Here is a 134004-nt window from a genome sequence, read left to right as displayed (position 1 = left end):
TTGCTGTTAAAAAAAAAAAAAGGAATGACAAAAATACTTGCTTTTGCTTTTCTGTAGAACAGGAAAAAATTTCAAGAGCCAGGCAGAGTAGGGATATAGAAGTCTTTTTCCATCCATATAAAAATATTCCCACTTGAATAGTACATAAATACAATTTTTCATCAATATTATGTAACATAACCAACTGAAATATGAGAAGTGGTTTAGTACAAAACTTCATTCAATAAAATGTTAGCTTTTAAACAGCTTTTCTCATATAACAGGAAATCCTATATACATCAAAGTCATGTCATTTGTTTTACAAGCATTAATGTATCAGTTTGAAAGAAATGGAATGAGCTTTGTTGTAAGGAAATTCAAGGACGTTTTTCTTATGTTAAACGTGTTTTGTTTTTTGTAACTGTACTCTAAAGAAACCATCAGACTGTTCTACTCTATTAGCAGAAAACTTCATCAGGCAGCTGAATTAACCTGCTAAGGCAGATTTCATGCTACTGTATGCTGATCATTGCTGATCATTGGGTTTGCTTTCACCACATTGAATATTTAAGATTATTTATCCTTGTGCGAAGTTGTTGCTCAGCGATATCTGTATTCAGATTAGGAGATGCTTAAATCCATTCTATGCTAGCCTTCTGTTTCAAGCTTGCCTGGAAATGGATTTGCCCACGTGCTCAGGCCTCCTCGCAGGTGTGCGGTCGGAGCTGGCACCCTCCTGGCAGTGCCGTGCCGTGTGTGCCCAGTCCTGCTGCTGCTGGGGAGGGCTGCCTGGACACACCAGTCCAGAGGGGGCTGCTTGCCCTCTCTCCACTAAGAGTAATTAGTTGTATTTCATTAACTGGGTCAAGTTTCAGGGCCACTCAGCCGTGTCAGTGGCAGGATGATTCTGACTACTGCGGCATCTCAGAGCATAGTTAGGTATATTTGCAGAGCTTATCCAGGAGCTTGTGACTGGAAAATAATTGTGCTTTTCCTTGTGTCAACCTATATTAGGCAGTGAGAATAAGAAGCTGAGTGGGAGTACAAGCGAGAGGTAGAAGTGCAATTCTGAGTAGCCCTATGCTGTGGCTGACCCATCAGGTTTAGTTCTGCACAAAAAAGTCTGTCTTCAGTTCTCACCACCTCTATAATAAACAGCATATTCATATCTTTCAAATGTCATTAAAATACAGTGCACTTTGAGTGACCTATTGTCTTCCGTTGGGGCAGTGCAAATATGTAAGGAAGGAAGGATTTTGTGTTTGGTTTTGATGTTGCTAATGCTGACTTCGCAACTTTTCCTGGGATGTTAGGGGGTTTTTAATTTACATCTATATATTGGTTCTGAAAGTCTGATCAATGTGAAGTTTTACTTTATTAAAAATATTAAATTGCAGGGGCTGTTGCCAACTTAACTAGAAAGCATTTTGGATCACCATCAGGTATTCTTTTTAGCCAAGGGGCTTTCTGCTCTTCCAAAGACTACCATAGCTTGTGTGATGTTAAATGGTGTGTAGGTAGGGCAGTAGTTCTGTCAGAGGGTACAAATTCTCCAGTGATTGAATGGTTTCTCTTGCCAGTTAGATCTGAGAAACTGTTTAATATTCAACAGCCAAATAGTTTGCCATGAAGACTCATTGAGTTTTTTTAAATTTAGTTGTGGTGTTTTGTTTCTTGCATCGTTCATAATTCTTGGTATAATAATTGTGTAGGTCCAAGTTGTGGATAAGAACCATGGATTACTGTTACTTTTATAATCTATATTAGATCTCTGATTTTGCTGATGGAAAGAATCCTACCTGAGGAAACTATTAGAGAGAGAATTTCTTAGGTTTTTTTAATTTTGCAGCCTTATTAGTTGCAGTGGGTCAGCTCCATTCCTGACATCAGTCATAGCCCCATTAAACCAGAGAAGTCGTACCCATTTTTATGCCAGTATGGAATTTGATCACAAATACTTCAATAAAAATATCTGGAAGTGTGTTGATAGCCATTGTGCAGCAACTTGAAAATCTGGTTTGTTTCTGAAGAAGTGCAAACTACTATGGAGCCAGTCCTCTCACTTGCAGAGTGATACTAGTGCTGTTTAATAAGTGCAGGAGAGGGCAGGGAGTAGGGAAGACTTTCCAAACAATATTCTTACTAAAGCAAATTGTCAAGGGAAGGAATACTAGCTTTTAATATAATAGAGACCTTCTTAATGCTTTGAGTCACTAATAAAGTTAGAAACAACATCCATAGAGACAGTGTTAAATGACATATCTTAAAATTCTGCTTTCTTCAGTGTAACAGATATTAGCACAGTGTAAGAATTGGAATTACAGCTGTTAAATATTTTTTCGATCTTAACACATAAACTTGAAAAAGAGGGCACACAACATTTAAAAAGTTATGTTGCTGATATATTTGGTGGCTTGTCTTGCTACTGTTATATGAAAAACCAGCTGAGCCTTGATTCAGCTGCAAGACTAGCAGTGTTTTCACTTAAGTACTCCTCAAGCTATAACACAGTGCCCCCAAACTTTTTTCTTAATAAAACTAACAAATGCAGCTTGTTGCAGTTACACAGGGCTGTAGGTTCCTGGCTGATTCTTCCTTATCTTTCTGTGCATAAGGGCTCAGGATCTATGTTCTCTCTCCAGTAAGGAATGGAGTCCTCCTATTAGGCGATTAATCACTGATGCTCCTCTTAGCCTGACAGTGAAATACCATAAGGTAGGGAAATGAAAACTGATCCTAGAGTGCGTGCTCTGATTTCAAAGGTAAAAATGTGTAATAAGCTTTAATTACTTACTCCCTAGTAAAAAATAAATACATAAATTTCTAAGCATAATTCCAGCTGTTTATTTCTAAATATATGTTAAAAAAATAGTTATAATAGCAATTAGTTTATTAAAAAATGCATATTGTGCAAAAGACAACCTTTTTGGAGCTTACTTGGCTTATCAAAACTTGAAAAATTAATCTGAAGTGTTTTGGATGGATCAGAGTCAGAAGAGGAGAAATTTATTGTGTAAAAATATTTGGTATTTTTAGCATAAACGTGGATTTTGCACATACCTGCTTAAACACAGTTGCATGCTAACCCCATTCAGTGTTCATCTTGTTGAAAACTTGTCAGACTGAAAACAGTATTGTTGACATTTTAACCTACTGTCACTGAGCATGATGTTACTAACACGATGCCACATTTACCTCATTTTTAGAAGGAAAATATACTTACAGAATCCAAACAAGCTGTTCAGATATTTTAAACCTGTCCTGTAAAAGTGCTGATGCAGTCAAGAAACATTTTCATGCCTTATGCAAGCTCTGGGTAAGCAGATGGATTCGGTCTTTAGTCATGGACTATCTTTTTGCATAAAAAATGCGCTCTTAAGAGTTCTTCATATTAATTTACATTCTGCTGCTTCATGTCCAGAAATGGCAAAGACAGGAGTAGATTTGCATTTCACTGTTTACTATCTCATAATAAAATGTTTACCACGTTCCCATTTGTTATACACTTTATTTCTAATGCTCTCCTTTTCCTTCCAAATTTCATAATTTGAAACTGACTTGTGAAAATGGCTGAAGATGAAATTGGACCTGGAAAATGTGATCTCATAAGAAGTCATTTCAGTAATGCCTTGCTGAGCTATACTAGTGAAAGATTAGTTCTGTTGTATTTAAATTACTTAAATGCAAAATGCTGAAATCTGTTTTTCTTCAGGGCTTTTAATTTTGCATTTTTTTAAATGTAATTAAACAGCACAGTCTTTGTTATGTAACTAACCATCAGAGTCCAAATAACTTTTTAAGGTATTTGTTAATTCTTGTGACTATGGTAGAGATGAGAATAATAGGTGCTGAGAAAAAGAAAACATGATCTCTGAGGAGGTTGTTCGAGCTGAACTTTATCTTAATTCCGTGACAATTCAATGAGACATCTTCCCCTGCCCCCACCTCTTTTCTCTTATACACTTTAAGGTGAAGAATTCCTTTTAAAATAGGGTTATACTTGAATGGCAGGAGGTGAGGGTAATGAGATGATAGATCATATCCTTTTTAGTGTACAGGCTTCTGGCATAACTAGAGTGCTGGCCAAAATACTGCGAATTCATTAAGAAAGCAATTTCTCACTCCACGTTTGGGCTATATACAAACTAGATGCACCAGTGATTAGAATTTTCTGTAGTGTATTTATTTGATGACTAAGAAGTTATAAAAACTGGAGGTAGGCAATACCCATGTAATCAACGCTTACATTCCAGTATTCAGTGTGTTTTGTATAATGAGGAATTTTAAATGTGTAAGTGCCTTATTGTTTGAAACAAATGAAAGGTGTTTGTTCCCCTCCATAGAGCAATATGGGAATTTCTGTTCTGTGGACTCCACAGACAGACATGTTAAGCCAAAGTAACCAATACAGGTTTGTTCAGAAAGTTGAAAAATGTTACATTAGTGAAGAAGTTATCTTTCTATGAATTATAAAAGTAATCTGGCATGCCTATTTTAATTCTGATGATCTCATTTCTGAGTTTTTAACTTGCTGTTCACCCCCCTCCCATCTCCCTTCAGACTTCTGCAGAAATGCATCTTATATAGTTGTCAGAATGCGTTTGGTCTTCCAGCATAACCAGCTAGGAGTTTTCAACCACTTAAAGAAATGCAACTTTTTGGAGAAGAGAATTCAGCTGAAGTTAGGCTGGACCACAACCTGTGGTACATGTACCTTCAAACTCCAGGGCTCAAACGGGCCCTGTTCCACAGTAATTCGTGAAGATGGAAGCACTGAGGAGCGTGGCGCATGGAGGTGCACTGTGGCTAGTGGGACTTAGAGCAGTTTCACAGCATTTCAGTGGTATCCAACTTGAACTAACACCCTGCTAATACAAGTTGGTAGTTCCTCTGGGGTGGATATCTTGATGGACTAAACCATCAAACAAGCTTGGTGGAGCAGCTCTGGGATCTCTGCCCAGCCCTTAATTGCACGGTGGGAGGTATGAGCTGAAAAAGTAGTATTCGTTTTACCATCTTTAGATAGCTTCAAAATGGATACTGTAGGGTTTATTTCTTCTTCTGGGATTACTTCCTTTCCCAGAAGACAGTGGAATTTTACCTTCTATGATCTAGATTTTTCTAAAGGACCTGTTTTTTCTTCCTAACATCGCTCCCACTTTTGTCCATCTATTGGAAGTCAGGTGCCAAGGATAAGCTACTTTTCTAAAATTATCTTGAATTATATGAACTTCTGGTAGAAATTATCTTAAATATTGCAGTTATAAAAAAGTAATTATCAGAAGGAAATTGAGTTAATAATGAGGGGGCAAGAAGAAAAATGAAGCTTAAAAGGTCTATTTATTGTAGATTCATGATCATAAGATGATTTTACTATGTTCAGTTTCCTCCACTAAGAATTTGTGAAGGAAGGAAGGAAAAGAGGGAAGAATGAAGATGAGAAGAGTATCTCTTGGAACCTTTTCTTCTCCTGAAATTCCTGAGTTTTTCAGAACTGTAGGAGAGGCTTTTTTTTTTTTCTTCCCTGGTGTTCTTAATTGGTAATATAGCTGTCACTTGCAGTGTTATTCCTTCATGAAGCATCACACACAAGTGTTTAATCAAGATTCAGCTTGCATATCTGAAGGTTTTGGTGATAGGGAATTTGATTTAGAGCCATACTGCAGTAAAATTATAAGTGAATTATCACTCTTGCAGATATCTTAACTGCTGTTTCAGTATTATCTCCAATTTTTAGGCATTAACTAAGTCGTTCTATAACCCATTGAATAGGAGGCACCATGTATCAAAATACTTCTTCAATCTTATGAGTTACTGTTTATTTTAAAAAGTTTTTTCCGTAAATGAAATTCTTCTCTCTTACAACCAGCAGGCATGACCAAAATGCTGATAAGGTTTTTCCATTATCTTTCTCTTGCATTTAGCTGATAACTATATTTTTGTTGCATAGTATTGCAACAATGGTCTTCATGTTGTAATAACTTGACCAAAATATTCAGTAGTCTTGGGCAATATTTTACAAATAATCCATTTTCAAGTTGGTAATTTAAATGTATACCAATAGTCACTGTTGAGTGTGCTGCCTTTGTGGCTGCTTTAGTTCGTGTCAATGTTTTGCAAGGATTATTTCTTGCTACCCTCTTCAGAGTGCCTTTTAATTTAGGAGGTCCAGAGATGGTTCACTGAAGTCTTCTGTTGAATCTACCATAGTAATGTCTGATTTTTAAACTTGTCCTGATGAATGTATAACTAAAATCCTGTTCTTTAAAAAGCTATAGTAGACACAGGTTGTATATGCACATGTACATGCATGGATACAAGGGAAGGTGTTCTGCCAATGTTTGTCCTGCTGGACAGGACCTTTTGAAAGTAAGTGAATTTTTTAACAGTTTTATTTTCAAAATGTTACCTCACTAGTATTCAGTAGTAGGTATGTCTCTGTACTGCTTCACTTTGCTAAATACAATCACGATCATGGTAGGCAGTTTAATTTAAAAGACTCTGCGATGAATCTGGTGTCTGTATTGAGTGTGAAGTTTGTAAGTCAAAACTTAAAGTACTTTGTTTCCTTTAAAGGCATTCCTTTCACACTGATATCCCAAGCCCCTGTTACCAACAAACTGAAAAAGTGCTTCCCCATGATGAAATGGAGGAATGTAAAGTAGCATCTGAATGCACTCCACCTGTCTTAGAATCAATGTTCACAAATGGGGGAGGGGGGTGGATTTAATGAATTGTGGGAAGACATATTGTAGAGTTCGTTCACTTGCACACAAGGGGTTTTACGATGTCATCTAGTAATGTCTACCTAATAAAGTTTTGAAACAGAAAAATAAAACTTGTCTGACTGTTTAACTCTCTTTCTTTAAACAATTGTATGCATGAATGGTAGTTGACCAGCTCCAAGGAGTTTGCTGAAATCTATAATATTTTTTATGATTCTTCTGTAATCCTAAAAGAATCCCACCAAATGATTTAAACTTCAGAATCTTTGTGTTCACAAACACTGTATTACAGTCACTTCAGTCTTTAACTGCTTTAACACTGAAAATGAAAACAGAGGTAAAAAGCCAGTTCACTGTGATGAATATTATTATGTAAAATACTCCCTGCCGTGTGGTGTCATCTCTGGGCTACTGCTTTTATTTTTAAAAGCATCTTAATACGCAACACAAAATTTCACCTTCTCATGAAATGTTAAAATGTTAGCTTAAAATAACCCAGCACAAAATGAGAAAATATGCTGGAATCCAATTTTCCCGTTCCCTTGTAGGACTACTTGCTAAAGCTCCATCTCTTTCAAAGACAGTTTTTAGAGAAAGCAGTCTGTAGCTGTGAACTTGAAATATGTAATCCATTAATTGAACCAAGTGCCTGTTTCTCTGGAAAGGAACTGTTTTCAGTTTCCACACTGACAATATTGATGGAATGTTTTGTCTCATCTGTTGGGGATTTTTTTAAATGCTGTGCCTAATTATGAAATTGCATTTGCATGTTCATGCACAGGCAGACAAGGTGGCAGACAAGGTAACATGCTCACCTACCATTTGTTTCTGTAGGAGTTAAAGCTCAAAAACAATTCATTGCAGTGACACACACAGAGCAAAAATCTTGAGGCCTGTGCTAGGTGCCTCTGGCCAAGGACAAGCCTTTCAGCCCTCTCCCCTGCCCCCTCCAAAACAGTCAAGATTTGCAATCAAATGTTAAGGGTGTCGTACCAGAGGTTCGTTACCTGCAGGAATTCTAGCATGCAGTCTGCAGCAATGGAAGGATGGTCAGGAGACCGAAGAAATCAATATCCCTAGAGCTGAAACTGAAGTTAAAGGCTAACTTCTCACTTGCAATCTCAAACTGTTTGAGAAAAGCAGACTTTGATTATAAACATGGTGTTCTCTAAGTAAGTAGGACTAATGTAGTCCACAGAGATTACAGATATGCAACCGTAATTTTTAGATGCTTCCCTTTAGATGATTGATGTGCTTTTGTGGGTATTTGAAATAGTGACTATAGGAAATAAAGACAGGTGTTTTCCCTAAATCATTAATGCATTTGTGCCTGCTTATAAGAAATTACATTTAACCATTAATAATTAAAACAACGTTCCAAAATTTTGAATTAATATTTGAATTTCTCATGCATTTGCATAGTAGTTTGGCTTCAGCAGCAAAATGAGGCACTGGTGTGTTGGAATGTGGCATATGTGAAATACCGGCTAATGAGAACAGAATTAGAATTAGCAGCCACATGGGTAAAGCTGTCATGCTTTGGAAAAGTCAGTATGGCTTTTATGAAGGAGTCTTGCCTTACCAACCACAAAGTTCATTTGGCAGGTCAGCACGTCATCTTGTTTATATAGTCTCTTTGAATTTCTAGAAATCTTTGTTGGAATTCCTTGCAATAGCCTCAAATGAAACTAAGTAGACATGGGCTAAGAAAGAGGATCTCACGTGGACAATGTGGACATCATACGGTCAGAAGATACAAAACAGTTGGAGTAAATAGCTTTTGCCGTGAAGGGAGGATGCCAGTTGAACTCTGCAGAGATCTGTGCTTGGACTTCGCTCTTGAACGTATTCACAAATGATGCTAAGAAAAAGGTAAGCGATGGGATAACAAATGATGCTGATGATGGAGAGTTACTGTCCTGGTTTCGGCTGGGACAGAGTTAACTTTCTTTTTAGTAGCTGGTACAGTGCTGTGTTTTGGATTTAGTGTGAGACTGATGTTGATAACACTCTGATGTTTTAGTTGTTGCTAAGTAGCGCTTATCTTAAGCCAAGGACTTTTCAGTTTCCCATGCTCTGCCAGCAAGCAGGTGTGCAAGAAGCTGGGAGGGAGCACAGCCGGGGCAGCTGACCTGAACTAGCCAAAGGGGTATTCCATACCATGGAACGTCATGCCCAGTATATAAACAGGGGGGAGCTGGCCGGGAGGCGCGGATCGCGGTTCGGGAACTAACTGAGCATCGGTCAGCGGGTGGTGAGCAATTGCATTGTGCATCACTGGTTTTTTTCCTTCCCCCCCCCCCCCCCCTTTTTGTTGCATTCCTTTTCATTACTATTATATCTCATTATTACTGTTGTTAGTATTATATTTTACTTTAGTTATTAAACTGTTCTTATCTCAACCCACGAGTTCTACTTTTTTTTTCCTTTGCTTTCCTCCTCCTCACCCCACTGGGAGGGGGAGGGGGAAACGGCTGCGTGGTGCTGAGTTGCTGACTGGGGTTAAACCACGACAGTTACCCACGACAGTAAAGCTGAGAGCTAGTAACAAGGATCAAATGAATGGTTTTTGGACAACAAACAACAAAATAGAGGAAGACTCTTCAGTATGGGAGTGATACAACTGATACATAATGGTTATCATGTTTGTAACAAAGGTAAAGACAAAGTAGTGACTGAGTGGGAGCTATAACAAAAAAAAGGGGAATCTTGATGCAAACAGTCAAAGACGTGGAATCTCCTGCTGAAGGACATTGTAGATGCTGAGGGCTGAAGTGGAAACTGGAGCAGTTTACAGGAGAGAAATTTGTGGCAAGTCGCCAAATGTATATGCTGTTTGGCTCAGAAGTCCTCAAGTCAAAAATGTTTGGAGGCCTGGACAGTAGTAGATGGTAGTATTTGTTTGCTGTATCTTGCATCCTTTCCCAGACATCTGGTTTTGCTTACTGTCAGAGAGAGGATATTGGGCTCCCTGAAGCATTGTTCTGTCCCAGTATGTCTAGGTCATTTTCTTTTTATTCTTGCATCGAAGGTCGCTAGGTAGGGAGAATGTGATAGTAGATCCCAGCAGTGATCCATTGGGGATGGTGGGGAGATGGCCTCTCCCATCCTACTTGGCCATGGAAAACACTTCTCTTCAGGTGGAGATGCTGATAGGTAAGATACGGATTTGCAAAGTTGAGAAGTGGTACAAGCCTGTCCACTTTGCAGTGCGCTATTCTCACCGTCACCTAATTTTGTTCCACCTGATCTGAGCAATGTTCTTGCCTCAACCTAATTTCCACCTTAACTTGTCCGCTTGCCCTCTTTTGGGTGCACTCACGGTCACCTCAGCCTTTCCCACGCTGTTTTTCCTCTTCCTTAGCACTTCCCCTGCTGGAATACTGAAATGATCTGAAGCTAAGCTTTGTTTTCACGACCCTGTAGGAGTGATGGACGCATCCAAGTCCATGTTCTGTGCTGGCCCAGACCTCACCTGCTTGACCAACTTGGACATAAATAATATTGCTTCTCTAGAAACATTTCTTTCTAAAAGAGACAGCTGCATTTTTAGGTGCCCATTGCCCACTTTTGTCTGCCCTCTATCTCATCAATCCCATTTTATTTTGTAAATGGTGGTTTCTGGTTTGTTCTCTTTCATGCTAAAAAATGCTGGACAGTCTCCCAAATCTCCTAGCAGGAGGAAAAGTGCAGTAAATCAAAATAAAATTGTAAAGCCAGTTAAGCCTGAAAAGCAGCATTGTGTGATTAAATAGGACTCTGCTAGAGATTTACCTGCTGATAATTGTACACTTGTACACTCCTCATTTTGTGATTTTTATTTGTACTTTTTTTAGGACATGTATGATGCATCTAAAGAGTTACCTCCGTGCTTGTTTTGGGTGGGGTTTTTTGCTTTCAGTTTGTGTGTGTGGGGGGGAGGAGGGGTGTTTTGGTTGGTTGTTTTTTTTTTTTTTTAAGGAATCCATATGAACCTCTCGGTTAGTGAGGGGTGGCATCGAGTCTGAAGCCTCGCTGAGGGGGGGTTTGAGCGACGACACCCGTGATGCGCTGCTTCCCGAGTCACGGTCCCAACAGCACCGCACGGTCTAATGAATAAAGAATCATTCCAGTGTCCACGCCTGGCATCCAAGGCACCGCGGCCTTCACCCGCAGAGGCGGGAACGCGGCCGGTTCCAGCGGCGGCTGTAGAGGACAGGATAGATCCGGGGCCTGCCAGCGGAGACCGCGGCTGGGGCCGGCGGGTCGCACACCATGGCTCCGTAATTCCCGGCCCGCCTGGCTCCCAGCGAGGGGGGAAGCCCCGCTTCTTCCCGGGGCAGGGGCGGGCCGGGCCGGGCCCCCATGGGGAGGCGCTGCCGCCTCGGCCCCCCGCCGTGGGACGAGAGACCCCGCCGGGGGGCCCGCCGCCGCCTGGCTGCCCGCGAGTGCCCCAGGCCGCCTGCCGCGGCAACCACCGCCGCTGTGGGGAGCGAGGGTGAGGCGGCCGGGCGCGGCGTTAAACGGTCCCCTCAGCGCGGTGGGGCCGGGCGGCCGCCTCAGGTGTTCCCGCTCCTGAGCGGAGCTTGGTCCGTCGTGGAGCTGAGCAACAACAGCGCGTCTCCCTGGCGCGGCGAATACAGCGCGGTCCCGGCGGTCGAGGCGCACCCTCACCGGCGGCCCGCGTTGCACAGCGGCCTTGGCACGCAGAGGAGCCGACTGGGCTAGTGGCTTCTCTCCTGGGGTCCGCACATGATCGAGGCGATTGTCCCCAGCCATCCTGTGCCTGCCCCTTCCAGCTTAAAAACTGCACGCAGATTCTCTTCTTTTAACTCGTATCTTGTCAAATAAAAGTAATGGCAGGCTCAGGTCTTGGGTGCCTCACACCAAATCACTTTGCGGAGCAGAAAATGTTTGGCCAGGCAAGGGAACTGTGGGGAGGACGGCACGTCTCTGTGAGCAGTGCGTGGCAGCACCCTACCTCTGTCCCGGCCTCTGGGCCAGCAGGCTCCTGGCTTCTCACAGCAGCTCTCCCCAAGCCTTCTTGATTTTAACTTCTTTATTTTCAAACAATGTCTATTTTAACCTTTTGTTTGACCATGTGTTTATTATTTATTAAAAATACTTTCAAAGACATGGCTTCATCTTAATTTCATCTGACTTTTATGAGGTGATAGACAAGTCAAAGCTAATAATACCCGACTAGTGGCAAACCTTTGCCAAATCAAACACGCATTAATTCAGCAGAGCTTTCCAATAACGCCTTCAATGTTTCGGACCTTCAGTGTCTGCTGTTGCCTTTTTCTCAAATTCCTTTACAACGAGCACTCTATGTCACCACTCCCCTTATGTTATTTTTAAAAAACAGATTACTTAGATTACAGGCAACATATAGCCTCCATTTAACTATCATTTATTTATTCATTGTAATCTTGAATTAGCTATTTTGCGGCTTTGGACCTGAGAAACAAGCGTAGTGATGTTATCTTTCCTGTAGCAGAAAAAGGAGGCAAGCTAGAGAAAGGCTGACTTTTCCTCTCCCACAAATGAGCATTCAAGGACTAAACATGATTGTCAGAATTGTACTTCATAAAAACCAACCTTCGTGGGGACCCCTTGTCAGCCTGATCGGGGATAAATGGAGCAGCTGTCTCTGCCAAAGCCATTCATTCAGCTGAGAGCCTGGCAGATGAGGAGTGCTCCGAAAAAGGCGGCTGAACATGAGCTGCAGTAATTGCTTTGGTTGTGGCAACCTGTCCTGAGCTGCCATTTTCCCCAGCTGCTTGAGAGGTAAGTGTGGGGTACATGCACGGGAACTCAGCAGGTCCCAGCACCCTGGACTCGGCGTGTGCAGAGTGCCTGCTCCCCCTGAGCGGTAGGTCCAGTCAAGTCATGGCAGAGCTCTGCACATCCCGGTCTTGCTATTGGAAGAATGTATGGGTCCCACTCCCATCAATATGCATAAAGGTAATGTATTACCGAGTATTGTATTTTGGACTGCCATGTTTTCAGGGCACTATGTAGATATGAAAAAAAGTGCATCTTTCAGCATACGGTTTCTCTGTCTACTGTAAAGCTAACTAACGAGTATTTCCTAAGCTACAACACATGGATTTTCGAAGAACACATTTACATGATGCAGTTTATGGTGCATATGCATGATCATATTACTATGGTGTGAAAGCTTTTGCTCTCTTACATTTTTTAAATATATATATGTAATATGTAAGAATAATTTTCTGTATAATAATGTAATAATATATATAATTATGTCATATATAGTCATAGATAGATAACAACAGCAAACCAATAGCATTAGTCATTCCTTGCTGGTTTGTCATGTTACAGAACAAAAGAATTGCAGTGAAATAATTTTAACTGCTGCCTGTTTTCTTGTCCATGTACAGTATTTTTTACTATTGTTATTTTGCTAATTCGCTTATCTCAATGGCATTCTTTGGCACTGAATTATCTACATTCCAGTGTGGAAATGTATTTCTTTGCTTCAGTAATTGCCTTTTTATATAATTATTATCCACTGCCCTCAAGATAAGAACAAGGAACTGGGAGATTGTTGTGGATGTGAATGTGTATATATTGAAAAGTGAAATGAGAACCAAGAAAAGGCTTTGAAGTTGTAAAGTTGACAGCAACACAGGATTACCAAGAAAGGAAAATGACTGTTGTGAAGGCACATCTGATGAGAATTGTACATTGTTTAGATTAGAGACTGACCACACTAGACTGATGTACCTGAAAACTTTAACACAACTCACCAATGAAAAGCATAGTCCAGTCATTGTTTCTGCTGGTTCCTGTGCTTGTTAGGCATACAATATTTAAAAATAGTTATTCCATGAACAGAAAAATTAACAAAGTCTGGTTTCTCGTGGATTCATTTTCTGTGCCCCTCCACCATAACCTGTCTTCATGTCCTGGTTTTGGCTGGGATAGAGTTAATTTTCTTCTTAGTAGCTGGTACAGTGCTGTGTTTTGGATTTAGTGTGAGAACAATGTTGATAACATGCTGATGTTTTAGTTGTTGCTAAGTAGCGCTTATCTTAAGCCAAGGACTTTTCAGTTTCCCATGCTCTGCCAGCAAGCAGGTGTGCAAGAAGCTGGGAGGGAGCATAGCCGGGGCAGCTGACCTGAACTAGCCAAAGGGATATTCCATACCATAGAATGTCATGCCCAGTATATAAACAGGGGGGAGTTGGCCAGGAGGGGCAAATTGCTGCTCAGGCATCGGTCAGCGGGTGGTGAGCAACTGCATTGTGCATCACTTGTCTTTTCTTGGGTTTTATTTATCTTTTTTTGTTGTTATATTCCTTTTCATTACAATTATTATTATATTATTATTCTTAGTTAGTAGTATACTTTATTTTGCTTTAGTTATTAAACTGTTCTTATCTCAACCCATAAGGGGTCTTCCTTCACCATTTTTTCCCCCGGAGTATTTGTGTTGTCATAAACTGAAATGCTACAAATAATCTTATCAATATGTATTTTTCAACTTTCTTAAAATTATTTTTCTACCATCATAACAGTTTCCCCTCTGAGATTTTCCTGCATTGGGGAAAGAGACAGTTTTCGGGTATCTCACCTGATCACGTTCAGTTAAGGCATTGCTCTAATTAAAAGAACCGGCCAGAGATAGTAACTAGGGACTTAAGATACTCAGGACAAAGCAATAGACCAGCATAGCTAAAACAGCAGTTACGCTATGAGAGCTATGCCAGTGTAAGTGCTTCTTAGAACCATTCTGTTCTGGAGTAAAGTTACTTTATCTTGGAAAAATCCCTGTATTTGCTTTTCTGGAATACCAGTCCAGAAGCAGGTGCTCACCCATGTGTTCCTTTCCCATCTGGCCGTAGTGGAATTACTAGTTGACTATAACCTCGCCTGTCATTTTGGCCTAGTAGACAAGTATCCACAAAATTTGGTTCAGCAGGAGCCATGCAGTCCACCAAAGTCTGTCTCCTTACCTAGATGGAGGCTAAAACCAGTAAGGTAAAGAGTTCACTTTCAAAAGCTCCAATATAGTTCAATATAACTATATATGGAAAAAGCTTTCTTATTCAGTCTGGTTATGTTGGCAAGGATATGAATCCTTAGGAGACAAAGCACTTCATTTTGCTAAATCTCTTATGTTCATGCCCGCTTATTTTATTGACAGCCCACCGTGCCAGAAAAAGGAAATGATCAAGTGGGTTAAGAGACGTGACATTAGATTTATTGTGTGTTAGTGGTTTACATCATGTTTAAGTAATATTGTATGACATGCTCTTCTGTAACCAGGCACTTAATGAATTTGTGCAGGAGTTAACGAAAGTTAAAAAAGACCCAGTAGAAGAACAGCACATCAAGCATATTCGTTATCATAAATCAAATTAAGGCATTTTTATGAGACATTTTGCATGTAATGAAAAGGAAAAAATGCAGCCATTTCACTGAATAAGAATATTGTGCTTTTTGCTCATGAACAGAAAACTAAATTGGAGTAGACATAATCACTGGAGTACTGTTCAGAAATGCATTGAAAAGGGATAGGGTCACTATATGACCGACTTCGGTGGATTTGATGGATGCGAGGTATTTTTGAAAAGGTGCCATGTACTTGGGAGCCTAGCGTCAGCCTTATCTGTTTGAAGAATGCTGCCCAAACTCATATTTTAAAGGGGAAGGGACTGCTTGAAAAATGGGTGGTAAAAGCATACATCTTTGAAAGATTTTTGCAAAATAATGGACTATAGTTATGTTTTCAAAATAGATTTTAGCCTGATGCATACTCTGCATTTTATTATGCATGAGTTCAAAGGTAGTTGAAGTTAGAAGTACCTCCCTTTTTTGTGTATAACTGCACAAGAAAGATGTATTCACCCACCACATGATCCTGCTGACCCTGCAGAGACTTTTATCAGAGGCAACATACCATGTCTCGCACGGTCCTCAATATGTCACTGCCTCAGCACAGAGGCTCTGGTTCTCTGCAGACTTGACCTAGTCCATCACAAACAGAAATTTTTGCCTGCTTCAGTTCTGGCCTCTGATCATGTTTCAAAGCCAGAGAGCCACAGCATAAATACTGCATCTTGAGAAGCCTCAGATATCCATTGACATAGTTTGATATGGTGTGTACAAACAAAAGCTGCTCCATGTGTAAGTCATGATGAGCCACAACCAGATGTGTTTGAGTGGTTTGAAATCTAAACAAGTCCCATTCCAACTCGCCCTGAAGAATCAGGATCTTTCTAGAGCAACTCGTAGGAGCCAGGAGGGTCTCTTAGCTGGGAGCTGGGTAGCATCAGCTGGGAATAAACAAGCAAAAGAGTTGAGGCCAGCTGAAAATGGCCCAGCATTCTTAAAACGTGAGGAAGAAAATTACATATCACTCCCTTATTTATTCTAAAAATTGCCTTGGTAGCCAGTATTTTTTAGACTGATGTGTTCAGATGTTATGTCTAAAATTATATTTTTAGATAACTGATACAACTTACAAATAGCAATCTTTGTGTGTCACGTATTATCAATCTAACTACTTAAAACTATTTTAGTTGAAACATTACTGCAGGTAGTACAGAGGCTGAGACCAATGTTATATACTCATAATTCAAAGTTTTAGCATGTCTGAACATACCGCTTTCAGCAAGAAGGTGACAGCAGTTTGATGTTGACTCTGTGGAATGCTATCAGGCACTAAGCATGCAAATTTCTATCTGAATGCATTTTTTAAATATTTTTTTTATTTTATTTTTTAACATTTATTAGTTTCACCTGAGAGACAAGAAGGCAGATGACTGACTGCTTGCATGGAAACATTCAGTTAAAGAGATGAATGAAACTTTCACCATAAAACACCCCAAATATTTTCTTCTGGGCATTACGATCTCAAGTTGGTGGCTTCCATTTGGCACTAAAGCAAAAGGAAAGTGGTTTAAATATTCTGCAGAAATAAAGAGGATGTGTTAATAACCAGATTGAGATTGTAGATGATGATTATTTTTTTCAATCTCAACAAACGCATTTTTTCATGACCTCTCCCACCGCCCCGCAATTTGACAGACCACTTAAATTTTTGTAAACTGATCTCTCCACTGATCATAAATATCCTCCTCTTTGCTGCCAGAGGGCAACATATTTGCTTCCAATCCTTGGTCACTCATAGGTCATTTTTCTGATAGTTTTTCCGTCCCTTTCTGCCTCTCAATAGGAAGTGACCAATATTTCACACCAGACTGTGGACATTGGGACAGCACAGGCAGAACAGAGTGGGAACGGCCACTCCGAGGCAGATTTCTGATCCTCCAGAGGCTGTAGTGTTCAACCAAGGAATGGCTTACCAACTCACTCACAACAATCTTCCTGAATCAATAACTTCTTTACTTGAGAGCTTGTATGAACAGTTGTGCTGGATCAGACAGAGTCTGATAACATATGACTTGAGTAGTATAAGAACTTGTTAAGCGCTCTTGGAGACTTTGCAGGGTCTTCTGGAAGAGAAGTGGTATTTTCTTATTTTGTTGGCCTTATGGGTATTTTTAAATGAAATTTCCCAATCATTTTTGAACAAATGCAAATTTTCATTAATCACAATATCCCACAGCAGGGAGGTGCACAGCTTAGCACACATTACTTGAATCAGTATGTCCTCATGATTGTTTGGAATTTGGAATTAATACTAGATACCAATATGTGTTTTATGGGAACAGACAGTGAGCTATCAGTCCCTGCTCACTGCCTGCATGTCACTCATGAGACTTGTGTGTCCCTGCTGTATATATCGTTATGTAAAATTCTCCCCATTCTCCCTCGCCCAACATGTCTTTTCCAAGCTGAGGAGCCCTAGCCTGCGAGGCGCTCACACAGCAGAAATTCTTCCAAAACTTTGACTGTCCTTGTTGCTGTTCTCTGTTCCTTTTCCAGTTGTCAGGTCTTTTTTGAGATGGGTGGTATAGTACAGAAGGTAGATGAGATGTGCACGTGGTCCTGAGTATCTGCGAAAATATGGAATTGTATAATGGCTTAATCATTTTCATGTATAATTGGCTTTTTTTGACTGCTAATGAGTAAGGAAGTGAAAGTTCTGTGAAAATATCTGCTGTAACCCCAAGATCTCCTTTCTCAATCCTAGTCAGTCTGTACTAGATTGAGATCTGGGCAGGTTGCTTAACACAGTGAAGAGACACTACAGGTAGGAGGTTATTTCAATTTCCTTCTTGATTAGCTTTTTTTCTTCCTTGTGGAAAAACAAAATTAGTTCTGACACCATTTTTTTTAGATGAAGTTATTTGTTACTCCGTGTTTCCTCAAATGTAGATCTTTTTCACTTTATAAGCCTATATAAATGTCCTGTCTCCTCAATATTATGATCTGAAGAATAGCTCTAGTAGATTATAGCAGTTATTCTTTCTATTTCAAAATACCACCTCCAGCAGTGAAGAGCCCTCTCAATTACTGCTTCCAAAAGAGCTGCAAGAAACTGTGCACTGGGCAGATGCTAAATAATCTGGCAAGAGAAAAAATCTTCCTTCTAAATACCAATAAGTAAAATACTGATATATGCCTAGATGGCAAAGGGCTTGGGTCCTTCCCAGTCCTTTTTCACAGTTCTGGTATTCTTGTATATCCAACCAGTTTTCAAACCCCACTTGTCTCCTACCTACAGGGATAACTAATGTTTTGTTAAATGATTCAAAAGTTTCCCCTTTCACCTATCCACCGGCTTCTTATGCAGCCCGAGAACTAAAGGGCAGATTTTTTTCCAGAAGGAAAATTCCCTGCTTGTCATTTTCTCCACCCACATAAGGAAGTTAACTCATCGGAAAAACTTCCAGCCTGCTTATTGACATTGTGGACATATATGTATAGCCAAACTCTTACACTAAGCAATTTGTTTTGCTTTGATGGTTATTTAAAATAGTAAAATAATGAAATAGTGTATTTCTTATATGCAGATTATTTTTCCCTCTAGCTTATATATATATGCATTATTACATGTTGCAGTATTCATTATTATATTATATTAAAGTATATGTTACTATGTAGATATGATATATAAGTATATAATTTGAATCCTGTTAATCATTGAACTTTTTTTTAGTCCTCTTCTTCTGATTGCACTAGGTTCATACATAGTTACGTTAATTCTCACACACGTTTAAGCAGCAGCAGTGGCAACAATGCTGTATTGAACTGTATGTGCAATTATGATGACCAAGGATCCCATCCCAGCTAAGCAGGTGGGTGCTAAAAGGGAGAATTGGGTAGGAAAGCAGTAATGGCTGAGATCTCCCACAGAACAGACAGCAACGTTCTTTCAAACAAAAGGCAGAGTAGCAAAGCCTCAGAAATTGAGCTTTTCATTACTACGTGCTGTTTTCAGCACAGCAGATGAAAAACTGGAGCTAACTGAGCAGTTGGAAGCAAGAACTGTTTTCCAGGAAAAACCTGCCTTGAAAAGTGCTTTGTGTGCATGTTGGAGTTGTGGAGGCAGCCGTGTGATTTTGCAGTTTGATTCTAATTGTGCTCTGACACGCTTGTATCTTCAGTCTCTTGGGCTGGGGCAGTGGCTGAGAACAGGCGTTGTTTAATATGATTCGATTAGACTTTTGTGAAGCAGTTTAGACATACAAATGTAGCAAATAGGCACAGTGTGCAAAATAGCAGTGAGATTATTGTGCCAATGTATGTTTTGGAAATACTCCAAAAGTTGTCTAAGTTGTTGTCATTCCTGATACCAACATCCCACCTTCATCACAAGTTAATCAGGAGTAAAAATGACTGCAGACGCATGGCCTGAGACACTTCTATCTTAGCACAGATGTCATAAAGTGTAGTTAAATCCCTTCCCCAAATTGCAATAAGTCACAAGGCATCTTTCAAAGGACTGGTAGATAATTTCACCATGTGCACAGAATGGTGCACGCTCAACATCTAGGCCTCCACCTCAATGTAACTCTCTTGCAGCTAGACAGCTTCCTAACATTTTCAAGGTGTCCTCAAGACAGGCGTCTTGTGCACCTTCCCACCTTACGTTTCCTTGTTTTCTCCCTTCTGCACTCACACTTAGCATAACTTTCACAGTTTCCCTTTACAAATCTACCTTGGTGCACATTTTTCTCCCTGCCTCTGAAGACAAAGTACAGCCAACAAGGGCACATGTGCTGGTGTGCAAAGGGAGGAGATGGTTCTCCAGTGGGTTCTTCCCTTGGTGCTGTGGCAGAAAGGTGACGATGTGGCCTGATCAGAGAAGACGTCAGGCTGCAATCTCTTCTGCTTCTCCAGCGCTGGAGTTCCCGTGCATCCAATATGTCATCCTACCGGACTCCGTATTGAAGGCTGACAAAATGCTCATTCTGTGCATGTGGTTGCTCAACATCTTTTGTGAGAATCAGGAGTGTGTAGGTCTCCTCCCTTGGCTAGAAACACCAAGCACCGGTGATGCCTCGGGAGCTCAATGGAGGCCGGACATACATTCCAGGGAGCAGGAATGGATTCCACTGGCAGGGTAGGGACCCAGTGGTGTTTCTAAGGCACAAGAGCCCCATGCGTGCTGGGACAAACAGATGAATGATAAAAGTTGATGCAGTTACATTCACCAGGTCTGTGGGGAATTATTCCATGCTCTCAGAAGGTATCTACAGACTTTTTTAAGCATATAGCCTACAAATTCTCAGTGGGCTGAAAAGAAGACCTGCGCAGGATGCTTACTGTAACTCTCATATCAGCCCTTAGGGAGATCGTGATGAGTATTCCAGTGAGTTTGTAAAGGCACAGCATGTTGTTCATGTCCATCCTGAAGCAGAGCAAGCCAGGGGCGACCTTTTCTCTGAGGCCTAAAAAGCACTATGTGCAAAAGGTTAGGAGTAGCAGCACCTGGGCCGTCTCCTTCCTGTAACTTCTCCAAAGACCAACCACACTACAGCAAAATGTCCGCTTGCCTGTAGATTCTGCTTCCAGCCTCCTTAACACAAGTACATACAAGCTCCTTCTCTCACCCCATCCTTGCTGTCTTTCACCACACCCAAGTCCTAAGGACCAAGCATGGATCCCCACCCACATCCTTTCTAATTACCGAGACTGTTCCTCTTCTAATACTGAATTGCCACTAAGCCCTAGCATTGCTCACTGTCCCATATCAAATCAATCCTACCGATTGCACTGTGCTAACCTAAGCTAAGAGCCCCATGAAAAATCTTGCGCTTGCTCTCGCCTAACTCTGCTCATGGTGCTGCTAAGCCAAGGGCTAAGAGTCAGCCTCATTCCACTGCTGAGTCAACCCGCTCAGATCAGCTAATTTTATCCTGGACTCAAATATAAATGAGAGTCTTTCAAATGGTGAGGACATGATGCTCATTTTCGAAAGGAGATGACTGTGGGGTAGACACTCACACTGACAGGGATGTGTACGGGCAAAAGGAGCACGCTGGAGACCTGTACGTGCCTAGTTGTCCTTACCTGCAGGGTGGGCATCTGAGAGGGGGAGGCCAGATGAATCACTGGCAGATATACACATTTAAAAAAGTTTTCAGTGCTGGAGTTACAGCAAGGGAATGGTAATGCCTAATCTTCAGATATCCATATCAAATGATAAATGTATGTTTCCTATGAAAATGAAATACGAGTCAAGCTTCAACTTAAACCGTACTTCAAAAGGTGACCTGGTTTTAAAGTGTTTTAGCTTTGGTTAAGTGTGTAAAACATTTGGCACCATCAAGTGGTAAAACGGTGTACTGCTTATTCATAGCAGTCTCGATAATAGAAAAGGGGACAATTACATAGTTCTATATTAGAAAGGAGCCTAAAGAAATCTTTGAATACATTTTACTGAGGTTATTTGAAAAAGTTCCTGAGGTTTTCTCAGGAAAAGTACTGGATTTAAATGTTTGTGTTTCCAGCAAATCTAACTTGGATCAATCATTGTTTCAGCTTGAATATATCATAGTAATCAATGTTGGTATTTTTCAATCTAAAGTACTGAGGTTGAGTTTATTTACAGGTGATCAACATGAAAGTAATGTTCATTTTAAGATAAAAGTTGGTATAGACTTTTCTGTTATTCTCCTTTCTTTGTGATGCCTTAAAAATGTTAGTTCTATAAAATGGGAGCAGAACTAGTAACCTGCATTGTTAGTAGGCCTGCTTAACTTTTCCTTGCTGGCCATTGAATGGGCTTGAATGAGGACAGCCGCTGGTAAAGGCAGTCTGCAAAAGAGACGACTGTAGGCAGACGAAATGAGTAGAAATGAAATACAGAATTTAAAGCAGCACAATTAATTTGGCTCTAAAAGAATAACAACAACAAAGTTCTTTGCTAGGCCAAACCCAATTGTGCAATCTGAAGAGATTTTAAATTATGCAGTAATCATGCATCATTTCAATTAGTACCAGCCTTGGTACAGATAACACTTAATGTATGCATAACTTGATTAAAGAAATAATTGACCTACCTGTGGGGTAAAATGATCTATAATTATCCTGGTTGATTGTTACATAAATGTTTGTAATTTTGTCAGTGTGTGCTTATCAAATAGAGATAAAAAAAGACCTTTTTGTTCTACGGAAAAAAAAAGAAAAAAACTTGCTCCCATTAAAATAACCTTTTTCGTTACTTAAAAATTTATTTTAATGAGAAGCAGACTCTAGTGGATGAGATCACACAACTGAAGAGAAAGAAGAGACAGGCAGACGAGCTGATCTCTGAGAAGGAAATGGAGATAATTTGTGCCAGGCAAGAATTAAAAGAGCAGCAAACCAACCTGAATAACAGTGAACAGAAAATCCTTATGTTACAGTCAAAGGTATTTTTCCTGATATCACTGAATAACTCAAAGCATTTATTTGGATTGACTCCTCATGTTTATCTGAGGAGAAATATCTGACGCAGAAAATATTTCTCCATTTTGCTGTGGATACAGAAGATGGAATTCAGCTTATCAGAAAAGGAAATTATTACTGTTACAGTTTAAATTCCTTTCTTTAAATCTACTCTTCAGTCACATAAGCACAATATTTTAGTAATTGATAAAGACTTAATTCTCTACTGTTTGTTTGAAATCAGTGTTAACTGAGTCTAGGATTCTGATAATGGGAAGTGGAGAGCATTTGCAGACTCCAGTAGGCTCCTTGAAAGTCAGGATGCTCAGCATCTTCCTGCATCCATAGCTTGTAACGTTACGCTTTTTGTGTATCTCTTGGACTTCCAAAAAGGGGCAGGGAAATTTGAAGGGCCTTTTGTGACATCTTCACCAAATTTTAGGAAGTTACGTGCAGAAAAAATCCTCCGAATTATCTCTTTAAGTACTGGATACACTTCACTGCAGTAGCTTGTCCAGCGTCAGGAAAGGAGAACGTGCTCAGAGAGAAAAGGGACAGTGATTCCAGCAGTAGGCAGAAGCACACAAAACCCCTCTCTCAGTTTGTCCTGGGGTTAGATGCTAGAATCCCAAATACAAATGCAGAGAAATATGTGGTACTTACTTAATAAAATGGCACTCCTTAATGATTAATCAAGACCAAAATATGTAAGGGTGCCTCTGTTAAAGTATCATAGAAGAAAGAAAAAAAGACAGACACGTTTCAAAGAACACTGGGGACAGAGACAAGGGAGATATGCTGAGTTTTATAAAGCCTGCAACAATTCTTTTGTGTAATTCCCTTATAGACCTCAGCCACTCATCGTAAGAGGGTGATTGATAGCAGCAGTCTGCTGTCATCCTCCAGAACGCAGCACTTAGCAGGGAAGAGGAGGGGTTGCTGCAGGCTTTGTTGTCAGCAGGGAAGATGATCTGGGGAAAGGCAGCAGAGTGCTCTGCAGGCAGAGGTGTCTCAGCTCCACCCAAACACGGAGCCAGCTCTGAAAGGGGAGCCAGGTATCCCCAAGTTAACACAGCACTGAATCCAAGCCAACGTACTTCGCCTTCAGCTCAGCTTTCCGGCTGGGGCTCTGTGTAGAGCTGGCTTGTGTCCCTCTGAGCTGGAGCACAGGTGGACTGCACTGAAAGGCAAACTGCTTTTCATGTCTGCCTCGGAAAGCTTTTGTAGGCATACTCTGAGTAATGGAGTGTTTCATTTCAGGCCTTTGAGAGGAGTCTGCTCTATAGATCACACATCCTTCAGCTTGACCCTCGTGTCATCTTGACTCTCCCTGAATTTAGAATTTGCGACACCAAAGGAGCATGCAGGGATGTCACTTTATCACATGGATAAAACCATGGCTTAACAAGTAGAACTTGCTTTTAGAAAAACACAAAAGTACACAGACATGTCAAAAAGGAATATGTAGTCTGTGATTTAATTGTATTTATAAATTAGGTGAAAAATGAGGAATCATTAGAGACTTGTTCTGTTTCTAACCACTCATTATTAAGCAAAAGATGAAATCAGAATGTGCAGCAGATTTTCAATAAGCAAGCTACCTCTTATCCCAGAGTACTGGCATCCCAAATTAGTGGTATGTTTTACAGGTAAGCTGTCAGTTAACCAAAATTTGAATCCTCATGTTGATGTTATTTTCCCTCCCTGTATGTGTACCATTACCAAGCTAAAGCAACATGCAGAACAGCAAAGAGCTGTAGAGCAGCCACTTTCTAAAAAGAGAAGAGAGGTTCTGAAATTGCAAATGGAAGAGGAAATATTTTTAAAAACAGTGATGGTGCAAGAGCTGATAACATGCGGTATCAGGTGATTTGGTTTATGGTAGTTGGCATTTTGAGGGCACGGGACTCAATTCTAGACCCATTCTATTTTCAGTCATCGCTTGTGTTCTTAGGGAGGTTGAAGTCACTCTAACTGGGCACCCAGTTTTCTGAATGCACTCTGCTCATCATCACGGATCGCTGTCAGTTCTTCCTTATTCACTGAAAATTACTGCGCTCTGTAGGCTTTTCAGCAGAAAGGCACGGATGAAAAAATACTTTTTTTCTCCTTCAGTGGTTAGTTCTTTCAGGTCAGGCTTGACAACATCAAACAGGGAGAGGCCTTCCAATCTGCTTTTTTTATTTAGTAAATCAATATACAGGCAAACTTGATTAACAAGTGGTAGATTTGCTTTGATAACTTAATTTTTAAAATAACTTTGGGGTTTTGGGGGGGGTGGTAAAGAGGAAAAAAATAATGAAACTTTATTCTGATGTTTGCTGATTCTATAATTGATTCTGCAGAGGCACCCTTTCTACTGTGAACCTCTTTTAAAGAAATCTTAAATTTTTCCATTTTTTAGAAGAATCAATCATCTCAAGCATTTTGCATAAGTTGGAAAAATCTTAGAAAATCTAATCTTTCAGTGAAGTGTGATTAATATCTTTGCATCATAAAGCTAAATGAATGCAGAGGTAAGGACATAAAACAGACTTTATATATAATCATTTTCTTCCTGTGGGTTAAAGTTATTTGTTAAAGAATTACATTTTTGTTTTGGTGATCCAGATAATAAATAGGCAGGAATGTTTTCAGGTTGGTTCAGACACTCTCAGTCATGTGGCAGGATGCACTTCCACTTCAGCCTGGAGATGTAGGATTTAAGCCCCAGAAATGGGCACTACATCCAGCAACACAGCAATAATTAAATGTGCTAGGCTTTCCGTCAGTATCAAGAGCACTTCAAAGAAAGAACTCCTTCAAGAGGTTGAATGAAACGCTTCACAGCAATAGCTTGTGTACCAGCTTCCCAGTGCATACACACGTAGATGAATGCTTTCTAATTCAATAAAGAGTCTAAACAGTTCCAGTCAAGAATTCCACTTCTGAGCTACATGTGAAAAATAAATTGTATCCTTGCTTTTAAGATAGCGTCTTACTTTTTGGATATAAAGAAAACATTCTAAGAAGACACAAGTAACTGCATCAGTTCTACTGAGTTAAAATTAAACCGCATTGGATCTGTCGTGATTATTGTACCTGTATCAGAGATTGTTTTTGACCCATTAAAATTTTAATTGTCAAAATATAGATTCACCAAGTTGACTTTCTTAATAAAGCATCATTTTGCAGTATTTGTCAAAACTGAAAGTTTATCGTACAGCAGGATTGGCACATAACTAGATCAATGGACAGAGAGGTGGACTGAAAACTGGCTGAACTACCAGGCTCAGACAGCTGTGATCAGCAGCATGAAGCCCAGCTGGAGGCCAGTTACTAGTGGTGTACTGGGCTGCATGAGGCAGAGTGGTGCCAGCAGGTTGAGGGGGGTGATCCTTCCCCTCTCCTTAGCACTGCTGAGGCCACACCTGGAGTGCTGGGTCCAGTTCTGGGCAAACATGGACATAGTGGAGCAAGTCCAGCAATGGGCCATGAAGATGACTGAGGGATTGTTATTTGAGGAAAGGCTGAGAAGGCTGGGAGTGTTCAGCCTGGAGGCTCACGAGGGATCTTATCACTGGGTATAAATACCTGATGCTTGCAGTATTACTGGGGCAGCCCCTGGGCTTTGCGTGGTGCTGTGGGACACAGGCAATGCTATCTGTAAAAATGGAAAAGCCAAACAACATGTCAACGAAGATCATGTGCATAGGGACAACACAGAGGAGCTCCAAAGGGATTCTAAAAACAGACCACGTGAACTAGAAGAACCAGCTGATGGGCCTGTGAATCAGAAATTACACTTTTAAGTTTCACAGAGGGTGGCTGGTGGGGGGACCTCCCTGTGCCCACAGCTGTGGGGGAACTTGCAGCTACCTGTGAGTATTACAGGGTGCAGGCTGGGGCGCTGTGTGTTTCCTTATGCTCGGGTCAATGTCCTTGTACAAAGTTTTTGTCTGCATGAGTTAAATCGATTGTCCAGTGTTTCATTTCTGATGTGTGCAGTAGCAATGTGTCAGTAGACATGTCTATGCCACTACTTCTGAGGAAAGCTATTTATTATGCTCTTGGGGAGGTGGAAAGCTTTGGGGGTATAAAGCCACTTTTTGAAACTGCTAAAAGGTTAATTCCTAGTCTGAACAAAAGCCCAGTGGCAACCTGACTTACAAACTAGGACACTTACAGCTTACACAAGGTGGCAAGAATGCCCTTTAAAAGAAACGAGGTGATGGTAGCAGGGGTGGATGCACAATGGCAGGCAGACTTGGTGAATATGCAACAGTTCTCCAAACACAACATGGCATTAAGTACATCTTAACAGTGACTTGATCTACAGATGTTTAGCTCACATGTAGCTGCACAGAGCAGGACTGAGATGTCTGAAGCTTCAGGTACTGGAAGGAGTCTCACCTGGCCTGGAGTTGCTGCTCCAGGGCAGCACAGGCTTGACATCAGGGCTGTGCTGCACCTCTCTGCTCTATCGAGGCATCTCAGGCTCCCAGGACCTCCCAGGTGATGCTGGATGTTTGTCTGTACGTAACTGAATGCTCTCCATACAGAATAATTCAAGTGCTTAAAGTTAAATATCTAGTAGTATTTTACATATCCTAGGGTATCCTGCCTGTCCCAAGACACCACTTCACAGATCTCCCACAGATCCTGTGTCATACATGCCAGCTCATGTGGGTATCTTGGGTCTTCCAGGACACCTAAAATGGTTCTACGTATGTATGTTTAGGCATTTTAATTGCCTTCCTACATTTAGACATCTAAGTTTAGTTGTATGCCATCTGGTGGAGAAAGATACCATGAGGGATTCAGCTCAGTTCCTGTGGTTGTAGTTCATCTGAACCTCTCTAGAGCTCTGTCAGGATGGCATGAACCCATGCCTAGAAATGCTGGGTTTCTTTTGTACTTTAAAACGAGAGCTGATCCTTTATTTTGACAAAGAGAGTATTTTATTACACAAGTTACAATTATATGAATGAATGTTGAATTGCTTATTGCGGTATACGTATCTTTTAGAAAGTCCTAAAAGCATAATGACAAGAGAATTGCCCTATAGGAAATAAAGTCTCAACGCTGTAGCAACAACATAACAACACCTCATAGGAAGGAAAGATTAATTGCTTTTAAAATAGACTGATTTCAGTCCGTCACACTCACACTGTGATATCCACAAACACCAGGATGTGTGTAAGCAGTTTGCCAAGCATTCAGGCACTAAGGCACTATGTCCAGGCAGCCTGTCCAGGATTGCTGTCCTGGTTTCGGCTGGGATAGAGTTAATCCGCTTCTTAGTAGCTGGTATAGTGCTGTGTTCTGGATTTAGTGTGAGAATACTATTGACAACACGCTGATGTTTTAGTTGTTGCTAAGTAGCACTTATCCTAAGTTAAGGACTTTTCAGTTTCCCATGCTCTGCCAGCAAGCAGGTGTGCAAGAAGCTGGGAGGGAGCACAGCCAGGACAGCTGACCTGAACTAGCCAAAGGGGTATTCCATACCATAGAACGTCATGCCCAGTACATAAACTGGGAGGTGTTGGCCAGGAGGGGCGGATCGCTGCTGGGGCATCAGTCAGCGGGTGGAGAGCAATTGCATTGTGCATCACTTGTATTTTCTTGCGTTGTATTTCTTTCTTTTTTTTGTTATATTCCTTTTCATTACAATTATTATTATTAAATTATTATTATTGTTAGTATTATATTTTATTTTACTTTAGTTATTAAACTGCTCTTATCTCAACCCATAAGTTTTACTTTTTTTTCCCGATCCTCCTCCTTATCCCACTGGGAGCAGGGAGGGGTAAGCGGCTGCATGGTGCCTAGTTGCTGGCTGGGGTTAAACCATGACAATTGCTTGCAATGACATGGGGGACGAGGGGCAGCAGGTTTGGAGCCCCTCCCACACTTCCTGGGTTCTTCTTAGGAGCATGTTGATTTGGGATGTGTCTTATCACACCCTTCAGGAAATGACTGTGATTCATCTCTCTGTCTTGTCCAACCAGGATTTAGTCATTGTCTCCATTTCAGATCTGACACCCATAGGTGTCAGCAACACATTCCATTTTAATAGCCCTTCTCCTGCTGGTATTTTGCTCTCATGCATTCACATTCGCTCTCCATTCATATCAGTATAAACATTTTTAATACAATTTTCCACAGCCCTGGAAGATTCCTGAGTTTCTATTTTCTAACGAATTGTAGGCACTTTAGTACCTGCTGGCAAAAATGACAGTTAGCTTTTGTGAGTCCTAGGTTTTCTTCCTGAAAGTCTTCCAAGGTTCTGGTGTTGCCCCTCAGTATTTCAGCAACATATTATGATAAACTTCCCAGTTTCCTGGCCCAAAATTACAAATGAAGATTACAATTCACTTACTTCTATGCAATCACTTCATCTATAAATTCTAGTCTGATCCAACCTTCATATTCTCTCTCTCTATTTTATTGGATTCTGGTGAACTGCCTGATGTGCCTTCTCACTTGCTCAGCCTCCATTGTTCACCTTACATTATCCCTTTTTATCCCAGACAAACTGGGAAAATGTTTGCGAGGGAGGGGAAGAGACACTTTCCATTAATAGGTTGGTCAGAAATCTGTTGAGTAATGGAAAAAAGTATTTATTTCACTTCTCAATAATATTCTAAATCCTCTCTGTGCGTTGTCGTAATACAGTGTCGTAATACTGTCACTGACTGTCATGTTACATATTTATCAAAGACTACCACAGTGGCTAATCAGAACTTTATTGTTTATAATAGAGATGTCAGTTGGCATCAGATAAAGATCTTGATCCAGACTCTCTATGCAGCATTTACAGTTGGGAGCAGCTGCTAAATTTCTTCTGAGATTAGGAGCATAGTGATCAATGCCAGATAGCCGATATGAAGTTCAGTTCCACAGATCCCTGTTATGAGAATGTCACGATGTTTGAAGGAAAACTGAGCTGTGGAAGAATCAGGCAGACATTTTTAATTCATATTAATAATAAGAAAATAATTTTCTGCACAGGATTCCATCACAGAGCATGTTTCATACAATGCTAAGCATTGAAACATAACTTCAAAAACCACACAAGGTTTGTATCTTCATTCTTATGTTCTGTTAGTTACAGCTGGAGAAAAAACATTTCATGGTAGGAAAAAAAAGAAGCTATTTGAATACTTTATCATCAGACCATTAAGATAATTTGGAAAGTAGTTTCAGAACCATTAGAACAATCATGAAAATCTGCTGATAAAAACATAAATGTAAGATTTCAAAGTCAGATTAAATCACTAAAGAGCAACCTCTTCAGGCCTTTTTATTGGTTAGAATTGTTGTCTTCTGCTGCAGGCCTGGCATCACATCCAGTTGCAGGTACTATGGCTCACATGAAGGTAAAATAAATACATACTTAGAATGCATTCCATGTGATTTTGCATGTTCCTAGTACACCTCATGCATCCTCGCAGCCTGTAAGAAACCCTAAGAACGTCTGCTAGACCAATAAGAAAATTCTGTTTTGCTGAATTGTGATCTCTTAATAGAATCTTATGAATCAGATACACGTGTAAAGGAAAATATTGTCCCAAGGTAGACACACCAATGTGAGAAAATTAATGTAATGCTTCTTATTTCCACTATGTCTTCAGCCCCAGGCCTGTCTTCTGCTACACATGATTTCCTTGTTTACCGAGGAAGGAAAAGGAGAGAGGTTTAGGAAGAGGTTTCGGGAGAGGTTTCATCTTGATATAGGAAATAAATTTTTTACAATGAGAACAATTAATCACTGGAACAACCTCTCCCAGGAACATGGTAGAGTCCCCATCACTGAAGGTTTTCAAGATGCAATTGGACAGGATGCTAGATAATCTCATCTAGGCTCCCTTTCCCACGAAAGGTTGGACGAGATGATCTTTTGAGGTCACTTCCAACCTGGGCTGTCCTATGGTTCTATGATTCTATGAATTAGCACTTAGTTACTGTGGTGGGTTGGCACTGACGTAAACACCCTCACCACATGCCAGAATATCAAACAGTCAGAGGAGCACATGGTGACTCTGCTCAATGGCATGTAAAAAAGGGTGGTAGTCATTAGGGGCAGGAGGCACAGGAGGGGAGTTGTGGAAGGGAACATTGTTGGAGCCACCACTGGAGATGCACTCCTGGGAGGAGACACTCCATGCTGGAGGAGATACAGCTCTAAGGGACTGCAACCATGGGTGACCCATGCTGGGGCAGGGACACCCCTGAGAGACTGCAGCTGTGGGTGACTCATGCCAGAGTGGACACACTTCCAAGGGACTGTGGCCCCTGGAGGAACCCACAGTGGAGCGGAGGAAACAAGTAAGAAGCAAGAAGCAGTGAAGGAAAAGACCAAGAAGCAAGGAGTCGCAGAAAGAAAACATTATGCATTGACCCCAGCCTCCTGCACCACTCGTTGCTTCACCAAGGAGACTGAGTGTAATGTGTGGTGTTGGACTGAAGTTGAGTCTGGGGAAAGGGGAGGAAATGTGTTTCCCTAAGTGTTTGTCTAGTTATCTTCATAGGAATTTTCTCCTCAATACCCAAATCAGTAATGAAAAGTTTATGTTAATTGGCAATACATTAAATTAACTGAAATTCCCTGAGTCGAGACTGTTTTGCCCATGACACCGACCCATCCCTGAAAATAACAGGAAGGTTTGACCAGTGATTAATGTTACGAGCTGGCTTTGCGCAGCCTTTCACTTTGGCCTTGATGACGTTACTCGATCTCCCTGAGCTGCATTTTCCCATTTCTAAAATGAACACATCTTTCAAAAGAGGCATTTTAAATATATTTCATTTTGAGATGCTGAGGTGGGATGGGAAATCACCTGACAATAGAGTGGGGGAAGACCCCAAGTTTGGGGAAGTTATTTATTTTTTTGTTAGGCAGATCAGAATATTTGCAGAGCCACGATGGCTGGGCTGTGCATGCACTCTGAGGGTCATTTGGCCACCCTGTACCACAATTCTGTCAAATGGTGGATTTTAACTCTCTACATTTCCGGCCTCATCTATTTTGTCTTGGACTCATTCTCTTCACAGTGAGCCAGTATGCCTTGGTGGTAAGCAGCAACTAAGCCTTCACAGTCCTGTGCTCCGTATGAAAAAGCCCTGTTGGTCTGTCATCTAAAGCAGGCTGAAGTGAAATGTTACTTACTGTGCCTGTAGTTCCAATAGCTCCGTGTTTTGGAAGAAGGAAATATTTCTTGATATATAGTTAAACAATTGAATTGAAGGACTGGCTAGACAAATATAAACTGAAGAAAGACTTTAAGTGTGTAGAGATCCTGCAATTCATTTTCCAGCAAGTCTCTTTCAAAGTCATCCTTAATTTGAGACCACAAGCTAGCAAAGAAATGGAAGGATGATGTTATTCCCCTCACCGGTGTTGCACATGAATTTACCCTGTGTGTGTATGGCCCCAAAAGTCCGGCTCTTTCAAAGTTTTCAGGCTTCTCTGACAAAAGCATGTGTCTCTTCAGCATATGACATCCAGACACAGTATCTCAAAGAACCACAGTTACGGTTTCCTCTTCTCTGTTTTTTGCCCCCAAAATGGAAAATGTTTTTGTTTTATATTTGGTACCTGCCATTGTTAAACATATAGAAAAGACCTGTACTCAGCTATTCAAGATTTCAGTAATACCTCATGAATATCTCATCTTTTGAAGATTTACCAGTTATATAGAAAACTAGAACTCTGTTGGAAAGAGAAATGTATAACCAAAGGCACAGTCTAAGAATATTGCAAGAGTAAAGTTTCATTACAAACAGAATTTTAAGATAACTGAGCAGGTAGCAGCTGCAGAACCAAATATTTCTAGGTACTGGATTAAAAAAAATGCTATTTTTCTTTTAATTTGCCATGTGGTTTTAGAGGCAGGTTATTTTAGTGCCTTTGGACATTTGCAACAAGCAAATTATAAGAATTTAAAAGTATGGGACAAAAGATAACTGACTGACTTTCATTGGCTAAGTTCCTTACTCTTTTTTTCTGGCTCTGAGTTTTAGCTTCATTTTTTTAGTGATAGAGTAACTAAAGTGTGTTTAAGGCAGCTAGTTGTTCATCTATACTTACCAATTTAAAATGACATTCATAAATGAAGCACATTCTGATCAGCTATATCTCTTCTGGTATTTTTCTGTAAGAAGGTTCACACCAAACAGATATTTACAGAAACTCAGTCCCATTGCCGCTTTGAACAGCCTGTGAGACTGTGAAATATGTTTTCTTTCAGCTGTAAGTGGAAGATGCTGACCCTCTCTAATTGTGTTTTCATTTCTTTTAAAGTAGTTGTGCTTTATAACATATTTCAGGAAAGGGCACTCAAGGAAGGCAATTACTCATCTCACTCTTCCAGCATTAGTCAGCTCCTCCCAGTGAAGGGTCATGAAGATTATGTTCAGCATGAGATCAAGAGATACCAAGAGGTTTTGCAGCAGAACTTCCAAGAAATCATGGAAAAGGTTATTTGAGACTAAGTTGGCTTTCCAAAACCACTGTCACTGTTTTCCCAAAGATGAGAAGTCTGATTCTTTTCTAACAGGAGTGGTTTTAGGGGGCGGTTAAGTCCAATTAGATCCCTATCAAGGTCTTTCAACACCAAACTCTTCAATGAAATCAGGTTCATAGTGGTCTTCTACTCCTATGTATTGAAGAATATCAGATAGAGTATTTCTTTTCCATGGTCAGTAAAAATATATTGGACTTTTCAGTTCAAGTGAAGGTAGTGGGAACCAGCTTCAAAAGAAATTAGAACCTCAAGTACGAGGTTATTAATCTGTGGAGCTCCCTGCCAAAGGATGTCCCTTAGAGGGCTCTAAAATTTGTAGGTCCGTGGAGGCCAAATATATTCATGGAAGAGAAATCCATGGAGATTCATGTCCCTGAATTAGAAGTGGTTGGAGGCTGGGAAGTGTAAGGGAAAAAGCACAGGTTTAAATAAATATTGTGCTAAGTGGATCTTCCATCTGACCCAGTACAACTGTCTTGGGTTCACATATCTTCAGAACATATGAGAGAAAAAAATCTTTTACAACCTTCAGGCTACATCTGAGACCCCTGTGGAGGAGGAAGACAGAAACACCTAGGAACATTCTGTGCTTCCAAGCATTTCTGATATTGGATATCCTAGTGACGGTATAGACATCACCAATGGTAACATCCCGGTGTTCCCAAAGCTCACTTGGCAGGTAATATGCCTTCCCTCATAGCAACATTTATCAATTCCAATATAGAATTGTGTCGTGGTTTAACCCCAGCCAGCAACTAAGCACCACGCAGCCGCTTCCCCCTCGCCCCTCCCAGTGGGGTGAGGAGGAGGAAAGGGAAAAAAAAAGTAAAACTCGTGGGTTGAGATAAGAACAGTTTAATAACTAAAGTAAAATATAATACTAGCAATAATAATAATGAAATATAATAATAATAATAGTAATGAAAAGGAATATAACAAAAAAGGAAGGTGGGGGGAAGGAAAAAAAACCCAGTGATGCACAATGCAATTGCTCACCACCCGCTGACCGATGCCCAGTTAGTTCCCGAGCCGTGATCCGCACCGCCTGGCCAACTCCCCCCTGTTTATATACTGGGCATGACGTTCTATGGTATGGAATACCCCTTTGGCTAGTTCGGGTCAGCTGCCCCGGCTCTGCTCCCTCCCAGCTTCTTGCACACCTGCTTGCTGGCAGAGCATGGGAAACTGAAAAGTCCTTGGCTTAGGATAAGCGCTACTTAGCAACAACTAAAACATCAGAGTGTTATCAACATCATTCTCACACTAAATCCAAAACACAGCACTGTACCAGCTACTAAGAAGAGAGTTAACTCTGTCCCAGCCAAAGCCAGGACAAATTGGAAAGTATTAAAGGAGCTTGTATGGAGATATGTGTGTATGTAGTAGATGGCAAATGATGGAGGTAAATCTGTTACTTTATCTCTTGTACAATAACAGGTTGATATTTTGGAGAAAGGAAGCAAACGTCTTGACTTAAACATTGCAACGAAGTGCAGTTGAACAGATGAACTGAAAGCTATGTTGGACAATGCGGACATGGATAATACGGAACTGCAGAGAGCGTTAAAACTTTGTTGATGGATCTTATATCTAATTTACAAAACAAGGTAACATCTTTTCCTTTATCTAACCTATGTGATAAGAGTAGGGACCCTTAGAAGAAAATACATGCAACTTTCAATAAAAGCAATAAATTCAACTTTCTTTGAAGTGGGTGAAATTCTCGCACTTTTACTCAATATATTCCCTCTACAGACTTCCTTCATGAGTTTTTGGGATGCTTTAGGCAGAGAGTCACACATTTCCTCTTACTCAAGTGCCGGTGGAAAATGGAGTTAAAAGTATTGCTTACTGTTAAAAGGTAAGGTCGAGTGAGTGCAATATTGTTCTCTAATAATATAATTGTATAATTTAGCTTAGTGGTATTTTTTATATTGTTTTTTATTGTTCTAGTACCTTTTGACCCATAGAGCCAGAACCCCACTGTATGAAACTGCAGACTAAACTGAAGTCTCTATCTATAAAACTTAAAATGCAACTAACATCTTCTCACTGATGTATGCTATAGTAACACTGACGTTTCACACTTTGTAGTTTTAAATTGCAAGATTGCCCTAAATATTAAGTATACATGGAATAAGAGATGAAAATCAAAAGAATTTACTAAAGGCTAAGGGAAAAACTCTGAAATAATATTGAGCGTATTCTATTTTAATTTTCAATATTTCATTCAAAAATTGGAACCCACAATATGCCAAGAATTGAACATTTAGCATAGAGCATTTAGCAAAGAACTCAAGGACTTCTGAATGGAAGGAAATAAATTGTAATGTCTGGTATGAACACATGACAGTGTGGTTTTCCAACCTTTTAATGAAACAAAAGAAACACAGCATATCCTTGGCCTTTCCATCCATGGCGTATTACTAGAAAGTTTTAACCTGCCCATTGCTGGGGGATCTAACTTTTTATCACAACTAGAACGTTGTGCTTACTGAGGCCTGCCATTTTTCTTACGAAATGCATGTATGCATATGGTGCAGTTTATCCTACTAAACAATCATTCAGCCTGAAGGACCAACAATTTCCGTTGGTATTTCACAGTTCTTAGACTGTTTGCGCTTATGTGAATTATTCAGCACAGTTTTTCCTCATTATTTTCCATGGAAATTTAGTAAGAGGTTAGGATACTCAGCATCATGCAGAATCCTGCCTTAATCTCAGTCTGCAAAATGCATGCAGTTACTCCCTACAAGCACAGAGAGATCCACCGAAGTCGGACACTAGATTGAATGGTGTTGCTTTTGTGTTGGAGGACAAAAAACAGTCAGTGTAATGCCATAAACATAATAAATTTATTTGATGCCTTTTACTGTTGTATTGTGAAAATGGTGTAATCTGAAGTGTACAGTAACACATAAGTATTTCAAAAATTGAATAATTTGGCTTTTGTTTTATTCTGTCTGACCTCTTAAAAAACCAAACAAAAAACAACTGTCTTTTTAATTTCAGCATGATGGGAGAGACAATGACCTTTCTCAGGCAACAACTAAGCTGCTACAACTTGATCGAGACCTTCCAAGACAGAAAACAAAGTCTGAATTATGTCAATCTCTTCAGACAGAAAAGTGGAACAAAATCTCTCACAAGGCAAATTTGATGAGGAATCTCACCAAATCAGTGATATATGTGGAACAATATGAAAATGGGTCCTGCTGTACTGTAGGTAGAAAATGAATCAGCTACTTTACAATTAAATGACATCATTTCAATGGGATATTAATTTTCTAATCAGATTTACCTTTAAAATGCTGGTTTTCTAACTGTATGTTACAGGAGAATATTAACTTGTAAATGACTGATTTCTTTTCCTGCGTAACATGCCATGAGATGAACATGTTACTATGGATCTCATAAAGATTATAGGTTTGTTCCCCTGAAGATATTTATGGATCTCTTAAACGTAGAACTAGTTTTGTTGCTTGCCAATACTTGTTAAGTAAAACACTGCTTGGATATTCTTTACAGAAGAGTGCATTTCTGGTGTGGAAAAATAAGTAATATATATGAATGTAAAGAATAAATCAAATACAGCATCTAAAAATTTGGCCAAATTTTCTGTTGTTTGAACAGCATATGCCTCTGTAAGATTTTTAATTATGCTTTACATAAACAGTGTTGTTAATATTGTTATAGCCGTGTAAGTAAATTGGGTGCTCAGTTTTCATTATGCTTCATAGAAACTAGTTAGGCTGCTTTAAAAACCTCTGCCTGTATTTGCAGAAAAGTATATGTTCTAATTGTACTGCTATTTTCACATGCTGAGATAAATTTCTCAGCTGTTTCATGCATTTGTGGCTGGACTTGGGTTTGGGTTTTTTCGTGCAGAAGTTGATAGCATTTCTGAGCTCAAATCTTGTCATGGTAGGATGTCTCTTTATTTGAAATGATATGAGTACAGGTATTCATTCTTCTGACAACCTCTGTTCTGCTTTTGTAAGTGGTAAATTCCAGCCCAAGGAGATGTCAAATCACAATGAAGACAGGCTTGGCTAGAAAAAATAATAATTCATGTTTTACAGTAATTCAAATTCAAAACCACCAGCGTGTGCATATTAAAGCAAAACATCACTAGATGTACACAAATTAAAGCTGCCTTGGTGTTAAATTTCTGATTTGTTAGAAAAGCAAAGTTGAGAAATAAGTAGATTTGACACTTTGCTATGTTCTACAATATTTTAAGAACTTATTTTCTACCTATAAATGTTCTTTTTTCTTTCACCTCACTGCATAATCATTTTCTTTTGGATTTGTTTTTCTTCAACTAAAGAATTACCTGTTTGTATAACTTCACAAACAAATGTCCAATACTTCCTTCATCTGCCTTTACTCTCTTGCTTTGTTATTTTTAATATTACAGGCCTTGAGAAGCTATGCGTCCTCAGTGTGTCCTGGAAGGCATTCAGTAGTATCATATACACAAATTAGATACGGTGTCTGACTGACAAATACATGGATAATTAGCCATGGTGAATGCAGCGTTGCTAAGACAAGTATTCTGGACCCTTCCAGAAGTGAAGTTAACATGGACTGGTAACGAAGTGTGGAAGTTATGTTGGCATGAGCAAAATCTAGATTAAATCCACACTGCACTGTGAACTATGTATCGTCACCCCAGCTTCCAGTGAATAGTAGGATACAGACCTATGTAATGGAAAAAAATTCATTTTTACCCAAACTGCTAAATACACGTCAGCATAGGCACTGTCAGTATTGCTTTGAATGTATTCCCATGCTTCTACCACAGGAGGTACTACTTGAAGCCCACAGGTGCTCAAGTAAGCCAAATACTCGTTCACTTCAGGCACCCGGCTACTTCACCGTGCTGCTGTTACACGAGGTACGCCTGTTGTTTGCTTGCTGCCGCCGGCGCCCTGGGGCTCCCTGCTTCCCCTGGGGAGGAGGCCCAGGTGCCTTCCCTCTGCGGGGGACAGCCGTGGCCTGAGGCGCGGCGCCGGGGAGATGGCGAAGAACAACCGTGCAGCCGAGGAAACCGGGTCCTGGCCAGGGCCAGCTTCAGAGCCGAGGGGTCGGCCCAGGCCGGGGGCCGAGGCACCACCGGGCTGCGGGAGAGGGTCGCCGCCGCGAGGGTGGTCCTCGGGACACTGCGGTCTTCTGTGGGGAGGGAACATGTCCTACCTTTGCGACTTTCGACCCTTAAGCTGGAAGCTTTGCTTGTACTCTTGCCTCCGAGTCCAATATTTTAGATTTTCATACTAAAAGAAGCAGCAGACCGTACCGTCAGCCAGCGGGCAGGGGAAGGGCACTAAGAGGAGCTCCCCTTTCTAACACCTCCCTGGCAGCCATGGTGCTCTTACGTGCAACTACAGCAGATGCGGCCTTACCCAACGGGGCTTGTGGGCACTACAAGGCTCTGCCGCCGGGAGAGGCCCGTCTCCCCGGGGGCGAAAGCGCAACAGGTCGGGCGGCTCTCTGCCCCGCGAAGGGCTCTTCGTCGCGGGCATCCCCCCCACGCAGGGGTGATTACCGCGGGGCTCCCACCGCCCGCCCCCCCCGACCTGGCCCTCACCAGGGCTGGCCCCGCCGCTGAGGCGAGGGGGGCCGGGGTCGGGGCGGCCCCAGGTGAGCGGCGCCGGCGCTGCCCGCGCCTGGCCGGCAGGTGGCGCCGCCCGCCCGCCCGGCTCCCGCGGCGCGGGGGAGGGGAGCGGCAGCGGCAGCCTGGCGCCGGCTGTCAGCGCCGCAAGAGCCGTGGCTCCGCGCGGGGCGGCGGCCGGCAGAGCCCCCCGCGCCATGGAGCCGCAGGCACAGGGTGAGTCTCATCGGGACAGAGCTCTCCGGGGTGGCGCGGGGGTTCCCGTCCCGTCCGCCGCCGGGGGCTGCGGCTCCCGGCTCGGGAAGGGCCGGGCCCCCCGCGGGGACGGCGGGAGGAGGTGCCCCGCGGCGGGGAGAGCGTGAGGGCGAGCCGCGGCCCGGGGCGCCGCCCGCCCCTCCGGCGAGGGGGCCGGTGAGAGGAGCGCGGTTTGAGGTACCCGTGAGAGGCTCCCCGGCACCCCGCTGGCGGTCGCGGTCCCGGGCGCCGCCGGGGAGCGCGGCGTGGCCCGGCCCGGCCCGCGGGAGCGTCCTCGCCGTGCGCCCTGTCCTCCCTCCCGACCCGGGCTGCCTTTGGCTTTCCGTATTGTACTGCATGGTTGGGATGGTGACGTCCGTTTTGTCCTTTTGCTGGCTTTACACGTTTCACGGTCAAGTAGCCGGATGACAACTTTGCGTTAAGTTAATCTCGGTAAGGGCCTGGGGGTCTTGTAGGTTGTTTGAAGCAGTTTTGTGTGCGGTGTCCTGCCCGGCAGAGGCGTGGCTGACCGCCTCGGGCAATCCTCCGGTGAAACGGCAGCCTCTGCCTCTCGGAGGGAAGGCAGAGGACGGTGCCGGTCCGTGCCGAAATCCCAGCCCTCGGCTTGGGAGGCTGCCGGCGTGCGAGGGGGGCGCCTCCAGCAGCGGGGACCCTACGGGTGGACTTCCAGCAGAGCTCTCCGCTGAGATCAGCTTAAAATTGGATGTGCTAAAGCTTTTCTGCAGTTTTGCAAGCACGGCTTTCGTTAATTTAAAGTGAATATTTTCTTTGTCTATTGCAACAGTTATGATTAAGTTAGCTATTCGTATCTCTCTCTGGGTAAAGTTAATTGGCCTCCAAAGAACAGAAAAAACTTTTCATGCAAGGTTTAAATGATGTTTGGGTCAGCCTAAGGTATTTAGCATGCACAGATCTTGCTCACCTTTATGGTCTTGCTTCTATTTTCTGAAGAACCTTATGACTTCGCCACACATGTTCGTAAGTCAACAGTACTAAGCAGATGGAACAAATATTTCTGCGAAAGCAGAATGTTTAGAAACCATTTTACATCCTCTATAAAATAGGGAGATGAAGTAAGGGGGAGACGTGCTCATTGAAATTAACTGACAGAGTAGCCTTCCAGAATAGTTAAAAACTGTCTTAAACAAATACACTTAAAAGAGGCAAACGTTGATTGCAAACGCAGTTGTACATAAAGGAATAGTGGGAAATTTGAGTTCATGATGCTTGTGAAGGAGAAAGCCTTTCCAGCAAAAGTGTAGCGTATGTGCTGTCCTAATGGATACATGGCTGAAGCTGATTGGCAAAATAAATAGATCTGTGGCTCCGTTCCTGGGGTTTTTAAAAGTCAGTATTAAGATTATAGCATGAGACTGTTATTTAAACTAATTTTCCGAATACATCTGTACAGATACTATGGTGGGAGCTCCTGCTCTTTAAACAGTAACTTCATATGCTAAAGGATTTGATCATTTATTGTTTTGTAGAACTGATGGAAAACAGTATCTGATTCTAATTAGCCAGATAGCGGTATATGTGCATGTAACCTTTTACCTTCTCTAACTAGTAAGATGAGTAAATATGTTCTTAGTACGTGTTAAAAATTCAAGCCAATAAATGTGTTTTGCTAATGTATGTTTTGGTCAGCAACTCTGTTACTGCCACAGGTCTTTAATAAATTCTTCTTCTGGATGAATATCTATTGGCTAGTGAGTGAATATAAATGCATTTTGTATTGCTTAATTTTATCTAATTAGGGATTCTTAGCCCTTCATTTTTCTGCATGCAATGCAGGAGCTCAGGAGCTTTTTTTTTTTTTTTTTTGGTAATCTTAAACTTAGTTGACAGAAAGACAAACATGGGACTTTTCAAGGCTATACTCAATTCTTAAGTTACTTTTTTCTTCTATTTCTCACTTGTGTGTTTTATTTCTACAGTTTCTCAGAACAGTCTCCCATTACTTTAAAAAAATCTTTCTTTGATACACTAGCAGTACAAGCTAAGATTTTTGTGGTAGGTGTTTGCATGCCAGTACACCTTTGTTCCAAAACGTCCCTCTTTCCTTCTAGATTTAATTCAGTGCATGCTACTGCAGTTATGGAGCCTTGCTGGCAAAAAGAATTTAACCTGTATGTGTCTAATGCAGTTGAATTCAATTAAGTACATCTAAGCACTGGCCAGAAATCTGAATTTTTCAATCCCACTATGCAATTTGCAGAGCATAGTTGTAGGAGGTTACTAACAAAACAGTAGCAATTTGCTTGGAAAAAAACCCACTTCAAGTATCTGCTTAAGCAGCAGGAGAAATGTGTGTACATTTTAATAAGTTTATGAATTGCCTCTAAGGAACCTTTAGATGCCCACAGAGAAATGAATCCTGAATGGTTTATTGCAGTGTGCTCTGCTGGGGGGGTTGCATTCCAATTGAAAAGACAAAGTAAAAGCTGTAAATTTGAAAGCACTGTCGAATTTCTCATATTTAACACTTTAAAGATTTTCTTCAAAAGGACTTTTCTACATCATAGTGTTGTTTGTGCCATTTTATATTGTCCTGAAGGGAGGCTTTGCCTGAGTAGATCAATTTCATGTTCAAGAAGTACACACATGCAAATATAAAATGTAGATTTCTTCAGAGCAGAAAAATAATTTTTGTCAGCATTTTTACATAGCAGCATGAATCGACCTTACAAATCTTAATGCAACTGTGGACAAAAAAAAGTATTATTACATGTAACTGTATCAAGGTACTGCATAGAGGTCACAGGTAACATCAGGAGTTTCTGTGTTGTTCAAGGCACAACATAACACCTGTCCATGCCCCAAAGACTGTGAAAGTTAAATGCTCTGATATTTATCTTAAAGCAGTAAAGAGAATTCATGGACTGAAACAGAATTGCTATTATACTTAAGTATATTGAACATGTCTTGCAGCATTCGTGCTAACTAGATGAGACAGTCTACCAGAGAGTAATAGTAATTAATGTTAAAATTATTTTCTAAAGAAATAACCATATGTTCCATGTAAACAAATTCATATGTGTAATAAAAATCATAAATTGTACTTTACAGAAATTGTATCTTTAAGCCTCTGGGTGCTTTTATCTTTGGTCACTTTTTCCTCTTAATGGTCCCAGAGCTAGCTGATCCCAGGAACACACCAGCTATACTTATGCTAGATACTAAAAATTCTGTAAGAGCATATTTGTTTTCCTTCCTCTGGCTGTCAGTCATTTTTAAAGTGAAAAGTTTGGAAGTCTGAAGAACAATGTTTCTCTCTGAAAGACAGGAAAATCAGAACTGTGTATTTGCCTCTAATCATACTCATTCTACTCCAGGTCCGGATTAACTGACTATCCTGCGTAGTCCTGCTTTCTAGTTTAAAACTGTGACAGTCCTCTAATAATGACAGTACCATGGATGTCTTCATCTGTCTCTCACCTGAGAATCCCATGTGACTTTTAACACTGGAGCTTTGCTCTTAATACATCCCTCTCCTTTTGCAGTAATTCTCCCTTTTTCTTCTATCCAGCTATAATCGTACCTCCTCCTTTCTCTGTCGTATCCTTGTCTTGATTCTTACCCTGATAAAGCTTTGGTGTGCTCTTTGGTTCTGCTCTTTGCCATTTTACCTATGCAGGTAGCTCAGCCAGCTTCTTGCACTTCTAGCCTCTGAAAGGGTTTTTGAGGCATCTCCCTGTCCTAGCAATTCTTCTTACAGCTGTTCCTGACAGATCTTCTGCATCCTCTGGTAGTTGTGCACTGTAGCCATAATAGCTTGCTGTGGCTGTGCATACGCCTGTAAAGTATTGTGGTGAGAGCTGTAGTTAGTTCAGATGTTAGACGACGACTCCTTGAGGCCTGTGTCTCGTAGGCCTGCAGCACTGCACTGCTTTCCTCTGCTGTGTGCAGCTGACATGCTCCATCTGTGATCCGCAGGCCAGTTGCATTTGACATGTGAGGTTACAGAGCAGAGAGGCAGCACCTGGGCACGTGCCGTTTGGCTGGAACTTCTGATCAGAAGAAAATCATTAGAAGTCACAGCATTAGCCCAGCGGCCCTCTCCCTGCCACAGTGGCACCTGTCATCTCACAGTCGGATGGTCTGAGGTCTCCCATGGTGGGAGGCAGTGGTGAGGAGGTCTTGTGTTACTTGTGATATGGTGTACAAGACTTGCCAAAACAGGGCATTAGCAGCTTGGTCAGCATTCTCTCTCCCTCTTTCTCCTCACTAGCTACTCATGTGGTTACTAATACAGATGAATCTGGATAGAGAGTCAGTCTCACAGTGGGAAGGTGGGGATAAGGAACACACGGAGATGTTACTTCATTGCAGCAGCAGTGCTGTGGCCGTCGCACCAAAGCACAGTCTTGCTGGAGAGGGCAGCATCTTCCCTAGCCTCATGTTTGAGGTGGTGGCTTTACCAGGAGCACTGACTGTTTTGTTCTGTGTTCTCCTTTCCCCTAAGGGCAGAGTAAAACTAGTGGCTTGGGGCTGATTTAGTGTAATTGTTCTATGAGAAGAAAATCCCTCTAGTTGGGTAAATCCATCAGCACACAGGTTGGTCAGTGTTGATACATGTGAGAAAATGGGAAGGATGAGGCAAGGGGAACCTCAGTTTTCTGGCCCAGCAGCAGATGCTAGTTCCTTCCATTGTGAGAAGTGCATTTACATTCCCCACCTATCTTTGCAAGGAAAGTGCTTGGCCATACATGCTTCTGAGGCTTCAAGATTCACTCGAGTTAACCAGGGGTTTGTGCTGTCTCTTTACTGCCCTCTGGAGCTCACCATTGCCCCGCTATGGAAAGCAGGAGAGAGGAGTTTGCAGAGGGTCAGGAGGATATTGGGGTAGTTGAACCAGCCAGTGATAACCTGCATATTTGACTGCACGATGGAAGTCTTAGCTGCCGTGTCAATAAGATCACATGAAGATGAGGTCAAGTGAAAATGGTAGGGTTGTAATTTATAATAGGATTCTTAAATATTTAACAAGAGTGCACAGAGCTCGAGATAATTGCTCTTTCATCCTTTTTATACTAAAAGGAGGGAAAATATATGCATGAAATGAGTTATTTGGTATATCAGATTTTAAGCAAATAAATGTCTGAAATCAAATGCAGTGCTTCTGTTTTACCCTTTTGAACCTGTACTGCTTTCAGCTTTATGACACTTGTCACAGGATGAAATTCAGTTTGCTGAGGCTGAGAAGATTTGAGTAGTTTCATGCTACACATGAGAACTGAGAATAGAATATGGTGGGATTTGGAAAAGAGATATAAAAGAGATACCTCCTTTAAAATCTAGGGCCTGTCTTATGAAGCATTGTAACTTTGCCAGTTTTACAACCATGAAGATATAAAATGCAGAACATGCAAAAACAAACACATCAAACCCTAAAACATGTTTTTAAATTCTTGCTCTATTTTTTCTCCTGTATCTTCTTATTTTCACAAGACTGCTAGTGTGAGTCCTACTGTGAGGCAGCACAAGTATAGTTTGAGTGTGCTCTGTCGGTGTTCTCCAGTGCACTAGTGGAATGATGAGTCTGCTGATGCTGTTCTGATGTGCCTCGCTGACTTATGCAGTACAGTACAGAAATGTGTGGAACCTTTGAGGTGCTTTGCTTAGGCCATGTGCTGCTTGAAGGTCAAGGATGTGGCACAAGCTTGGCAGAAGATTGCAGAGGGGTTGAAGTATGTTCTATGTGGCCGTATTTAGAAATTTAGATATTGTTTACTAGCTTGTTTTAGCATAATCCTAGAATTTGGTTTAGAAAGGCTGTAGTCAGCCTTTGTTTCAGAAAGTCTTTAAGGGTAAAATTAGATCTGTCTTACTAATCAGAAAATACCTCTTGGGGTCTGGGCAGGCTAGTTTTATCTGCTTTTATTTGTACGTCATAGAAATGCACAGTTGCAATGCCAAATTTTAGAAATGTAGTCTGCTGTAGTCTTATCGCTGCTCTCTAAACTGGGCATTTTGGCTGCTGCATTCTCTAAACCTGTCCTGTACGAGAAATGGTGAAAGGAGACTGACAAATCTGGATTCTAATATCAGATGTCACACTGACCTTCTCCAAAACCTTGGGCGTTAGTTGATTTGTTTGTTTCTCTAGGACAGAGGTAATGCTGCTTAGCCATCTCTGAGATCCCTGGATCAAAATCATATTATAATAGCTAACTAGGCTATCATCATTACACTTCTGCATCCGTGGCATGGTTAAGTGTTGCAGGTGGATAACTGTAAAAGACACAGTCATTTAGCAAGTGTTTGTATTGCACTTTAGCACTAAATCTCCTTTTCTTTCTCTTGTGCTGTCTCTCATTCCCTCTCTCTTTCACTTTGTAAAAAGAAGTAGAATGTCAGCAGTGAGGATCTTTCTGCAAATGTTCTTATCTGAACAAATGCAAGCATGCGACATGCATGAAGTGATACTGCCTGAAGTACCATCTTACCGTGATGAAAAAGGTCTTACACCGAGTCTTCCATTTTCCTTCTCGTGCTTGGCACATTTTACCTTTTCTGTGCTTGTTGGACTTAAACTCTCTGGATAATAAAAAGGGCTCTTAAAGGCTGTTCTTGTTAATTACTTCTGTGCAAGATTTCTTGAACTTTTTGATTCTTTTTCACTTATTCCAGTAAAAAGGTATTGTGTTTATATTAATGGCATGGGGTTAATGGCATGGTAAAGTGAAGGATCCACTGTTGGATCCCCAAGCAGACAAGAAAGTTCCCACTGCAAATAGTCACATAAAATACTAGGAGTTTCGGTATTCTCTCCAGACTATCTGTCATGAACTTTTCTTATGTAAGGCTGGTTGCTGAAAGACATCTCATTTTCATAGCTGAAAGCCAGGGCTTTTACAACAACCAAATAAGAATAACATAGCAGTAAAATTTATAAAGACAGGTTTACAGAAATAAGGAAAAGTCATGGTTACGTGTGTGTATCCTGTGGCCAGATACAATAGCTTCTCTCATTTAGTCTGTTGTTCAACTAACGGGCTTTCAGATGCTTGGGACCTATGTAGTCAGGGGTCCAGTTCTTGGGCAATTTTTACATCTTTGTGTTTCTAGTCACTGGAGGAGACTCTCCAGACTGGAGAAGCAGGTAGTGGGTATAAAGATCAGAAGGAGGTTTAATGCCTTGTGTCACTTCCAGAAAAGGGAAGGTAACACTATGCCTTGAGCAGTCAGTTCCTTCTAAAGCAAGGAGGGCTGTCAGGAAAAATGCTTGCTTCTGGGTTTTTTCGTTGGTCTTCTGGGGTTTGTTTCTTGTAAAGTTGTCCTGCTATCACCACTAATTTACCATGCAGTTATCCTTGCTGTCCACCAAGAACCTAGTCAGTAAAGTGTTTTAAAGTAGTGAAAAGTAGTACTTAAACTGTATAATGGAAAGCAGTCACTTTTCAGCTTTGCTGTTCTAAAGGCAAAATTAGACTTTTAACATTTTTGTAAGATAATAGAATTTAAAGTACTTTTAACAACAACAGATTCCTCAAAATGCAAACTCAAGATTAGCGTTTAGTATAACACAGGAACTAGGACACTAGTGGTGCTTTTGGTAAAAAGAGATACAAAATTACACTCTGAAAACATTTTTGGTATTCATGCAAGCATAAAGTGCCTATAGATACGGTGTTGGTTTTCCCAGTAAAAAGTGTTTGCACAAAATGTTTTTGTAGTAGGCAGTGCAGTTTATTTTCATGTGCTTTCTTGCTGAAAGGGCTACTTTTGTGTGCTGGTCAGTGAAGTTGTTATTTGCTTTGCCAGGCCCCAAGGCACCAGATCCTGCCCAAAATATTTCTTCCTCTTTTGAGAACCATTCTTTCTGTTTTTTCTTTCCATTTGTACCATCTGATTTCTGTCTGGGTTTTGCTTTAACTTGTGAAACACCCTTCCTCTTTAGCCATTCAAATACATAAGCTGTTTGTCTTTAGTACCTCTGCCACACTTTAAAGTTGTATTTAATAATTGCCTAATAATTAATGTTACTAATTTATAAATTGTAAGTAAAGTATGGAAAGTGTGATTAAAAACTATGTATGGTATAGATTTAGAAGGCTGTATGATTTATATTCTGTAAATATTTATAAATGGTGGCTGAAGGGAGCTGATGCTTTCCATGTTTGCTTCTTCAGTAAAGAGTTAGGTTTTTCTGTGTTCACCTGTTTGTTCAGGTGTTCTCTTTTCACCAGTTTCCTCACCAGGAAATTGCCTTGCCACCTGGGTGGAACTAAGGTGGTGCAGGTTTGTGGTTACAAAAGGTTGCTCATAATAATCTTAAAGTTTTAAAATACTTTTGCATAGTTTCCTTGGAATAATTGTTTTCATTGTGCTTTAGGTGGATTTAGTAATAACTTGTCATGCTGATGTTGGCTTAGGCATTTTAGGTGCTTATCTAATTCCTCTTTCTATGTTTCACACTTTAATTAAAATGTTCTTAACTCCACTGAGTAGATCACAGATAGGTCACTCTAGGAAATGTTGACAGATTTTTAGAGAATGAGGCAGAGTGAATGTGTTTAGTTAGAATATCTTCTGAAGGCCTCAAATGCTTTATGTTCTTTCTCTGCTGGGTTGGTGCATGCTAAATTTTCATTAAAAAGTGATCAGAGATAGCTGTATTTAAACACAACCAGATTTTCCTTAGAGACAAGTAAAATGTATGTACATTACAGAGTTAGAAGGGCAATTACGCCAGGAACAGAAGATTATCTTCTCCTCAAAGTATTTTAATAGGCAGATGGCAGCTATTAACTTATTATTGTGGGAGGAAGAAATCAAAGTCATAATCAGGGAGAATGATGTTTGCCATGTAATTAAACTATCTAACCAGTGCTGTACACTGTTATGTGCATATGAGAATACTGAAGGACCAATGAAGCCATGTGGTCTTGCAAGAGTAAATCTTTCAGTCCTGTTGTGGGTCAGATGGTGCAGAAGCTTTTGATAGCAAAGAAGAGGTGATGGTGAAGAAGGAACAATTACTCGAACAGCCTGACTGATTAAAAAAAAAAAAGGCTGCTGAATAATGTCATTCATATAAACTGAATCACAATGTGGTTTTGAAGGTTAAATAAGGACTTTGCAGAGTTAAATAACAGATATAGCCAGGAAACTGGAAGTCAAATACTACAGGTAGAGGAAAAAATATGTCTCCCCTTGTGGCTTTAAATTGCTTCAAAAAATGGAGAAGCATACGTAGTGAGCAATATAGGTGAAGTCTGCGTTAAGCACAAGGAGTAAAGAAGAGTATGTAATGATAATAGTTTGTACCCATTGGAGAGAGGTTCGAAGATAGGACCTAGATTAGACCTAGATCCAGAATTAGAAGGCTGCTCAATTGTGTCCAGGTCTGCACAGAAATATGGAGCATGAACACATCCTGAAAGAGGAGCAGCAGTATCCTGGTCAGTTACGTGCTGCACATGGGAATCAAAGACAGGGGAAGGGTAAGAGAGAATAAGATTTTAACAGTTAAGTTGAATAGGGATGAAGACATGAATGGAAGCATTGGAATACTGGTTTATTTCAGAAAAGTACATTGTGTTATGTACATCCTGCAACAACATCCTCAGAAAAATGTTCTTACATAAGGTAGTAGAAGAGCAAAGAGAAGACAAGGACTGTCTTGTGCTCTCTTTCTAGGCCTTCTTAAAGCACTGAAGTTACAATAGGCATGTGTCCTGGTTTCAGCTGGGATAGAGTTAATTTTCTTCTTAGTAGCTGGTACAGTGCTGTGTTTTGGATTTAGTGTGAGAATAATGTTGATAACACTCTGATGTTTTAGTTGTTGCTAAGTAGCGCTTATCCCAAGTTAAGGATTTTTCAGTTTCCCATGCTCTGCCAGCAAGGAGGTGTTACAAGAAGCTGGGAGGGAGCATAGCCGGGGCAGCTGACCCAAACTAGCCAAAGGGGTATTCCATACCATAGAATGTCATGCCCAGTATATAAACTGAGGGGAATTGGCCAGGAGGGGCAAATTGCTGCTCTGGCATCAGCAGCGGGTGGAGAGCAATTGCATTGTCCATCACTTGTCTTTTCTTGGGTTTTATTTCTTTCTCTTTTTTGTTATATTCCCTTTCATTACAACTATTATTATTATATTTTATTATTATTACTGTTAGTATTATATTTTATTTTACTTTAGTTATTAAACTGTTCTTATCTCAACCCAGGAGTTTTACTTTTGTTTTTGATTCTCCTCCCCACCCCACTTGGAGGAGGGAGGAGTGAGCGAGCAGCTGCGTGGTGCTTAGCTGCTGGCTGGGATTAAACCACGACAGCATGGTCACAGACTGGGTGATCTGTATGGAGTAGGGTAGAGGTTTGAGTGATGTTCTTGCCACTGAGTGTGATCTAATGCAGCCTCGAGGGTGTAGCAACTTGTGCCACGTGCCTAAACCCCTTCCTTCTCTTACCAATTGGCCTGCCGTTACCTGTATCCAGAGTAGCTGTCAGAGAAGCTGACCCTCTGTGGTTCAGGGCTTATCTTCAAGGAGGAAAAAACACACTCTGTCTGTGACGGCTGCCATTTTGGCTGGTATTTGAGGGTAAATCAGGGACCTCAAAGACTGAGACAGTACAGTGTGGCTGGAAGTGCCAGCCTCTGTCTCCTGGTCTGATAAATAGCTTCCCTTCCTGCAATATGGTCATTTTTGTAACTTGGGCTGACCACAGAGGCATGCCTCCTGTCTTCAAACCCAAACAACAGAAGCAAAGGCCAAGAAACCTGTTTCTATGGGAACTTCACAGATATCCAGGGCCCTAAACCCCAGATGTCTCCACCCACAGCCTCACTAAGCAAATGCATTTGTTTGTAATGGCATGCTACAGAACACTGAGTGGGCAAAGCCACAAAATTAATAATGCCAAAAACTCTGAAGGCCTTAACATGGAGCTTAACATTAAGAGCAGAATACCTCTCATCATAAATACCTCATTTCACAGTTCAGAGTGCTGGCAAAAAAGCCTGGAGGAAAAACAAATGAAACTTTTGAGTTGAACGGGCCCGGCTAGATGTTGCTATTCTGATTGAGAAGTATTTTGTGTGGCCTGTGTCCAGAGAATTAGTGTCACAGTAACTCCAAATTCCAGGTTTATCAGAGCAACCCATCGCAGTAATGACTGCCTAGCTGCAAGGCAGTGCATTTGCAAGAAATGAGGTGGCACAAATTAGAGCTGCTTTTCAATATATTTGGAGTATTTGTTTTAACAAATAAAAATTTGTTTCTCTTAAACAAAGGGCCTGTGCAAGGGAATACATGGCCTTTGTTTCTGGTAAAATGGATTGTTTTCAAATAATATTAATATAAATGAGCTTTATTTTTATTGCTTTTAAATGGGAATGCAGTTGTGTTGCAGGTAGATGCATCCAAGAGTAGGTCAAGTTTGTTTAGGGAAGCCTGGAGGAAGTCTATGCTGTCAGATGACCCCCCTTAGGAAGGCAAAAATGCACTGGTGCAAAGTAGCTGGTCTTAATTACGAAGGGGTTAAGGGGTATTGCAAACTGAAGCAGGTGGTGCTTAAAAAATGGGGGGGAAGGATACAAGACATGCCTGCTCTGAGGAGCGTGTTGATTCACTGCCTCTTCTTCGTGGCCGTAAGCTTTTACATAGTCTAACATAAACACTTAAGAAAAACTCTAGAGACAGGAACTGTGCCTTTATCCCAACTTAGTGAGTGATTTATTGTTGTTAATTTATAATTATGATGCTGCCTACAAAGCTTAGTCACAGATCATGGACATTTTGTGCCAAGCAGCATGCAAAAAGACAGTCCGGGTCCTTAAAAACTGTAGTCTTTACTCTCCCAATGTGAGAGATTGAGCAGATATAGGGGAGGATAATTTGTCCCTTCTCTCTCAGCATTCCTAAATGTGTATTTTAGTATATGTAACAATGCTGAGACATTTAATCTGTATTAAAGCAATGGGAATAATGAATTTGAGCCTGAAGAGAATAAAGAATCTGTCGTGTACCCAGTTATAATTGTTTCCTGTGTATTTTCCCTAGTAAGTTTACAGGATCAAAAGTGACACATCTGCCTTACACGTTGAGATAGCTGGATGGGCGTGTGGGGAAAGCAAGCAACCTGCTGGCTGCAGCAAGATTTTGCTCATTTTTAAATTAGACTTATAAAGATCTTGTTAGTTATGTGCTTTGTGATCTAAAGGATACAAATTATAGCTACTTGAAGAATTTTTTTTTTAATTAAAAAATATAATTTTATCACTTCTTGCAGCACAGATACTTTGTTGGAAGTTAATTGAGGAGGCTTGTGAGTTTAATTATACTGCAGTTAGATTGCTATCTAGTGATATTCTTTTGCACCTGGCTTTAGAAAAGTACAATAAACTGATCCTTTCTTAGGAGAGAAAGGTTATTAAATCCTGCCATTAAGTTTCTGTGATTTTGATTCAGTGAAGCAGACGTGTGAGCTTAATTATACAATTGATGGGATCGCAGTCACTTCTACCAGCTGAGGATGGGACCCAAGGTGCCTGTCTATTCTGAGATTAGAAAAATGTACCTTCGTGTATTTTTAGTATGAAAGGGTGAGTTTAAGAAATGTGACTGACAACTTCCACCTCTGACTGCCATCATTCCCATGTCATAGCTCTTATCTTCCCCTACATTGCTTTTTCTCTAGTCTGATTATATATGCTTTATTCCTTCATTTGTTTTATGCAGTCTGTTACAGTTTCTAGAGTACCTTATTTGTAGAGAACAAGTCTCTTTTGTGACTCAGTGTCATCCACTTTCTCATTCCCTATTATTCCATCGTGACTTCATCTTTTTTTTTTTTCCCTGTTCTGCCTAAAGAAAGAAAAAGAGATGATAACCCTTCCACTTGTGGCATCTTTTTCTTACCCTTGACTTCACGGAAAGTTGTGCAGAATGATCAATAGAATGCACAGTAAGTGGTACAATACTGTCATTACTTTCAGTATTGACATAATAGAAAGAAGCATCTGCTGTCTTTAAACTGTTACATTTCACAACAATTGCTTTGTATTTCCATGGCTACAGCTTAGAAAGCAATGTCGCCCTTGTCTTCCCCAGGCAGGCGGGATTATTATTTTATACAAAGAGAGCTAGCTATTGGATAAAATGCATAAGATCATGCCTTGCATTTCTGGACGTTTCAGATAATTATTTTGTTTGGAAGATGAGTTCTCAGGTTGAAGCTTGGTACTTTTAGTAAGTGATATATATTTTTTTACCATGATATCTATTCTCACTTTTATCCATTGCACTTCTGTCTTTGGGATGATTATCAAACTCCTTACCGATGTGTATGGCTTCTCGGTGCAGTGGTCAAGGTGTGGAGTCTGTTTTCTGCCAGTTATTTGTGTGTAGATTGTCTGTCTTCACTGGCATAGACTGGCAGCTGTGTCAATGGCTTCTGGGGGAAAAATAACATAGAGAGATCCTCGATGTATGATTAATTTCTTTTTTATTTTACTAAAACAGAGAAAAGAATTAGCACACTACGGGTGGCTGTTTATCCAGAAGCTTCAAATAGAAGTGTTCCTTTGTTTGGAAACCTGCCAATCTATCTCATAGCTATGGATAGATTTATTAATGCCTGGTTTTGCAGGGGTTAAGAGATGGAATGGAAAGCCTTAGTAAGGTCTGTAATGAGCTGCTCCAGGGCAACTGGGGACACTTATTCTGAGATGGTAGACCACATCCTAGAGCTCTTGAATACCCAAAAGCTGTATTCCTTCCCTCTCCTTGACACTACCCCTGACCCAAAGCCCAGTGGAGAGAGGAAATGAAGACACTTGCCCATCCATATCTCTTTCCAAGGAGCATACTCAGAGAAAAAGGAAGATTGAGCCCACATGGTTGCAGGAAGTAGAATCTACGGTTTTGGTTAATGTTTACACTTTTGATCTACATGACCTGTGCGTCTTGAGTTCTTCCCTCTCTGAACCAAGATGAAGCCAGCCTCTGGGTTTATTTTCCAATCATAGCTTCAAAATCAACCTTCCTTCTATTCTGAGTTCTAAGTCATCTAGGAGAAAGGCAAGCTATATGGTAATTGCTAGGCTCGAGCAGTTCAGACTTGTCCACAGTTAGAACCAAACACAGAAGGGAAGCTCTTCCTTCAAGTAGTTTGTTTTCTAGGTGGACTAAATGAAAGCATATTTTCCTGTTTAGATCCTCCCATAATAACTTCGGAGTGGAAAAAATGGTACTGGAAATCCTTGCAATTTTTCATAGTTTTTCTGATCAATTTAGTTATTTACTGTACATGCTTCTGGTCCCCTTTTTTCCCCCCTTAATCTCTATATCTGGCATTAAGACTACATTATAAAGAAGATAAAAGACTAATGCAATGTCTGGACAGTTCCTTTGTTCTACTTACCATTTCATCCCTTTGAAGATTTAATTGCAATTTAAATTTTTAAACAAGTGTTTTCCAATTTTAAATAAGAAACAGTTCTTCTACATACCTTGCTATGCTGTTAGCTACGATATAATGACATGGCAAAAGAAGCTGTAACATGTCATTTTGCTTACTAGAAGGGTTATATAATTAGAAGATGTTTTCTTACTATTTGATATGAATACTAGATAACAAGATAGGTATGCTGTTTTTAATTGGTTGGGAAACAAAAAATATAGCAGTAAAAGGACTTAAATTCTTAACTGTTTTGTTAGAATAAAGGTTCATCTATACATTTCCCTGAAATGAATGTCAGAAAACGTACACGAGCAGAAATTTAGTGTTCTTGCCTTTAATTTTGCTGTCATTATCGTTAATTCAACAGACATCACTGCCAATAGTGTGGGCTTTTTTTTGTTAATTTTTTTCATTTTGTTTTTTTTTTTTTTTTTTTTTTTAACACAGGCAACATACAAGAATTAGCCTGGTCCGTAATACTCTAGAATGTGGGCCTGAGATGAATATGGAGAAAATACATAAAAAGCACTAATTAAAACACCTTCATCCAGTTAATCTTCAGATACCTGAATGAGTCTAAAAATCTGTCTTGGATTTTATCATTGTATTGTTTGGTTAATTTAAATTTTGTGGAATAGTTACGGATCCTGTCGTCTCTAAGTGGCTTATTTAATTTGTCATACCTACAGTTCTAGCAGCAAACATATGCACAGGTACAGATCAATGCTGAAACAGTTTCTTGCATTAAATCAGATTTGACAGCAGACTGTAGAATTTGGGTTACTACTCTTAGCCACTACTACCATGAACTTTGGGAGAAAACTCAAAAATGCCCGTGAAGTGTTTCAGCATACTGTAACTCCTTATATGGTTGTTGTATTATCTTGTCATATGAATCTTTCAGAAGATCACATTAAATGTGTTCCCCCAGCTATCCACCTCCTACTTTTTCTGTATAAATCTCCTAATACAAAGGGTTGTCTACCCAACCATTTTGAGTTGGATCCTTCTGTATGACTTGCAGTTCCTAATTACTTATAATCCCATACTTTTAATGTTTCCTGCATATTTTATCTAATTATATGTGACAGTAAGTACTAAAACTTGCTTTAAAGTAAAAGCCAAACAGCTCTTTGCACTGATTTATACCTACTATATGCTTTCCCATACTTTATGGGGGCTTTTTTTTTTCTTTTGCAGTAACGTATGTCCGGACAATCACTAGTCTGCCAGTTTGTGGAGAATAAATGAGTAACACATGAGTATATTCTTAGTGTGATTTGTTGTAGGAATATAAGGTTGTATGAGACCATAGAGACTTCAGATCTTGTCCCCAGCAATCTTAGGCCACAAGAAGAGGGGCTGTCTGGAAGAAATTGTGAGGGAGCGGGGCTGGGTCTTGCATCTGTCTCTGGGCAGAGTCCTGTGATGGCATATCCCGGAGCTAAGTGTGTCTCCCAGAGCAACTACCTGTGTGTTGTCAGGTTACCTAGCTGGGCAGGAGAGGAAAATGCCTGCCCAGGATTTTGAGACTGTATGAAAGCAGTAATTACAGGTGGGCTTATATGACATCCCTTAAAGTGCACTGGAGGGTGCTAGGCTACTCCTTGGAAACCTGCCCTTAAAGGTCGGCTCCGTCATCATCAAGGACTCACAGTACTCCCTTTGGTCTGGAAACTGTAGTTGTAAGTGTGTGAGATGACAGTATCTAGAGAGAGAAAGCAGTAACTGCAAGAAATGTTCTGCTGTCTATGCAGTGTAACACAGTGCAGAGATACCCACAAGCTCTGAGCAACTGGTATACATGTGATCCAAAGTAGCGGTCCTAGCTCAAGGCTCCAGAGCATATGTTATGTTATCAGGGCGCCTGAGCTGATAAGCTGTGTAACTTGGCATGGCTAACTAGCAAAGAACAAGTTTGTTCTGATGCAACTGTAGTCAGAGTTTGAGCTGGTGGATGCTGACCTATATTGTGCTCCATTTCAAACATAATAATGTCCTAATTGTAACCCCTCTGCTTATTGTTGCTGCTTTAGCAATGCCATTGACTACGTAGAACTTGACTTTCATTTAGCAGGATTAAAGCATCATTATATATTGGTCTGGGGGGTATCAGATATCTTGCAGTTCTAGAGTTACTGTGAGTCTCAGTGCAGTGAAGTCAGTTAAATTTAATAATCAGGGGCAGGAACCCCAGCAGAGTAGGTTCTTTTAGTATCTTTACTTTTGTGAGCATGCAGGTAAAACTGCTTTAGTTCCCTGCACATAAAACCAGCTGGTAATTTGGCAGCAATGATTCTGACCAGGCATATATTTGTCACTTCATATGGAAAACTAATTTAGCCATTGGGAAATGTTTCACTTTGAAATTTTATGCTCCCTATATTTTGTCAGAAGGAGCCTTAACTGAGGGTTAGTAAGTAATAAATATTTTCCCTAATACTGTAAGTTAGGAGAAAGAATGGCTTAAATTAATTTTACAGCTTCCCCATACTTTCAGTAAGCTATTGGGAAAACAGAGCTTTGAAATGTTATCTGACCAGATTCACAACTTCCCAACAAGCTTATTTTAATAAGCAGCTAATGATCATTTGAATACTATTATTTAAGATAGCCTAAATTCAAAGGAAAAGATGGGGTTTGAGTAGAGATCTGCAAATGGAAATCAAGGTGCACTGTAAAAGTTATCATATTCCAGTGCTGCAGGAAAGATTTGTCTTGGAGATCTGATAAAAATGTCATTCTGTATTTTAGTTTCTGTGAGAAGTTACAGATTATTTATATAACTATAGATACATGATGACTATGTGTAGATATATAGTTATCTATATAGATATATACTATGTAGATATATTTAATTCCAAGTGAATTGGAAACCAGTTAAGTTCCTTCTACCCCCAAAGGAAGAAGTGTGAAACTAGCAAGAAAAGCTGTTACATACTCAGCTGCAGCAACTGTATAAACTGAATGTCTGTACATGCACGCAGATGAATGTCTGCATTACTAAAGTGCAGATTTCTTTTTTCTTGGGTGAAGTACATAATTGTTGGAATTGAATGTACATGGTGAAGTATAAAAATGCAGTGTTATCTTAAAATCCTAGTTTTTAGATGCCTAAATCTGGCACTCTTCTGTATAGTGTAGAAAAATACTTAGATTCTAGGACTCAGCTCTAACCATTTAGCTGAATGAACTCATCCTTGTCTGTGTTTTCATGAATTGTTAGATTAAGTGTGTTTAACAAAATGTGTAGCTAGATTAAACACACTAAATAGGATTCTACCTTGTTCCTTGATTCTTAAAGAATTACTCATGTGGTTAATTCAAGACATATCAGCAATCCCACTGAGCTCTTGTATTCTATTATGCTTCTGTACGTGGTGCATCTATAACCGATGTCTGAAAGGTGTATTTCCCAGGCTGCCTAGTTGAAAGGACCCTACAGGGAAGGTTGAGAGGAGGCTGTGCTTCCTGCACAGAGTAGAAGGTGGGAGAATGTTTTGGGGTCAGCAATACTAGCAATAGGAGCTGTTTTACTATCAAAATCATTACCAGTTCTTATGTATGTTGGTGTGAATTTTCGTGCAGGAGACTGCAAAACTAACAAGTTGTCTTATGAGTAGGAAAAAGTGGATAGCCTAATTTCCTATGGTTTTGTGTCTTGTGGTTGGCTGACTTCCTTGAATCAAGTTAGTACTATAGTTCCTCCTGAGGCTGTGCTGAACTCCTCCTGGGTAAGGTGCTGTAGGTGAGCACACAGAGGGTGTGCTTTGGTGGAGTGGATGCTGTAATGCTCAGAAGGACAAACTTGGACATTTTTTTCTGTTGTTATAAAACAGATTTTATGAATGACTCTTCTTCCCTATTTGGCTTCTCTGATACCTCATATAAGGATGAGCATTATCTCTGTCTGTGAAATCACTTTAAGTCTTCTCTACCAACTGACTGTTTGCATTAAATTTGTTTTAAGAGATCTCTAACTCTGTTTGAAATCTAATACAGGACTCAGTGGTTATTAGAAGGGAAATAGGGACATGCACATAGATTAAAAAAAAAAAAAAAAGACTAAGAACAACAGAGTCTTGGGAACCTTGCCTGCATACTTTGCTGTGCAATTGCTTGAAATTGTGGATGCTAAATTCTCTAGAATGTAAATCACAGGGATAGAGTTTTATATTTACATTCTCAATAGATGGAAAGAGTTGAGATCTCTTCTGCCTCAGGAAGCCTGTTTTCTTCCTAATGTGTTCAGTTTTTTATTCCTCCCTTTCCTAAGCTGAAGACTAAGACAGGCAAATTAGAGAAGTGGTCTGTGAGGGTAGCCCCAGACACTGGTGAAGAGATCTTTTCAGGTCATAGAATCATGGAGTTATTTAGGTTGGAAAAGACCTTTAAGATCATCGAGTCCAACCATAAACCTAATACTGCCAAGTCCACCATGTCAGATTCAAGACATGAGTTTCTGTTACTCAAGTGGGGAAAAGAGACTGAGAAGTTGAGGTGACCTAGCACTAGAACTGAAACATCCTACCTGTGCTGATAGACCTGGTCTGGGACTGAAGTGGTCAGTCATAAGTGGTGAGAGGATACCAGTGAAACTGTCCTCAACAGAGTAGAATGGCAGCAGAAGGTGAAGTCCAGTACTGAGAGCTACTAGGTGTGGCTGGAAAAAACAAGGATGGTGAAAGAAAGACAGAGACTCAGAACAGCAAGGGAAGAGTAAGAGAGTAGGTTGCTCGTGATAGTGCTCATGTGAGGAAGTTTCAGAACTGAGACTGGCTGAAAGAAGACTGCGACCCACAGTGTGGTAGAGAGAGATTCAGACTGGAACTGTGAGGTGACTGAAGCGAAGCCTTTGCAGAAGAACGGTGACCATTAAGGAGGACTCTGGTAGTGGCTTGAGCAAGAAGGTGGAGACTGAAGGATCAGACTAAATTTTAGAGGACCTGGACGAGAAGCAAGAGATAAGAATTGGGACTGGCATTGGATAAGGTTGCAGAGGATCATGCAGAAGATTGACATGCATGTGCTATTTTGGAATGGATTGTAATTTCAGTTCAATCTTGAAGTTTGAACTTGACCATTGGGTCTAGTTAAGTGTTACTCAGTCGTCTTTGGTGATTTTGGCCCATGTTGACTTCCATATCTAACTATTGTCCAGCAATTCTGGCCTCTTTTCCTAGCCAATCCCAAACTAATGCTGTCCCTTGAGCACAGATCTGCCTTCTTTTTAGCTCAAGTATCAGTTGCTCCAAGATCACCTCATCTCACATCTACCCCAAGACTTTCCTTAAGGGTTTTTGGCCTTAGCCCTTTTGCCCCTGAGATTCTTCCTGGCGTTTCCAAGAGCTGCCCTGTACTGCTGCTCCTCCATCCATGAAAAAAGAGACTGCTTTCAAGACTGAGGGGACTAAGTTTAGCCTGATTCCCATAGCAACACTATTAATCCTCAAACAAATACCAAACAACAATTGTGTTTAGGGATGTAGGGGTGTTAATAAAGGTGATTTGGGAGTATTCCTACTAAATAAATGTACTTTTCTTTTGTTGTGGCTTCAGCAATCTAGGTTTTCCTGGCAAGCTGCTTTTTGGGTAATAGCTAAGGTATCAACTACTTCTATATGCTTTCATGTTTTTTAAAAGGTTTTGCGCTTAAGGGTGGTGCTCTATTCTTGCGTATGGTGCCAGGCCAGGCTTCAGCACCTGTTTGCTGCTCTTTATCTTCCCACTCGGGAGGCTGTAATTAGCAAGGCTGAGTTCACCACATTGTGCTCTGCAGTGAATTTGATGGTATGAATCAAATCAGTTCTGTTCTGTTAAACAGGAGGAAATCCAGGTACACTGGGGGACTCTAGGTGGAAGAAATGACAGAAAGCTGGAGGGAGTTTTGCTTTCTGCATGAAAATATAAATTACTCAATTTCAAGTTGTTGAATAGTCCAGACTTGCTGCTTGTAACCTCTATTCCCTACTGCCAAAACTTATCAAAGTTAAATTCTAATCTCTGTGTAATAGAGTATACAGGCCTCTGTGGACCTGGGAAGCAAATTGTTCTCTTCTGTATTAAGCAGTGTACAGATGTCAGGAGTCAGCTGAGATGTCTGATTACCCCACTAGAGAACTGAAATACAGGGAAAAGTGCTGTCCCAGATGTAGCCTGGAGGAGAATTTTCTTCCACAACAGAAACAGATCGAGAACTTTAAAACAAGTTCCAAAGGAGCGAGAATGTTTTCTTATCTCATGTTTTGCGTTGTTTTCTCTGCAGACAATGAAGAATGAGAGGCCATTAATGGCTGGGACCCCAGCAATCATTCTTCTCTTTACTGAATGATTGGGAGATAGGATATATTTTGTTTCCTCTGTATATATTATACCAGGCAGGCCCAGGTCTCGCAAACGTTTATGTATGTGCTTATCTTGGTTATCATACATACTGATCTTGGTCTTGGACATGCAGAAGAAGAAAGTAACTGGAGGTCCAGTTTAATTGTTCACCCTTCGCAAGTTTAGATTGAGTGATCAAGGTATACTTCTCTCTAACACTTAGAAAATTCAAACAGTAGATATGGCGTTTGCTTCTGCAAACTGTGTACATCTGTAAGGTTCTCAAATTGCTGCAATCAGAGGTACTTTTAAAGCAAACTTCGCTCAGTAATATACTTCCTATATTGCTCAGTGTACTATTGCCACTATTTGCATCAGTGATCCACATTAACCAGCTTTCTTATTTTGAAGAAAAAGCTTTCTTTTTTTCTTTTTTTTTTTTTCCTTTTTTTCTTCTGTATTGTTAGAAGCAAGGAAATGCCTCATCAGGGATAGTGGGGTCCAAGGTGATTGCTTTCTGGGAATGAGTGGTGGTTTCACATATTAAATTGCTTCTGTGCAGACATTACCATCTGATACTTCCAATAGCTTTTCAGAAGCAAAGAGGAGCAGAATCCAAATGACCTTTAGCAGGAAAAGGTTGTTTTGTTTTTCTTTGGCTTTTTCCTAGTGGGTGAATATTATATCATTCTTAGAATTTAGGGGAGGTCAATATCATAGCTGAAATAATTGATAATGGTTGTCTTGACCTTTTAACTCTTTACTTTAAGGCCTGTTGGAAACCCAGTCTTTGCATGAAGCAGATGAAGATGTGGTCACTGATGTTGATTTCACCAATATGATTTCTGAAGAAGAAAAAGAAGAGTTAAAGATTGAGCTAGCCAAGGTAATGAATTTCAATTTCTGTGAGTGTTATTGTTTCTACTTCCTTAAAGTGGAAGATATTAATTGTAGGATGAAGTACACATCATAAAGGTGTGCTCTTCCTTTTTAGTAAAATTATTCTGTGCTACAATAATGTGAAGCAATTAATTTCCTTAGATATTTTTTGAAGATTAAATATCTTCTACTTGATGATTGTAGAGAGAAAGTTAAATATACCTTACCATTTTAATGAAGACATGTCTTTATTTATAAACCTTTTTTTATAAAGAATGAAAGGTGTTCTTATTAGATTTATGGTATTTTTGTTACAGTGGTTGTGACACTTGATGGAAAAGATTCTTTGTGTGGTGCTCAGAGGAAAAGCTGATGATGGTTACAGAAGAGATTGATGATGATGAGCACAGTAATTTCACCAAATTTTTGTTTCCTTTGGCACTGATGTGTTTGGAGAGGGTTGTATTTTTGGTTTGCATTTGTTGTTTGCTTAATTAAAGAACTTCAGGAGATGACATGACACCATGAAGAGGTTTAAAAATAATAACAACAAGGAGATGGGAGGAAAAAGGTGTGAACCATGTGGTCTTTTTATTACAAAGATTAAAGAGATTGTCTAGATTCGGTCTACAATGGGAGGGTGAATTCAGTTTTAATTACTGCTGCTGAATACCGCAGAAACAGAAGTGAAATTCCAAAATGGGAAATGAGAGAATGGGAAAAAGTGTGAGTTTACTTATTTTAAATATGAGACAAATAACAGAAATCACAGCTGTATGAAGGACGGGAGTTGGTTTTGTCTTAATCGAAATAATGAATTTTTAAGACAGTAGGTTGGAAACTTCACATAGCAAGAATAAAATAACAACCCATTTGAATAGTAGGAAACATAAAATTTTGCGGCTGTGATCATATACCCTCAAAGTGTAAACTGGCTAGGGAAAAAGCATTCCTTCATAATTGTTCCATAGTGCTCCGTAAAGCATTTGCTGCTATTACACACAGAATGGGCGTATCCAGAGGACAGTTCTTTTGCAGAGATTGATCCCTGTCTTTCACACAACAGAAATATTTAACTTAGGTTGTAATATTAAATACTCTAAGAAGTCACATTCTTAATGACTCTCAAGTCATTTGCCTTCAGTGCTGATTTAGGATTTTCTAGTGAAACAAAAACCAAAAGATTGGTTTTTTGCTTTAATGTTTTATCAAGCCCTGTGTTTCTGAGTTGCTAGTTAATTTTTACTTCTTTGCTGATCCTGTCACATCTGTAAATAATAAGAAGCAAGCTGAAACTTTACATGTTCAGTTCATCACATAGCAATGAGATAGGAGTTGGGATGTTCATTATTGGCTTTTCATCAGGACCAAAGGCGGTGGGCACACACTGCAACACAGGAGGTTCTCTCTGAACACCAGGAAACATGTTTTTACTGTGAGTGTGATGGAGCACTGGTGCAGGTTGCCCAGAGAGGTTGTGGAGTCTCCATCCTTGGAGATACTCAAAAGCTGTCTAGGCACGGTCCTGGGCAACCAGCTCTATGTGGCCCTGCTTGGGGGGGGGGTTGGACCAGATGACCTCCGGAGGTCCCTTCCAACCTCAGCCATGCTGTGATTCTCTTCTCTTTTCTGGTGAAAGGGACTTAAGAGGCAGATGGAGACAAGGAAGAAAAAAAAGAACTTCCTGCAACCATCTGAGAATGATATGCCTCTCTCAAGAGAATTAATCTCAAGAGTTTCTGGGTGTCCTTCCTGCTTGCTGGTTCCTGTGGGAGCAGAGAGTTCTCAGTGGCTCGTGGTAGAAATGCTATAATTCATGTACCAACACACAAGTGAGAGATTGCCTTTCAAATATTATGATCTTGAATGACCTAGAAATTATTTTCTGAATTGCTCGCAGCAGTTTACTGGCATACAGCTTATGCTTAAAAACAAAATAAAACTGCTAATTATGCTAAGAAAGGCTTGGAAAACTTGAATTTAGAGTGAACAAAGTCTAAACTTAAATGAGGTTTATGATTCTTAGAAAAGACTGTAAAAAAACCATGTAAGACCTTGACTCCTTCAGAAAGAAACCTCTGTGGGAATTGGCTAATGTTTTCTTTTGAAAAGCTGTTAGTCTTTACTTTCAAGCCCCCTCTGCTCCACGGGTGGTAGTTTTGTTTTCTTCCATGTCCTTATGTGTTACGTAATACCTGTTTGAGCCTGTAGGAACAAGCACCTTTCTTATTGTTCTGAAAGGTTCAAATCTTCCTTAATGCTGCAATCACATAATAGTTGATATAATGGGGAGCTGTTGTGAGCACCTGTTGCATATGTATTTAAACAGAAAACATATGTTCCATCTCTGTGTTGTGTATTTGCTGTGTATATTCTCTGTCTTCTTCCTCTTCCTTCTTCCCTCCCCAACATTAGGAGGGGAACTAGCAGCACTTTTTTTCTGACAGGTTTTTTGTATCCTCTTTTCCTATTCCCCTGCTAGTAGTCTCTTTGTACTGGAAGCTTTTCAGAGCATGGACTGACTCTGTTCTTGTATTTGTAGTCTGGCTAACACAGCAGGGCTCTGACTCTAATCGAGCCTTGGAATTTCTACAATGCAAGTAAAATGAGTAACTCTTACAGAAACTTCTAACAGTCATTTGAATTAACAGAGGTCAGTCTGACACTTTGGAATAATAGCAGAAAATTGTAGCCCAAAAACTTTATGTAAGGCCAGAAGCTTGTTAGCAGAACAGATTTTTTCCTCCCCCCCCCCGCCCTTCCTCTCTCAGTGTGAGGAGCATGGTACAATGACTCTTGAGTCATGATGGGGGCTGAGGTTTTGAGCTATCTCGCTCACTGCTGTCAGTTGTCCTTCCATTACGCTCATCAAAGTAGTCATTTACTCCTTGCTGTCTTCCCCCTCCTATACCTTCACAAAAGCAGCTATCTGATTTGATCTACAAGCTTTCTAGCTGATGCAGAGGTTCTAAGTTCAGCTATGTGTGTTACTGCATATTTATTCCCAGTTATTTCCCAGAGGAAAGGTGTCAGTACCTTTCTCTGCAAACTTATGGCTAATTTCATTTATGAGTGTCCTTGATGTCTCTGGGTGCTGTTCACCCGAGGAAAAACTTACAAATCAACAGGTACTCAGCCTGGAGGTGTAAAATTTGAGCTATATGATTTGGTGCAGAGGTGAAGTGCCTGTTATTTTTTGTGCTGTGTTACTCTGTTCACAGTTACAACTACTTTCTTTAAAAGGCTACCATAGTAAGGCGTTCACATTTCCTTACAAACATTTTATGCATTTTAGTATATATGTTATAATACTCAGCAATTTTGAAAAGGGATAACAATTCAATAACAATCACTAGTTTACTAAATACAATAGCTAATAAAAATTTAAGGGTCCCATGGCTTGGCTTCATTGAGAGACAGTTTTTCTGCGTGTTTGCTGTAACTTTCTTTGTGTCTTCTGACATAGAAAGGATTATGTGAAAGAACGGTATAGAGAAGATGCAGTCTTGTGGGGTTTTTTTGAAAGCCAATGAAATGAAGGAAAACATGATTTTCTTCCTCACAAAGTGAACTTCTTTCTGTTACCAAGTACCCCCTCATAGTTGCTCGTCCTACCAGTGATGTAGCTGGTCCTTATTACATTTTTTGTCTGTTACATGTTTTCCAGCTTTTCTTACAGGATATAGCTATGCAGAGAGTTGATGTTCAGTTCTAGCAGAGGCAGGCAGATGCATGCTGCAGTCTGGCTGCCGTGGCGGTGCCTGTGGCGGTGAAGTGTGTGAGCCTGCCCTGAAGATCCAGGGTATTTTCAAGCCATGGTTCCACGATGTGAGAGGTTTTGTGGCACTGCCCTTTCAAGCTTTCTACCCCTACTATTTTCACCTGCGTGCCTCCTGGCTGGTTTTGGCAGCATGACGAGGTGCTGTGCTGTGAGCTAGTGAGTGACACAGCTGTGCAGGGGTGAATTGTGGTGGTGCAACCGAAGACGGGTGTACCAGCTCAGAGAAGCCAGTGGGAGCTCCTTGGGACAGCACTGGCTCTGAGACCTCCCTGTCAGGGGACCATGGCCTCAGTTTCTCTGCTGGCTTTGCTGTAGTTGCCAGCTCTCAAGTTTTTGTCAGCGTATTATCACACTGCTCGTGTTGGTTGCGTAACTCGCGTTTTTATTTCTTTAGACAATACCTGACAAACCTGTCCCTCAGGTAGTTCTCACTCCTAAACAGCCATGTCTGCCTTCCTTTCAGTAGTGATGTATGCCTGTGGTACATCTCACAGTACACGACCTCCATGGGTGTACTGCACGTGCTGCTTTAGTTGATCGCTGCCGTCCTCTCTTCTCCATCTTCAGCCACTTGTTCCTGCCCCCCGTGCTGTACCCACACAGGTACTTGCACACCTCTCTGTACTGGATCTGGCTTAAAAATAGCCCTTGTTTTTTCTGTGATGGCTTTTACCTGGTTCAGCTCCCCCTGGTGAGGAGGGCTGTGCAAACAGCCAAGCCAGGCCACTACACATTTGGGTGATGTAGTGGTAGGGAAAAAGGATGCTTAATCTAACTTAGAAGTATACGTTTAATTATGCTGGCTTCTGTTTTCTGTTGAGGCCCTTTAATGTTTTAATTGCTTACTGCTTTGATCCTTAAAACAAGCATAATAAATACTCAATTTACTATTCAGCTTACCATTCAAACCATTCATCAGTATTATTCCAACCAATAGCTGAATCTTTCCACCTCCACATTTTACATAGTACTATGTGTACCTCAGAATATAGATAATACCAACTGACATAATTTTTTATTAATAGTAGTTTATCCAAAATGCTCCATTTTACTGGATAAGTACTTTCTGATTTGTTTTTTATGAGCTGCTTTGTGAGTGTCTGCTGGAAAAAATAGGAAAGGTTATATGTTGGAGAATTACTGGGGTGTTTTTTTTTCAGGCATGCCACCATCTTAAAAAGATGTTCAACCCCATGAAACATACAATTTGCCCTAAAGTAATCAAAAAAGGCAAAACACGGGAAAATCCTTATTTGTGTTTGTATGCTGGACTTCACTGTCCCTCTTCCATATTATTAGTCAGTCCCAGATTTCAGAGAGATCTATCTGTAAGTGTGGATTTTTTCCTGGGGTCTCACCTTTGTGTGATTTACATGTTACTCGTGTCAGCTAATCATGGGAATTGTAATGTCTTAGGTGGTCAGCTCCTCTCCTTGCTTTTACATGTCCCACACAATAATAGAGGAAGGAAAAACCAGCTATTAACTCTGATTCCTAAGCCCACAAAAAGGGAGAAGGGAACTTTGTCCCTATATGATGCATCTATATTCTTCTGACTCTGTTGCACTTAGAAAGAAGGGAAACGTGGGGACTAGAAGCTTGTATTTCTGTTGACTTAAGCCCTAGTTTCATAATGGAGTCTGCATTTATGAGTGGACTTCTCAAAAATGCCTAAGCAGGTGATGCCAGACTTCCATGGGAGTTATGTATGTAACCTGCTTAAATGATTTTCAGGATCCTACTATAAGTCCCTAATCCTTTCTACCTACTTCACAGTCTTCTGAGCACTTGAGGGAGGCCTTTGTATCTGCCATTATTTTAAAATGATGGAACTTGAGGAGGATTTTGTCAATTCAAAACTGATCTCTAAAGAAAAACAATTTATTAGTTTTAATGCAGTCAAAAGTGTTGTTCATACTTACGCCATTGAGCACATGGTTAATGCTTGCTTAGGGCTTTACAGCTTTAGGTGTCTATTCAATGAACAGATGGAAAGTAATTTTAATAGAAGCCCTCAAATGTTTACGTATCCAGGTACCTAATGATCAGCCTAGTGCTAGCCCATATGGAAAGCATTAATGTTTAAGTACATGTAAGCATATTGGTATTGGTTTAAGTTAAGTTCTTTAGCAGTGTTACTCAGGCAGACTTGTGCACTAAGGGATTTGCTGTGGGTGGGAAACAACTAAAGGGAGCTCTGAACGGCCGCCTGAGGAACCCTGACGTTTGTGATTTTTTTTCTCTCTGTAAGCATTTAACCAGTTACACTCTTGGAGCAGAAACTCATGCTGCTTCCTGACAACATTTCATGTGCAGGTTAGGAATATAATGGAGCATAAAGGACACGGGAAGGAATAAAGCAATTTTGGATTGTTACGTATTCTACTGGTGAAGCGTTGGCATCACAGGCATTGGTGAATATTGATATCTGCTTCACTGAGGTCATGATTTTGCTTTGTGTTCATAGTCTTGCTGCTTAATTCCTGAGCTGCTTGAATAATTTAGGTAGCAGGTAGTGACAAAACAGAAACTGATAGCTGGGGGATTCAAGGGTGAGACTTTTGCAAGAACCGTGAGCTTGCAGCCAGTTTTACAGGGAAGCAGAATGCATGAGTGTGTAAAATAAAAATAATGCTGGTATTGACATCCTAAATATAGCCCTGGAGGTCAGCAACTGATTCAGCTGGTGCTTGCCTCATTCCCTGCAGCCTATGGAGTTAAATCACAGGGAGACTATGGTTCCAGGGAACTTAACATATGGTAATCAGATACATTACCATATGTTATCCTATTAACATATGGAGGAAGGAACACAGTTGGTAAGGGAATTTCTAAACCTGAAGTGAAAGGTAGCTGCTCTGGTGTCACTTGCCCTTGTTAGCTTCAGTACCTCTGAGTGCTGCTTGTATAATTTTTTGGCTTGGGAGGCTTCCAGATGAAGAATCCAAACCCGTGCTCGCGGGGTGCTGCCCAAGGGGGAGGATCCTGAGCCAGTGGCAGGCTGATCCAGCTGTCCCTCCTCTCAGTCAGGTGTTCTGGTCCTTGCCTTGCTAAAACACTGGCTTGGTTTAAACGTTTCAAATAATGTCCACTGCAGGGAGAATTCTGTCCCTCTGTTTGGGCTGAATGGCGTCTTTACGACTTGAATTTGCACAGTTTGGTTAATGACTAGGAGCTCTGAAAAGACTAATCTGCTGTGTCTTCTGAATGCTTCTATGCTTTGGGTAGGACCTGTTCACTCATGTTAAGTCTATCTGCTATATATTTTTATGTTACTATTTAAGAATAGGGCCTAAAATATATAGATAAAACTCATGTGACAAGGACGTAACTTTTTATGATACTCTCAAGTCATACGTTATCATGTGATTTTTTTTTTTTTTTTTTTTGACCTGGTCCTAAGAATTTACATCTGTTTTTTTCGTGAATGGAAGACTAAAAAGCTACAAATATGAAGTTAAAAGCCCGTGCATTCAAAGAGAGATATTTGCCTGAATTATCCAGTCTTCTCTTGTTCTGCCCATTCCCATTTTACTAGTGAATGAAAAGCTGATGTTTGAGACTCCTAATGCCCTAAGGCAGATCTTGGTCAAGTCACTCAATAGTCACTTCCTTACTGGAGAATTCTCTCTCTTATCAGATGCATGTGTATGATGGTGCACATAGGTGACACAGTTTAATTTAATGTAGTGTCAGCTCTGTTCTGGACATGTCTTTGTGATCTCCATAAGCACTCAAATCTCTCTGTCTCTCTAGTCACCTACGAAAAATGCAAGTTTATATGAGATTCATCTAATCTCTTAACATTGTATGTGTTTATTCTGTGGGAACAGGCTAACACCTTTCTCCTTTCTCCTCCCTCTTTGTTTCTCTCAGCTAGAGGATGAAATTTCAACTTTGCGGCAAGTGCTAGCAGCCAAAGAAAAGCACCTGGTTGAAATTAAACAAAAGCTTGGCATAAGTCTGATGAATGAACTGAAGCAGAACTTTAGCAGAAGCTGGCATGATATGCAGACAACTTCTGCGTGAGTACAGACCTTGCACAAATTCATCCTTATATGTTGTGTAGCATGTCTTGATTGTGTAGTTTTTGATTGTTGTGTAGTATTGTCTTGATGAGCCCTGGTATGAAAATTAGTAATTGAAATACCTGCCAGGAAGAGTAGGTGGCAGGGACAAACATGTTGTGGCGGGTTGACCCTGGCTAGATGCCAGATGCCCACCAAAGCCGCTCTATCGCTCCCCCTCCTCAACTGGACAGGGGAGAAAAAATAAAACAAAATGCTCGTGGGTCGAGATAAGGACAGGGAGATCACTCACTAATTACCGTCACGGGCAAAACAGACTCAACTTGGGGAAAAATTAATTTAATTTATTACTAGCCAAATCAGAGCAGGATAATGAGAAATAAAACCAAATCTTAAAACACCTTCCCCCACCCCTCCCTTCTTCCAAGGCTTAACTTTACTCCTTATTTTCTCTACCTCCTCCCCCCCCCGAGCAGCGCAGGGGGATGGGGAATGGGGGTTTGGGTCAGTTCATCACACGTTGTTTCTGCCGCTCCTTCCTCCTCAGGGGGAGAAGGACTCACACTCTTTCCCTGCTCCAGCGTGGGGTCCCTCCCACGGGAGACAGTCCTTCACGAACTTCTCCAACGTGAGTCTTTCCCACGGGCTACAGTTCTTCACAAACTGCTCCAGCATGGGTCCCATCCACGGGGTGCAGTCCTTCAGGAACAGACTGCTCCAGCGTGGGTCCCCTGCGGTGTCACTAGTCCTGCCAGCAAACCTGCTTCAGCTTGGGCTCCTCTCTCCACGGGGCCACGGGTCCGCAGGTCGTGCCAAGAGCCTGCTCCAGCGCGGGCTTCCCACGGGGTCACAGCGTCCTTCGGGCATCCACCTGCTCCGGCGTGGGGTCCTCCACGGGCTGCAGGTGGATATCTGCTCCACCATGGACCTCCATGGGCTGCAGGGGGACAGCCTGCCTCACCATGGTCTTCACCACGGGCTGCAGGGGAATCTCTGCTCTGGTGCCTGGAGCACCTCCTCCCCCTCCTTCTTCACTGACCTTGGTGTCTGCGGAGTTGTTTCTCTCACATATTCTCACTCCTCTCTCTCTGGCTGCAACTGCTACCCCCCGTAACTTCTTTTCCCTTTCTTAAATACGTTATCCCAGAGGCACTACCACTGTTGCTGATGGGATCGGCCTTGGCCAGTGGCGGGTCCGTCTTGGAACCTGCTGGCATTAACTTTATCGGACATAGGGGAAGCTTCTAGGAGCTTCTCACAGAAGCCACCCCTGTAGCACCCCCCCGTTACCAAAACCTTGCCACGCAAACCCAATACACGTCAAGCTTCTCAGAGCAAGGAGACCTGAAAAAAACCCTTCCACAGCAGCAACATGCTTTGCTACTGTATCACACCTCACTCTTGCAAAATCACAGCAACTAAAACTGTTGTGGTCCTGAGAAGGTTGTCTTCCTGTCCCATGACACATTCTTACAGAGTCCTTACTGAGGAGAGAAAGAACCTTTTTTAATCTCAATGTATTATATTTTTCAACTTCCAAGAGAGACAATGTAAAAAAAAAAAAAAAATAAATTAAAAAAACCCAAAACATTAGCAACTATTTAAAAAATAATACCATCATCTGAATTATAAAGAATACTGGCAGGAGCAGTTGATGTTTGACTCTGTTTAATTCCTGCTTTTGGTTGTCCAAAAGAAACAAAAAAAAATTGTTGGAGTAAATGTACCATCTTCGAGGTTATCATAAGTCCTACATATGTCAAGTTTTTGTTATTTTCCAGCAGTGTGTTCTTAGGCAAGTCCCTGAAGCCTCTCACAGCCTTGGTTTATCACTGTGCAAAATGTGTAACTAGTTCACAAGAGTTCAGTGAAACTCGCCTTGTGCAATATGTAAGCAGCTTTGGGTTCCCAGGGTGAAAGGTAATGCATAAATATGAAGAACTGTTACTCCACTGCTGTTGTTGAAATGGTTTTAACTTGATTTTTTTTTTTTTTTTTTTTTTTAAACCAGACCAATTATACTGTGGAATTCTGTAGTCTAAGTCAGTTGCTACCTTCCAGGAGGGTGCTTTTTAAAAATGTACCAGTTCTTGGATGAGGAAGCAGGGGAGGGAGGTTATTTGGACTTCAGCTTGCTGCGAAGAACTACTGGTGCAAGCCTGTCGTCTCACATAAGGAAGGAGTTAAAAATACACATATGGACATAGTGATAAGACCTATCCTGAATCTGCCACAAAAAAATGTTCAAACCTAGGATAGGTAGTGTTACTTGTAAGCTTCAAACACTTTTTGCTCTGTATCTCTGATGGAGCGTCACTGAGAGAGATGGTGAATAAAACTATGAACTCCAAAGCTCTAGGAAGGCCGTGATAATTACTGAGGGGCTGGTCTCAGCTTCATGCTGATCTTTTGTACTTACGCATATATGTTGGAAGAGGAACATACCATGTTCCTCTAAAACTTTTTGGGCTGAGTTAATAGCAACATTGGTAGACAGAACCCCTTAGCTTTCATCAAGTGATGTCTGAAAAGTTATTTGATTTTTTTTTTTTTTTCTTTTCAATTGACAACTAAATTTGACACTTAGGGAAAAGCAAGAGTGAGCTGCTCCACAACAGAGCTGAGCTGGGAGTTGACAGCAAGGCAGGCAGGGCGGTGGCATCACCCATGAAGGAGCAGTCTCACAATACCTAAACCAAGAGAGCAGAGCAGGTCCAGTGACAGTAAACAGGGTCAAGCCAAGAGTTCAGATCCCCAGGTGAGTCTGTAGTGATGAGCCAGGTCCAAGGTCAAGCCAGGAAGTCAAATTTGTGAGTCAAGATCAGTGAGGTACCTGGCCAGATACAGACACACCAGTAACGTTACTCAGGCAAGGACCAAGGGCTTAAATATAGTGTAAGCTTTAGTGTAGCTCCCAAGTGAAGGGGAGATGTACGTAACAAAACTTCTCCCAACTCTTTCTTGCACAGCAGTCACCACAGTCTTACCCAACGTTACACAGTTGTGCAGTGTCAGAGCTGGCCTTGAGCCCAGGCGGCCAAACCCATGGGAGCAGGGGGGAAGAGTTTGCAGTGCCTCTTGGTGCACTCAAGGCCCTGACAGAGACTTGGAAAAAATATGTAAAAATGTACATTTTTAGGTTAAAATAATAATTCTTTGTATTTTAATGAGAAGTCAAATACAGCATAAACCCCTTAATAGGAAATGTAGTTTGTAAGTCTCCTATCTCTAACTTCTGGACAGTTTCTCAGCTATGTCCTGTTTCTCATGACATGTCATTAACAGGGGCACCCGTACTGGCTCGGTGAGGTTGTCTGGCGTGTGCTAGGAGAGGATGGTCTAGAGACACTGAGCTTTAGAAGAGAGGAGGGGCACAAGACACCTGAACTAGAGTTACAGGGAGACACTAGCAAAATTCTGAAACAAAAACTTTCATTTTTACTTGAAATTTGGTAGCAAATTCCAAGACAGCTTTTCATTTTCCCCTCACAATGTTGACGTTTTCCACAAGGATAGAGAGACTTAGCAGACCTTATCAGTATGGTAGTTGCTACTTTTTATTTAAGATGAGTTTAAAAAAACAACAAGCCATTAGGTGATGAGTGTCCATAAGTAGTTATGTGGAACTGAGCAGCAGGAGTCCATTTGTGCCCCTGAAAATCCTGATGTCCGTGGTCCAACTGCTGTATAATTCTTGGTGACACTCATGCCGATACACTGATGCCGGTACAAATCATGGTAATCTGGCATTCTTCAGGATGGATGTGTTAAATAATACAGGTGATTCATTGTTGCTGCACCAAAATAGCAATGGGATAGCATTACTCACCAAGATTCTCTGATTTAGTAAGGATGAAAAGCCTGTTTTAAAAAATAAAAGTTCAAAATATTTACATGCCTGTACTTTAGGCTTCTAAATCTACAATTAGTCATCTTAAATTTTAAAAAAGACCTGTTTTTAAGGAGGCAAATTTTGCTTTCACTCAGTTTTACTGGGCTTTGTAGTTGCTGTGCTTTTCTGGAAGTTAAAACCACTTTTCTTTAACGGGGAACTTTTCAAAGCCACAGAGAACAATTAAGCACCAAATTTTTGTCCTCTTATTGTTAATAATCTTTTTAAGCTCTCCATTTAGGGATGCTTTCTTAGAGTTAAAGTGGACTTAGAGGCAGAGAGGTGGACTTCTCTCAGAAACAGTTCTGTAAAGTGTGTCTGAACAACTAGTTAAGACTCATGACGTAACTTACAGGATGGATGCCACCTGGAATGACTAAATTTAAACTTGAGATTCTGACTGGTTTTGAGCATTTACATTTTAAACGGTTGGCCACAGGTAGCTTAGGAGTTAGCCTGAGCATGCTTGCCATGTACATGTCAGAAATTGTCATTAAAGGATTGCTATGATTAAAAAGAAAAAAAAAAGTCATAGTTTTCATACTGAGGAAAGCTAGAGCTGGAGGTCAATGGGCTGGTGTCCTCCATAGATTGAAGATTATGTCAGGCTCAACATACATTTCTGTACAAAGTCTGTTTCCTTGTCATTAATTCATGCTTTAAGGTATGCAAAAGCAATTCTGACTACCTCTAGTAAGACATTACATTTGCAACAGTAATGTGCAGCTTTTTTTGTATCAAATCAGCTTTTTTTTTTTATCAGCTTTGTTTTTCTGTAAAGAAAACCTGTAATGTTGTTTGCATTTTTCAGCCTTGTATGAAATACACCTGGAAGTCATTCACTTATTATGATGACCAGGATCATAATGTATTTTTCAAGTTCCTTGTTCATTTTCTCTGCTATTCTTCAGTGCACTGATTTTTAGTATAATCTATGTGTTAGGGAAGGCAGGGGCTTCTACTATGGAGGATATCAGTAAGTAGAGAGCAAATGATTGCCTCAAGTTTAATTTGCTTTCATGGTGGTAAGACATTCAACTGGAATGACTTCCCCCACACACCTTTTTAAAGATCAAGTTTCCAGTGAATAGAGGTGGGTGGATATTCAGATAGCTTCTAGCAATGCAGGTTTTTTATTTGTATTTTAAACATAGATAATTCATTCTTATTTAGATGCTAGAAGCAGGGTAATGGTGGCAGATTTCGACGTTATTTATTTTAGCTTAAGGAATCATTAAAAATGTCTTTACAGGGATATTTACGAAGACCATAATTGAGCTTTTCTAATTAACGTTTTGCTACAAAGGAAAGGTTTTATGTAAACTGAATGCAGTATGTTTACTTAGTTAAAGCTGTTTGATTGGTGGTGCTTCAGTAAAGTTCCCACAGCGCTCTCTAGCCTTCCGTACTTCAGATTTTCACTGCATAGTGCATTAAGGTAAGAAGATAGCTTCTATAAAGATAGACCTAGTTTTATACAGAATCACAGAATAGTTGAGGTTGACAGCGATGTCATGAGACTGTCTAGTCCAACTCTCCCTTTCAGAGCAGGGTCAGCTAAAGCAGGGTGCTCAAGACTATGTCCAGTCAGGTTTTGAATATCTCCAAGGATGGAGACTCTACAGCCTCTCTGGGCAACCTGTTCCAGTGTTCAATTACCCTTACTGTGAAAAACCTTTTTCTTTTGCTTAAATATTTCTTGCGTTCAATTTATGCCCATTGCCTCTTGCACTTTCACTAGATACCACTGAGAAGAGTTTGCCTCTATCTTCTCTACTCTCTTTCATCAGGTTATTTATACCCATTGATGAGATCCTCCCATGAGCCTTCTCTTCTCTACGCTGACCAGTCCCAGCTTTCTCAGCCTTTCCTCCTATGAGAGATGCTCCAATCCCTTAGACATCTTTATGGCCCTTTGCTGGACTTGCTCCAGTATGTCCGTGTCTGCCTTGTGCTGGGGAGCGCAGAACAGGACCCAGCACTCCAGGTGTGGCCATAACCAGGGCTGAGTAGAGGGGAAGGGTCACCTCCCTCGACCTGTAATCACTCTTCCTAATTCAGCCCAGAATACTGTTAGCCACCTTTGCTGTGAGGGCACATTGCTGACTCATGTTCAACTTGTTGTCTACCAGGACCCCAGGTCTTTTTCTGCAAGGCTGTTTTCCAGCTGGTTGATCCCCAGCCTCTACTGGTGCATGGGCTTATTAATCCCAAACTGCAGGACTCTGCATTTCCCTTTGTTGAACTTCCTGAGACTCCTGTTGCCCCATTTTTTTTCAGACAGTCAAGGTCCAAGTAATAGTATTCTTCAATACAGTTACAGAATTGCCTTTTATTGTATATGGAGAAGGTTACAAGGGTTAATTTATCCTCCTCACCAGTCCCTCACATGAAGCACTAAGGACATAGATCCACAAGATACCTTGGCCTTTGCTAAGCATATATGTTGTAACCATGCTCAGCTTTGTCTGTCCCTCAGCTTTTAATTTGGTGCTCTTCTGCACTTCTCTGGAAAAAAACAGTAGGACATTATAGTGTTGTCCTCTTGGGAGATATTTTGGTACTACTGAGTTTCTAAGGAGCAGTTGTATCTGTAAAATTACCCACCAATAACCTCACTCCAGACTAATAGTTCCCAGAAGCTCCTTTGTCATTCTTTCTTGAAATGTTAGCAACTGTTAGAAGGCATAAGCCTCCTCTGTTTTAAATGGATAACCTTTCAACCCATGGATGGAATAGTAATATAACTACACAAGTAACTTCTAGGGACATGAAAATGGTTGGTTTTGCTACTAACCCCCCCAAAAAACAATACTCCAGGTGTTCAGACCACCGTAAGCAGCAGTTCTGCCATGGCCAATAAATTATTAGAATAGCTAAAAACTTAAAGAAAACCCATTCTCTCCTTGAGAGCTGTAGTAGTGATATGAAATGTCTCAAAGCCCGTATACTTAGTGATTCCAGGCAGAGGATTGGGAAACCTTTGATGTGATGGAAAGTGGACCCGTGCAAGACTGTCGTCTAGGATAGGAATCTCACAAAGCTATGTTTTCAAAATGACTTTTCATCTTTTACCCTCACAGACAAAGATTGTCACTTGTTGTAGAAAGGGAAGATCTCATGAATTAGAGGCCAGAATCAAGAGAACTGTAAGTGCTAGCTCTGAACAGCATGTCTCCTAGACAGTCCCTGGGGCTTTCTCAGGTGGTGGCTGTCTTTTGAAACCTTTTTAGGAAGGTTTCAATATTGCTCTGCTCTTACATGTAATACTTACCTGAGATCTGGGACAAGAGCATTCAACATGGACTTGGCCTTTCCCTCTAGAGACAGAATAAAGATCTCTTCATTGACTACTGGTTGAAAACTATGTGAGCAAGCTTAGTTCTGCTGATAGGGAACCTGAGGACAATTGTATGGCTTTCCACAAATAGTGGGAACTTCACGTTTTGTAGTTCAAATTTCTGCCAGGTGATGAGAAAATAGAAAGTAATAGTTGCACTGCATGTGTTTTAGACTTGCAATCTACAGTACCTGCAGTCTTCATTAGTATAACTTTAAATATATAGTAATGTGTTCCAGAGGTTCAGAATTTTCTCAGGAAGTCAGATATAATTTGTGGACAACCACACTCCTACTGTGACTTTTAGGAATTCAGTATACCATGTTCCCACACACATACTTGTTTTGAGTGGTAGTAAAAGAAATGTGGGTGTTTCTGTTCATTGCAATGTGTAATCACCTTTTGACATTTTCTTCTCTAAATTTGCAAGTAAATGTAGCAGTTGTGTAAGTGAAGAAATTGCATGTTGGCTTTAGCAAGCACATTACCTGTGTGTGAGCCTGTGCTGTATGGAAGTAAAGGGAGCCTCTCACTTCCACTGACTTTGTGTCCTTTGGGTCAGATCAGGCAGTGTTCATACCTTCTTCAAAGATAATTTTTTTGCTGCTTTTCCACATGTATCTCTGGCCAGGTTGGAGAAAGGACTTTGTGAAGTTGACTTAGTCTATTCTCATTGTCCCTTTTCTAAAAGATGTATGTCCACTTGTTTACACCAGAACCTTCAGCTCATGGAAATTCCCCAGCAAGGTCAAGTGATCTGTTCCAGATCAATGAATATAGTGTTAGTCTCAGGGAAAAACCCGCTGTAATTATCACTGGGCACCAGAAAATATATACACGTATATTATAGTTATCTGTATGTATGTACATCTAACTGTAAGGAGGGGAGGGGAGGCCTGAGTGTAAATTGGAATCTCTGAAATGACCAGGATTAAAAATATCCAGGCAAGGGTCAGTGGAAAGGGGACAGGGGAAAGGGAAGAAAAGGAAAGGAAAGGGAGAAATGGAAGGAAAAGGAAAAACAGAAATGAAGCAAAAGGAAAGAGAAAGAAGGGAAAGGAGAGGGAGGAAGGAAAGGAAAAGAAAGGGAAGGGAAAAGGAAAGAAGAAAGGTAGAGGAAGAAAGAGGAAGGAAAGGGATGAAGAGGAGAAAGGAAGGGGAAGAAAGGAAAAGGGAGGCTGGGATATGTTTAATCTGCATAATTTTGTTGATCTAGTGTACAGTACAGAGCCCACAGACAGTGTTATCAGCATAGTTTAAGGTGTGATGAACTGTGAAGTTTCGGCCTGGAATGTCTTAAGCTCACCTGTGCTTAAACCAACGTATTGTGGCTTTTCTACCTGGAGATTAACTGTAGCGCTACTGCTTGTTTTTCCCCTGTTCTATGCTACACTGCACAAATAGTGCCTGTCACACAGTTGTATCCCCAGTTTTTCCCAAGGTTTTGAATATTACAATGCAGGACAGCACAGAATATTTGTCACCTTTGTCTGGCACCTTTCCTGACCCGTGACTCTCTCCAGCCTACGGAACAGTCATCTTCTGCGTGCTGCGCAGAGATTTCTGGCTGCAGGCAGGTCCCCTGCGACCTGCAGAGGTTCGGTTCCCTCAGCTCTGCCCTTCCTCTCTCTGTGGGAGAGGAACTACCTGGGGCATACTTCCTTTGACTGATTTAGGCATATGTACCCATCCAAGTGCCAGCACAGTTTCAATTAATTCTTAACATGCCTGGCAAAGGGAAGAATGTCTAAAGAAGTACATCTGTCATTTGTTTTTGAAGTTGGAATGAATTTCAGGTGCACACTAAAAAAAAACAACCGCACAACACCTTAGAGTTCATTTGTGGGCAAAATGGCAATAAGAATGCTTTTAGAGAATGTTTTATGTACGTGTTCTCTGCCATTCATGTATGCATTTATTTCATTTGAGCATTAGCATAATTTAGTTAATGCTGGGCCCCATTTTTCCCAGAAAATTGACAGAAAAATAGTTTTTTAGCTGAGAGTTTCTCAGAGATCCAGATGCTATACATTGATTCTAGAAATGTCATTCTTAAGCTGACTAATGGTTTGAAAACTGAAAAGAGGCAAGCTCCATAGGGCATGGCTTGTGCTACCAGGCTCTGCTCTGCTGTATGGTTTTGTTGTTAATTGTTTGCATTTTGTTGCATCTTATGTAAGCTTTATCACAGAAGAGGGTTTCTCAAATGGATTAATTTTGCCAGCAAGCATTGACGGAGAGGCACAATGCTGAATGAAGATATACTAATTAGCAGATGTACTAATTTTAGAGAAGCTGAATTTAAATTCTTTATAATTTACTGTAGTAGGTCAAATGTGCAGCTTGCCATGCAAAATACGAATATTATATTTGTAGCCAACTTCTGTCAGCAGCCCATGTATTGCACCTATGAAGGAAGGTTAGATTTAACTCTACCATGTGAAGGGCAATTCTGTACTGAGTTGAGATGAGATCAAATAGCATGCAGAATGATTATCCTGTCTTACCCTGCAGATCATGTTGGTCATTTAAACATCTAGTTCTCTGACCTCTCTATATGTCTGCTGCCTGGCTATATTCTATATCAAGCACTATTTCCTTCACACATTGTGTTTTATGAAACAGTATCTTCTTTCATTTGCTTTCACTGGCTGTAAAAATCAGCTAGTGAGACCTGGTTGTCATATGATAGTACAGCCTAAATGCAGTACATGAAACTGTCAGGTGAAAGTGCAGTCAAAATGTGCTGCAAATCTACTTTGCCTAATTAGTATGTTACAGTACTGGAGATGTGAGTTATCTTTAAAGCTTCTTTTAAATGTGTTTGGCATATTATCAGAATGTAACTGCAGTATCAGCATATTTTATCATAGCCTCTCTAATCAGTTTTATAAACAATTGCTTTTGTTAAAGAAATACCCTATTTTAAAAACCAAATTATAACTGGAAGTTGATGGATGAAATTCTTACGTCAATGTCATATAAAAAGGTAATGTTCAAAATTACACAGGTGAGTTTTATTTACAAGTTTACAATTGTGACAGCTATCCACATACCATGTTTGTTTAATCCTTTTTGTCTATGAAATACATTGTAAATATTTACTGCTAAGTGAAAAGCATGAAATGTGATCCTTGTTAGCCACTACCAGCTGTTCTGTGCTACGGAGTATGTTTAGATGCCACAAAAACAGAGAAGGCATTCCTACTCTAACTGCATAAATCAAGTAGCTTGTTTCTACTTTTACTAATGCTACGGGGCATCTGGCATAATGCTGTTAAACTCAGAGAGGTTATGGTGACTTTGGATTAGTGTAAGAAAGGCATAGAGCCTAATGATGTATTTGTGTAAAAATGAACGCTGTGGATTGGATGGAAGGTGGTATTTCTTGAATCTCTGTGTCCTAAATTCTCTGAGTTTGTTTCTGCTGGAGCATTTCTGCCTTAAGGATCAGGGTCACTGACGTTATTTCAGCTGATGGCTGACTGCTTGTTGAGATGCTGTCACCGGTCCTGATGAGCTGGGTGGTCAGTACTTTGCCTAACGATTGCCAGCAAAGGCCGCTCAAAGGATGAGTGTGCAGGTATTGTAGATGACTTAGCAAGTTGGAGCAGTTGGTGGTGTTAGGAGGACTTAAGCCATACATACAGCACTTTTTCCAAGGAATAAGTGTTAGTAGGTCTTAACTGGAATATCCAACTTTATTTCTACTCTTAAAGATTTCTGAAAATTATGTAAGCTGTTCAGTGCCTTAAAACAAAACCGCAAACTGGTGTGTGTTACATGAGGATGTGGAAACTGCTGGCTCAGATTATTACAACTGAGAAGATTCCCAGAGGTCAGAGAGAATATGTTGAAGAGATCATTGTTACCACAGTGTTTGGCAAGGTATCAAATGTAATACGTTTGATAATGTATTGTACGTTGATATGATTGTACATTACATTGATAATGTAAATACAACATAACTATGATGATAAAAATATCTGAACCAAAATACTGTGCTGTATATCAATACAGAGCATAACTAACTAGAGGAAGGCAATGTGCTCTGTGGAAAGATTATTTATGAAGAAGGCGTAGTGATATGCATAATGGTGGAGAGGCAAGGATGAGGGGGGCTTGATTTTTAAGCTAACTATCAGTGAGCTCTGCTAAGATGCAAATTACTGTTTCTTGTCTCTGCTGACAGGTATTGCATGGTGCACGGCATTCTTACCTTTGTTATTTTGTTGTTCCTTAAAGCTCCTCTTCAGCATTGCTGAATGGAGGAGGGGTTCATGTCAAAGGTCATTTTTGCTGAAGTTAGTGCTGAAAAAAAGACCAGTTGCGTAACAGTCTTAGTTGGATTTATGCTGTTATATAATGTTAAAAGCATTAGGAACACAAATGCAGTCTCTATGTCTTCCTTGCTGGTGGAAATACTGGGGAGGATGTTTGGTTTATCGGATTTACAGAGAAAACACACTATTAGTTGGAATGCCAAAATCAGCGTTGTTTCAGCCAGTTCCCAGAAGGTGTGTTCTGACCAATGTGATCTTCAGAAATACATAGGGGATTCTAATGTTTCTCAATTAAAGTTGAGTCTGTCTGCTGTATGGGGTATTTGGGACTATTCTCTTAACAGTTTTACACAGTGTGAAAACTTTACTGCAGCAGAAAGGTAAGACATGGAGATGTTTTTTCATAAAGCTAAATATGTCCGTCAATAAAATGAACTCCAAGGTGTCTTCTTCAAAAAATTAGTTCAGAAGGATATCTGTAAAGTATTTTACACAGTCAACCTGTACATAAACAGGTTCTGCTGCCAAGGACGTTTTAGACCTGGAAGTTAAGTCTTGGACTTCATTTTGTCATCAGCAAAATTCCACTTGTGCTGAATGGTTTAGGAAACTTCTCTGTTAGGAAAATGCCTAAAGACTTGTATGCAATAATGTAGGCATTTTAAGAAATGCCCACCTATATATATATATATATATATATGTTTAAACCCACAGGCATTAGAATATTTGATTATTATTTTTTTTCATAGGCAACACTTATCAAAAAGCTACATGCTCATAGTTTGACTGAAGCATCATTAATGTCTATTTTGGGGTCTCATCCCACCCTAGTTTATATGAGAGTATGTCCACTGACAGCAAGAGAATGACAGAGCTATTAAACTAGTTAAGCTAGAGGATGAGGCCTCAGTGAAATAAGAGCATTGCAATCTTGCTGTGTCCAGGAACAGACAGCAGGGCTGAGGAGAAAGGAGATTCAGTGAAAACAATCTTTTCAGTCGTCTTTGTAGACTGAATGCCAGAAGAAATAAAACAGGCATAACCAGTGCTCCTGCCTTTCTAATTATAATTTGTGCTCCTTCTGTCACTGTTGCAATGTTTTAGCCCTTGTTGTCATTCAACATTGTGCATGTGATTGATTCAGCTTATCTAACTCTAGGTTTCTAGAGATTTGGTACCCTGGTCTAAGTTGCTCCCTGTAGACTGCCTTTCTAGTCAGTGAAAACAGAGACAAGCACCTTCATAGAAGGAGCCATTTCACCTGGCAGTTTTAGAACTTGTTAAGTCAGTAGTCTGTAAGATATTTTGTGGTTTAGGAACGTAAAGTCAAAGTATTTGTGTTGGGAAAAATTAAGTGTTGATAGACTATTGTCTGAAAGAATAGAGCATTACTTGGCATCTGCCTTCTAACCTGTGGTTTGTAAAACACAGTCCTCAACAGGGGACTTTCAGCAATAGGTACTGCTAAGGCTAAAAGGACCTGACATAAAATGTGATGTGCCATATCGCAAATGTTAATCTTCTCTTATGTCCCCGCCTGCCTCCACAAAGTTATATTGCTTTCATGTACCTAAAAGTAAGAAGAAAATACTCTGTTTCAGGAATCAGGCAGTGGGATTTTTTTTATTAATTGCCAGTGTATTTTGGTACACATGTGCAATCTTACACAGATTTTGTTCAAAGGAGAATTAGAACCAGTGGAATTGTATTTCTGAATTTTTCATGATAATTTCTTCAGTTCTTGTCTGCCAGCGCACACCACAGGATACAAGACTGATTATAATGTGCTCTCCTTCTGTTACGAGGTCAGTACTTCTAATTCTGAGCTTGTCTGCGTCACTGGGAGTATCAGATAATTTACTCGGAAGGAAGCCTCTGATATGCTCAGAGTTAGTTTACTCAGCAAAAAAGTATCTGTGCAGAAAAGCTTATTGATTACTCTGACAATGCAACTTAACTGTACTGAAGGGTCTATGTGGGTCAGAGCATATATTCTGGATCAGTAAATTAAGATGATTCTGTGTTTGAATGTGTATCTATACGTGAAACGAATGACTTCTAAAAGGATTCAGTCCTATTAAGCATATGCATTCACTATCTAGATTTTTTCATCATTCTTTCTCTATCTCTCCCAAAACCTTCTTCCTTTAAAGAAATTTTTAAAAAAGTAAAGTTTTAGCATATGGAAACAGATTTGATCAGTTTTGTCTAATTTGAAATATCAACAAATCATTTTGAAGTGTATCTGTTAAATGTACCTAATATGTATGTACATGGAAGAGCAGAGTTGTATATGTCCTGATTCTTTTCTGTGCTTTAGACAGCAGATTTTGCTAGCAAGTCAGTGTCTGCTGCAAGAATGCTTATTTGATGTAAATATTATTTTCTGTAAGCAGAAATTATATCAAACAGGTATGCAACAAATCACTGCATTCTACTTTTAAACAGCTTGCACTGACCCACTTGCGGGATGTTATCTGCAAGGGGGAGAGACAGTGAAGGATTGCTCTGGAGAGTGTTTTGCTCACATTAGGATTAAACTGCACTTAGGAAGCTGTGCAGAGCAGGCATCTTTGTAATTTGTTTTGTGCTACAGTTACTATGTTTCTTAACCCTTCAGTGGATGGGACTTTAAGATGTGGAAATAAGGGAAAAGGGAATTAGTTGCAGGGGATTCTAGCTGCTTTTTTTTAATACTCATGACTATTTCTGTTCTATTTTTTGTTTCCAGTTACAAGAAAACACATGAGACCCTGAGCCATGCAGGACAAAAAGCAACAGCAGCTATCAGCAATGTAGGAACTGCTATCAGCAAGAAGTTCGGAGATATGAGGTATAGGGATCTGCTGCTTCTCTGGTCTTATTTTGAGGACAAAAAGTATAAGTTGTCTGTCAGCTCTTCTTTTCCTTCTACGTTAGTGTTTTAAAGGTTCAAGTAGTTTGTAGTCAGAGTATTTTATAACATTCGTGGTGTCAACCAAAAAGAAGGGATAACAATGAATGAAGATATAATTCTTATTTGAGTCATGGTTTAAAAAAAAAAAAAAAGTGCAATTTGAAATCCTTTTGGAATAACTATGCAAGTTCAAGGAAATGTACAAGCAAAATGGAACAAAAAATTGCTGTTAGATCTTTATTAACCCAATTTTATTTATACATGGATTCTGGAGACCAACATCATCTGAAGAAAACAAGCCTGCCTTGGAGCTGCTTGTGGAAAGATAAATCAAAAAAATATTTCAGGCTATTTTTTATCAGCTTTTTCAAGATGTACAAAGGCAAAGTTTTGTTCTGCAATTGTATGCATAAAAAAAGATATGATGAAAGTAACAGGAGTTGAGGTCAGGAGAAGAACTGTCACTTAAATGCAACTTAAATGTCAGGCTTTATATGTTGATGTATCTTTAAAAATGTTGATCTTAAAGTTCCTCAGAATGAGACCATAAATGAAGAAATTGTACACTGTAAACCAGCACTTCAGTTTTCAACTTGGTAGCAGGATTACAGAACTTCTTCTCAGGTGTTTTAGGAGTTGATTTTTTGTCATTAAATAAATGGACGTGTGTAACTCTACAATATATTGGTTGAGCTGCAGAATTAGGGTTTCATTTATTAGAGATATTGGTATGTACTCACTTTTTTGGTCATTTTGTAGTGTGTGAGGTAACCATATCTTAAGATCTATGTGAATCCATTTCACAGTTTTCAAATATATATGGGGTTTTTTGCTGCAAATGGCTGAAGCATAGTTCTTGGCAGCTAAAACTTATTTTTTCCACTTTTTTATTTTTAATCTGAATCTTAAGAAATCTTTAGAGTCCCTCCTTTATACCTACCTTTTACATACATCTTAATAAACCCTCTACAGAAGTACTACTGTTTTTCTCGGTGAAAATAAAAAAGGAGAATCTTCATCACTGTATGATCTGCTTTACGGTGTCTTTTTCCACATTGCAGTTTAAAATGGAAATCTAGTGAGTGACTTGCAACCAGGGTATGAACATAAACTAAGAATTGTTTTACTCGGTACAGTTAAACATGCATAGGTAGTATATGCCTATAAAAGGATGTAAGAATAAGGAGGCATGCAGTTACATTTTCCTAGTACATTTTTTTAGCATTCAGCAATCCAAGAGCTGAAAAATTTCTAAAACGGAGGTTTGAGCTTTCATTTAAAAGTCTTTGAAGGGTTTTCCCTCATGAATTTATTTATTTATTTATTTATTTTAACTTGTATGAGCTTTTGACATTCGTAACACCTCATGTTTCCCCAGATGAACAGATAGTTATGTGGTAAAGAAATGTGTGGTTTATCTGTTCATTCATTCATTCCCTATTCTGAGTCTCCCGGGTCTTTCCTTTGATGCCTTCTGGCTCTTCTATTATGAGAAACAGTGAGTGTAGTCCTTCTACTGTTCTTCATGTCACTCATGATTTCCTGTGGTTTTATCGTATTTCACTTCAGTTCCCTCTTTTCCAGGCTGAGGCTCCAGTTGCATGAGTTGCTTTCACAAGCCTTTTTCCTACCTTTGTTTATTCTTACTGCCTTCCCTGCATTTATAGTTGTATTCTGTATTTTTGAGAAATGCATGAGATGTGTGTCCTGCATGTGGCACCAACATATCCTCTGTTTCATTTTCCATTCTTTCCTAACACTCCCTCCTGTAAAAAAGACGAGCCCACTGCTCAGTGAACAGGTCCTGTTGCTGCTTCCATGCTTTAGATCCTACAGCAGTGACCAAAGAGTTGGTGTGCGAATACCTCGAACACTGGCTCTTGATCATAGAGGGAAGGATGACTAACAATTCAGTACTTCTCAGGTCCTGTTGCTTGTGCTGTACGTAGGGTGTGAGATTAACTGCAAAGGCAGAAATGTCTTCACTGTAGTAGAGCATGTTTTTCCTTTAATATTTCCCTTAATTAATCACTGTTACCAAATTCCTTTGTCTTACCTGTCAGTATCAACCCCCACCCCCATGGTGATCATGCTTCTGACTAGCACTTGGAAAGCAGATGGGTGGTATTTACCCCATTAGCCCTTTAGCCAAGGGCTCAAAGCAGAGGCTAAGTCCATAAGCGTTTTGATAAATCAAGAAGCTTGTTTCTAGTAGCTTTCTTTGATTGAAATTATTTCCTTGAACCTGGTTGGGAGTTTTTCAGGAAAATATGAACTACCAGCACTGCCATTTTTTGTGGACACTTACTGGTTTCAGTTAAGTTTTCATTTAGGAGAGTTTTCGTGACACTTGATGATGAAGCAGCAAGCAGTATAGCCAGTATCCCGTAGTTACATAAAGCATGGCAAGACTTGGGCCTTCTGCATTTGCTGAACATCCTAAATCTGGAGTAATGGTCACTATGCTTCCCTCAGCAACAAAGCTCGCCTAAGATCTTGGCTCAGCTTGGGCAGGTGCAGTTCTGTGTGGGGTCACACTGTAAACCTTATCACTTAAATAACCTGGTTTTAAAAATCTTCCCCTCTCCCACTCTGATCCCAGCTGTGTTTGGAGGAGTAAGCTGTAAGGAGGCATGCATTCTTTGTTGTATTGTTTGCTTGCTTTTTTGCTAATCCAAATAATTTTATTTCAGTGATCTAGTATATGGATTATCACCGCCCCCTCCCATAATGCTGATTTAAACACACATCAGACTGTAGCTTAATTCTCTTGGTTAGGCATTAGGGCTGATAGTCACCAATGGCATCCAGATGCAAATCCCTGTTCTGCTTTCATTCAGAACAGACACTTGAAACTGATTTCTAAAATCCAGATGATCATCATAATTCCCAGTATGTTCAGCAGTCTGGTGTGTTTGGCCTTTACCCCCTGCCTGTGGTGATGGTGATTTTGAAAGGGTTTGTAGTCAGCCTGACTCTAAATATTGAAGCCTGCCTTCTTTGTGAAACAAAATTCTGTTTTCCAGGTTGCCTGCTATGTCAACTGTACAGAGCACCACATGAAACTGATATGTTTCCGTTCTGAAGATGTAGGGTCTTAATTAATAACCTGAAAGATATTTCATCCTGGGTTATCTCTAAAAATATTTACTAAAATATCATATATCAGAAATGGGCCAGATAGACTCCCCCAAATGTGCTATTTTGTTGTGTTAGAATTCAAGATGAAATCTACAAGAAAGAAAGAAAAATGACAAAATTCCACATGTCCCAAAGAACAGAGAAGCCACCCTTTTGGGACAAAGTGCTTTTGATGCAGCTGCTGTACTTCTCTTTCATGCCCACCCCAGCTTCCCAGTGTTGCAACTCTCTAACTCATTTTGTGCATGAATAATCACTAGCATTTTACATCTTCTAAGTTCTGTATTAATTATTAGTGCTTGTAAGGTCTCTTTACAGTTGTAATGCATTCTATTTAATACTATCATGTTACTAGAGAAATGCATACAAAACCAGTATACACATACTTTTGCTTTGGGATACAAATCAGGCACTAGTAATGTAGTTGAGATAATAGATTCTTCATGAATAGCTCTTGTGATTAATGATATGCCATCAGGATTTTCTGTTGCCCCTCCAGCTCATATTGTCTCCTTTAACATTTTCTGACATGGAGAAGGAAGGCAAAGGGGAAGAGGGGAGTCTCAAGTCAATCATAAGGCAGTAGCATGGGCTCAGATCTCTCAGAAGTAGAGGTTACACTCTGACATTTCAACATGGCTCTTGCCATGTAGAGCGCATATGTGATACGGAGTTGGGAGTCTTTATCCCTTGCTCCTTTGCATACTGGTAAAGTTGGGGTCTTTTCATGCAATACTGCTGGACTGCTCTGCAGCTGTCTATGTGGATCTAAGAGTTTCAGCCCTGCTGATGGTCTTTTTCGTAATAAGTTGTGATACCAAGTGGGAGACTTTCTGATTTTTTTGTTTGCTTTAAAAAAAAAAATAGAAAAAGGAACTACGTACACTACACTACTACATGCACACTACCACACACATTAAAGTAAATGCATTTAAAGATTAAGCTAACAAAGGCGTGCATGCAAATTGGGATATCAGCAGTTGTACTGCTTATACATCCTTCATTCAGCTGTCTCGTACATTTTCTTTAATACATGATCACACAGACCCCTTTCACATTCAGTGCCTGGGATGAGCCAGCTCTCAAGATGAATGAAGGTAATATAATGCCTCATTCCTGCCAGGAGTTGGAAGGCACATGTGGAAAGAGACAGAAGACTGCAGGGAGGGAGAGCTTGGGGGCATGACTGTGGCAGTTGAATGTGCCCCTCAGATGATGGGAATCAGCACAGAAGGCATGTGAGGTCCCAGAGGGGTGGAGGAAGGCAAAGTTCATCCCTCTGGAAAGGGGCAAGGGAAGTTCTGGGAAATACAAAGCAGATACTGGGGGAATGCATCAACCTGTTATTTTCTAAGCATCTAGAAGATAGCATGATGGCAAAAACATAAAAGGGTTTGTCAAGAACAATTATCTTGAACTGACAGTACCTGTCATAGAGGACAGAGGGGAGGCAGGAGATGTGATAGAGCTTGACTTTAATAAGGCTGCCCATACTATTTTCGCAGAACTAGAGAAATACAGTTGAGGTTTTACAGCTTTAGCAGGAAGAGGGCGTAGGAAGTTGAAAGTGATATTCAAAGAATAGGTCTCAGTAGCTCACCATAATGCAGGATTTTGCAGGCATCTGTCCTGAGTCTGTTACTCTTCAGCATTTTCATTACTGGTTTAGATGATGGCATCATGTGTACGCTTAAAATCCCCAGATGACTGCAGTGGGAGGGAATGCAAGCACTTGAGACACCAGGATTAGAATTCAAAATTATTTTAAATGATAAAATAAAATTCAGTGTAGGAAAGTGTAAGGTGCTTTATTGACAGATGGAAAAAAATCAAAAGTGGAGATGGGGATCGCTGACCGGCCAGCTTTGTAGATAAGGGCCTAGCAAATGCTAGGCTAGTGGCTTACAAATGCAGCTGAACAGGGGCACAGGTTATTTCTGAAAGCTGTGAATCTCTCTCATTGGAAGTTTTTAGAAGCAGGTTAAGCCAATATCTGTTGGAGATGGCTCAGGTATAATTAATCTGCTTTAGTGCTGTGGGAGTTGATTTTTGCTGTGCCTTTATTGTTGTGTCTTTTTGGTTTTTTTTCTTGTGGTGGTGGTGGTGGAATTTTTGTGCAGCCTTGTGCTGTGCATTTCCCGGATTTCCGTGATCTAGGGAAGTTGTGGGCACTTAAAACTGTTGCTGAACTCATTGGGAGCTGAATTCCTTGAAATGTTGTAGCTGTCATACCCCAAACTACCATTCTTAAACCTCTGTGTCTCTGATATCCCCTATAAAGGAAATAGTAATACTGTCTTGCTTCAAAATGTAATTTCATGAGCATTTATTTTGCTGATAGGTGAAGCAGTTGTTTTCTCTCATTTCTACTGACACTCGCTCCTTCATTTGTGCTGGTTTTTAGAGCTCTGCAGTAACACAGATTTCCTTATCATATGGCTGTACAAGTATCTGTATTAGCATGGAGAAGGGGGTGGCTGTTACTGGGAGTCAGCAGTAGTAAAAGGAGGCTACGTATGGCAACAGTATTACTTAAGCTGGTCTAAGCAGAAATGTGTTACAAAGATAAATCCACGAATGTTTGAGAAGCGCCTATATACATGATGATGAGCCCTGTAAATAACCCTAAAGAAATCAATGCTTTTCTTCAGAGCAAGGTATGAATATTGTGCAGTAAATAATGCATCACACTACACGTTGAAAAAGGATGTGAAAAATAAGTATTGAAGAGATGTTCATTAAGTGTGCACCATCTATCTGGCTCACTGCATGAGGCAGGTGTTCCCTTGAAGTGGTCTGTAATTAAAGACTACATCAGTAACACACAGATGAAGGAGAGGCTGTCTGCCTCATCATTTCTCAACTTTGGAACCTTAATGACATCCTTTGAATATTGTATATCAGTGTGCCTCTCCCAGTTCTGCTGCTTTAATTAAGTTTCTTGTGAGCTGGAAAACAGTCTCAAAGTGTTTCAAGTATTGTTTTCAACAAGGAAGAAGTATTTTAGAAAATGTCATTTTAGGAACTAAAAGCCCCTTATTTTTTCCATACCCTTCTCAACTGAGAGATGATTAAGAAATCTGGAGGGAAAAAAAACGTTTGCTGCTGATGTACATGTACAATTCCAGTTTGCCTATACTTTCTCTTTAATGAGATTAAGGTAGGATTTTGGGAGGGAAACCAGTTAGCATTGTTTAAATCTGATCTAATGAAGAGAACACAAAGTTTAGCAGACAAAACGTCCGTTCTTCGTTACACACAGAATAGGTGACTGCGTAGTGAAGGAGTGTGTGAAAATTTTTCTTTGAGGGAATCTCAACTGATGCACGTTCTAGTGTGAATACCAGCACCAAGATTTGAATGCAAATGATTTTATTTTCTCCTTGGGCATTTTGACGTGCTACAGATATATATGTATATTTTTGTTACATTTTCATGATACTTTTAACTCTTCCTTTTCTTTCCTTGTGCATCCACCACAGATCGCATTCAATTGGGTAAGACACATTACTCTCCTTGAATACTGCCTCTGTATTTGACAGGGTTTGTTTTATGGAATGTAATACAGTAACCTCTTTCCTTTTAGCATCGTTAATTAGGATAAAAACATATGCTACTTAAACTGTAATGCCTCATTTTTACAGCATGGTGAGTATAATGAGGAAAGGACTGGACTAAGTGTTGGCTTTGCTCTTGAGTAGATTAGTCTCAAATTCAAATAATGAACACATTCAAAGGATGTTGCTCTTGGGAAAACCTATTTATAAGTAATCCTATTCTCTCAGCCATCTTTTTCCATCAGAGGCTGGAACATAAACAACAAAAGCTCAGTAAAAATTCTATTCAGCCAGCAGAGTTTTATAAAGATTGTATAAAGTATTTAATTACCTCCTCTTCAATAAAGCAAAAGTATATTAGTCATGAAGTGTACGTGGTGACTCTTTAAAAGTCTTGAGTCCTGGGGAAATTTCCAATAGTAGGCCAAGTTCTTAACATGATTAAAGGGGTTCTTTATATTTAGAGCTTGAATTTATTGATGCTGTAAAGCACTTCAGTAGATGATGAATTATAAAACAATTTTATGTGTGCTCAAAGATTCTATAAGCGGTCTGGCTTTACGTCAGTTCGCCCAGCAGAGGGGCTGAACAGCCCTGACTCCCCTGCAGTCCCTCTGGCCTTGTAGCATCACCAGTGCAGAAGACAGCTAAACAACAATTTTTCTGTTCAGCTAAGTGATCCTAACATGGACTCTTACTTCACTGAGAAAACTTCAAAATGGGGCATAGATTGACCTTCTTATCTCACTCTGACATGAAACCAAAATGTAATATTTAGCGACCTTTGTCATGAAGGATCTCTGTTCTCTGCCTCTGCACCGATCACCATCACAGACATGTATGTCTTTAAAAAAGCTTAATGTTTTAGGCTTCTAGTAAAAGAAGATATTGTCACCATTCCTATAACTTGCATCCTTACCTCTTTAGAGAAATTAAAAGATGAACTCAATAAAATATGCACTTAGTATTCAGATTGTCTGTCACATGCCGTCTCTCAGCTGTGCGAATTTAATTTGGCACAATGTAATCTTCTTACTTAAACCTTCATATTTGGAATGTTTTGCTATTGGAAGAGGAGCAGCCTATGCTGAAATACTTCCAAACTCTTATTTTTGCCTATTTGTCATGTGTTACAAGACTAAAACGGCAAGCATGCTTGTTTAATTTAACTAGGATTGTTAAAGATTTGCTGCACTTGTGAAATGTTTGGGCTAATCTTTCATAAGTCTTAAAAATGGTGTGAAAAATGGAAACATTTGCATTGTCTGCTGTCAGTTCTTGTCTATCTGAGCTTAGCAGAAGCCTTAGAATATACACAATAGCAAACAGTTCGTATAAGATCTCTCTGTCCCACCTGCTTGCCAAATAGCTCTTTCCTCCCCCAGTGCCCCCATTTCCGAATCTTTAATCTGGAAAAAAAAAAAATCTTTTGTGTGTATATGGACACAGTGCTGCTCTGAATTTGTATAATTTAGGACAAACACATGTGCTGTTTATATGAGAGCTTTCATTTTTTAATGCTATAGTCATGCTTTCCTTGATTGCAGCCAAATGTTGGTGTCCCTTAAAGTAAAGCTCTCACTGTTCTCAATCAGACCAGGGTGCAGCTGTCAGTCAACACTAAAAGTAGCCATGCATGAATTTTTGAAACAATACATACTCTTGCAGTGCACAATTTACTTATAATCTTCAGATCTAAATGTACTTATGGACAGTTCTTACCCTTCAGATAAAGATTCATATTCAGAACAGGCTTGATGCTTCCCAGCAGCAGGGAATAGGTGATACTATGATAGCAGAGTTGGCTTTGGTGGCTCAGGTGGGAGAGTGTGGCTAACGTAAGTCAAGCGGTTAGATTGGGCGGCCGTCTCTGGAGGGTTAAAGGTATGCAAGACGATTTGGGGATCTTTGAGTGATGCAGAGGCTCCATCCTCCGCTTGCCAGCCTTCTGATACTCTTGCTGCTGGGAAGTCTGAGGAGGGAAGTGTCGCAGGGAGAGCTGGCCAAGAGCTGTGGAAAACAGCTTTCTACCTGTGGTAATGTTGAGGTGTGAAGGAGGAGGTGGAACGTCCTAGAGGGATGGGGACAGCAACTGCTGCAGCTGAGAGAGCTGCCTCTCTGGTTGAAGAAACCTCTTGTTTAGGTAGCCTGTTGTGCAGGAGCCTATACAAATTGGGGGCCGGCACTGGCTATTTGGACTGTATACATTGTACATGCAACAAAGGCAGTTGCCTACTGACCTACTGCCTTGAACCAGCTGTTTATGTTCACAAACCCGAGGTGTACTGTACTCACCCAACACAGAGCTTATCGTCTGTCACTGCGGAACACGGAGATAGCTCTCTGTTCCTCTGTCACATGTTGCGTGTCTGTAGATAGCAGGGGTCTGCGTCATTTAAATGGATATTGCCAGGAACTGTTTTGCATCGTTCTTTTGAGCCCTGTTAAATTGCTGATCAGCTCACATGAGAATGTGGTGGTAAGATCTTCAGTGCTGACAGTGAGCTGGAATTCACAGGTGAGTTTGACAAGCTGTTGCCATCAGGAGAGGAAGAGTACCACCACTCTTGAAAATATGTATATATATTTTTAAAGTTAAGTTAAATAAAAATGATACGTTGTAGTCATGTTGCAAACTGGATTTTACAGCTTTTTTTCCTTATGTTTTGCTTTCATCCCACAGTTACTCTATTCGCCATTCCATAAGCATGCCTGCGATGAGGTAATATGCTACCTATATTCTGTTGGCTATGGTGATGTTCAACAGTGTAATGAGGGGGGATTTGCATACTTTGATCCTGATCCTGCAGTTTTTAGTTGGATGAATAGTCCCACTTCAATCAATTAAGGTTATTCATGTAGATAAGGGCTGCAGGACAGGCCATCTGTGGTTTTTTCCTTTTAACTGTATTAACTGTTTAATCTCTTGTAGAAGCCTTTGAGTAAATGAAGCAGTTCTGAGATGTATTTGGGTAGTTGATTGTTACCAGGTTTGTATTACTGAATCTGAAATTCAGTTGTTTTGCTGTCTCTAGAACATCATCCAAAGCCCATTAATGTCAGAGATGCTTTCCACTCCAGCAGGCTTTGGATCATGCTCCTATGGAGGGATTTTGTATGAGTGCTTTCATATTTTAATGGCTATAATCATGCTTTACTCAACTGCAGCCAAATATTGATGTCTGTTCAAGTAAACCTCCGACTGTTTTCAATAAAATTAGGATCCAGCTTTCTTTTTACCCCTTTGGCCTCTAAATATATGAATATCGCCACTCCCTGCCAAGAATGTGGGGAAAACAAATCTCCTAACTGTATGATGGATGCTAATTCATTCAACTTCAGCAGGTGGATAGTTTAAGGCAAGCATTCACCAGTGTGACCTATGGGTCAAATGTAAGTCATAAAACTCAGTTTGTCTCTCCTTTTGACCCTTCTTGCCCTATGAAAAGTTTGTCACCTATTGTAACAGAAACCAAAAGTAAATCTGCATTATTTTTCCAACTGGCTTCCGTTTGCCCTTTCCTTAAATTAGGGTCAGTTTAACTTAGCCTGATGAGGGATATGATGTAAATGTATTTGCAGAAATAGAGGCCATCATCACGCTCCTGGTAAGTTCCCAGAATGTGCAAGGAGGATGAACTGGAACACTAAAGTTTTAGCAGCCATTGGCTTCATCACTTTGCAAAATGAAGCGCAGGCTCCTGCATGTGTTTGTCTTTCCCCGTGGATTACACAGAGGCACGGGCACCTACCAGGGTAAGGCGGTTCTGCCACATTGTTCCACTGTGAGGGTACCCTCCGTTATGGTTAAAGATCACTGTTATGTTTTATTTCATGTAGGAACAAATGGATGTAGTGTTTTCAGTCCATCCTGCTGGCCATGTTGTTAGGAGTTACCACTGCACTTTCAGCGGTAGTAGTTTCTGTACTCTCTTTCTGGATATACCACGATAGACAGATGAAAAAAAAGCTGAAGAACTAAACACTCGATTAAGTAACTGCTTCATTTTACTGCACTGGGCTTAGAGAGATCCTGTCACTGCTTTATTTCTTATGGTAAAGAAAGTACAAGAGGAACCCTGCTGGACAACAGTTTCAGAGTCTTCACTAATAGTGAAGCACAAAGTATGCTATAAATGAGCTCTCAGTTGTCAAGCAAGGAGCAGAGAACTAGAAGAAGGTCCCCTTTACCCACTGTAGATTTGCCCAAGTCCTGGCTGAACTGCTAGAGGAGGAGACAAGCTTGTGTATGGGATTATCAGCAGTGGGGAAGCTGCTGCGAAAAGGGGAGAAGAGACATCCGTCTAAGCAACTGAGGGGCAACCTGAGTACAGATCTCTATGGGGAACCATACTCTCACTTTAAAACAGCATATGCATTATATTCATAATATTACGTGGCAGATACTAGTGGTGGTCAGTATGTTCTGTCTGCAGGAAGAAATGTAAAAAATTTTGAATGCATTTAAAATGAGAGAGAAGCTACGTTTCAAGTTTTGGAGAAAGAAAGAAAGAACAAGGTTGCCAGGCGAGCCAGCAAACCAAATACGTGATTTGCTTTAAGAAGGAAAATCACAGCTATTGCCTTTTTTTTTATTCTTCTAAGGTAGGTTCAACTCACAGTTTTCCCAAAAACAATGTTGTGTTCTGTTCTACAGGGAGTGAAAGGCAGAGAAAAGCTTAGCTTTGTCAGAGGGGCACCCTGGGAACACAGTCTCCCTAAAATCTTTGTTTTTGAAAGCAGCAGGATACACCTGCGGTCACAAAATCATGGAGTAGGGGATCAGGATTCCTCAAAGGCATTTGGGACCCACTTCCTGTGCAGTTTTAATCTCCTTCATCCTAGCCTCAGGACATTAAACTGTCATCTTTTTAATTATGTAGATTATTAACTTGCTCATCAGCTGAAAAAAATGTTAATTTCATTACAGCAACAACACAAATGGATAAAACCATAGAAATGCAGCACTACAGTCAGCGTTCTCTGGTGGTTGTTCTGAGAACATGATAAATGTATCAGAGGGTAGGCAGGCCAGTCACTGGTTTCAATTACTAGGCAGGTTCTGCTTTTGCAGATTTGGAGCTAAAAAATACTCATCTGCTTACGGCAATTGGATTTGACTGACGGAGCACAAGTGACTTCATACCCTATCAGTCTATAGCCCTGTGCTGCCAGCCAGACTTCATTCTGTCCTAACATTGTTGCCTGGTAAGAACTGATCAAATTGTGGAGTTACCCCATTACGTTTGCAACTGACTCTTCTTCTTTGCTTCAACTTTCTTTTTCTCCTAGGAATTCTCCAACATTCAAATCATTTGAGGAGAAGGTTGAGACCACTGTCACAAGCCTTAAGGTAAAGGTTAGAGGCTGAGTTACATGGCTGTGCTTGTTAAAGTGTAACAGTTTCGTTGTCCCTATCATTTGTACAGGAGACCAGTTGAATTCCCTGTTCCATCAAGAATTTCACGGAACTGCAAGAGCACTAATGGAAAATGAAGGCAATATGCAGAGAAATAATCTTTCTCTGCTTTGTTACTAAGAAATTACTTCTGTTGTCTGCCAAAGTAAACAAATGGTCTCAGAAATGCCAAAAATAGGGCCATACTAAAATGGAAAGCAGAGACATCTCATAAGGTGTGACCACGATTGATTATGCTGTGCAAGGCAGAGCCATGTGGAGATGCAGGGTCAGATTTTGAAAGCAGTGTGGCCTCATGAGCTTTGTGCTGTGCCCTGCCAGACAGACACAGCCATGTGCCTTGCAGAGTGAACTTCCATCCCTGAGCTACACTCCTTTCAATACTAGAGATGTACTCACCAAGTGCCCCTTACTCAGCTGGTGGGAGCTGTCGTGTAACTCAGGTGTGACTCACACTGCCTGTGTGGCTCTTAGCACTGAACTCGTCTTTCTTTAATGCAGGTGTCTTCTCAAATTTCAGTGTTTTGTCTGGATTTAAAATTGCAAAACTTTATTGACATATTTGCTGTGGGACAGGAAGATCTGATGGCAGTTACCAGTTATCACTAATAGCACTTGTTAAGGCTCTTATTCAGCAGGACAGAGCACGGCAAATTTGCAGTGAGCTAATCTTTGCTGCATGGTAAGGCACATTCAAGGGGGGAACAAGAGGGTTTGTCTCCTAATGGTTCTTACGCATCAGATAAAGTCAAGTGTGCTCATAAAATGGCATTTTACTTTGCTGCGATAGAAAGATTCCAATGCATTCCAAGTACAGTCTGTCAATGGACAAGGGCCAAACTGATCACCCCTCAAGTACAGTCTGTTAATGGACAAGGGCCAAATTGATCACCCCTCATTTTAGGGGGAACTGAAGATACTAGATTAATGTCAAAGGGCATTACAATTTGTAAAGCATTAAAAAGGCAAGAAAATGGCCTTCCACTTAGGACAGAAGGACATTCCTGTTACAGAAAATGCAAATTACAGCTAGAACTGAAGCAGCAGGTGCACAGGGAAGGTCTGTCTTTTCCATGCCACTATGAAATCATAGAGCAGATAAAATTTTCCAGTCAGTGTCTGAGGAAAGTAAGCAGCAGAGAGCTTGATTTATTTTTGTGTTTCTAAAGATGCACGTCCATCAAAGAACGCAGAGTTGCTCTATCATTTTCACCTTTTGAATGTTCACATTTATTTAGTGATAGGCTGTCCTGACAACTTTAAGTCATGATAGTGTTAGGGTAATGTCATCTCCATTGCACTGTGTCAGAATCCCAAGGAAGACTAGGAGCATCCCAAGGAGCTAGAACAGAACGCAGACCTCCAGAGCCCCAGCCCAGTGCCTGTATACACCTTCCTATTCCTTCTTTTCGCCTTAGCTGCAAATGCTTTTCATACTCTACCTCACTGTAGGAGAAATCATTCATGCAGTGGGGTGCATCAGCTTGGAAGGTCTGAATTCCTGTCTGCTGCAGTCAAGCATATCGCTTGCTTATCTCTTTATGTTCCTTCTACCCATTTGGGTAAGGGATGCAGCTCATTGGAACACATGAGGTCTGAAATGGATTTTTTTTTTTTTGCATTTTTCACGACTCAGAAGAAACTACACTGGAGAAGTGCAGCACTTTTTGTACCCATTTAGTCATTCAGTCACTAAGTCTACTCTCAGGGCTTTCAGTAGTACTTCTAGCTCCCAAGTTTGCTTCTAGGCTACTCTAGACTCCACAAATCCATTCCTCCTACACTTATGGCCAACCTGTGAGAGGGACAGCTTAAAGCCTTTTGCTTTGCTTTGAGGGCTAAAGGACAAATGTGAGTGATGTCCTTTCTGCATCAGGGGTGGGGTGTCTGTTTCCAGTCACCTCAGGGTGTATGTTCAGAAAGAGGAAAAGTCAATTCAAACTGCACAGCTCTGAAGACCATTTTTTCTCACAGTGACCTGCGTGAGGAGGCTGATCTTATTTTGCTGATTAAGCAAAGGCATTCTTCTGGAGACTATTTGTTACGCCAGCTCTTAGCCTATCACGTGTTCAGGGTGCTCTTAGATCATCCTTTAAGGAATCTTTAGTTAAGCAGGACAAAACAAAAAGTCTTGAGTCTAAAGTCATCTTCCACATCCCATGAAACCTTCATTGTCCATCTTTATTGGCAAACCCACTGACATTTTCTGAAATATTTTCTGTCTGTATTCTCTTTCTTTCTTTCATTTCTTTGTGCAAATGGAGAAGGGAAGCTGGAGTCATGGACCTAAGGTGCCACCAACATAGGTTGTGGACAACTAGGAATGTCTCAGCAATGTTCTTCCTTCTCCCTGCCTCTCTTCCAAGGCTTGCAAGATTTGGAAGACTGAGGGGCGGCGCGGGAGGGGAGAAATCATAGGCTGTGCCTTCAATTCTAAGATCCTGTTGTGGTCTGAAAAAGTGGAGAACTTCCCAGAGAGGCTTCTGAAAAAAGAAGAGAACAGCAGTAGCCTAATCTCCTCCCCTACCCACCATTAACTACAGATCTTCAGTGGTCCTACAATGTTCTGTAGTCAGCCAAAACTGATGTTCAGATTTCATACATTTAGAAGTCAAACTTCAAATTAGATTTTATTTGCTCTTGGAGTTTAGAATTTGGGTTGCAGCTTTCTTAGGAGAGTGTATTAGTTCAGCTTCCCCTGGAAATCAACAGGACCTGGGTGCCCGACTCTCTTCAACTTTTCTGAAAATCAGAACACGGATGAATTAAATGTTTGCATAAACACTCGGGTATTGGCCAGAGGCATTCAGTGAAGTGACTGACTGACTTACATCATTCTTGTTTTCAGATGGAAGAGTAGGCAGAAAAGGAAATAGAAAATGCAACTGCATTAATGTTTCTGATTTTGAGGTGTCCAAATTCAGATGCACCTTATCTGAGTCACTTGAAATAATGCAGGAATAGTCTACTTTCACAATCACTCTGATCAGTCCGAATCAATGTTCTTTTGAGAATTTTAATTGGCAAATAAAAGTCATGAGTTTTGCCATGAAAACTTAATAGTAGCTTTACTAGGCAGTGGCTCCCTTCTTTTCACTGCAAGTTCGGGCCTACCAACATTTAACAATATATGTATTTTGTATTGCTGTTTGCAAAAATCAGTGATGGACCGATCCTTTGTGAAAGTCAGCACAGCCCACTAGACTGGATATGGGTACCTCTTGCGATGGGAACTTTTAATAACTGTGACTCAAACTGTCAGAGCAAATATCAAGCCTACTACTACCTTATTTTATTGAACTCTCAAGCTAGGCAAGCTCCTGTGCTAGTTGATGAAACAAAGGATTACATAGGATTAACCCTTTAGAAACTTAGGACACAAAATTCATTTAATTAAAGTAATCTTCCTAAGCATTCAGTGGCTGGCAGGCTGGAAAAAAAATGCCAGCTTGTCTTTAAGTCCTGCTGCAGTTCTAGGATGGAGTAAAAGGTTTTGCCCTGTTTTCAGGCTTGAATCAACTTTGAGTTGGTGTATCAGCAAGCAAAGCCATAGAAGAACGTTCTCTTACCAAGACAACCCAGTCAAAACAGCTTTGTCTCTTTGTCATTTAGTCTTGACCATTTCCAAATCTTTAGATAAAGCTCTGTCTTTGTTAGGAAAACTCTATATCAGAGATTTAGTCATACTGGGTTTTATTTTTAATACTTGCATTTACAAATACAGCAAACTGAAGCATTTTCAAAGTAGATAAGCTGTGAGCACATTGTCCTATGTTTCATTAATGTAATTTGAGTTCTCTTCCCCCCCCAGGAAAATGCTGTGAGCACTTTTACGTATCAGTATCTAGGTAGCTACAAGTACCTAAAGGGAGACAAGCTGCTGGTTTTGTTCCTTGGTTACTGTAGTCCTTCTACTGTCCAAAATCCCAGTACGGTTTATGTATTTTGAGAGCAGCTGTTACCATTGCTGGCAGATGGGCCACTTTATTCAGCAAATGAACCAGTTCATTTTAATACCCATCTCTTAGCCTGCGTAGAACTGGAAAAAACAGTGAAACCAGTGTGAGCTACTTATGTAAAGAACCACACTAAGTTTACTGGTAGGATCTTGGATCCTGCCTAGATCTACTTAGGGACTGGTTCCTTAAGTGTATGATAAATGCCACTGGCAGATTTTATGATTGCAGCCTAGGAGTTTAGAAATTGGGGGAGGAAAGGGGTTGCTCTATTTGACTGTTTTTATAGCTTTTGTTCTAAGAAGAACCCAACCCCCCATGTTCTCTAACTGCTTTGAACAGTTCCCAGCCCTCCGTGGCCACAGAGTGGAATGCAAAATGGGACTTGCTATGCAGTGTGAGCAGAGGAACTTGCTGTTCTCTTTGTTTGCCTTGTTTCAGACCAAGGTTGGTGGGACAAGCCACACAGGGGGCAGTTTTGAAGAAGTTCTCAGCTCTACAGCCCAGGCCAGCGCTCAGAGCTCTCTTGCTGGCACCCGACTCCCTGAGAGCGAAGAAGAGCTTCAGTGTTAGACCGCAGGCCCTCCTGAGCCTCACATGCCTCTCTTCAGAGACTTGCCCAGCCCGTGATTTTTAGACCTGCCTCACCACCCAACTTGTGCAACAAGGTTTACTCACCTTTGGAAAATTGCGTCCCTGACCTTGTGCTGGAGAAACGTCTCCTCTCTCTATTTGTATTTTGGATGGGCCATTTTATCATCAGGTACTTTGTACACCATAGAAACCACATGCAAGTCATTGACTTCACATAGAATTTAGAGCATTGTAAGTGACCAAAATAGTTTTCATTTCAACATAACTTCCCTCCAACAATCTCCCAGTCTCTGTTTCTTATTACTTTTAGTTGACTGTTTTCTATCTGTTGGTTTCCAAGTCCCCTCTCAGTGCCACATCGGGCAGATGGACCTAGAGCTGTGCAAAGATTGCTACTGCCAGCAATAGTCCATATACCAGCTGTCTACCAGCCATACCAGGTACCCTTTGCTCAGGAGTGTCTGTACATGATCTGTTTCCTAACGGAATTAAAATCACTTGTCACACAAACTTTTTTCTCCTACACTGCTACAGTCTGGCATTGCCCTCCACCCATTAGTCAGCAGAGTTAAGGAGGACAGGAGGAGACACCCAGTTATTCATATAGAAACTGAACTGATCGCAGCTGCTGATTTAACATGATCATTGTAGCTGGAAAAGCTTCCATTTAAGAATATGTTCCATTGCTTGCTCTCTGGGGTTTGATACGACTTGACAGTATAAGTTAATTACAAAAGGAAGTGGAGCAGAGGGAACCTCTAATATTTTTGCCTCCGTATCTTTGCTTCAAAAATAAGGGAAGGTATATTTATGAGCCTCAGTCAAGATACAGCCTTAAGTGAAGGAACACAAAACCAACAATTGGCTTAAGACGTGCCATAGGTTAGAGAGCCCATGCCTTCAGTCCGCATTTCAGAGCTGCTAGCATAAACCCTGTAATCTTACAATACACAGGATGAGCGGGTACTTCACTTTTGGTGTCAAATTTTGTTGTGCTTCACTCCAGGACATAATTCCACCAACCGCATCTTATCTGCTTAATCACCAAGAGCCAGTTCTCTCTCAGCTTTCATTCAGCATGTTTTCTTGCATCCTTTTATCATTTTTTCTAAGAGAAGAGCAGCACACTTGTGACACTATCTTGCTGTCTAGTGAGCCCGTGTCAGTCTGCATGTTGCATTACTCAGTTCACCAGACTGAGATGAGCACAACTTTTATCGATAAAGTATAAACAAGATGGAAAACAGTCTGGCTACTCTCAAAATGGATGCATTTTTTTGAGCATAAGCCAAAGCTTCAAATCAATGTTAGTGAGTTTGACATTACAGGCTGCTTAAAATCTTGTGAGGAAACTTGGCTTTAAGTGATTTTTTTCCTGTGTGGCTTTTGTTACAGTTTTTACAAAGTTGGAAGTCCTTTTGTAATGTTCTAATGGACATAAGTTAACTTTGGACATTTATATCAAATGCCTCTTTAGTGTGATTTTTAGCATGGAAGCAAACCTAATTAGGTTTTTTTAGTACAGTTTTCTTGTGACAGTTTGCTAGCTTATTTTACATGGTTTTGTGCATAAATGTGCATTTATTTAAATAAAAAAGATAGATATTAATGGTCAACTTAGTTTGTGTAAATGAAGTTATTGATATTCTTATTAAAAATAAATTTCTCTCTTAGTCTTTTACACTTTGTGATGTTTTCTTTTTAATTCTGTGTATTTACCAGTATTACTGTGCATCTCTAAGCCTTGCTATGTCACGGCAGAGTATCAAGGTAAATTGCAAGAACATAATCTGCCATTCCTAGTTTTTAAAGTCTGTTCAGTTCCTTCTGGACCTGAAATTCCCCGTGGAAATCTGTGGCCCAAGTTTTGAAAATTTTGAGGTTCAAAGGAAAAAAAATAATTGAACCAAGTTCAGTAAAAGTGAAACGCATAGCAGGAAACATCTTCTAGGTCTAAAACCATTGACCACCTTTTGAGCAGGGCCAGCAGCCAAAGCAAGGTTAAAACATGGAGTCCACGCACTGTCACCTTCTACAGGACGCTCATTTAGACCTCTTTATAGATTTATGGATGTAGATACATATACACATAGAAAAATGCTTCTGGGAAAGCAGTAAATTGCTTTTAACTACATTCATTAAGAGCATAATTTAAAGAGCTTAATGTAAAGAGCTTGTGTGAGTATGACTGTTAGTGGAGGTAGGCTGGCCAGACAAGCTTCTCTTCCATATAAACCCTTACAAGTTATTGTCATTACAGCAGCTGCCACTATGTGTAGAGTCAATGCTGATATGAACAGATCAGGAGAAAGACATGGGAGGAGGCGGTTTCCTCTCACAGGTCATGTGTCCAGGGCCTAGCACACTTTTCTGACAGGTGAACAGTGCACTTCGGTACTGCATTAGGAAGCCTGAAGCCCCACAGGCTGTTTGCTAACCTCTCTATCAACCTGTCATCAGGGCTCATGCTTTCTGATTGCACTTTTCTCCTCCAGTCTCTTTCCAACCAGCTCCTATTTCTATGAAAATGCAGTGCCCAAAACCAACATAGGAGTGCAGCTGCAGTGAGTAGAAAGGAATGTAATTTTCCACAAAGTACCTGCAAACAAAACCAAACCCCACACAACGCACACCCAAACCACGTCTCTTGTTTCCCACGCTAGTATTTACCTTTCTTGCACCACTGCGCTGCTGCTGACTGGGGTTCAGCACTCCGTCCCCTGGGCCCCCTGCAGAACGGCGTATCGCCAGCCAGTAAAGCCTCCTGCTGCGTTGGAGGAACGGACTGTTCCTGCTGGGGTGGCACTTGCACTGTGTGTGTTTCTATCAAACATCTCTTTAAGGCCACTTTTCCTGTTTGTCAAGAATGTTCTCAGTTCTGTCTTCCAATGCATCTGTAGCTCTTTCATGCTTGGCATTCAATGCGAACTAATAGAGACTATGGTTTGTATGCATCTCGGTGGAATAAAAATGCTGAAGCAAGCTCAGCGGGCCCCACTCCATCACCCTTGCAGTATGACAATCAGCTGCCAATAACCGCTAATCAAGAGTTTCCTATTGCTCAGTAAAGCACGGCTTGTTCTTCCCGGGTCTCCGCAGGGCGCAACTGCTGCTTTGTGGGGCTCCCTGAGCAGAGCAGGTATCCCACGTCTCACCTCGACCGACACGCGCTGCAGATTTTGTGCACTCTGCCGGCCGCTAAGGCAAGAGCTCCCAGCAGCTCGGCACAGCACGCTCTGCCTCTGCCGAAGGCACTGGCCGCAGAACACAAGGCCAGCTTTGGTCAGGCCCCAGAGGTTTGCGGCAAGGAGACACTTCCTGAGTCATGGTTTGCGTAAAGGAGACATTTCCTGAGTCATGGTTTGCGTAAAGGAGACACTTCCTGAGTCACGGTGCCTGAAGACGTGTGCTCAGCTAAATTACCTACCTTTAAAGGGGATGACAATTGTGTCTAGTTTTACGCTGCCTCATTCCACACGAGGCTGAAGACAGAGAAGATAGCTCCAGGTCTCTACCATGTAATTTTTCCAGGTGCAAACTTTCCTTATCTGGTAATTGTGACATCGCCCTGATCTCCAGCTGCACACATGACGCAACAGTTAGTAGCGCAGACACTGGCCTCCTTCGGGCATTTACCACCACTACAGCTTTACTTGACAACCCTACTGTACTTTTACATTAGGGTTATTACTTCTGCTAAAAACTGTCATTTACAGCAGAACCAGTACCAGCGTGTAACAGCCTGAACAAGGGACAGCCAGCTTTGCATGGGCGTACAGGCTTTTGCATTAGACTGCGCCAGCTCCAAAGGTCCGTCCCAACCTCAGCTACTCCGTGATTATCAATTACCTCTGCAAGAGGCTGTAAAATTGCCAGTCTGGGGTGAGGGGGAGGCAGGAATACTGGCCTTACGGAAATGTCAGCACCATTCCCCGATACAACACGTGAACAGTGGGAAAACTGTATGAAACAATAAACATATTGAGAAAATGTAATTAATGAGATGATTACCAGTTTTATCCACCATCACTTCTTAAGGCTTATGCACTCCAAAGAAATCTCATCTCTAAGTCTGGCTCTGTCAAGAGCTGCTAGAGAAATGTGCTCATTGGTCTCGCTTCTGTGTAGCACAGTGAACAGATATTAACCCATTTGATTTAGAAGGTACTTAAATCCGTACATACTTCGAAGTCACAGAACAAGACTACCTGTCCCAGTCAGTGCATTACATGAACAGATTAGATTGCAATCAGCTAGTTTTTAAACTTATCAATTTCCCCAGTGGAGAATCTATTTGTAACTGAGACTGCATCAATCAGAGGCTGATTAAAAAAAAAAAGAAAAAACCCAAACAAGCTATTTCTAAGTATTTGGTCCTTGACACAACCTCTGATCTGGGAGGTAACTATCCTACCTGCTCCTATCTAAGTGGTCCTGGGATTCTCAGCAGTGAATACACAGAAAAAAATCTCCTGGCAGAATTAGTGATGTTATAGGAGGAAAAATAATGCACAGAATATGAAACAAAGTATTTATTATAGCTACAGCTTTTAGGAGCACCTCAGGAATGTGGAGGAGATGTAGCAGCTATTTCTTTATTCCTTTCTGTGTTTATCAGAGATACAAGCTGGAGTATTTCTGGGTGAACAAACTTTCCTGCAAAACAAAAGAAAGGGGAAGTTAATTAAAACTGCTCTCATTTTTCTATGTGTGAAAGGTTGGCAGTGAAACGCTAGCAGTGATGTCGCTTTAGGCTCAGAATAAATGTCAAATTATTCTTTTCAGAAAGAGAGTACTCCCAGTTTAATCCAACTATGGAATAACTATAAGAGTAGTTACAGCCATTCTTCCCAAAAAACTTATAAAAATATTTTGTGCTCTATTAAGACACTTAAGAGCTCAAAAAGGGATGCACCTTGACCAAGATAATCCCATACCACGTATCCTGCTACAGGAACCCGCCCCAGTTACAGGTGCACTGAGGGTATATGCTGTATGCTCTACTGAGACACCAGCTCAGTTTAAGGTACTGAATTCTGGTAGGAGGGCAAAGATGTCAATTAGAAAATGAAGTATTCCAGCTTTATTGATGTTGTCCTTTTTTTTTTTTTTCCCTTCTTCCCTAATCAAATTATTGCATTTTTCAGAGAGCTTATTATTTCCCTGAGGAGTCACCAAGGTATAAATGAGATTTGTCAGGGACTGTGTCTGGTGATTGCTGGTTCTCTCCCCAAGTTTGTCTGTCCCTAGTTTTTCCCAGGACAGGAACACTTGGAGTCACAGTCCTCTTCTGGTGTTCAACTCCCTTGCTAAAATAATAAAGACTATTATTTTACCTATTTTTCCTTTCAACTATCAGTTTATTTTGGAAAGGATGAAAAGCAGTGGACAGAATAAAGAGTAATACAATCGCACCTAAAAGATTTCACTGAGCTGGTTCTCACATGTACCTTGGGCAGGTCACACAAGGCCACGTAGGGATAACAAAGTCTACTTCACTGGTTCATGAAACACTAACAAAGTAGGAACAAGCTGCTGTCAGAGCATCGGTGAAGACTGAAGCCTCCTTTATACCGCCTCTGATGTTACAGGGAGATCCTTAAACACATGCAAGTGTAATGAAAGCTGGGCCTCTCTCTACGTAAGCAGTGATGTAAAAGGAACTTGGCATAAATGAATTCAGGTTCAACACCTACAGATAAATATAAGGTATTTTCACACTGCAGTAAGATTCCCCAAAAATATTTAGGGTACTTGAGCAATGAGTAAAATAACTAGTTCTCACTTGCTCTGGATGTCTATCAGAAAAAAGGCAATTTGTATATTTCATTTCATTTACAAAGGGGGGGGGGGGGGGGAGGGGGGGCGGAAAAAAGCCCAAATGTCATACCAGCAGTTGAATTGTAAAAATCCTGCAGTCTGCCAGGTGTGTTTTCCAACTGTTCGTACTCAAATGCTTGCAGTATCATCTCACACTGATCCAACTGTTTTACAAACTTGGCTTCTGCAGTACACTGGTTTTCATATTCCTGAACAGATTTGCAGTTATAAGAAAAAAAATTTGTTGTTCTGAAACAGAGTATTAGAAGCTCTTTACATCTAGAATTTTCTTCGTTAGTACAAGCCACTCCATAAATATTCACGACAGTTATATCTTTCACTCTCTTTTTAAGACTGCTATTCAGCAAAACACTTGAAATAACTACGTGCCAAATTTCTATTAAATGCAATAGGACTTATGAACACAATTCTTTTGCATACTCTAACTCTAAACATACCAAGTGTTTCAGCTGAATCAGGGATGATATAGAGGCAACCCTACATGACATACAAGTTAAATAATAGGTTCTATTTAACAACATTTTATATATAAAGATCTTTTCAGGCCTGGCTAAGGCTATGAATTACCACAGTGTGTGCCTCTGCACTACCATTACCTATTTTTAAGACCTATTTTGCACTTTTCTCCACCACTTGCTGTTTTTATAAGGAGTTGTTCTTTACGTTTCTCCTGCCGCTCCTTAATCTCTTTGGTCTAATCTGTCTGAGCTGCTTATGTCTTTATGTCTCTCCTAGCAGATAGGGAGGGGAGTCGTTAAGGGGTTTCCTCCCCTTCAGACTAAGTCCTTTAATCTCTCGACTATCTTTTCCCTCTCTCCAGTCATCATCAGTATATATTTGTAAGTCATTCACATTTCTAGTCAACTTTAACAATTTTGCTGTCATTTGCTTCCAGCGATGGCAGCAGACGGGTTTGACATTTCATTTTCTCTTTTCTAAATCTATTTGATGTCTCATCAGCTGGTCTTCTCCTGACTTCCAAAACCAGCCACAGAAAAAGGCTTCTTTCTGTGCAGGTTACTATCACCTCGATACCCTTGGCAGGTCTGACCCCATGCATCATCAACACCACCAATGATCAGACCAGAGGCTTAAGCACACACTGGGCCCATCTGTGCTTTCAGACCCACACAAGCCATGACGCACAGCAGTTCTGCAGATGACAGCAGCACAAGTGCACGAAGAGTTTTTCCTACTGAACAAAGAACACAGCATCTCTTTCTGCATCTTAAGACGACAACTGTGGGTGTCATTCACAGTGGCAAGATCCTGGGTTGTAATGCCAGCACAGTGATGCTCAGATAAGTGTCATGGTCATTTCCTTGTCTGACATACTATTAGGAGCCTGTTTCTTCTTATGTTTATTGCTTTACCTTTGAAAGTCAGAAATCCAGATTTTGATAGCCATGATTGATGCATATATACTACTTTATTTGGATTTGAATGATGCTCTGAATTTTCAATTACATTTTGATGATCATTTTAGTAATCAATTTCATTTCAACATTTTTACCTTCCTTTCCTCCTTTCAATCTGAGCTTTGCCTTATCTTTAAGTTGTTTAAATACTGCTTCTTATTTTCTTAAATCTATTTAATTCTACTCTTTTTTTTTGGCCACCAAAGAGAACAAACTCTTGGCAGCATTACAAAGGAGAACTTCAGGAGAAGGAGAACTATGGCTGTTTGCTTATAAAGGTCCGTCCCACCTCCAGCAATTAATTGGGAGTATCAATCTGTTACCAAACTCTTTGTGCCATACAACCCACGATCTTATCATACCTCAGCTCACATTAACCTCAAGAAACATCAGCTATTATATGTGCAACTGTGCACAGTGCTGAAATAAACACTTACTGTTTCCTCCCCGCAGGTGTTTAAGAGCGCGAAGTAGCAGTCTACTTTGGAAAAACAGTAACCAGTCTCTCAAACACCACAGTCTGGCTTTTAAAAATGACTCCTGTACTTTTGCTCTTGAAAATAAAAAAGCAGGACAGAGCTGAAGTGTGCTGACTCATTTACTTTAATGTTTTTTCAAACGTATGCTGGATTAAGTTACAAATTGAAAATATATCGGAGGCAGCTTTCTGCTACCTTTCTCCCCCACACTACACTTGCAGAGTGTCCACCAATACAGTCCGAAGCAATAGTCCTCAAAGCTGAAAGCGAAAGAGGGGCAGAGATGAGGGCAGAGCAGTACAGGAAGGACTTGCTAAGAGTGTCAACAGATTTTGTTCCAGCCACTGTTCAGCTCTGGGCCATAACTTCCTTCACTCACAAAAAGAAATCAGAGGGAAATGCCTCTGGCTAACTAAGAGCAGAGTATCATACCAAGTCATCAGAGGCTTCTTATTTCCTGCCCTTTTTTTTTTTTCATGAAGCACCTAGTTATTCCACTTAAAATAAGACTAGAAGGACTACATGGGAACGTTAGATTTTTAGGTTACACTCGCTGCTACGTGGATTACACTCATACTGCTGCATTGGAGACTCAATGCCAATAAATTATCCTGAAGGTAGAAACACAGAACAAATGATCAAAAGTGTGCATATGTTAAATTATGGTTAATGAGAATGATAAAAAAAGCTAACATGCTGAAGAACTGCATACTGAACCAGCTCTTACACAATCAGAAGAGAAGACTGAGGCAAAGGAAAAAAATAGATGCAAAAAAAAAAAATAGTAGTCCTACAGGACTAATCTTATCTATCAAAAACTCCTGTTCCTCAATTATAACAGCTTCCCAAGGGAGAAGGAACCAGTGCTCACAAAACAAATGCACACACATTATTTCCCAGATCTGCTTATGCTGGTTTACCCCCTTTACCTTGAATTATAGCACTGAAAACCCATCCCCATTGCCAGTTTCACCACACAACTACAGCAAGAAAAAAACTCCAAACAAACAGGGTGCTGTAACAAAAGGCAGAAATTGGCTGCAAATATCTGGAATTTAAATACAGTACAAGTGGAAAAGTAAGAATATCAGCATAAAATACAGTTTCAGGTCACAGAGTCCAAGAAACATATAATGCTTTGTTTGCAACAACATGTGAACAAGAGATTGTGGATGCACTTGTCCTCATGCGACTGTATGCCAGGAGAAGATAAAGCACAGTAATTATAAACGTGAATTGTTTGGAAATAATCTAATCATCCCTAGTTTGCAAGTATAAAAGATCTTATCAATTAACAGCGTGAGTTCACATCAAAAAGTTAAATCACCTTCAAATACAGAAGATACTTTCCAATACAAACATTTAAGGTACCCAAGACCAGCCAGCAATCTGTGTAGTTTGTAGAAAAGCACTGTTCTGTGTCAGTACACCACATTTAAGTTTAAACCAGAAGTTACTACTAAATATTTCAGCCTAATGGGCTGTATAATAAAGAAACGGAACTCACATAAATTATTACTTGCATAAAAAGCAGAAAATACTCCACGGCATCATCAGCTCCCATTATTTTTTCCTGTATTAAAAGATAATGAGCTGCAAATGGCCAGATGTGAACAAAAGAGATAACGTAGTAAGAAGTCAGATTTATATCCAAGAAGGCTGGATGTAGAGGACAAACCCTTCCTTCAGTTGTACAAACCAAGCCCTGGACAGATTCATCTGGAACTTTGAGAGACCAAAGGCAGAAGCTGGTTATTTTACCAAAGTTTGGGGTTTCTGTTTGAAAAGGATTCCAAAGTGACCTTGACTCATACCATTAGCTTTATCTCCCAAGCAAATGAATCTACCTTGCTTGAGGTCAAAATAAGAGATGACACAGTTTCATACCTAAACAGGAAGAGGACAATGGGTCACCCTGAATTTTAGCAAAGTATTAAAAGAATGCAAACTTACCTCCCAGAGTTCACAGATTTCTTTTCTGAGGTCCTCTGACAGAAGCTGGGTCAGCTGTTGCATAGCTGCCTGAAAAAAAGAAGCCATTTCCATTTATCCATTTTTTGAGCAAGCACATTTCTATCATCTGTTTTGAAGAATTAACTACTTGTTACCAAGTTTGTAGAAACATATACTACACAGTATATTATTCTAAAGTGCATGTGTACATAAATCTGCCAAAGAAACAGTAGGACCACTCAGTGAAGAATCTTTTCTGGGAGCTACTTAAGTAAATTGTTAAAGAACTAGTGTAAAACACAAGAAAAACAACCTGAAAGTGCATCCAATATCTTCAAGAGTCCAAAAAGAAGCCCAGAGCAAAACAGGCAAGTCAAATGCCAGGGAACTGCCATCAATTACCAGCTCTGCCTTCCAGATTTAACTAGTGGAGGCAACATTGGAACTTAATAGGTTATTGGTGCAGTTCATAAAAGCAGCTTCAAAATACTAACTCCTAGTGTTGACAAGCAACTGTCCCCTCCCAAACACTCAACTAGCATATTTCCACTAGCAAGGCTGAGAACAACTACTGACTGTCAGGCAGCCAACACAACATAAGCCTTTAAAAATCTCCAATTTTGAAAAACAGAGAAAAAAAAAATCCATTTAATACCTTGCAGCAATAAAACAGTGCTCCCAGACTGAGATACCATTTGTTCAACAACAAAAATCTTGGTACAAGGTTTAACGCAGTATCAAACTGATGGTATAACCAGTAAGCAGAAATTGTTCTGCATGCTCTTCGTGCTCTCCCAGCTGATCAGTCTCATCTCAGTGCTATTTCTACTATTTTCCTAGTAACACTAAGGGCTGCTTCCGAAACAATCAACATCACAGGCAAGACAAAAGGGTTTGTGCCATGATTGTTTTCCACTTCAAATACAGGGTATAGTTTCACAATATGGCTGAACTGAATCAGCTGCTCCCCACCACTTAAGCATCAAGGTCTCATTCCTTCCCACCTCCTTCCAGCTCTAGAGCTCATCACATTTCAAGGTTAGCACGCGAAAATTACTTACCTGGCAAAAAAAACCCAAAAAACCAAACAACCCCAAAGAAAAAACTCAAAACTTTTTTTTTTTTTAAAATCAAGTTCTTTTTCTGCTGCCTTAGCCTTGGTGAAATTAGCTGATTAAACTTCCTGCACAAGCAGCAAACTTCAGAACCAGCTCAACATCAGCTGTAAAGGGAAAAAAAGGAGAACTCTGCAACAGAAGCAGCATATTGACAATCCAGCTCAAGCCACCTCATGAAACCATTACTCTTGGTGTATTTTTACAACAAAGTATTTCAGAGTCAGCCTAAACATTTAATGCTTGACGCTCCTCCTTCCCACAAAGTCAACAGCAAAGTCCTCACTGAGTGAAATGGGAGCAGAAGGAGCTGCAAATACTTCAGAAAACTTCTTAAACATACTTCAGCATCAAAATATCTTTTTCATTGCCTAAATACAAATGAGAATTCCCTCTAGGCAAAGTTGAAGCCGATCCTCTGTGACAAAACAACCTTTGGAGGCTTCCAGGAAAGAGGTTTTTTTTGTTTAGTGTAAGAACACAGTAGAAAGTACATTGAAAAAAAAGAAATACCAAAATTGCAGTCAGTAAAGATAGTACTTCAAGAACACTGAATACCCCTTTGATCTTTAATTTCCACTTTCTTAGCAAAGAGCTTACTCCTAGAGTTAGTCACAGCCCCCCCAACCCCAAGTTTTAAACAAACAAGCATAAAAGTGGGTGGGGGAGAATGTTTTTTGTAAAAAACTGCAACTTTTTTTTTTTTTTTTTTTTTTTTTTTTTTTACACTCTTTGAAGAGCTAATTGTAGCCTCTAAAGAATTTCTGAGGCATCACGTTGCCCTCTAGCTGTGGATGGAGGAGTGGTTTACATTTTCTTCAAATAATGTAGCAAACCAGAAATGACAAACCAACAGTTTGGATATGTACAAGGCCAAAAATAAAATAACTCTAGGCACACTGCACTCAAAAGACTCATGACCTGTGCACCTGTGTCTGGAGCCCTGAGCAAATGGTTTAAATAAAGTCTCTGTCACAACCACACAATCTGGCACCACACAAATGATCCACCACAAACCGTCACCCACCCTTCTCAGTGCACCTACTCCCCGCTCCCCACCTCTTGGTAAGGCTGGTCAACATGACTAATTCAGGATACCAAAAATCCAGCTAGTTCAAGAATAAATGGCCAACATGAAGGTTACTTCAAAGGTTCTCCTTCCATAACTTTGTTCTTGGTGATGTTACATGTACAAAAATCCCAATGAGTTGAAAACTTTGGTTGTTCATGGCATACTTGTCTAATGCCAATGACAGTATTATGTTGCTTAGAGGGTGCCCCTTCACTACCACCAGAACATTAAAAACGTGCAGAACGCTTCGCAGATGTGGCTTCACGCCTTATGTCCATACCTCTTCTCTCCTGTGTTTCTCCTCTTTTGAGATATTATCTGCAGGAGCAATATCTCCAACAATGCATTCAGCCATATCATGAACCAAAGCTAATCGTATGCATCTGACAAGAAGCAAAGACAGAATAATTAGTTTTTCAGCATTTTAAGTTATATCTTGTTATTCATAAAGCTAAGAGGCTGGATAATTTATCCCCTTCATATATTTTACAAGGGGTTTTTGTTTTTTAATTTTATATAACATTTTTCACTTCCTTGCTAAGGAAAGTAGTTTCCACCTAGACACGATTTTAATTCCTGATTTCTAGCTGCTGCTGCTTGTATATGTAGATTCAAGTATAAATTCAGTTTGTACAAGAGCACAGCATTCAAAAATAATGTACTTAGCTTTTGTATGCTTGGCTTTTGGAGATTTTGTGATGACTAACTACATTACACACTTCACATTAGTGCTGCGACAGGTAGAAGGTAATCTGATTGGAGTCATCCCAAATTCAGTATATAATCTGACACTCACAGCTCTGCAGCTATGTCAATCTGCAGCAGAACACTCAAAAAAGCCTTCACTATTTTCATCAGCTCCTGAAGGGACAAAGCAAGCATGATTCCATACTAGACTTGACAACTCATTCAACACTGATGATGCTTTCTCTTCTACGCTATATCATTTCTGAGGCTCCATACTGCTGAGTGCTAACTAAGTCTGACAACTTCTACACAGTGTATGGCTTTGCCTTTGCTTTCTGTTGCTTCAAACTGTGTTTTAACTGAGTGTCTTCAGATCACTTACTTATGGCCTGAGAGAAGGCCAGCTCAGAGCCTCCGCATTAACAAATTGCCTCAGCACGTGGAATTTAGCAATAAAAGTCTTTAGCCTCTTTCAGCTCCCCAGGTAAACAGCATCCTGTCCAAAGGATGGAGGGAAAAGAAGAGGGGAAAGGATTTCAAACTCCTTCAGTGTGTTTTAAAAGCTCTTCCTCAGGACAACAGCTATTTTAAACATTTTGGTTGCAGCTCTCCCACGACATTAACAGATGGTCATGATAACCAGAGGCAGTCTCACCTGTCCTTGTTGAGGCTTTTGTCTTCGGTCACCAAAGCCATCATCGCCATCCTGTACATATGATCAGATACGCTCTCTGGCTTCGCCACCTTCCTGTACACCCATCCCGTCCGTGGTACTCTCTGGGTGACGAGTGTCACAGCAATGCAAATGTTAAACCCTTAGGTTTTGAAGGACCTCACTTCAGAGACGGCAGTAGAAATATTGCCCCACCGTGACCTCCATGCTCCGGTGAGTTTTGATGCTTCCGGGAAACAACTGCCCCAACGACCGGGCTCCCCCGAGGCTGTGACGGGATGCCCTTGCATTGCTATTCACAGGCAAGGAAAACGCGCTACCAGCAGCGCCAGCGCTACCAGCAGCACTACCAGCAGCAGCAGGCGCTCTCCTCAGCCTCACGGTGCTCGCGTCGAAGCGCCGGGCCACCCCTCCCCTCCCCGCGGCCGGCGCCCACGTTTCCCCGCGGCAGCCCCAGCACTAGGGCCGGCCGTCTCCGCTCCGCAGGCGCCGCGGCGGGCCGCCAGTCACGCCCCGGAGGCCCCGGCTCTCCATCGGCCGCCCCACTGCCAGGCCCGGCGGCCGGGCCGGGCGCCACCAACCGCGACCCCGCTCCGGTTATTGCTGGGGAAACCCGCCCGAGGGCCCCGGCGCCGGCCCGCGGAAAGGCCGCGGGCAGACAGCCCCCCAGCCACCGCGGCCGCTCGGGCCCACAGCGGGTCCGCCGCCCCGCCGAGGCGGGCCTTTCCCCCGCGCCGCTCCCGCGGCCCCTGCCCTCACCTTGAGCTGCCCCAGCAGCCGCAGGAAGTGCAGCAGGCCGCCGCCGCCGCCGCTCGCCCCCGCCGCCATCCACCGCCCGGCAGCCACTGCCTCCGCCCGCTCCTCTTCCTCCTCCTCCTGCTGCCGGCCCGTGCGGCGGGCGGCGGCTCTGGGCGGCGCCGGGGGAACGGAAAGGAGCGGCTGGCCGGGCGCTGCGCTCCCCGCCCCGCCGCCGGCGGTGGGGTAACGCGTCTTCAGCTGAGGGCCTCCTGGCGTAGCGGGGGAAAAGGGTGTCCGGGGCGGGGGAAAGGGTGTCCGGGGGGGGGGGGTGGGTGCCGGGTGTATGGCGGAACCGTATGCCCAACGCTCTGACTCCCCAGGGGTCAATTAACCACAAGCAGCGCTTTAATAATAAGGAGTCAGACTGCGATTGCAACCAGAAAAGCAGCAAGAGAAGGCAGGCTGCTCACGGGCAGGACCGCTGTGGTGAGGGGAAGGGGAGGTGGGTGGTGTGCCCTCTCCTGGGGTGCAGAAGGGAGGAGGAGAAGTCCCTGGTGTGAGGAAGCGGAAGGCAGTCGCGCAGGCAGGAATAGCTCGTGCTTTAGTCAAAACTGGTCACACCAGTGACCTTTAGCATATTTTAAAAAACCCAACAGCGGTAAATAGTGCGAACTCATGTAATTATTCAGAGAAGAGAGGGTAGTTATCGGAGTTGCTGCCCTCAGTTTTAAATTATTTTGGGGACTCCTGGAGTCTGGCTACAGGCACTTCTGTCATTTTTACAAGTTGAATAAATAACACACTGAATTACTTTACAATCAGTGGATTTTCAAAATACGTTGCATTTCTTTGCTATTTTTATATTTGTCCCGGTTTTGGCTGGGATAGAGTTAATTCTCTTCTTAGTAGCTGGTACAGTGCTGGGTTTTGGATTTAGTGTGAGACTGATGTTGATAACACGCTGGTGTTTTAGTTGTTGCTAAGTAGCGCTTATCTTAAGTCAAGGACTTTTCAGTTTCCCATGCTCTGCCAGCAAGCAGGTGTGCAAGAAGCTGGGAGGGAGCATAGCCGGGGCAGCTGACCCGAACTAGCCAAAGGGGTATTCCATACCATGGAACGTCATGCCTAGTATATAAACAGGGGGGAGCTGGCCAGGAGGGGGGATTGCTGCTCAGGCATCGGTCAGCGGGTGGTGAGCAATTGCATTGTACATCACTGGGTTTTTTTTTCCTTTTTTTCCCCTCTTTTTTTTGTTGTTATATTCCTTTTAATTACTCTTAGTAGTAGTATTATTATATTTCATTATTATTATTGTTAGTATTATATTTTACTTTAGTTATTAAACTGTTCTTATCACAACCCATGAGTTTTACCTTCTTTCCCAATTCTCCTCCCCATCCCACTGGGGGGGGGGGGGGGGAGTGAGTGAGCGGCTGCGTGGTGCTTAGTTGCTGGCTGGGGTTAAACCACGACAATATTGCCAATTGAAATAGCAGATAACAGTTTTAAATGTGGCAATGAAATGCTCTGTTTTCAGAAAAGAACATCTGCAGTTTGCCAGATATCAACAGATGGCAGAGTATTTTTATTTTTGCTCATGTGTATACTTAAACACACTCCCACATTGATAATAAAGCCCAGACAACATTTTGGTGACCATTTTAAGGCTATCTTCCCACAATAAACAAGAATCATAGACCAGGAAAGTCATCAGCTTTACATCTGTGCACAATCATAAACAGGTTGGTTGGAAAGGACCTCTGGGTGTTGCATAGTCCAGCCTCCCCGATGAAAGTAAATCACATCTGTTGCAGTTTTGTCTTGACAGCTCTTGAAACCATCCGAAATAAAAATGTCATAGTTTGTCCAGATTAACTACCTTCCAAGTAAATAATTTGTTTCATAATGTCCTCTTTGGGCCTCCTGAGCCACTTCTGCCCATGGTTTCCTGTCGTATTGCCTACCGCTACCAAGGAGAGTTTAGCTCTGTCGTATTTGTAAACCCCCTTCAAGTAGTTGTAGGCTGCTGTTATATGACCCCTTACGCTCTTCAACAGGCAATACAGGCCCAGGATCCCTCAGCCTCTCCTTCAAGGTGATGTGGTTTAGATCCCAGTCATCTTGGTAGCCTTCACTGGAGATACCCCATCTCGATCTGGGGAAGCAGCAGACTGGGCCCTGTGTCCAGCAAGGGCCTCACTGACACCAGGCAGAGGAGGACAGTGACCTTCCTCAGTCTATTGGCTGTACTGCTTCTAACGTAGGCTACTGTGTGATTTGCCCTCTTTGGGATGAGAGCACACTGTTTGCTCATACTGGACTTGGCTTTCACATAACCCCAGGTCATTTTCGGCAAAGCTGATAGCCACCCTGTTTCTTCCCAGCCGGTACCAATGGAAGGGCTTATTCTGCCTTAGGTGCAGGGCTGAGCGTTTCTCCTTGTTTGTGTTTCTCCTTGTTGAACGTGTTAAGGCTTCTGTCAGCCCAGTCCTTAAGCTTCTCAAAGTCCCTCAGAACTGAAGGTCTACCATTTGGTGTGTCAACCACCCCCCCTAACTTAGTGTTATCTTAAAATACGCTGAGGGTGCATCCCCTCCCATGGTCCAGGTTTTTGATGAAGACAATGAACTATAAGGGCCCTAGTATCAACCCCTAGAGTACTCAACTTGTTACGGGCCTTCAGGCAGATTGCCAAGCCACCAGTTGCCACCCACTGAGCCCATCAGCCTAGGCAGTTTTCAATGCATCTAACAGCCAGCTTGTTCATGCCGTATTTCCTCAGTTTGTGAGTGAAAGTGCTGTGAGAAATTATTTCAAAAGCTGTACTGAAGTCAAGATCTATTGTGTCCACTGCTCCCTCCTGATCCATGTAGCCAGCCGTTTCATCATAGGATGCGATCAGGCTGGCCAAGTGTGATTTGTCCTTCATAAATCCATGCCAGCTGTTCTTGATTGCCGCCTTGACCTTTACAGGTCTCTTTCTAATAAAGCTTCATCAGCTTTCTTTCTGTGTCTTGCAGTCTCTGTGGCTGCAAACTGAATCTTCCTGGTTTTCTGAACGGTTGTCAAATAGCTTCTGAACTCAGACAATCATAAAAATAACACAGAGTAATTTAATAATTTGCATTTTAAATAAGATGCTGTATCTAGATCGGGAATGCTATTTTTAAGGCTAGCTGATAACAGATGCTTTGTCTTTTAACCCTTCCTGAATCTTTATATTCAATGTATGTGTTTAGTATTCATAGTCCTTTAAATCCAGTAATCCATTTGCTTTTGCAAAGTCTTTAATAATTCTTTAATATGGCTGAGCCTTGTACAGCACACATGAGGAGGCATGATTTTCAATTTTATTGTGAGACAACTTCTTTGCCACTGGTGTCCTTAAGATACATTTCTAGAACAAACTCTTCTATGACATTAATGAGGCTGGGCTCGCAGGCCCTGACCTTGGCTGTCCATTTAGTTTAGAGAATGCTATCAAAAGCAGCATACCCACATTCACAGATTGATTTTCTGATGCACTTAATATCTCTGCTCCATTTGAACCCGTTGGAGCTGTAAATGCTCTGGAGACCTGAGGTTTCCCATGGTGTTGGGAAGAACAGAAAACTGCTGGGTAACAGGATGGCAACAACATCATTTGACATGGTGGTGGAGAACAATTTCTCAGGCATGAGCTATAAATAATGTCTTGGTTTATTTTTTTCAGCACAGATTTCTTTAAAAGTGTACACTAACATATGCACCATTTATGTGGGATAAAGTGTACACAAAATTCACTTGTACTTAATACAACCATTGTAATTCTTTTATATTTGTATTTATTTATGTAATTTTTGTAATATTTGTAATATTTTGTAATATATGTATTTATGTAATTAAATGTATTTATGTAATATTTATGTAGTGTAATTTTTGTAATATTTGTATGTATATAATTCTTCTGCATGCGTTTTGTATGCTATTTTTGCATACTGCTTGTTTACACTAGTTTTCTACCCAGTCATTCTGCGACAGTAGTAGAGGTATCATTTATGAGCTTTTCCAAGCACTTATCAAATGCATCATATGTAGTATTAGATGCATAGACCCTCTGTAGGCTGGAGGACCATAATATAGTACAAATTTTAGCTCTATTAAAATCTGATGTGATTTTATTCTTGACTGAGTAGCCTGAAAACAGAAACAAATTTGGGATGCTCAGCTCCTTGCAATTTTAAGCAGCTTTTTTATTTAATTCAGAAACTTTAGCAAGGATTTGCAAAGTCTCCCTACAAGATATTAAGATAGTGTTAAGGCTTAAATCTCAATCTTTCATCAGTCTCAGACGGCTTTTTTCCTCCATCTTTTGCTGGAACAGATGGCAATTCCGAAGGAGAAATACCAAATTAGTTGTTTTGTTACCGCATAGTAATTATTATTTGGTAGCTGGAGATGGCGCTCTTTGCCCACAAATTTCTGGTTCGACCACATTTGCTGCTGCCCACTGCCAGGCTGAAATTATGGTTCAATTTCTTTAAGAAATAGCACTGGGGAAAAGGGGATGCTTTACACACTTGGCACAGTAATATGAAAATCATCTCCACAAACGCCAGATGACTGGGGACAGACCCATTAACTACTCATAAGGTGGATCTTAACCAGCTTGTGGTTTACGTAATGTAATGCCAGCAATAACACGTGGGATTTCGAAAACTCTTATGTGTTCTGCCAACATGGACACTGCAAACCTTATGTTGGCAAAATATCTTCAGGAAAAGTAATTAATTGATTGGATTGATTTGTTACCATCTGGCAGGAAAAAAAAGAAAGAAAAGAAAAGTTGTATAGTTCACTGGATATAGCAAAATGATTGCATATCACAGACCCAACAGGCAGGAACAACAGCTCCTTAAGAGCAAAAAACTCCTTAAGAGCAAAAAGATTGAAGAGCACCTGTCAGACACTGTAAATGGTCATTTTAGTTCTCCAGACTGTATCGTATTTTTCTTTACCTGAGGCAATCTTAGCAACGATGTAGAAGTAGCTAGTGAAAATCTGTTGCAAGAATCCTCAGTAATGGTACAGAAAAGAGCAAAGCACTGCAGTGACAGGTATGCGTGTGCCACATGGCCCTCTCCCCTCTGCCACACACCTCGCGGATGCTGGGCTGTGTGTCCTTGTGCCCAGGGAGCCCCGTGCTGCCCTATGCAGGCTGGCAAAGCGGGTGAGAGAGGCACCACGTGCTGATGTCTCTGCCAAGGGCTGGACATCTCCTGCTGAGACTTACTCTACAGGTCAAGCAGGAAAGGTCTAGGAAGTAGGTTAACATTGATAGTGTTAGCTATGGGCTGGTTATTATCTGTAAATACTGGCCAAATCCAGCCTAGGGGTAAGTGAACCCGTAGGTTAATTTGTGCTGGCCATTAACACTCATTTGACCCCAGAGCCTAGCGTTTCAGGAGGGTCGGCCTGTGGGTTTGTGCAGGAATGTAGGCACCTGTGTGTTGCCTGTAGGAGCGATGGCTGTCGCCAGGCTTTGCAGAGTTTTAGTTCCAAACGTGTGCGGGGGAACTGATTAATACAGTTAAATGCACGTGGCCTGTAAACTGGCTAGGCTCCCCTCGTGTGGCCTTCGTTAGGGGATGCTGCTGTGAAGGTCGGTAGACACAACCAGTGCTCATGGTCTCTCTGTTCGTACTTGTAGAGCTCAGGAGCTCTTCTGGTGTTACAGTTGTCAGAAAACCTACCAAGTCTGACAAGGCTGTGTTTGGGGGGGTCACCCAGCTGCCCCCGTCCACAGGGCAGCGTGAGGCAATCTCGGTGCGTAAGCTATCAGTCGTTTGTGGAGCAACCCGGCAGGCTGTTTCCTCTCCTGTGATCCTGCACGTCAGGTGTGGCTGCAATCTGCGATCTACCGGCAGACGCACAGCGTGGAGGGAGGGGGGACATCGCAGAGGAGCGCTGCCACAGCTGCCCTGCTGCCCCATGTGCAGCAGCCCCGTTACATGAGGCGGTGCACCAGAGCCACCACATCAGGAAAAGTAAGGGAACAAAAAGGAAACCAGGAGATTGTTTCAGTCTTTGGTGAAATGTGTGCGGACATCAATGGAAGGTGTATCAGAAGGCTGAGGAGAAAGTACACTTATGGTAGCCTTCCTGTAGTCGGCAATAGCTGACCAGAGTAGCCCCGTTCGGTGTATGTAACCTGTGGGATCACTACCAAAAAGAAAAATGTTCTTCTCGCTGCTGTTGCATAACATCTTGGGCTTTCTGTGCTTAACAAGAGATTTTCTATCAGAACCCTCAGGATTAGCCTATCTAAACCTACAAAATGAAGAAAAAGTGGTCTTATTTGTGTAACAGATCTGCGGAGCCAGGAGTAGAACTTTAGAATAGCACATATAACAAAAAAAAAAAAAAAAAAGTTGATTTAAGAGCAAATCAATCTTACATGAGCAGAACATTTCTAATGTAAAAAGGCAGCTGAATTAGAGGATTAGGTCACACTGCCCGATTAACATCATTTGATCTTCTGCTATTGAAAAGCCACTGGGCTTCTCAGAGAATGGAAGCATTCAAACTTTAAATGAAACCACAACCCTGGCTTAGAAAAAAACAGTTAAACTGAAAACAACTTGCCTTGCTTCAGTAATTGTCGGTTTCTCTCTGCTGCTGGGGGATGCATCCAAATCAGGATTTAAAAATCCCTCACATTTTAATATAACAAAGGGCTGCAAAACTGAACGAGGGCATCTCAGGCACTACCTGGGAGAGGCCTACAGCATGTGAAGCTTGCCTTGCTTTGCCATATCATATTTGTTTCTTGTTTAAAGGTGGAAGAAAGATACTCAAAGATCTGTTTGATGTTTGTTTTCTTTATAACATATTCACTGTCAGTTTTGCCTTTTTAACTTCTGCGGGGCGAGGGGACAACAAAAAAAATGAAGCTTACCCTGGACCGCAAGGCCCACTCAGGATCTGAGAGGTACCCACTGATGACATTTGATAAGAAAGCAAGAGAGGAAGGGAGTTCTAGTTACAGTTGTTATTTTTTTAAACGATATTTGTTTTAACTTGAATGACTAATGAACATTTTTAATGAAGGAAACTTTTGTTAAAGTTTTAACTCTTGCTTGGGAGCCTCCAAGCAAAATCGTAACAGATCAGCCTTGATTATCTGGAATTTTGTAAGGTAAAGCAAGAAGGAAGGAACCTTTCTATGATATAATTAAGCCTTTGTTTGAAAACACCAAGAACAACAGTAAACCCCACATAAAAAAAATCCTCTGGCTACCTCTCATATCATTTCTGTTAAAAAGTTTATACTGTTTTCACTTAGTGTACTTAAATGAATTTTGAAGGGATTTTAACAGTCCCCTGCCACTGTCAACACTTAGTGAAGCAAATAGCAAGCAGACAGAAATTAAAGAATTTATTTCCTATCTCTAATGACCTGATGATCAGTTTGCTCAAAGGGTTTTTCTGTGCTCTTTGGAAAGTATTAACCAATATTCACAAGCAGTCTCTTTTATTATTTGAAAAAATATTCATTTAAGATTCATGATGTTATTTTCGATCGTGGTGTTATTTCAGTTGCTATGTATGAAGAAAAGCAATATTTTAAAATATGGAAAAGCTGTGAATATTCTTGTCATTGCCCCCCAGTCATGCTTTTAGGCACTGTGCATTCATATAACGAGCACACAGATCCTGCTCAGTCTACTGCATTTTCAGCAGTCTCCCAAATGCCAGCCAAGTCAGACCCTGCTTAGCTTCCAAAATCAGATGTGATCGGGCATGTAACAATGTAAAGAAAAATAAACCCTGAAAGGCACTCTGAGTTATAATGTAAATTTTTTTCTGACATGCAAGAAAGAACAAAATGGAAGTTTTATCACAGCTCTGCTTCCTTTTGAGTGCCCCCACCCACCCTTATTACTGTGAGCAATGTTTTCTCAAAATAAAGGCACACTGATTTGTTTGTTATTTTAGGCTCTGAGAAGAAGGTCAGACTGGAATGCTATCCAAATATATGCCTCTGGTCCCATTAAGGACCTGTAAGTGTACTTATCTCCATCCGTTGCAAACCAGTTCATTGTCTTCCAGAGAGAGTTCATGATACTCTGTAACTCTGTATATCACTTTATAGCTGTACGTGCTCATGCATCCTTGCAGGATCTGAAGCCGCTTCATTCCTGCCGGTTCTCACACAGGGAAAGATGCACGTAATTAGCTGCATTAGCCTCATGCTCCCCCACTGCTCGGCTATTATTTTGCCGGCTGGTGACACGGCTCTGAAGCCTCCCTTCCCCTCTGTCACCCTGCATGGCAGCCCCAGCTGGGTGGCCTGATTTGTGCTCTGCCAGCCCCGGGGGGGCTACAGCCCTGAGGCCACCGCGCTCTGCTGCAGGGGCTGCAAGGAGGCTGCAAACAGCAGGACCCGTAGCTACAGCTGGGTGCTGTGCTCCCTCCTCTCTCATGTGACGGATGCAGCTCCTGCGCTAATAAAAAAAAAATTCTGCTTGCTATTTTTGTCCAAATATTTGAACTCCTCAGACATCCCTGGACAAAACACACCAGCTATTGGCATGCTCTTGCTAATCCAAGGGAACCCTTTGCATGGGCGTCTGCTTTCTAACCTGAGATTGACTTTAATTATCCATTATTTTGTCTTCCTCCCTGTGAGCCTCTCGCTGAATGCATTGTGCCACCCAGCATATTAGTCAATCATCACAGCTTACGGAGCGCTATACTTTACATCTTGGCTTCAGTGTCATTCATGTGCACCGAGTGGAGACAGCAAGCAGTTTTAAGACGCTGGGTAGATTTAAGCATGCTAGGGCCTGTCTGTCCCTATAGTAAATAGCTTTGCTGACATTTAAGCTGCATATGGCTTGATGTTAGGTCAAACAAAAATGTCACACTATAATCACTTTTTAAATAGCTGTTTCCGGATCAGTTAGTACTATATAGTTCCAGAAGAGAAAGCACTTACAAGCTGACAGACAGAAAGAGGAACCGTCTGTATAGGATGTTTGCCTAATCCCATCCTTGCCCTTGCCTGTCAGGCTTGGAGGCTTTGTTTGTTTAAAAAAAAAAAATAATTGCATATACAATTTCATGCCACCGTACTTTTCAGCTGAGCAGACTCTAAAGAAACCTCATGAATAAGTTCTGAGGACAGGCCTTTGATGTAGCTGTGAGGGGTTTGGGTGGCCCAGGGGGGACCCTGACCTCAGCAGCATTTGGGGCTGATACAGTGTCTTGATGCGGGGGCACTATGCTGCTGAGATGCCATTGCTAGGAGGAGACATAGGTAAAATCCTAATGAGCTTTGACAGCTGAAAACGTGAGGGTTTTCACATTCCTGGATACCACTCCTTAAATTAGGCTCTATCTCTGAACCAGCCTGTGGAGGACATGGACCAGAGGGGTAGCCATGCAAGACCAGGTTCCTCTCTCAGCCACCTCAGTTTGGTGTGACTGTCTCCGTAAGGTTTCAGTGAGGCTCTAGCATCCTGCCCTGCCCTAAGTGGGCACTAGCATTCCCATGGGGCACAGCGATGTCTTGCCACGGGGCACAGCAGTACTCCCTGGGGGCCTGGTCCTCTGGCCACCCAGACGGGGCAGTGGATCAGAGCACCCTGTGGTGAGGTTGAGGTGTGTAGATGGTGTTCCTCTCCACAGCCCAAAAATGGCTGGAGGGAATACCTGCACCCTGCCACTTGGAGGCATGTCCGAGGCGACTCCTTCTTATCACTCTCTCCCACTTTCCCAAAATTGGCCATGTGTGAAATGCTACCCACCTGCAGCTTTTGTCTTTTGCCCTACAAGCCCTCCTGGGGGTTATGAGCGGTTTGTTTTGTGACAGTGGATGGCAGTAATCAGAAGGTGACAGTGTTTTCCATCGTGGAACAGTTGTAGAAGGCAACGCACGAGACATCTACAAAGACGAATAACAGTGCGTGATCTTTTGGCCAGGAAGAATCATGTTCTAGGAGCCGTGGAAACCCGGGAGGGAATAAAGCAGTCTTGTCATCAGTGGTTTAGCAGGAAGGAGGAAACCAGCCTTTCTTGACTTCCACTGTAACCTTTTTCTTCTTAATTTGTTCTCTGGCTCTATTATTTCTAACAAGCTGGGAGGCTGAGAAGGTGCTATAGACGTGACTGAATACCACCATGAGAGTTGAGCCCAAGCCTCGAACACCCCTGACTGCTGCTTCACAGAGGCTGCTGACCCCAGCTTGTAGGTCTTACTTGTAATTCATTTCCTTTCCTGATTAGGTCAGAACAGTGGCACCAACCTGAGTGTGTCAACATGGGGATTTCCTGCTATGTTCATTTTCCTCAGTATTCTGAAGCAAGGTGTACGCTATACTTTTTAAGTTGAAAAGCAAGTTTATTCCTGTAGAGATGTATTTCCAAGCTGCATTTAGACAGTAAGCAGTAAATCTTCACACATTCCTCATTTCACATCATAGTTACAGTGGGTGGTGGCTACTGTCTAATCACATAATAATGAACATGATAGATAAGCAAAACTCTTCCACATTCAGACTGTGGAAGATAAGCTTTTGCCAAATGCAGTTACAAACTATGGGGCACTATGAAGGGGGAGCTGGGAAAAATATTATAGCCTCCAAGAGGTAGGGCAAGATAATCTTTTGTTTACAACTACCCAACATTTCTTAACCCAGAAGTAACTTTTGTTACACCTCGCATTTGTATCAGCAAATCCTTTTATTTTAGGCACAGTTTAACAACTGGGAACGGCTGCAGTCTTGCTCAGCCACTGATGTGAAGGCAAGTGGTTGCAGTTGCATGCAAGCTGCGGGGAGCCACTTTGGGGCCGGCGGAGAGTTCATCCTGACTAGGAGATGGGTAAGGAAGAAACGGAGGGATGGAGTATATACAGTGCACAGTAAATATACGAAAAATGACCATGCATTCAAAGTCCAACCATTTCTCCCTGTTTTAGGCCATCGGCCAGTACAAAGAATGAAATGGAACTAGAGGAGCCAACTGTAGGTGAGCGTTCCTGAGAAAGCATAAAAAAAGGCATGCACTGAAAAACAAATGCTGTGATTTGTGATCTTATACAGATTCACCGGCCAAGAGGACTCAGACTGGAGAAAAGAAAAGGCCCCACTGATGGTTCAGATAGAGACTTTCTAAATACGAGTTTACACTTTGTGTTGTGGAGTTCTTCTTTCTCGTAAAAAACAGTGCAGAGCAGGGGTGGGCAATGGCAGTTTTGTTACATGTTGCATGTAAAATCATCATGTATGCCATGATGAACTACCAATGAAATGCAACATTTAGAACTGTAAGCTATCCCCCTTTGTTTTGTCTGCTCTTCATCAAATAAAGACTTAGAGAACTCAGGCAAGGGAAAATTTTCTTCAGTCTTACAGCATTTAAAATGCATTAAGGCATTCAGCTGAAAGACACTTTCCTGGAAATCAGAATTTAATAATTGAATATTATTTAAACTATGACAGTTATCTGGGTTTTTTTCTTGTTAAAAATACTTCACTTCCTTTGTATTGTACAGCACATACACAATATTCAGTAGTATGTGATTAGTAGACACATTCTTGCAACATCACACATCATTCTTGTTAATGAAGATCACAGAATCACAGAATGGTTGAGGTTGGAAGGGACCTCTGGAGCTCATCTGGTCCAACCCCACTGCTCAAAGCAGGGTCAGCTAGGGCAGGTTGCCCCGGGCCATGTCCATATGGCTTTTGACTGTCTCCAAGGATGAGACTTCGCAACCTCTCTTAGTCATCTTCAGTGACAAAATATCATCCCTTTGTGCCACCTTTAAAAAGAGAGGAACTTCCCATATGCAGCTGTTTAAGTGAAAAAAGAGACACACTAGAATGAGAACTAAAAAGATGTTAACATTTCCACTTTTTGCTCTCCTGACTCCACATTCTTTAGTTATGTGTAAAAATTTATGCAAGGATTTTATGAAGTGCTTCTTTACACCCACAATTTTACTGTTTCTTTGCAGGTGGATCATAAATCCTCAAAATTTTTTAAAGCCAAGACCTGCAGCCATGTACCATTGAAATTCCCAGAGATTTTTCAGTATTACAAATTGTCTTCTGAGGTACCACTGCTTTTCATATCCCATATTTTTCATATGGGAAATCTAATATGGTAGTATCAACCTGAATTTCTGCTGTGCAGAAAAATACTGATTTTAACTTACCTGCCTTTTAAACTAAGGTTCTTTAGGTGAAGCAAATATGCAGACACTTACCTTTTTTTTTTCCCCAAAAAAACCCCTTAATTTGGACACTTGGTCTTGAATATATTTTAATGCAAATTTATAATCAGTTTACAGGTTGTGTGGACATATCTAAATAGAAGACATGCTTTTTTGTGAAGTGTGTATCATCTCGGTTAGGCTTTTCGACCAAGTACATTGGCAGATGTTATATATGCCTTCCTAGGTGCAGTTGTGTTTCTGCTCTGTGAGAATATGTATTTTGTTTTTTATTGTTTTGCTAAGAGTAAAATTAGTGAATATTTTCATAAGCAGAGGAGCACGATCCCTGTCAGAGAGCTCTCTGAGCGTGAAAGTGGCACAGCACACATACGAAGACTCAAGAAAGCATTTCAAGACTGCTGGTAGTTGCAATGTCCCAGTGCACGGCACCCTGATAAACTGCTGTGCAAAAGTGTGCCATTGCAGGGCACTGACAGGTCGGTGCGGTGACATTAGGAAGATGACAGCAATGCCTGAACAATGATTCAACATGAAAAATATTCACTGCTTTTTGGCTGTTTGGAGGGTCATTCCAAATAATGCTACAAAAGAGTCACATTGTAGAATTGTTGGGGTGAGATTTGTAATTGTCTTGGATAGCGTAGTTCGCTGACCTTTGTAAACTAGTTACTGTGCAATTCACAATTCACAATAAAACTTACCCCAATAAAACATGTGTATATTGGCTTCTTTGTCTAGCTGCTTTTTTTTGGTTAATAAGTTTGATTTTTACAAAGCCTGTCAGTAAGATTCTTGCTGTCTCAAAAGCTCTGGATTTTTTTTTTCCTATGTGAACATTTCAGTCAAACCAAATATGACAACTTAAAGAGGTGCAGATGGCTGTCGAGCTGGAGAGGACTGGCTGTCTAAATTAACTGGTAGAAAGGGGAGTCTTCTACTTGGCTGACTGAAGTTCAGCTCTGCTAATTTAGTAATGACTTTTTCCTCAGCCTCAGTTCATGGCTTAAAGTTTTGTACCTTCCCTGGTGTGGATTGTGACTCTACTAATGGTAAGCATTTCAGGTTTTTTAAAGTTATTCTAAGGGGCAACTCTAAATCTCCCCCCAAATCCCTGATTTCACAAGTATTTTGGATTTTATTTTTTATTTACATGCGGGTGTCAGTTATTCATTGCTGTTATTTGACCTTCTCTTGTGAACATTCTGGTATAAAAAGGAAACAAATAATAAGCATGTGCAGAAAGGTGAAAGATAAATCCTTACTTTCTCACAAAGCTTATTGTCCATGATCTAAGATTTATTTGCTTTTTTTTCCATTTAGATTTTCTTTTTTCTTCAATTTCTTTTCTTTTCAATTTCTTTTTCTTTCATTTTTTTTCAATTTTTTTCGCCAATTTTTTTGCAATTTCCTGTTCCCTCATAACTTAGCTCCTACCAGCTATGTTATAAGGCAAGTGTTTTAGGTAGATACTATTCTGAAAGGAAAAAGTGTTCTGCTCAAGAAAAGCTGCAAAACCTAGTTTGTCGGCAAAGGAAAAAATGTTGGTCTCGCCCTTCCCTGTTCTTACATCAGGAATGTTTTAGTGTCCGAATTAGAAGGCTAAAGTACTATCAAACAATAATATTTCAGGTAATTGAATTTGGGGTTTTGTGAGTTTTTTTGTGGTCATTGCGCGGTACTTAAGGGCTGGTCTTGGATTTTAACTTTCCGTTTTTGAAATATGAACTCTTTTTTCACACAGATTAATCGGACATTTCTTTTATTGTGGCCGATGGCCGAGATAGTTTATAATTGAATTACACATTTAGGTATGAAGTTACAGCTCCATTTAATGCAACTTTTTGCTTTGAATTTGTGACTTGCCTCATATGAAAAGGGAAGACCTTCTACAGTAAGCGACTGCCATACGATCCCGTATTTCATTGCTTTGAAGCGCTTGCACGGCGCTGTGCATCCTCCCTGCTGGAAGCCCATTCCTGTTCAGGGAGTCCTTAGACCCAGGGAAACGTTTTCTTTGCCTCTGAACACAGCTGTGAGAAACAGGCTGTACTGTACCAAACACAGTTTGTTGGCGTCGGTTTGAACTTCATTCTGCTCATTTCTTCTGTTTTCTGCATGGAAACATTTCAGCAAACCTTTCTGTTGGCTTCTCGGCTGCAATATTCCTGAAAAAAGTAGATCTTTCGTGACTTGCAAAATGTGGAAATGGGAGTTTCAATGAGCGGTTGGAAGCAATGCCTCCAAAACTTTGTTTGCAGGTGTTTTTCAGCCACCCAGCAGAGCACAGAAAATGCCACGGTCACTATCTGCGATGAACACAGCTCAGATATAGGCTGGACAATACTCACAGCTTGTCTTAAACAATCTCCTGGTCAAAAATATTCTGGAAAAGAGGTTATGAGTAATTTTTAATGGTAAATATCTTTGTGAATTGAACAGTTCACAAGACAAATGTGTCACTTCTAAATTACACTCATTGGAAATCATTTTCAATCAATCATCAGCCTTGCCAAAAATAGCCTATGAAAATAATTATGAAGGTCACTTTTACTTTGGGAATGGTCTTCACTGCTCCAGCTATCAGATATTTTTTTTAAAAATGTTGTAAAGAAGGATCCCAAGCCAAAATTTTCAGGATGCTTCCCGTCCCGCTGGAATTGTGCAAGTTTAATTCAGTGCTATTCTATTATTATACTCAATGTATTTTTCACAAATGAAATAAAATGTTCAAATGCTTTATCCAAAGCATTGTCATGTCTTTTTCTTTGCTAATAAGATGCCTCTGTTTAAATTTCTCCCTCATTCAGTCCTTAAAAACTTTTTATGTTCTGGGGAGGACAGACACTGGGAGCATGTGCCACTATAGCTGGGTGTGAGAACTGGAAAAAATATTTATCTTCAAATCAACAGAGTACTTTGGAATTGGGGATTTCTTTTTATTTTTTAATTAAAATAGGAACATTTGGTCATGAGCTATCATTCCAAAATTAAATAGATCTTTCTGAAAACATTTTTTTCCTCAATTCTCTCTCTATTTTTTTATCCAAAACTATTTGTTGGATTCGACATAAATTCTCGCATAGTTTCAACATGTGTCTGCTTCTACTGACAGATAAACTGCATAGGTAAAAACATGACTCATTCTAAAGCTATCACTTGCATATTAGAAATTTATTTGTTGCTTAAACAACAGCAATGGTTAAAATTACAGTCAATTTATCACCCAGTCCTATGACACAAAACCATGTTATCTTTTTAAAGAAGAATATATATGTACATGTTCTGCTGTTTGCTTTTGAATCACCCATTGCTGCTGCTTGATCACAAATTTTAATTACAGAGACAGTCTCCCAGACCCTGCTAGTAATTAATTGCTGTAACTTGTGTGTGCCTTTGTGAAGCCCGCAGTGTGCCTGCAGATAAACAACTAATTAACGCTTTTATACAAGTGAACTGGATTTCCAATTATTGCTATCCCCCCCCTTCCCCCTATTCTTCACATGCATTTTGCTTAGGCATTAGGGATGCCTCATGGCTTACCAAACCCGATAGCCTTGTCTTTCTCCCGCCACCATTCAGAAAGGGTTTAATCCAAGTCAGGCTGCTGAGCTGCTGCACCTGCCCTCGTGCTGCTGTGCTGGTGGGAGAAGCCTTTCGAAGGATGGAATGAGCTTTTTATACAAAACAAGGGAATCGTAAAGAGCGTTCGGGCAAGAACAGCGGTAGTAGTTTATAATCAGATGTAACACTGCCAGAGAGCTTGTACTGGTGTTAAGAGTCTGTAGAAGTATCCAGGTCACTAGATTAGCTCAGAGGACTAAAGGGAAAAAATGTGATCAGCAGTATCCAGTGTATATGGGCACAAACTAGGAAATGCAGAGGAATCTGTAACACGGTGTATTACAAGCAGCGTAGAGGTGCAAACTAGTCCTGTGACCTGCTTATCTGCAGAAAGCTAGGACTCGATCGAGCCACTTTGATCCTCCAAGAAAGGAGGGAATGCAGCACCATGTACAGCTAATTTGGTAGAGTTCACCTAGAGTACAGCTCCAGTCCCAACGTGGGCCGGACGGCGTGACCCTGCTGCTGTGCGGGGAGAGCCGCCTGCCTGCCCGAAGCACGATACTTCTCTTTGGCAGCCAAGTGCCTTTCCACAGGGTGGGATTTTTGTCTTCAGAGTTGCTTTAAGAAAAAAATAAATGCCTTGCACTTCTTTTGCTCCAAAGAGGGACCCACCTCTTGAGCACAGGAGTCCTCTGTTTCCACCAATGTATTTGGAAATCTTTACAGCATTGCACTGGAGCCAGTGCAACTTCGATGCTTTATTTCTCAGAGGCACAGCAAGTATGGAACATATTACCTTACTGGGGAAAATCCTGACTTGGATTATTGCTTTGGCACTTTCCAAGTGGTCTTCTCACACTGTATCCCAAAGTGCCTCACAGGATAATAAATTACATTACCCGCAACCAGTATGATCTCAGTAAGATCCACCTACGGCCAAGAATAGCTCCATGTTACTGTCAGTTAATTAGTGGTGGTATTCGTTAACTGAGGAAGTGAGAGCCAGGAAGCTATCCTTTACTCTCTGTGGCCGGTGTCGTGGCGTGGCACGACAGCCATCTAACCAGTCACTGGCAGCTGGCTGAAGGGAGGTTAGATATCTCCAGGAGTTCGTTCCTCTGGCCCATGAGAGGGGCATGGTGCATACGTGGTCACCCTTGCATGCACACCACGTGCATGGTCACGCTTGGGGTTGTCATCCCACCTTCCTGCAAGCATGGCCTGAGCCGCTATCACCTTAAGCTGTGCACCGCTCTGACCTTAAACCTTAACCCTGTGTAATCTGATGGGGGTGGCTCCCCAATCCTGCAGCCTGGGGCCCTCTAAGTTCAGGCTAAAGCTTGTTCCTGGGGCATACAGAGACTGGTATGTCTAAGCATACCCAGCGCATTAATATAGCATTAAGCAAACCCAGTTAGGCTGTTTGCTGCCTCTCTGTGGGCCATCCAAGGAGCCTTTCTGGGAAGAGTAATCAAAGAGTCCGTATTCTGACGTGGAGTGAAAAAGGCATCTCTGCTTGTGCAGCCTGAGAGTGTTAGTGCCCGGCCTTAATTCTTGCAAGCCTAAGTGACGAACTGAGATGCAAGCCGATGGAGAGCTGGAGGAGCAGCATGCAGCTTCTTGTGCTCCAGAGGGAAAAGCTCACACGGCCCCTCTAGCTGGAAATGTTGAGGTGGGTGCTGCTGGCAGCATGCAGAGGGAATGATGCTGCTCACTGTCCCACACACGGCACAGCCAGTGCCCAGTGCTGCTCTTCTAGCTGAAGGCATCCTTCCCCTGCAAACAAAACTGGAGCTGAGGCATCAGGAGGATTTTGATCCATGTGAAAGGCAGGCAGAGAGCACGGCAGGGACGTGTGTGAGCCTGAATGCAACTGTCAGTCTCAAGATCTCATAGATATGCGAATGTGCTCTGATGGACCTCTCCCTGAATGCTAGCATTCTTGGTCTTTCTGTGCCTTCCCCACTTTTCACACCTCTCTGACAGCCTACAGGGCTTTTTGGTATCACTCCTTGTTCCATTCAGAGTTCATCAACATTTCTTAACCCCCTTTACTCTGTCAGCAACCTTCCTCACCCTCCCATAGACAGCAGACACCCAGTTCCCTCCTAGAGCTTTTTTTTTTTAAACATATGAAAAATGCCTTCATGCTTTTCCCCCTCCTCCTCTGCTCTGCTCCACACCACATATTCTGGAAGTCACCTTCAGACCACACTGGAGTGTTACCTCTATTGCCCAGGGCTGGGATCATGTTACAGCTTTCCTCTTCTCGTTAAAGATGTGTGCTTTGATTTGAACTTCTCCAAAGTTCAGGGATGTTTGGAATCTGGGCTTTTGGCTTGGACCCCTCTCGGTGCCTCGTGTCAGCATCTAGGAGTTGACAGAAGTTGTTTGCGGCCAGGGCAGTCAGGATGCAAGTGACCAAGAATAAAAGAAAAAAATCCCAGCACTCTATGCGAACACGTTGAAAATGGCCCCATGATGAATTGCGTGGCGTTTGGAGACATACCAACACCTCTTTCTTTCCACCCAAGCCACAGGTCAGGTGGTGCTCACCTGGCTGCTGGAAATCCCAACAAGCAAGGAGATTTCAGGAGGCTAGGGTCACACACCCTGGCCTGATGGCACACGCTTTCATATTCTCGCTTTCCCTGCAAGGGACCGGGCTAGGAGAAGGTAATGGAGAAGATCCTCGCAGAGAGATAACCCCATTTGGTACGTGGCTGCTTTCTCTTTGCAATGGCTCTGGGGAGGCTGGGCTGCGGTAGAGAAGAGGTGATGGCCAGAACAAGTGTTTTTTGCTTTTTCTTTGTTTTACCAGAGTAGGGTTGGACAGCTCAGCTTTGCCTCCAGGTCAGGACTCAACACGCACAGGGTGGGGGGAGGAAGATGAGACTTGTTTCAAAGCCCTTATCAAACCGCAGGCTGCCTTCCCCTCCAGGCGGCATGGCACCGCATCCCTCGGGGTTACGCCTACTGCTGCTGGGGGTCGCGAGCGAGGCCGTCCAAGGCTGTGCTCTCCCTGTGCCCCCAGCCCACCCCTCGGGGAGGGGGTCCCGCTGTGCCGGCTGGGTGTCTGCTCAAGCCTCGGTGAGCCCGCCCGGTGTCAAAACAAGCAGGGCTGTCATTTTCTCTCCTTCTGCCTACAGGAACCAAAAGCTTCCTTCCTGCCCTTTCCTCCTGGCAGAAAATAGGCAGCTGAGAGAAGGGCCAGTGAGGGCAGGGAGAACCAGCCGCCCCCACACACCCCTGCTAGGAGGGAGCTGTTGCAGCCCAGGCTATTTTTAACCTGTTTTTGTTGCACGCTGGCAGTCGCATCCCCTGTTACTTTCTTCCTTCTCTGTGTCTCTGTGTGTCTTTGCAGCTCCTTCCTGCTACCGTGAGATGTGTGAACTATATATGGCCTGGGAAATCTGTGGCAGGCAGTATTTTTAAACCACCCAGGCCTCCGGTTTGCAGGCTGCTGTGACGCAGTTTATCCAACTTTGCAAGTTTCTCATGGGAATGCAGGGTGCCCAGCAGCAGCCTGCGGTGCTTGGCTGTTTATTTTTTGCCCTCCACAACACAGCCCTTGGGGCCCGGGCTGACATCTTGAGTCCAGGGAAGCAGCAGACCTTGTGTGTGTGCAGGGGAGGGTTTAAGCCCGGCTGTCGTCACGGTGTGGCTTTCTGGATGTCAGCTGCAGGTCTGCGAAATGAGGTGACTTTTCCAGCCGGCCAAGTGTTGCTGTCGAATCTGGCGGGCTGGGCACAGGGAGGACCTCCCTAAACGCCTGCCCTCCTGCAAAGCGCGTGTCTCATCTCAAAATCCCTGTTCGTACCCTCCACGGAAACGGTATCACTTCATAATATTTGGAAGTTAGCACTGTTATTTGTTTTGGTTTGGTACATCACTCAGTCCCCCAGGACCTGCCCTATAACCTCCGTGCCCTTCTCTGAACGTGGTGAGGAGGCTTATGGAGGGTGGTGTGCTGCTCCTGAAAGGCAGCGCCCGTGAAGGCTGAGCATCGAGCTGGGTCCTGTGGGTTTTGTTCATGAGGCTTATGCATGGCGATAGACAGTCTGTGTCTGGTGCAGTGCTCTAGGTAGGCAAAAGCACTGGGTGGGGAAAACAAGCAAAGCAGAAGGTAATGTCCAAGCCACTGGGAAGGCTGACTTAAAGAAAATGGGAGGAGGAACATAAGTCCTAAGATAAGCCAAGGACATCAAAATCAGATGGAAGGTGCAGGGGAACAGGTTTACAGTGATGAAACCCTGGTCAATAGACATCCAGTGTAGAAAAGACTGAATAAAAATACAGGAAGAAATATTTGGGAGAAAATCCTTTGACTAGCTCCGCTTGCCCAACAGACCTTTGTTCTTGCCTCTTCTTCCACAGCTAAAATTCTCCCTGAGTAAAAAGGCGCTGCTGAGGACAAACAGTTTCCTTATGAGTTTTTGTTTCTCATTGCCACCTTTTAATTTCTGGTTTATATTCAATGGAGAGAAAGTAAAATGCTGTTTTGAGACTCTTTGCTGGAAACATCCTGTCCAAAAACATTCTTCAAGCATTTTCACTGTGAGAAAAGGCAGGAGCCACTTATATTGTCTACAGTATGAACATCCATTTTTCTCATGGTGCTATTTTTTTGCTGAAGTTCTTTCAGAAGATAAATAATATGTTTTAGTCATTCACAACCTTGTAGATAAAAAATTGTCTTCATCAGATTTTCTTCTGTGAGAAAAAGATGTCTTTCCCTGTGTTTCTTCTTCTTTTAATATTTATGATGCATACTCAAATTAAATAACCACTATCTGAAGTATCTTGGATATGGCTTTACTACTGTAGAAGAATGAACTTGCCTGCAAGCATATAATA

General features: G+C 41.3%; 2 protein-coding genes across 4 annotated transcripts; one reads left to right on the top strand and one right to left on the bottom strand.

Annotated features, from left to right (window-relative positions):
* The first annotated feature begins 38784 nt into the window (after positions 1 to 38784).
* On the top strand, positions 38785 to 101061 carry TPD52L1 (TPD52 like 1). 3 transcript variants are annotated; one of them, XM_050894718.1, is made up of 8 exons: positions 38785 to 38837; positions 60383 to 60498; positions 68149 to 68297; positions 82547 to 82648; positions 89335 to 89349; positions 92093 to 92131; positions 94702 to 94762; positions 99226 to 101061. In XM_050894718.1, the coding sequence occupies exons 1-8, from the start codon at positions 38819 to 38821 to the stop codon at positions 99355 to 99357; spliced, it is 633 nt and encodes a 210-aa protein (XP_050750675.1). In that variant the 5' UTR covers positions 38785 to 38818; the 3' UTR covers positions 99358 to 101061. The 3 variants fall into 3 exon arrangements, with proteins under 3 accessions (XP_050750675.1, XP_050750674.1, XP_050750676.1); XM_050894717.1 differs by lacking the exon at positions 89335 to 89349; XM_050894719.1 differs by lacking the exons at positions 38785 to 38837; positions 89335 to 89349 and adding an exon at positions 39275 to 39308.
* A 2834-nt stretch (positions 101062 to 103895) lies between these two features.
* Positions 103896 to 113586, bottom strand: HDDC2 (HD domain containing 2). Its single transcript, XM_050893927.1, has 6 exons — positions 113376 to 113586; positions 112599 to 112720; positions 111537 to 111639; positions 109070 to 109138; positions 105269 to 105407; positions 103896 to 104034 (listed from the first exon to the last, which is right to left on the bottom strand). Exons 1-6 carry the CDS (start codon positions 113442 to 113444, stop codon positions 103940 to 103942), a joined length of 597 nt encoding a protein of 198 aa, XP_050749884.1. The 5' UTR covers positions 113445 to 113586; the 3' UTR covers positions 103896 to 103939.
* Positions 113587 to 134004: the final 20418 nt, after the last annotated feature.

Source organism: Gymnogyps californianus, chromosome 3 (genome assembly GCF_018139145.2).
Source record: "Gymnogyps californianus isolate 813 chromosome 3, ASM1813914v2, whole genome shotgun sequence".
Lineage (NCBI taxonomy): Eukaryota > Metazoa > Chordata > Aves > Accipitriformes > Cathartidae > Gymnogyps > Gymnogyps californianus.
This window is presented reverse-complemented; position numbering and strand designations above follow the sequence as displayed.

Coding starts and splice junctions, on each gene's coding strand:
- TPD52L1 (XM_050894718.1), top strand. Junction 60,499..68,148: donor TAAAGATTGAGCTAGCCAAG/GTAATGAATTTC, acceptor TGTTTCTCTCAG/CTAGAGGATGAAATTTCAAC. Junction 68,298..82,546: donor GATATGCAGACAACTTCTGC/GTGAGTACAGAC, acceptor TTTTGTTTCCAG/TTACAAGAAAACACATGAGA.
- HDDC2 (XM_050893927.1), bottom strand. CDS start 113,444: ATGGCGGCGGGGGCGAGCGGCGGCGGCGGCGGCCTGCTGCACTTCCTG. Junction 112,721..113,375: donor GGCTGCTGGGGCAGCTCAAG/GTGAGGGCAGGG, acceptor CTCGTCACCCAG/AGAGTACCACGGACGGGATG. Junction 111,640..112,598: donor AAAAGCCTCAACAAGGACAG/GTGAGACTGCCT, acceptor GCTTCTTGTCAG/ATGCATACGATTAGCTTTGG.